General features: G+C 40.9%; 1 protein-coding gene across 2 annotated transcripts; it reads right to left on the bottom strand.

Annotated features, from left to right (window-relative positions):
* Positions 1-23526: 23526 nt before the first annotated feature.
* Positions 23527-135951, bottom strand: FOXO1 (forkhead box O1). 2 transcript variants are annotated; one of them, XR_004965808.1, is made up of 3 exons: positions 134880-135951; positions 27172-28651; positions 23527-26840 (listed from the first exon to the last, which is right to left on the bottom strand). XR_004965808.1 is itself a non-coding variant. In XM_036297575.1 (3 exons), exons 1-2 carry the CDS (start codon positions 135519-135521, stop codon positions 27314-27316), a joined length of 1980 nt encoding a protein of 659 aa, XP_036153468.1. In that variant the 5' UTR covers positions 135522-135951; the 3' UTR covers positions 23527-26840; positions 27296-27313. The 2 variants fall into 2 exon arrangements, 1 of the variants encoding a protein (XP_036153468.1); XM_036297575.1 differs by having other exon boundaries at positions 27296-28651.
* Between the last annotated feature and the right edge of the window lie 8228 nt (positions 135952-144179).

The following is a 144179-nucleotide window of genomic DNA, read 5'->3' as shown; positions in this document are numbered from 1 at the left end:
AGAGGAGACACCACTGCTGTGAACAGCACCCACCAGAGGAGACGCTGCCAACTGAGGAACAGCTGCTTCCATGACCGCCCGAGGAGCAACCGCAGCCCGAGGAGCCACTGCCACCCAAGGAGCAGCCCCTGCATGACTCGACATCTAGATCAGTCAGTGAGACCAAAAATGGGTAGACAAAGAAACCTCCAAAGGAAAGAAAAAGAGGAATGGGCAGAAAAGCAGCTAAGTGAAACAGAGGCATGCAATATTTGAGAAAAAGATTTCCGAATAAGGGTCATACAGTTCATAAACCGGATGGATGAAAAAATCAACAACTTATGTACGAATCAAGAAATGAAGAGTGATATAGCTACAATAAAAAAACACCATGGACACAGAACCTAGAGACAGAACCTAGCGAGAGAACATGGCAAAAGATCCTGGACAGAACCTGGCTACAGAACTTGGCTGGGGAACCTAGACAGAACATGGCAGGAGAACCTGGATAGAACCTGGTCACAGAACCTGGCCTCAGAACCTGGCGACTGAACCTGGCTAGAGAACCTAGCGAGAGAACATGGCTACAGAACCTGGCAAGAGAACCTAAACAGAACCTGGCAAAAGATCCTGGATAGAACCTGGCTACAGAAATTGGCTGGAGAACCTAGAGAGAACCTGGCTGAAGAACCTAGAGACAGAACCTGGTTACAGAACCTGGATAGAACATGGTGACTGAACCTGGCTGGAGAACCTGGACAGAACCTGGCTGGAGAACCTAGTGAGGGAACATGGCTACAGAACCTGGCTGGAGAACCTGGAGAACCTGGCTGGAGAACCTAGCAAGAGATCATGGACACAGAACCTGACTGGAGATCTTAGAGAGAACCCAACCATGCTGGTCAACTGAACGCTGCCTCTGTGTCAGTCCTTCTTCGCCAACTCCATCCACACCTTTGGGGACCCCTAGACCTGCTGGGGTTGGACCCCAGCATCCCATGACCTCCTGTCTCTTGTCTAAAGGAGCTCTCCACTTTTCCACACCTTATCTTTTCTTTATAGTCCCTACCACCATCTGAAATTGTTTTATCTGTCACTAGAAAGTAAGCTTCATGGGGGCTTTATCTTTCTTATTCACTGCTAAATTATCAGCCAATACTATGGTTGGCATATAGTAGGTGCTCAGTAAACAAAATAAATAATTACTAATATTTATTGAAGCTTTGCTATGTGTCGCTGGCTGTAAATATATAAGAGCTCATCTTTTTCATTTAATCCTTCAAACACCTTGGGAAGTATTTTGATTATCTCCATTTTACAGATGAGGAAACTGAGGCAGGAATAAATTAAGCAACTTGCTTGAGGCCACAAAAACAGCAAGAAACAAACCTAGGACTTGAATCTAGTCTGTATACCTTCAGAGCCCATGATTTTAACTACTGGACCATGCTCCTCTCAAATTACAGAAAGAGCAATATGTAGCCAAGTATGAATTCATTTACTTACTATTTTTTTCTCTGATGTCATGCAGGTATGCTTATTGTCATGGTCAGCAGGAGTGGGAATGTTTATTGGGGTTTTTTTTCCTACTCTACTCCCGGTGACAAATCTAAAGAAATATGGTTTTGTTTAAGCTGGGTTAAAAGTACTTAGATATATGTTATATTATTTTCTGTAGATCTGAAATATTTAATTCAAAATTTAACACAAAGGAACTGCTATAAAAATAGTCCAAAATATTATAGCCAAATCTTTCTAAACAAAAACCAATATGTAAAACAAAACACAAGTCTAGTTACACTAAAAGTGTCTAAAAATAAGGCCTAAAAAGAGAAAGAAAAAAACAAACAAACAAAAAACACCATGGAAAGTTTCAACAGTAGACTAGGAGAAGCAGAGGACAGAATTAACGAATTAGAAGACAGGGAAGCAAAACACACCCAAACTGAACTGCAATTGGAGAAAAAAATTAAAAGACAGGAGGAGAGCCTAAGGGAGCTATGGGACAGCATGAAACGAAGCAACATACGAATAATAGGGGTGCCAGAACAACAGGAAGAGAAACAAGGGTTAGAAAACCTATGTGAAGAAATGATGTCAGAAAACTTCACTGAGGTGAGAGGAAAAAATTCACACAAGCACAGAGAGTCCCAAACAAGATGAAGCCAAAAACACCCACACAGAGACACATCATAATTATGATGGCAAATGTTCAGGACAAAGAGAGAATCTTAAAGGCTGCAAGAGAGAGACAGAAAGTTACATACAAGGGATCTCCTATTAGATTATCAAATGATATCTCAACAGAAAAACATCAGGCCAGAAAAGAATAGAAGGAAATTTACAAAGTGATGCAAAGCAAGGGACTGAATCCAAGAATACTCTATCCAGCAAGGCTATCCTTCAAAGTGCAGGGGAAATAAGGAGCTACACCAGGGGTGGGCAAACTTTTTGACTCGAGGGCCACAATGGGTTCTTAAACTGTACCGGAGGGCGAGAACAAAAGCATAGATGGAGTGTTTGTGTGAACTAATATAAATTCAAAGTAAACATCATTACATAAAAGGGTACGGTCTTTTTTTTTTTTTTAGTTTTATTTATTTCAAACAGGCCAGATCCGGCCTGCGGGCCGTAGTTTGCCCACAGCTGAGCTACACTGACCAAAAAAAAAAAAAAAAAAAGTCTAAGAGAGTTTATCACTACCAAGCCAGCAATGCAAGAAATGCTAAAGGGACTGGTGTAAAAGGAAGAAATAAAAACGTAAGAAAGAACACAGGCACAAAAAATTAAAATGGCTAGAAACAAGTACTTTAAACATAAATGGACTAAATGCTCCAATCAAAAGACATCAAGTGAGTGAATGGATAAAAAAAAATGACCCAAATATATGCTGTCTACAAGAGACCCACCTCAGAACAAGGCACTCACACTGACTGAAAATGAAGGAATGGAAAAATATCTTTCAGGAAAATGGAAATGAAAAAAATCTCGGGTAAAAATACGTATATCTGACAAAATATACCTCAAAGTGAAGGTTATCACAAGAGATAAGGAAGACCACTTCATAGTGCTAAAGGGATTGATACAACAAGAGGATATAACCCTGATAAACATATATGCACCCAATGCAGAGGCACCCAAATACATTAAAAAAAACTCCTGGAAGATATCAAGGGAGAGATTGACAACAATACAATCATAGTAAGGGACTTTAATACACCACTGATATTACTGGATAAATCCTCTAGACAAAAAAGTCAGCAAAGAAACAGCAATCCTAAATGACTCACTACATCAGATGGACTTAATTGACATCTTCAGAACGTTTCACATCAAAGCCACAGAATATACATTCTTCTCAAGTGCACATGGGACATTTTCAAAAATAGATCAAATATTGGGCCACAAGGAAAGTCTCCCCAAATTCAAGAAGATTGAAATCATATCAAGCACTTTCTCAGACCAAAGGGCATAATATTAAAAATAAACTACACGAAAAACAACCCCAAAAATTCAAACACTTGGAAGCTGAATAGCATGTTATTCAAAAGTGATGGGGTTACCAAAGAGATCAAAGAAGAAATTAAAAACATCCTGGAAACTAATGACAATAAAAACACAACAACCCAAAATCTATGGGACACAATGAAAGTAGTCCCGAGAGGAAAGTTTATATACCTCGAAAAAATAAGAGAAAATGGTAATAAATCATCTAACTCTACAACTCAAAGAATTAGAAAGAGAGCAACAAGAAAAGCCCAGCATATACGGAAGGAAGGAGATAATAAAGATCAGAGCAGAAATAAATGACATAGAGGGAAAAAAAAAGCAATACAAAAGATCAATGAAACCAAGAGCTGGTTCTTTGAAAGGATAAACAAGATTGATGAAACTCTAGCCAGGCTAACCAAGAAGCAAAGAGAGAGGACCCAAATAAACAAAATCACAAATGAAAGAGGCAAAATAACAACAGACACCACAGAAATACAAAGGATTGTTAAAAAATACTATGAACAAGTCTATTCTAACAAACTAGACAACCTGGAGGAAATGGACATATTCCTAGAAAAATGCAACCTTCCAAAACTTAATCAGGAAGATTCTAAAAATCTCAATAGGCCGAAAACTATGGAAGAAATTGAAGCAGTCATCAAAAAGCTTCCAGCAAACAAAAGCCCAGGGCCAGACAGCTTCACAGGGGAGTTTTACCAAACATTCAAGGAACAACTAAAACCTATCCTCCTCAGACTATTCCAAAAAATTCAAGAGGAAGGAACACATTCCAGATCATTCTATGAAGCCAGCATTACCCTAATACCAAAACCAGATAAAGACAACACAATGAAAGAGAATTACAGGCCAATATCCCTCATGAACATAAATGCCAAAATCCTCAACAAAATTCTAGCAAACTGAATCCAGCAGTACAGCAGAAAGATCATACACCATGACCAAGTAGGATTTATCCCGGGGATGCAAGGATGGTACAAATAAAAATCACATAGTCATATCAATTGATGCAGAAAAAGCATTTGACAAAATCCAACACCCTTTCTTGATAAAAACTCTCAGCAAGGTGGGAATAGAAGGATCATACCTCAACATAATAAAAGCCATATATGAAAAATCCACAGCCAACATCATACTCAATGGGCAAAAACTAAAACCATTTCCCCTAATAACAGGAACAAGACAGGGATGCCCACTCTCACCACTCCTGTTTGACACAGTACTGGAAGTACTAGCCATTGTGGTCAGACAAGAAGAAGAAATAAAAGGCATCCAAATTGGAAAAGAAGAAGTAAAACTGGCCTTATTTGCAGATGACATGATACTGTTCATAGAAAATCCTAAAGACTCCATCAAAAAATTATTAGACTTAATAAATTAATTTGGCAATGTAGTAGGATACAAAATTAATGCCAAGAAATCTATGGAATTTCTATACACCAATAGTGAACTTACAGAAAGTAAGACTATAAAAGCAATCCCATTTACCATCACACCAAAAAAATTAAGATACCTAGGAATAAACTTAACTAAGCAGGTAAAAGACGTATACATAGAAAATTACAGGACATTGAAAAAAGAGATAGAGAAGGCATAAAGAGATGGAAGAACATACCGTGTTCATGGATTGGTAGAATCAACATCATCAAAATGTCTATACTACCGAAAGCAATCTATAGATTCAGTGCAATCCCCATTAAAATACCAATGGCATATTTCACATACCTAGAATGAACTTTCCAAAAATTCATCTGGTATAAAAAAAAAACAAAAAACAAATAGCTGCAGCAATCCTGAGAAAGAAGTACAAAGTAGGTGGGATCTCAATACCAGATATCCAGCTGTATTACAAAGCCACTGTTCTCAAAACAGCCTGGTACTAGCACAAGAGCACACATATAGATCAATGGAATAGAATAGAGAGCCCAGAAATCAACCCGAACCAATATGCTCAATTAATATTTGACAAAGGAGGCAAGAACATACAATGGAGTCAAGACAGTCTCTTCAATAAATGGTGTTGGGAAAATTGGACAGATACATGCAAAAAATGAAACTAGACCACCAACTTACACCATACACAAAAATAAACTCAAAATGGTTAAAGGACTTAAATATAAGACGGGAAACCATAAAAATACTAGAAGAATCCAAAGGCAACAAAATCTCAGACATATGCCGAAGCATTTCTTCACCGATACAGCTCCTAGAGCAATGGAAACTAAAGAGAAAATAAACAAATGGGACTACATCAAAATAAAAAGCTTCTGCACAGCAAAAGAAACCATCAACAAAACAACAAGAAAGCCCACTGCATGGGAGAACATATTTGCCAATGTTATCACTGATAAGGGTTTAATCTCCAACATTTATAGGGAACTCATACAACTTAACAAAAGGAAGATAAACAAGAAAACAGAAACACCAATCACAAAGGATATATGCACCCCTATGTTCATAGCAGCACAATTCACCATAGCTAAGATCTGGAAACAGCCTAAGTGCCCATCAGCAGATGAATGCATTAGAAAACTGTGGTACAGAGAAACCAATATGGCGGCATAGGTAAACACCGGAAATTGCTGCCTCCACAACAAATTCAAAAATACAACTAAAAGACAAAATGGACATCATTCAGAACCACAGGAAGGCTGACTGAGTGGAAATTCTACAAATAGAAGGAAAGAGAAAAGCACACTGAGACTCAGAGGAGGTGCGGAAGTACAGAGGTACGGATGCACACGTGGCAAGGGCTGGCAACTGAGGACACGGCTGGAAGGGAGTCACAAGCTCTTGACTGCTCTGATCTCCAGTTCCAGGAAGGCTCTGGGGACCCAGACTCATACAGGGAGAAACTGGACTGTCTGGCAGTGGACAGAACTCAGAACTCGAGGGCGGCTTTCTCTCAAAGGTGCTTGCAGCGATTACCGGGACACTGAGACTTGGGGCCCCTTAGGGCAGGGCTAAGGATCAGCCATAGCTGCTTGCTCCAACCTGTTGATTCCCTGAGACCCCGCCCCACCAACCTTTGGCAGAGGCTTTTGCATATGAATGCCCTGGCCCTTTGCAATCTTAAAATTACCTAACAAACTGCAGCTGGGCCGGACAGACACAGAACGTCTAAGAGAAGACCCAAGGCCCCACAGCAGCTTGCATTCCTTCACAGCTGGGCCTCATTTGGGCACCTCCAAACCCCAAACAAGGAAGGGGAATATGCAGATCTCTTTGTAGCTCCTGCTGGGTAGCCTCAGGCAGAGACTAAAATAGCACCTTCTTAAAGATCCAAGAGCCAGTGTACCCACTGGTCAGAGTGGGACCATCCAATTACAACTCCTCAGATTCATAAAGGACACACTCAAGGGACAGACTCAGTGAGCACCAAAGCCCCACTGAAGCAAGTCTTGCCTCATAAGGGTGTCTTCAGCATGGAAGTTCTCCCACCGTAGACACAGCTGATTCTCCCAGCCAATTGGCCTGGAGGTCAATTCCTCCCAGTGATACCTACAACAATCAAGGCATAACTACAACAAGACTGTGCACAAAGCCCACAAAGGGGTGCACCAAGAGTGTCCACCTTAGGTAATTGGGGAGGTGGAGCCACTGGGGGCCCTATAGGACACCTAGCACACAAAGCCACTCTACCAACACAGGGAAGCATAAAAAATGTGGAGACAAAGAAACAGGTCACAAAAGACAGAAATGGAGGAAAGCAAACGACTGGATATAGAGTTCAAAACTACACTTTTAAGGGTTTCAAGAACTTTCTAGAAACCGCCGATAAATTTAGTAAGAGCCTCAAAAAGTCTGGTGAGACTGCCGATAAATGTAGTGAGACCCTCAAGAAATCTAGTGAGACCCTCAAGGTTATGAAAAAGGACCAACTAGAAATTAAGCATACACTGACTGAAATAAAGAATAATATACAGAGATCCAACAGCAGACAAGAGGATCCCAAGAATCAAGTCAAAGATTTGAAATACGAAGAAACAAAAAATACCCAACTGAAAAAGAAAAAAGAAAAAAGATTCCAAAAATATGAAGATAGTATAAGGAGCCTCTGGGACAACTTAAAGTGTACCAACATCAGAATTATAGGGGTACCAGAAGAAGAGAGAGGGCAAGATATTGAAAACCTATTTGAAGAAATAATGACAGAAAAATTCCCCTACCTGGTGAAAGAAATAGACTAACAAGTCCAGGAAGCGCAGAGAACCCCAAACAAAAGGAATCCAAAGAGGACCACACCAAGACACATCATTATTAAAATGCCAAGAACAAAAGACAAAGAGAGAATCTTAAAAGCAGCAAGAGAAAGAAACTCAGTTACCTACAAGGGTGTACCTATACGACTGTCAGCTGATTTCTCAACAGAAACTTTGCAGGCCAGAAGGGAGTGGCAAGAAATATTCAAAGTGATGAATGCCAAGAACCTACAACCAAGATTACTTTACCCAGCAAAGCTATCATTTAGAATTGAAGGTCAGATAAAGAGCTTCACAGATAAGGAAAAGCTAAAGGAGTTCATCACCACCAAACCAGTATTATATGAAATGCTGAAAGGTATCCTTTAAGAAGAGGAAGAAGAAGAAAAAGGTAAAGATACAAATTATGAACAACAAATACACATCTATCAACAAGTGAATCTAAAAATCAAGGGAATAAATAATCTGATGGACAGAATAAACTGGTGATTATAATAGAATCAGGGGCATAGAAAGGGAGTGGACTGACTATTCTTGGGGGGGGGGAGAATAGGTGTGGGGGGTGCGGGAAGAGACTGGACAAAAATCGTGCACCTATGGATGAGGACAGTGGGGGTGGGGGTGGGGGGTAAGGGCAGAGGGTGTGGTGGGAACCGGGTGGAGGGGAGCTATGGGGGGGGGAAAGAGGAACAACTGTAATAATCTGAATAAAGATTTAATTTTAAAAAATAAAAGCAGTAAGAAGGAAAAAAAAAGAAAACAGTGGTACATCTACACAATGGAATACTATGCTGCTGTAAAAAGGAAGGAATTCTTACCATTTGCGACAGCATGGATGGAACTGGAAAGCATTATGCTAAGTGAAATAAGCCAATCAATGAAAGGAAAATACCACATGATCTCACTCATTTATGGATAATCAAGACCATTATAAGCTGATGAACAAAAATAGATACAGAGGCAGAGCAACATCGAACAGACTGTCAAACTACAGCGGGAAGCCGGGGGAGCGTTGGGGGTGTGTGTAAGAGATCAACCGAAGAACTTGTATGCATGTATATAAGCATAACGAATGGACACAAGACACTGGGGGGTATGGGAGGCTAGGGGAAGGTCAAGGGGAGAAAAAAATGAGACATATATAATACTCTTTGTAATACTTTAAGCAATAAAACAATTTAAAAAAAAAAGTTCATGTCTTAAGTGAGATATGAAAGGCCAAAAGAAAAAAAAATGGAATCAAGGGCTAGGACGCAGAAGGAGTCACAAGCAGCCTGATATGCATGAAATAATCCCCCTCTTCCAACTGAGAAAGCCAAAGCGAACCTCTCTGCCTATGAGCCAGCTGTGTGGTGTGTATCCCTGCAAAAAAGACTGTTATGCAGTGTGTGCTCAATTGTCTTTCAACTCTTAAACACTTTCTTCTTTCAAGTCAAAGCCAATTTTAAGTATCCTGCTTAATAATTTCCTTCAAACATCCAATCACTTAGATCATTTCCTGTTAAAGGACACAAAGCCATGAAGAAGAAAAAATGGGGACTCTCACCAGAAGGCTGTGTTCTCTGGGATGCTGTTCTCCTGTATTTATTTGGAAGCCGTTACAGACTTCCACCATCCACCCAAGCCGTCTCCAATTGGTCTATAGTGGGAAATACCTCTTTGGCAACAAGTCATGATCCACTATTTTTTTTTTTTTTTCCATTCTACTAAGGAAGACATGGAGCCTTTATAAGGAGCAAAAGATCCATTTAAATTTTTGGCTAGAATAAGTAATCACCCAGAGTTGGGATTATTCATGCTGTAGCCAACTTTAATGGGAATAGTCAACGCCCTATTATTCGGTGTTTATCTTAAGTTCATATTTTTCACACAGGGAAAGATTAATAGCATTAGTCTTGTCAAACCTAGAAAGTTAAAGAAGGAGGAAAGTCTTCCACATACTCATAGTGGAGACAGTGGCCTGAAAGAAACCCATACAGAAGTAGATCCGAGATCATTAGATAAATCTGTTATCTTATGGTGAAAGTCATGAGGCTCTAAGAATAATCTGTACCTCAGAGTATCTGATTAGTGAAAAACATTGAGTACTTAGGTTAGGACCTGCCCCCAAAGTATTCAGCATATAATGATCAGCATATACCAGATAATGATGGTTGTGTTGTAAATGTTAATAAGCAACCACCTCAGCCTAATGCTGTGAAAAAAACTTAAAAACTAGTGATACAAAGTAGATTAAAAACTTTTGACATTCCTGGGACTATTCAAGATAAAATCCTCAGGGTATCCATAAAATTGTTTCAGAAAAGATGCTTCATACAAGTTTTCAGCTAATGAATTTAGAAGAAATGATAGGATTAGAATATCACCATTTTATCACCCTAATAAAACAATGGCAATCATGATTATCAATGTCTGCTAACATCATACAAAAGAGAGACAATGGAACATCATGTACTTCCTCACTCTGTTTTTAATATTATGAAGTATTCTCAACAAAAATTGAACCCAAATATGATCATGTCTCTAGATTTAACTACTAGTTTTCAGGAGATATGAGGGATTAGAAATATACTAAATGACACCAAGAAAATACAATCTGACTGGTTAGCTCAGTTAGTTAGAATGTCGTCCAGATGCATGAAGGTTGCAGGTTCAATCCCTGGACAGGGCACAAGCAGGAAGCAACCAATGAATGCATGGATGGGTGGAGCAACAAATGGATGTTTCTTTCTTTCTCACTCTCTCTTGCTCTTCCTCTCTCTCTCTCTCTCTCTCTCTCTCTCTCTCTCTCTCTCTCTCATCAATAAAAGATTTTTAAAGAAAATACAAAAAACAGGAACTCTTACCATTTGCAAGCATGGATGGACCTGGAGGGTATTGTGCTAAGTGAAATAAGCCAGTCAGAAAAAGATAAGTATCACATGATCTCAATCATATGTGGAATCTAATGAACAAAATAAACTGATGAACAAAATAGATCCAGAGACATAGAAGTATGGAGCAAACTGATGAATTTCAGAGGGAAGATGGGGGTGGGGAGGTAGGTGGGGGGAAATTAACCATGAAACTTATATGCATATATGCATAACCCATGGACACAAACAACAGTGTGGTGAAGGCCTGGGAAGAAAGGGTGCCAGGTGGAGGGAGTCAATGGAGGAAAAAAACAAAGGAGACATCTGTAATACTGTTAATAATAAAGATAAATTTTTAAAAAAGAAAATACAATTTGCACAATTCAAACTGTGGGGCACTCTATAGGACAAATCACCCAGTTTCTTCAAAAGACTGCAAAATAAAAAGATTCTTAATACATATTAAAAATTGTAATAACCAAGCCAGTGTGGCTCAATGGTTGAGCACTGACCTATGAATCAGGAAGTCATGGTCCAATTCCCAGTCAGGGTACATGCCCAGGTTTGGGGCTCGGTCCCTAGTGAGGAGCATAGCATGCAGGAGGCAACCAATCGATGATTCTCTCATCATTGATGTTTCTATCTCACTCTCCCTCTTCCTCCCTCTCTGAAGTCAATAAAAATATATTGGGGGGGATGCAATATATAAATGTTACTTGGATTCTGACTTGAATATACAGACTAGAAAAATTAGAAAAGAATTGAGAATATTTGAACATTGTGCTGAATGGATATTTGATATTAAGGACTTTTTATTCTTTATGCATGATCATGGTATTGTACTTATGTTTTTGTTGTAGGTGTTGATCTCATAAATAAATAGCAAAGTGATTAAAAGAAAAAATAAAAGAATGCAGGAGTAGGTAAAGATTTATTGGTGAAGGCACAGAAAGCACAAACTATAAAAGGAAAATAAATTGAACTTCATCGAAACCTAAAAGTACTATTCATCAAAAGAAAATATCAAGAAAATATATAAGTAGCAGATTGGGAGAAATATGTGCAACAACTTTATCTGGATGGATAAATAGACAAACAGATAGGTATAGGACAATACCTATATCTTGTATCTGGAATATATAAGACTTCCTACACCTCAATACTAATGACAAACAATCCAATAATAATAATAATAATAAAACACAGATAAAATAGCTCTGGCCGGTGTGGCTCAGTTGGTTGGAGCGTTAGCCCATACATGGAAGGGTCACGGGTTCAATTCCAGGTCAGAGCACATACCCAGATTGCAGTTTTGATGCCCAGTCATGGCGAATATAGGAGGCAACCAACCAATCAATGTTTCTCTCTCACATCAATATTTTTTTTCCTCTCTCTCCCCCTCTCCCTGCTTCTCTATAAAATCAATTTTTTTTTAGAAAAAGCTATGTTCTTAAAAAAAATAAGATGAAAAATACTATATTTTGGAGAGAATGTGGAATAACCAGAAGTATCATACATTGCTGGTGGGAGTGTTTTAATGGAACAACCACTTTTGGAGAACTATTTGGCATTTTTTAAAAAGTTAAATATACCATGATCCTATAATTCCATGCCTAGATATTTACTCAAGAGAAATAAAAGTATATGTCCACAAAAAAAAACTTATAAAAGAATATTTACAGTAGCTTTATTCATACTAGTAAAAAAAACTGAAAACAGCCCAGATGTCCATTAACCAACTGACAAATCCATACAATAAAATATTACTCAAAAATAAAATACTACTCAAAAAATAAAACTACTACCAGTATTTTTACTGATACAAACAACAACATGGATGGATTTCAAAAATAATACTGAGAGGAAAAAGCCAGGAGTAAAAAAGTACAGTATATGATCCCATTGATATGAATTCTAGAATAGTCAAAAATAAACAGTAGCAATAGCAATCAGATCAATGATTGCTTCTCCATGCAGGGAACTGGCTGAGAAGGGGCACAAAGAGAAGAAATGATAAAAATATGAGGCATCTTAATTTGCAAAGGTCAAGCTGACTGAATGATCCACTTAAGTTCTGAAGATCTTAATGTATGTAAATTCTGAGTCACTAAAAATATTCTAAACTTAAAAGGATTCTTATCTATATAATTTTACATGTACACACATACAAACATATTTTTTAACAGATGAAATTATGATATCTGGGGCTTTCTTCAAATAACCCAGTGTTAAGGGTAAATATATATGAGACGAGTTTGACCATGAGTTGATAGTTATCTAACCTGGGTGATGAGTATATGGAGGCCCATTATACTTTTTATTCTTCCTACTTTTGCTTATGTTTCAAATTTTGCATGATAAAGAGCTAGTGAGAAAGAAAAGGGAGGGAGGAAAAGAAGAAAGGAGGGAAAGAGAAAGGGACAAAGTGTACAGCCCTGAGGACATCTTTGGATAACAACTTGGCTCAGCCACAGATATTATTGTGATGACCCTGGGTTATCAGAAAAGGTCAGGTGGAACTGGGTATGCTGTTGGGTTTTTTTTTTGCAACAGATATTAATGTCCTTCTTTTGAGGTCACTTATCAAACAAAATAGAAAAAAAAAACAGACAGCCACAGGAGCAGCAGACTTCCAATGATCTAGAAAGTTTCCTAGTGTGGAACTGAGCTCAGCCTGAGGACACCACCTAAATGAAGTGTCAATGCATTAGCATCATGGAGTGTGTGACCTGCCACAGGAAGCTCAGATCAGCTGGGTTGGAAGAGGCTCCCTACCCTGGAGCTGCAACAGGTTTGGACCAGGAGCAAGGCGCTGCCTGCCCAGCCTGGACATAGAGCTCTCCATATGGTAAGCTCATCTCAGTGGAACAACTGGGTTCAGCTTATGTTTCCTCAAAGATCTTATAAGATGAACTGCTGCTCTCCTGCAGCTATTAAAAAAAAAAAAAAAAGCCTCATTTCCAATGGAAAACAGACTCATCAGGACTGACTTATTTTCCTCAGACCTGGGTGCATTTAGCTCAAACATTTGGTCACTATGGATGAAGTTGACTGTGTTCCAGGTCTGTCTCTTGGCTCAAGTTGCCTCGCGGTGCTCCATGTGTTATTCTGGGATTGACCCTCGTGCTGGAGAGGCCAAACCAGGCTTCAATTTGTAAGCACCTAGAGGACAGGCCAGTCTGTTTAAGCAGTTTACTCAGCAGTCACAGCAGGTTAGGCAGGTAAAGGTCTGATGAATGATGGAAATTTTGGAGTTTCAGGGCCAGTTCTCAGCCCAGTATTTTTCTGATCTAAGCAGCTATTTTTAAAGACTACTCCATGGCACCTTTCTGGTAAACCTCATGACAGGTCTGAAGAGAGGAGATCAAAAGCCTCACAAGGATGGATAATGTGTCTGTCACCAAGAAGCCCTCACACTCTGCAGAGGACCTGGTACACAGTAAGTGCTCAGTAGATGCTCAATTGATGAATGAATGAATAGGTGGGTGGGATGAATGAGTAGCAGCAAAAGTTACAGCATCTCCACAAATCATTGGTGGTTTTCAAACTTGTGGCCATAAAAATCAGCTGGGAGAAACCAAGATGGTAGCATAGGTAAACACCTGATATTGCTGCCTCGCACACCACTTCAAAAATACAACTAAAAGACAAAATGGACATCATCCAGAACCACAGGAAGGCTGGCTGAGTGGAAATTCTACAACTAGAAGGAAAGAGAAAAACACACTGAGACTCAGAGAAGGTGCGGAAGTAAAGTGCAGAGGTACGGAGGCTCACCCAGAAAGGGCTGGCAACTGAGGACGCGGTTGTCTTTTTCAATCGGGAGGGAGTCACAAGCTCCCAACTGCTCTGAACTCCAGTTCTGGGCGAGTCTCTGGGGGCCCAGACTCATATGGGAAGAAACTGGACTGTCTGGCATCAGGCAGAACTTGAGGGCAGCTTTCTCTCAGAGGTGCTTGCAGCGATTACTGTGGGACACTGAGACCCGGGGCCTCTTAGGGCAGGGCTGAGGATCAGCCATAGCTGTTTGCTCCACCCTGTTGATTCCCTGAGACCCCACCCGACCCAAGCTGTGCCCAGAGGCTTTTGCATATGAATGGCCTGGCCCTTTGCAACCTGAAAATTACCTAACAAACTGCAGCTGGGTCAGAGGGACCCAGAACTTCCAAAAGAAGGCCCAAGGCCCCACAGCAGCTTGCATTGCTTCACAGCTGGGCCTCATCTGGGCACCTCCAAACCCCAAAGAAAGAAGAGGAATCTGCAGATCTCTCTGTAGCTCCTGCTGGGTAACCTCAGGCAGAGGCTAAATTAGCACCTCCTTAGAGATCCAAGAGCCAGTGTACCCAGTGGTCAGAGTGGGACCATCCGAACTACAACTCCTCAGATCCATAAGGGACACACTCAGGGAGCAGACTCAGTGAGCACCAAAGCTCCACTGAAGCAAGTCTTGCCCCAGAAGGGTGTCTCCAGCACAGAAGTTCTCCCACTGTAGACACAGCTGATTCTCCCAGCCAATTGGCCTGGAGGTCAATTCCTCCCAGTGATACCTACAACAATCAAGGCTTAACTACAACAAGACTGTGCACAAAGCCCACAAAGGGGTGCACCAAGAGTGTCCACCTTAGGTAATTGGGGAGGCTGAGCCACTGGGCCCTATAGGACACCTAGCACACAAAGCCACTCTATCAACACAGGGAAGCAGCCAAAATGCGGAGACAAAGAAACAGGTCACAAACGACAGAAATGGAGGAAAGCAAACTACTGGATATAGAGTTTAAAACCATGGTTATAAGGTTTTTCAAGAATTTTCTAGAAACCACCGATAAATTTAGTGAGACCCTCAATAAATCTAGTGAGACCCTCGAGGATATGAAAAAGGACCAACTAGAAATTAAGCATGCACTGACTGAAATAAAGGATATTATGCAGAGTTCCAACAGCAGACTAGAGGATTGCAAGAATCAAATCAAAGATTTGAAATACAAAGAAGCAAAAAACACCCAACCGGAAAAACAAGAAGAAAAAAGAATCCAAAAATATGGAGATAGTGTAAGGAGCCTCTGGGACAACTTTGAGCATACCAACATTCGAATTATGGGGGTACCAGAAGAAGAGAGAGAGCAAGATATTGAAAACCTATTTGAAGAAATAATGACAGAAAACTTCCCCTACCTGGTGAAAGAAATAGACTTACAAGTCCAGGAAGCGCAGAGAACCCCAAACAAAAGGAATCCAAAGAGGACCACACCAAGACACATCATCATTAAAATGCCAAGAGCAAAAGACAAAGAGAGAATCTTAAAAGCAGCAAGAGAAAAACAGTTAGTTACCTACAAGGGAGTACCCATAAGATTGTCAGCTGATTTCTCAATAGAAACTATGCAGGCCAGAAGGGAGTGGCAAGAAATATTCAAAGTGATGAATGCCAAGAACCTACAACCAAGATTACTTTACCCAGCAAAGCTATCATTCAAAATTGAAGGTCAGATTAAAGAGCTTCACAGATATGAAAAATCTAAAGGAGTTCATCACCACCAAACCAGTATTATATGAAATGCTGAAAGGTATCTTTTAAAAAGAGGAAGAAGAAAAAGGTAAAGATAAAAATTATGAACAACAAATACGTATCTATCAACAATTGAATCTAAAAATCAAGTAAATAATCTGATGAACAGAATAAACTGGTGAATATAATAGAATCAGGGGCATAGAACGGGAGTGGGCTGACAATTCTCGGGGGGAAAGGGGCGTGGGGGGTGTGGGAAGAGACTGGAAATAAATCGTACACCTATGGATGAGGACAGTGTGTGTGTGGGGGGGAAGGGCAGAGGGTGTGGTGGGAACCGGGTGGAGGGGAGCTATGGGGGGAAAAAGAGGAACAACTGTAATAATCTGAACAATAAAGATTTAATTTTAAAAAAATCAGCTGGGCTCTAGCTGGTTTGGCTCAGTGGATAGAGCGTAGGCCTGTGGACTGAAAGGTTACAGGTTGAATTCCGGTCAAGGGCACATGCCCTGGTTCTGGGCTTGATCTCCAGTGGGGGGCATGCAGGAGGCAGACCATCAGTGAGTCTCCTCATTGATGTTTCTATCTCTTGCTCCCTCTCCCTTCCTCTCTGAAAGCAATAAAAATTTAAAATAAAATCAGCTGGAATAGTTAAAATGCGGATATCTCAGCTGTCACACCCCGACCCCAAATTCTGGGGAGGAAACCTACAACTGGCACTTTTACAAATCTTCCCAAATAATTCTGTTACCCATAATCACTAGCTCACACTTTGAGAAATACTGTGTACTATTTCCTCGGAGTCTCCAGAAGTGATCTGCTACCCAGAGGACATTTTTCCTTGCAGTGGTTCTCAACCTTCCTAATGCCGTGACCCTTTAATACAGTCCTCATGTTGTGGTGACCCCCAACCATAAAATTATTTTCATTGCTACTTCATAACTGTAATTTTGTTACTGTTATGAATCATAATGTAAATATCTGATATGCAGGATGTCTTTTCATTGTTCGCGACCCACAGGTTGAGAACCGCTGAGAGTCTGCTCTGCTTTTTTTAATTCCAAGGGAGACTGAGGAACTGGCACTAGCAAATACTTGGTACCTTTTAATAGTGCTACTATAATCAGAAAACCTTTTGAATAAAAACCCTTTCCTAATAACCCATCCACTTTTCTTAATCATAGTTTTTTCCTCCATAAGTCTTAACTTAGAACTGCCCTGGAAAAAACATCAGCTCATTTCACAGAGAAATACTGTATTCCAGTACTTTGTACTAGTCAATGACCAGCCCTGCTGCTTTCAAACTTTTCATATTTGGGACATTTATTCTCTGTATTCTAAAAGGTGACAGGAAGCCTTCTCACCCACATTAGCAAGCTCCTCCTCCATGGCAAGCCTGGGCTCTCTTCCAAAGTAGGGGTATCTGAGACAGAGGCAAGCTTCATCTCAAGATGCTTAAATCTTTGAGTTCCAATGCTTGTTCAAACTTCTTTTTGCTGTTAAGCATGTTAAGAAATTCTAATCCCAGAGGGAGTATTATTGTCCATATTAAAGACTGAATTTTCATTCATTCAATTCACATTAGTTTCTCTGACACTCAGATCCAGCAAGGGAAAAATGGCTGGGTTTTGAGCCAATTCTTTGAGCAAAGAAAGGTAATTCAAATCCCAAAAGTATTACACAATATAATACCCAATCCTGGAAACATCTGAAGCCTTTTTTTAGTTACCCAGAAATGACAAAGGAAATTATTTACTCCAGGAAGGCTTGCAGATTGGTGTAGCTGAGGGATCCAAGAATGCATTTTTCTTATGTCTTCCTCCCTAGTCCTTTCCTGCCAGTAACCATGTGACTACAGAATTACTGCTAGTCATCTATTTTTTTAATCATGTGATTTTCCTCAAAAGACAAGGACAATTGTTGTTTCCCCAAAAAAGGCACATGATGGTTACATGAGATTCCATACAGCTGTTAAATGCTTCCAGCCATCTAGGGTTTTGAAAATAATTCATGCTTATAATAAAATACTAATTAAGACAGAAAAGGGGAGTTGTAAGGGAGCTGGAACCTTAAAGATAATAGTAATTTAAAATATAGACCTCAGAACTTTTGAGATCTCATGAGACACATTTACAAGAATAAATGAAATTTTCTAGTCATTTTATCACAACTTCATAAGAATTTCTAAACAAAATTGCCTGACTTAAGACAATGTCTCCTTTTTACCAAGTCATTGTTTTGGTAGGTGTGGTGACTTGAACTAGGAAAAAAAAGAAATTGTCTTGTGAAGGAGAATAATTACTTCCTTTCAAAATAATATTTAATTTAAAAAATTTGAATATTTCAAATTAATTTCAAAATAATGTTTAAAACCAGAATGCAAAATCCATGTATTTTACCCAATCCCATTTGGAGACAACCCAATGACACAACATTAAGAAGTTACAGATGACAAAGTTTATGTCTTTCTCAAATTAATATTCTGTGAAAGCAAATCAGCAACTACCTAAGGATTCCAACTGCCTTTTTTTAAAAACTGCCCCCCCCCCCTCCTTTTTTAAAAACTTTTTACAGATTGGCACAACCTGTTTCTATAGACATGCAACCCTTCAGGAGGTAAGCTAATAAACTGGCATTTCAGTCTTGTTAATTTGGGAGATGGGAGCTAAGTCAAAGGAGCTGTTCTGGCCTCTGAGCCCAGAGTAGCTATATGGAAAGAGGATTATGCGGCCTATGGGGATGGCTGGCTAGAAGGAAAGCCAATAATTCCTTTTAGGCATTTCATCACTGGCCATATCCCCTCTTGCCTTTGAACTTTCCTTGGTTGAAGAAACAGAAGAGCAGCTCCAGACTTGTCAAAATACCTTGGACTTCTTGGTGCTATTAATTCGTTGGAATGTTGGCAGGCGCAGGCTGGCTCACCAAAGAGGAATGCCTTTGGCTGTGTCCAGTGGTCAAGGGCACTAGCCAGTTGCTTTATGGGAGTTTGGTGATGACCCAAATTAGTCAGGCCTGGCTCTGAACTTCTTAAGTAGGATGGCCATAGGGTTGCCTTGGGAGGGCTATTGAGAATTATTTGACTACATGCCTGTATTTGGAAAAGGAGGCCTGAAACTCATCAAGTCCACATGTGCAAATAACTACTTTGATACAAGGGCCTGGTGCAAGTTTGAAGGATAGAGGAAGGTTTTGAGCTGTACCTTTTTGATAAGGAAAGGAGGAGAAAGGCATTCCAGACAAATAAAGCTTCCAGCACGTGAAAAGGCTGGAATCATAAAAGTGTGTGATGTAAGGTGGAGGAGACGAGAATGCAATGGAAGGTTGGGAAGGATCTTCTATGCCACAGATAAAACTTTAATCTATGTTATTTAGACACCAGGCTAACATTTCTTTAGAAGAATAACCCCCCAGAAAGAGATAGCTTCTTCCAGAGGGGCTCAAGTTCTATTACCCACTGGGGGCTCTTGGTATGTCCACTGAGAGGTGAGGGATCTACTAGTAAGAAGTAATTAACTTAAAAGTAGACATTTGCCGGTAGGGTGAACATCTACTTAACCACTCAAACCCAAACACTTCAGAGTGACAAGAGCATCTATTAATAAATATGCTGGACACAATTTGTCCAAGTCTCTCTTGGACACAACAAAATGTTTGGCCACCCCTTTTCTTGAGCCCTTTCTATGTACTAGGCATTGCAATAGGGTTTTAACTCAGATCATTAATCCCCCCAATAACTCCATTAATTCAGTGTATTGCCATTTGACAAATCATGAGGAGTATCGAAAGTAGAACTGGCATCCTTTTGCATTCCTTTTCATACTCCAGAATCTTCCTCTTCCACACTCATGTTTAAAAAACCCTCTGATCATGCTCAGGGCATCCAGCTACTTCACCGTATACCGTTCCCAGTCACACCTACCTGCAACCTGCCTCCTAATTCTCCCCAAATTAAGGCTTTGACATTGAATTTGAGACTTCATCTCCAAACCTCACTGCTTCCCAGTCACCTGATGTCATGACCACAGCCTGGACCTTGCCACTTCCTACAAAACTTTATTCTTATAATTTATTAACTAGAGGCCTGGTGCACGGATTCATGCACGAGTGGGGTCCCTCCGCCTGGCCTGCGCCCTCTCGCAATCCGGGACCCCTCAGGGGATGTCGGACTGCCAGGTTTCAGCCCAATCCCCACAGGTTGAAACCCAGCAGTCCAACATTCCCCCAAGGGATGTAGCAGTGCCGAGTGGCAGGGGCTGGGCACAGCTCCGCTGTCGCTCATACCGGTCCCACTACACCTGCTGCCACCGCCCGGGAGCGCTGCAGCTGTGCTCACCAGGTGTGAGCCCGGCTTCTGGCTGAGTGGTGTGCCTGCTGTGGGATCACACTGACCATCAGGGGGCAGCTCCTGCGTTGAGTCTGCCTCCTGGTGGCCAGTGTGCATCATAGCGACTGGTCGTTCCAGTCATTCCGTCGATTAGGCTTTTATATATATAGATGGTTATATTATTTGTATTATAACTGTAAACCTACTTTTGCCCACCCCTGTATAATAGGCTTACCACTTGCTAAATACCTGTAGAGTACCAAAAACAGAGAGGCCTACCAACTCTCTTGGAGTTTAGGCCTGGTCAACTGTCTACATGCTCCCAGGCTTAACAGCTAAAGGCTGCACATGAGAATGCAGAAAACTGATGAAAGTGAACCAAGCAGCTCTCCCACTTATCCTGCAGGGAAATGCTGACTGTAGAAGCCGCATGAAGGAAACAAATCTCCAAGGGCTACTATTACCTGTGCTGACACTATTAATCTGTACACAGGAAGCCATTTGCAGACATTACCTCATCCTCTAATCTCACATCTAACCAGGTAACAGAAGTTATCCTCAACTTACCTTGTCTGTGAGGAGATTATGACCCAAGCATCAGAATAACTCATGGCTTTACTAAAACCCAAGTGTTCATGCCACCAGCATGAATTAAGCAGTGGGCATCTTTGGCTTGTTCTGGAGCCAAGCACTAAAATGCAAAATGGGCTGAAACCGGTTTGGCTCAGTGGCTACAGCGTCAGCCTGCGGACTAAAAGGTCCCAGGTTCGATTCCGGTCAAGGGCATGTACCTGGGTTGCGGGCACATCCCCGGTGGGGGATGTGCAGGAGGCGGCTGATCGATGTTTCTCTCTCATCGATGTTTCTGACTCTCTATCTCTCTCCCTTCCTCTCTGTAAAAAATCAATAAAATATATTTTAAAAAAATAAAATAAAATAAAATGCAAAATGGACCTCACCTCGACTTCATCAGAGGTGTAAAAATCTAGTTTAAAATGGCCCACTGCGAGCTCTATTCTAAGCAGTTGTCTCATCTAAGATCACCTTGCTGGGACAATTTCAGATCTGTTACAACCCCAAGAATGTATAAGAATCCCACATGGCTCCTAGGCTACTATCCTAGGCAAGCGTTAAGTTTCATAGGAATTCAATCGAGTTGATTGGGATTGGAGCTCATGGAAAGAATGGGATGTAAATAAGGAATAACAAGCCCTCATGATGTTGCATTCTTTCTTCCTAGAGGATGGATATCTCTACTTAACACCAGTGGCTTCAAGTGCAAACAAGACTTTCACTTTTGGAAGACGTGAACTTGATAAAGGTATTAATGCCAAGATATTTCATTTAGCCTTTCAGTTCATGGGTGGAGAGAGAGGAGGGGAAGACAGTGTCCTGCCACCAGTCAAGCTAAGAAAAGTTGGCCCCAATCTCCTTTTCCTTCTTCCTGTAACAGGTGAGGATCTTTTCAGTATGGAGCTTCCTCCTCTCCCTGTCATATTGCGAAAGCAGGGGGGCTGCACAGAAAGCCATCTCTCCCACCCACCTGCAAAAACTTAAAACTTGCTTTTGAACTTCTTTATGGCCTGGCCACTCTGTAGCTTCCTCCAGTCAAAAGATATGAAGGAACCTCAGCTGTCCCTATTTCACATCTGATTTTCTACTACCACCCAGCACTACCGACCTTCCCCCTGCCTCATGCCAGCATCCACCTCCATTTCCATTCCACAGTTTCCATTCCACAGAAACTTGACTCATTTGCCAGTTACTTAAACTGAGTCCATGTATTTCAGTTATCACCAGTCTCATTTTCTACAATAAAATAATTTAAGAAATTAGAATAAGGAAACTTCCAGGAACATACCCTCATGTTAGAGGCGCAGCCCAGATACAGGCTCACGGCCCAGTAGGAGCAGTAACAGATACAATGTGTATGTGACACCGACTACTTCAACTGCCACTTAGTGTGATTATATCTTGGAACAGCCTTCCACTTACCTAACCACACCAACCAGTCTAAGTTTAACTAACTTCATCATTGTCAAGTCAGCTCAAACATGGAGAAACAATAGCCAGGGCAAAGTCCTGTGTGTGGCTGGTTCACAGGTCAATAATCCTAGATACACATCCTGATTCTTCCTTGCTCTCTGGTCATAGCAGGGCTTAGATACTGTCCAGGGAAGGAATTTTATCCCTCTCCCATAAGCTCCACCCGTGGAATCTGCTAGGAAAACCTTCCTTCTGTGTTGCTTCTTCTTATCAAGTGATGTAAAACTTGGAAACTGTTCTCAATAAGTGACATTGTATGCATGAATTTATGTATATGCAAATGGGCTATGAAAGGAGCCTGCTAGTTTGAGTTCTGGCAACACAATCAACGTGTTTTTCTGCATTTGGACTGTATCAGCAGTTTTCAAAGTGATCTGTGCATGAGCCAGGGTCTGGGAGTAGATGGTTTTCATCAGTTCTACAATCTACTCTGGGCTTCTATCATGTGTTTTAAAGGAAGGATTACATTGCTGGAAGGTGGGGAAGAACGTGAAGGCTGAACTGATCTTCTGGTGTCTAAACAGATAAACACGAGAATAACCTATTTCCTTGTTGCTACTCCAATTCATTTGGACATGTACTTGCATGGTGAGAGAAGTTAGGAGACTGGTCTTCGTCCTGGTTTAAAAAAGCACTTTAATCATCATTTATCTAATCCTAGCTCATTGCTCAGGCCATTTTGTGAAAACAGCAAATATATAAAACCTCCCATTAGCAGCCACTTAAAAGCAACGCTCCTCCTTCAGAAAGGTGTGTGGTGGTGATATGAGCACATGTGGCCCTGGAAAGCCATTCCTTTCCACACCACCCAGTGCCTGCTCAGTGACCTCCCAGCCAGGACCCTCCTGACTTGCCCTTTATGTGCTTTTATCTCACCACGGTCTGTTCTGACATGAGGCTTAACTGCCCAGTAATTATGGTACCAGGTAGTGGTTTCAGACTTTCCAAGGATGAAGTACCTACACTCTAGGGTTATTATCAGGGTTTTACTTATTCTTAACTCTAGGGGGCTATTGTCTGATCAGAGACTGTTCCCCCGCCCTCCAAAGGAAATACCAGATTTGAATAAACCATGGCACTGTGGCTTAAAAGATTTAACTCAAATGATAGCAAAACACTTTTAATCCCAATAAAGAGCTTATTCTGCACAATTAGGAAAGAAAGACACCAAACCATTTAAACACAATGTATGTACATTTATGGCTTTATACAATAATAGCAAAGATTGTTCTTGTGTCTGTAAGTATATCAGCATCATCAGGCACTTCTCAGAATATTGGAACAGGAACATGGAATCTGCACTGTTACTAAACTCAAGTAGCAAAATTCAGGAGAGCATGACTACATCCTGACAGGACTCACATGGCCACACTGCCAGGCTGGGCACCACCCTCGAGGAGGAGGCCAAGAGTCACACCCAGCAGCTTTGTTTGCATAAACCACATTGTGTTTTTCTACTGAATGATTACTCCCAAACTAAAATCAAAAGAGAAACTTCTCATTTAAAAGTCAGTTATAAATTAAGAACTCTTAAGAGCTGACCGTAAAAATTTCGTGGGGCTAGGTAGCATATATCCAGTAGCTGAGCAAGTCTAAATGTATACCTTTGGAGAACTGTTTCCATTTCAAGTATCTTCTCTTCTTGGGATGTCCCGTTGATTCACTGCTTGCTGGGATAGAACATTTGCTAATTAATTTAGACTGTCAGTTTGTCAAAGCGAACTTTCCATGTAATGTATCTATTACCTAAATATATTCCATACGCCTATATTACAGAAACAATACTTTATATTTAAAATTATCTGAATAGCTCTATAATACAATATGCTTTTAATAACAGTACAAACCAAGGAAAATAAATCAAACAAGGCTGCATAGGTGATATCATTTGCACATTTCACAAAGCAATCATGTACAGTAACTGATAGACTAATTACTCTAGAATGTCAGTATTCGTACAGAAAAAGAATCACCAGAGGTCACATAATGTTTTCAAAATAGACGAGGTGCCTTTCACTGGAGTTCATTGTACCCCAGAGAGCTAGCTACCCAGGATTCATGTCAGAATTCCAACATAAAGAAAAATTTGAAAGAAAAAAAAAGATATTTACACAGACATGGGAGGGAGAAACATCTTTTTTAAAGTCACACTGTGAAGCAATAAGATGCTAATAGTGATGTTAGCAGTCACTGTCATTGAGGCTCCTGTGTAATGTCATGGGAGGAGAAGTGGTAGCAGTGGTAACAGAAACACAAGTACTCTGCACCAACAAGTTCTGTTCCATATGCAGGAGGCAGTACTGAGAGGAACTAGGATATCTAAAACCAGACATATTTTGGAGTGTCCAACAATGAAGATGGTTAGAGAGGTGGTTGTTTAATGAATTTCCAAAATAGAAGTTACAGTGGGAAGCTTATCACAGAGCTGGCCTCCTATAGGAAATCTATCAGGGACACTTATATTCTTGTTAAACGTGTATGAAAAACCAAGCCAACAGAGATGCGAATCACAGATAAGACAAAGCAAATGTGATCTGGGCTAAGTACACAGAAATCAGAACCTTCTCCAGCAGGCAAGAGGAACATTTTTGTTCAGCTGTTCATTTTATTTTGCTGACTTCAGGCATCCACATGTCTTGAAAATACCAACACTGTAAGTGAGACACAAAGCCAATTGACTTGGTCTGTCAGTTATAGGTAATTGGAAAATATTAAAATCTAATGATCAGAATTAAAGTTTAGGTTGCTAAAGGCTAAAGAAATCCTTATCTTATGCAAAGGCCTTTTAAAAGAATTCAAATATAAAACTTATATCTGGTTTGCTGATTTTCAAATTAATTGCCCCAGTTTTTAAACAGGTTCTTTTCCATTTGGTAGCCATCTGTACTCACGAACACAAAGCATTCTACAAGTCACTGAAGTCACATTTCAAAATCCCCTACTTTGACTTACTCTCTCCATAGTGTGCTATGTAATCTGCAAGACAAAGGGAAAGAATCATGAAGTGTTACCATACCCCTTCAAGGCAGAACTATAAACCAACCTCCACCTCCTAGACCAACACAGAAGCACAGAATTATGAGGGGAAACATTTGTTGAAGCTCAGCTTAAAATGGCTGTAGGTTAAAAGCCCCAGTTTGAGAAAGGAGTACTGTGTTAGATGCAGATCTCCCTTTCTGACCTACAAACATTACAAGGTCTAGGAGTAACTGCCACGATAGGCAGACAGGTATCTATTAGAAGACTCAATGCTATGCAGTATGCTTAGTTCACAGAGTAATAGCAGATGTAATTTCTTTAAAATACATACACAAAAACATATCAAGTTCTCCTAAACATGAAACGTAAAATGTCCTTAAACTGTGCATCACTCTCCTGCCAAAATAGGGCCAGAAACATTGAGTATGCAAGTACTAATTACAATGATTTGAAGATTAGTCAGAAATATCACCAAGCAGCATCCCAAAGTGTACAAACCAGTTAAGCACGTACAAAATTAGTACTAATCCAGTTAGAATACAAAATGAAAATTATTGATGCTGTCTCAAATATCTGGAATTCTACAAATTTACAAGTATACTGTAATAAAGTAGACTCTAGGTTTAAGAAAACATTACAGTTCAATATCTATTCCAAAAATGATCTCAAGTCCCAACAATAACATCAAAAATCATTTATCTGGAAATTAGAACCATTTATATGTTTGTACAAATTTGCAAATAACAAAATAAACCAAAAAAAAAAAAAAATAGAAAAAACCTGTACAAGGCTGGTGTTTACTCTTTTTTTTTTTTTTTTTCAAAAGAGTTTGACAAGTCCATTAATTCAGCAGATTGATGACAGATTACTGGTTCTCATGGAATTATGTGGCAAAATGAACAGGTTCAAAGCTGTTCAATGAAGGTGCAGAATGGAGAGTTTGATTCTCTGTGATTCATCAGTCCAGCAGAACACAGGTAGTACAAACAAAAGTTTAACTTATCAAGGACAGGAGACCATCACAGATTACAAAAAGAGTATAAACTTTCCTTGGACCAAATGGATATACTTAAAAAAACAAAACACACACAAATACAATTCTATAGCTACTGCTTATATACAAAACTTGAAAGCACACCAGGATCCGAAAGTCTTTTCTGCAGTTATATGGTGTAGTGAGTTTGGCACTTGATTGTAATGAAATTTCCAATGGCACAGTCCTTATCTACAGCAGCACATAACCTGCAAACGTTGGGCAAACATCCTGTACAGGAAAAGTGTCTTTGCTGCCAAGTCTGACGAAAGAAAAATAAAATAAAAAAAGGTTTTTGGTGTGTGTGTTTTTTTTTTAATCAAGAAAATGAGAAGACGGGATGAAGGACATCTTTGGACTTCTTAGTTCTTGCTGTCAGACAATCTGAAGTACTTTTAAGTGTAGCCTAAGGAAAAAACAAACACACACAAAATAAAAAATATCCAAATTAAAATCAATGCAACTTAACATGTTGGAGTGACAGACATACTGGGGGAAGGGGAAATAGCTAGAGCTTTCTCAAACAGCTCTGAAATCATTCAATGGGGGAAATTCCACTTAAAAAGCCCTTCAGCATTTGATTTTTATTAAATGTATTCATTTATTGAAGAGCTACTAAAACGATGCAGCCATCTAACTGTTAAAATCTTTACAGCAGTTACAGGAAGGTTCTGTATTTAAACTCAAAAGGAAAATTTATAAGCTATAAAAAGGGTGAAGAATGAATAATAAGATACCTCTTTGCAAGAGGTAGCTAGTTGACCTTTAGAAAGTCTTAACCATGGAAGATAGATGGCAAGTTATAGTATTCCTCTCTTTTAAGTTCTGTTTGCAAGTCTTTTGATAGTGGGGTAATCTTACCTGCTCAATAACTCACTCCTAGCCTGACACCCAGCTATGTGTTGTCGTCTTGACACTATGTGGGAAGCTTTGGTTGGGCAACACATTGTCAAAATTAAAATCCAAAGTATCTCCATCCATGAGGTCGTTCCGAATGATGGATTCCATGTCACAGTCCAAGCGCTCAATAAACATGCCGTCCAAGTCACTCGGGAGCTTCTCCTGGTGGAGAATGCCCATCCTGCCATAGCCGTTGCAGCTGCTCATGGAAGAATAGCCCCCAAGGGCGTTCATCTGCATGGGGTGAGGGAGAGGCACTTGTAAAGCTGTCTTCACTGGGGCCAGGCGGTTCATGCCCGAGGTGTGGGGCATGGTGTTTACTGTGTGGGGCAAGGCACGCCCATTAACTACAGATGTTGGCTGAGCATGTCCAGGGTGGGAATGGGAGCTGGGATTCATCATTTTGTTATGAGATGCCTGGCTGCCATAGCTTGGCATGACCGGATTAGGGCCCATCAACACATTCTGGCCCAGGACCCTACTGTTAGGTTGAGCCACCCCAGGATCAACTGGCGCCATAATGTCATTATGGGGAGGAGAATCAGAAGTAAGTAACTCCTTCAAGAGTCCTGGTGCACAATTATACTGATTCATACCTCCATAGCTCGATTTATTGTCCTGAAGTGTTTGCATTGACATCTGGGGCAAGGGGCTCATGCTGGATTGGCCATAGGTATATTTTTGGTAATTTGGACTGGGTGAATTCAAGCTGGTGTTTGGCGGTGCAAAGGAGTAGCATGGTGTCTGTTGCATCATGGCACCAGGTGAAGATTGGGTTGAAACAGTTAATGACGGTGGTGATGACAGGAGGTTGAGATTATCCAAAAGGTTTTCCATGTTTTCGGGATTGCTTATCTCTGACAGACTGGGCAGAGTAGAAGCCATCTTTGCAGCGGAGGGTGGGTACACCATTGAATGCACATCGCCATCTCCAAGATCATCCTGTTCGGTCATAATGGGAGAAAGTCTCCCACTAATAGTACTAGCATTTGAGCTAGTTCGAGGGCGAAATGTGTTCCAGTTATCAAAGTCGTCATTGCTGTGAGAGCCAGGGCTGGCAGGCCACTTGGAGAATTGAGACCCTGGGCTGTCCCCGGCACCCTCTGGACCAGACTGGAGGGATGCTTTTTTCTTGGCGGCTCGGCCGCGGCTCTTGGAAAATTTACTGTTGTTGTCCATGGATGCAGCTCTTCTCCTGGGGGATTTTCCACTCTTGCCTCCTTCTGGGTTGAGCATCCACCAAGAACTTTTTCCAGTTCCTTCATTTTGCACACGGATGAACTTGCTGTGCAGGGACAGATTATGACGAATTGAATTCTGTAAAGCAAAAACATCATGTTAGAAATACAGTACTTCTCCAAACACATGGAAGTACAGATTTCAATTCATACGGTCAGAGTGGTTCTGAACCCCACTATAAAAGAGCTCAAACTGTAGGAGAAAAATATTATCTTATCTTAAAAATAAAATCTGTATCTTAATGAGGGAACAAAATTAAATGCTCATTATTATAAATACCTTCTTTTATATAAGTATATTTTATAGGGGAATTACCGAAACTGGTTTTAAAACCACTTACATTTTGTTTATAATCAGTGGTATGCAAATAGTACTTCCTAACAAAGTGCTATAAAAACTCTTTCCACTCTATTATTCCTAAAACTACTGCCAATTCCATAAGGTTGCACATATGTCATTTACTTAAAGTGAGAAGTTTTGCATTACTGGGCCTACATGATTATGGAAAAGAAATAAATGAAGCAGCATATATTCTTAGTCAAGAATTAAAACCCTGAAAACTCTAAGACTTAGATTGATTTAAGCCCGAAATATCCATTAGGCAAATACAGGTGAATATAAGAAAAAAAATGGTCACTTTTTTTTAAATTTTAGAAAGCTGAGCTGCCCTCCATCCCCTGAAGAAAAATTTAAACTCGGGTGTTATTTGCCACCCCCTTCTCCCCAAAATAACCAGTAGTATGCATCAACTAATCCAAGGACACTGCATCAGAAGTTATGCTCTATCCAAAAAGACAACCTGGGAAAGGAGGAAGGCATGGAGAGTACAAACAGCTTGAGATTTCAACCTGCTAGGTACAGCTCCATGACTGAACTGTGCCACCTGTACTCCTAGGACAATTTGTAGAGAGAAATCAGCCTTTTTTCAACATTTACGTGGCTCTGCTACTTACTGGCTACATAACCGCATGAAATCCCTTGGACCTTCTCTCTCTCTATAAAACCCTAATAAATATGCAAATAGATCGAATGATGGAGCAACCGAACAACCCGTCACTATGATGTGTGCTGACCACCAGAGGGTGCGCACAGAACATGGTGGGCATCGGCTGCAGCAGGATGGTGGAGCAGGTGAGCGGGGGCACCAGACCAAGGCGGGGCGCCGTTGCTGTCATTGGGGCGAGCCTCTGGTGGTTAATGAAAATTCTTTGCTCCTACGCGCAGTGGTCCCGCCAGGCGCTCGCTCCTGTTGCCGGCGCTGGCTCCACTCGCACCTGCTGCAGGTCCCAATCACTAGCTCGACACCATCAATAAGTGCAGGTGTGAACAGTGGCTGCTCGCACCTGCTGCCAGCTCTGGAGCTGCTGGCAGACAGGGGACTGGGGACACGGTGGTAGGGGCCAGGCGGGGGCGTGGAGGATGGGCCGAGACCTGCCCCTGTGCCCACCGCAGCCTCAAAACCCACTGTTCCTTTCAAGGTGCACAAATTCATGCACTGGGCCCCTAGTGGTATATAAAATGCTCAGTGGTGTCTGGTACACAGTAATAGTCACCAAGGAGAATGTATTAGATCCCATCTTTGAGGACACAAGTTTTCACCAGGCTAAGCTCTATTTCCTTCCTCTTATTCACTAGGGTGTGAGTAGGAGGTATTACAAACATAAATCCACAACTCCAAACACACAGTGAAGGGAGCTGGAGACAGTCTTAAGTTACAGTAAAAGCAGCAAAGCCGGGCTGCAAACAAGGAAGCTCCAATTTGACTCCCCTACTGGGCCCACTCTTCCTTTTCCATATGTGCCAGCATCCAGAGAGCTCCTGGGACATATGGAAAAGGAAAAGTGGGCTCCTCCACCAGAGGACTTAGACTTACATCTTTTTGTTCCCAGCACAGGACAGGGCACAAAGTAAACTCTCCCTACCTGCTCATCAAGACCCCAATCCCAAGTCCAGGAACAAGATTCTCCCAAGTATCCTAGAACTTTGGGAACAGGGCTGAGCACATGGCCCAGCTGATTGAGCTCCCTGGACCCATCACCGCTTTCCTTGACCATGAAAAGACCCTGGCTGGATTTGTGGTCACCCCAGGATGCAGCCACAATGCCCACATCCTCATGCCATCGACATGCCAATCAATGCACCAGAACGAAGGCAGGACAAGGCTGGAGCTCCAACACAAACCATAAGCTCAACTTTTTTTCTCATTGAAGGTAGAAAACAAAATGAGGAAAATTTTTTTCACTTTCTTAAAGGAGATTTAAAAGTCTGAGTGAGGCCTTAGCCGGTTTGGCTCAATGGATAGAGCGTTGGCCTGCAGACTGAAAGGTCCCAGGTTTGATTCCAGTCAAGGGCATATGCCCAAGTTGTAGGCTCGATCCCCAGTAGCGGGTGTGCAGGAGGCAGCCAAACAATGATTCTCCCTCATCATTGATATTTCTCCCTTTCTCTCCCTCTCCCTTCATCTATGAAATCAATAAAAAATATATATATATATTTTTTTAAAAGTCAGAGTGAGGCCAAACAGTCGGGGCTGAGAAATCCACATTTCAGAATGCCCTCTGACCCTCTGTACTACATTCCACCCAAGGGCTGCAACACAGAAGCTATGTGACAAGCCCTTCTGCCAGGGCACACAGAGAGTGTGGGTCAGAAATGGCCCTGAACAGGGTCTTCAGCCTGGAAGGTGGGCAGGTGTGTCAAGTGAATGACAGGGAGCATTCTTTGTTCCCAAGACTTTCCTCTTCCTTTCCACCTATGGATCTGTCCCCAAACTCAATACTTTCTAAAAGAGGCCAAGTACTATGTTTCCCAAGAACTATGTTTCCTATTTCACTCCCATGACACTCCTTATGGGAAGGTCTTACACATACACACACGCTCCCACAGCCACAGCCTCATCTGCTGGGCCAACCAACATCAGCAAACCAAGTTCCAAATTCCTCCTTAAAGAAGCAAGCCTGTCCCTGGTGTAGACCAGAATGGAGTCAAGTACTCTGACCCTGTGGCATGTTCTATATTGTCAAAGTCTGGACATTTGCATAATATTCCATCATGGCTATCTTGTTCTACATAACAGTCACATACATAAGCTACAATGAAGAAATCTCTAAAGAAAAGGAAGCTTGTCACATTTGGTTAATGATTAAGGGGGAAGATCTTCCTAAATAGTAACTTCCTGGCTGTCTTCGCTGACTGGCAAGGAAAGTGAGGAAGTGGGGAGGGGGATAGCCCTGCAGCTCCACAACATTTATAATTAGATCAGATTATTTGCAACTGCAATTGGGGGGCCTTTTTTTTTTTTAATAGGACTGCAGAATACATGATGATGAAATCTTAAAAAAATTTTCAGGAAGCATTCACTAATTCAGATGGGACATACATTAACTCACTAATTAGACTTACAAAAAAGGTCCCACAGCAATCCCTTACTTATCAAAACATTATGCTACATATTTTTCTAAGAGGACATTTGAGGTCGCTCTTTGAGTAACGGAGCTGTCTCCTAACTTTGCCAACAATTAAAAAAAAATTTTCCGAACAGGAAAAGGTTTTCTGTGCAGGGCTTGTTACATAAATTCCTGTTTTTCACATAGCCAGCAGGACATTAAAGAAGCTATGATTTCCAGGGGGATAAGGTTGGGGGTGTTGAATAGGTAAATCTTGTAAAAACTGTGTTGCTATTTAATGATGTTATGTCTGCAAGTCTCTGCCGGACATGATCAAGGCCAGAGGAAAGTGTAGTTCATCCATGGAGCCATGAAGCAGAACCACATGCACTGTCAGTGCTCTGAGATAGTCAATTCTTGAACTATGACAACTATTTTATAAGGAAAAAGGCAGGGTGTGAGGACAAAAAACTCATGCACTGCAAACCACTTACCCAAATCCTGAGTTTCTGCATAAAACCATTGAAGAAAAAGGCAAGTCAGCATATTTCCTCTCCACTAGCTGTATTTCTCTGCCGCCACAGGTTTCTGATAATGCAGAGCTTTCTTTTCTCTGAACGTATCTCCCTCTGCAAACTGCTCCCTGACTCTACCCTGCCATCTGCATACCTGGCCCTCCAAACAGTGCACTACATTCTTCCTGGGAAGCCTGACACAATAAACTCCATGGATTATGTGGTGAAGGGGTATCGTGGACAAGATACGCACTTGCTTGTTCAACCTGCTCTGCTGGCTATTTCTAAGTCTCAGGTGTTTGGTTTTATGTGCTCTACAGACTGGATTCCAAGTTCCTTAAAGGGCACAGGGCTAAAGTTTATTTGTATTTCCTAATCTCAAATCCCCTAATATGCCCTACACACAAGATACAGTCAGTAGTTATTGTTTATTTACAGCCCCAAAACATTACAAGGAAGTGTAGTCTAACAAACCTTTTATCCATCCATCCATGTACCAATTCATACCAGTTAACATGTACTGGGACCTATTTTCTGCTGCGTGCAGCAAAGGACAAAAGAAAGAATTAGACACAGATTCTGCCCTCTAGGTTTTATGATCTACCTAGCGAAAGAAGTCCACCTAAATGCACACTAAGGACAGAAATCGATGCACAAAAAGGACTGTTCAGGAGCATCGACTTTTTCCCATCAGAGGTCACCCCCCACCTATGCCCACCCCTACCACCTTAGGTCTCAGCCCAAGCATCCCTTCTTTCCAGAAGCATTTCCTGATAACCCCATCCATCATGCAACTCTCTAACACAGGACCTTGTTTACTCACCATAATCATGATTCTGCTATGCCTGGTCCCTTGGGGGCATGTCTGGCTCCCCACTATACTGTAAGCTGCATGAGCTCAGGGTCTGTCTTCATGTTACACTGTATCCTCACAGCTCCATCACCAAGAAGGCACTCAAGTATCTGTTGAATGGATTAACAGTTCCTACATTTACAGGGCTATTGTGAAGATTAAATGAGATAACACATGTTAAGTGCTTACCTCAATCAAAATTAGCTGATGGCATCTATAAAATAACATGTCTACATTTTAGAGACTTATCTAGATTATAAACATCAGTCTCATTTCTTTAATATCTTGCACTGTTTCTACTAACATGAGGCTTTTACATGTTAGTTACTAGAAAAATAGACCAGTTTGCAGCTAAGAGTTAAGATATTCACTAGATAGTGTCTCGGATGTTAATGTAGTACTTCAGATACTAAAGCTCATCTGTACACACATTTGCTGGTCAGTGTCATCAGAATTCTTTTTAAAGTATTGCTGCCTAGTCTTGTGTGTGAGCATCACATACAGCTGTGGGCTCTCTGAATGCAGCCAGTGTGTGACAAGGAAGTGGCTGGTATCAGAGCAGGGCTACTTGAACATCTGGCATCTCTGTGGAGAATGGTTACAACTGAGCTCTGCTGGCCCACCACCTGCCTGGCTAAAGAATATGGCCCCTAGAGACCCTGAGGAAACAGGATAGGAACTGCCCCTTCCCCGACCCCCATCCTCTTAGCACCACCACTATCTAAAGCAATAATCAGCCAGCCATTAAGGTGTTAAGCAGAAATCTTTATACCTTTCATTTACTTGTTTTTTATCTCATTTTTAAAAATTTATATTTGCAAATGTGTTATATAATATACACGATATACTGCTATAGTATAAATGAATAAATGTAGTATCAAAAGGGTATACAATTTTTACAAGCACATTTAAGACCACTAGGCTTATTAGAAGAGACTTCCAGTAGACTAGACACTCCAACAAAGAAAACCAAGGGGACAGAACTAGTCCTAGAGTCAAGTCTAGCAAACGTTTTGGTGCCCCAGTCCTGGGTTGTAGAAATGTTCTGGTCCGACCCTAGGTTTGCACCTCTCCTCTCCTCCCCTGCCCTGACACTTATTACCCAGGGCTTCCGTGGATGCTGACCCTGAATCGTATCTTTTGACCTGAGCTGCAGCTAGGGATCCATCTAGCCTGCCCATCACTGTATGTGGAGACCACCACCTCTCAGCCATGGGTCTTCCCATCACTGCTGTGCTCCACTTTTCTTTCTCCTTAGCAGTACTAAGACTTCTCTGGTTTCTGTGTTCAACCAAACTAAAACAATACCAGCACTGACCCTGAACACATCCTGCTTATGAAACCCGGGTCTTCATACTTTATATCTGTATTACCTTATAGAGTTTACAAACTGCTTTCAACACACCATCTCTTTCCATCCTTGAGGGGTACCATATAAAGCAGGTATTATTGGCCCAGTTTCAGGAAAGGGAAAACTGAGGGTCAAAAAATGAACTGCCCAGCTACAACTCAGACCAAGGTTTTAAGACTTTGGTTAAGAAGACTGGGGTTACATGTGTGCATCTTATGGGAGTGGAAATAATTCTGTTTACAAATACTAGTTTACAAAACTTGTTTTCTGCCACTATGGGTAATAAATTTTAAAAACATAACTTGCTTTTAATTCTAGTGGTTACTCTTTGTGGGCAGCAGCTGAAGTGTGAATTTCCGATATGCACATAGCCCTGGGGAAAGTTTGTATAAAGAGGTTGTGGGAACCCACAAAGAAAATGGAAAGGTCCTCAGAGTCCACCACAGCCTAGAGCTGCCCATGACCCTGAGAGGGGGTAGGTATGAACAACACTCATCAAGCCAAACAAAAGAATTTCCAAGACACTGGGATACATACTAAATGAATTTGGAGTTCTAGAAATTCTTTCAAAATGCTAGCTAAACTAGATTTTTCCATAAACATTTTATCTAATTTCTGTGAACTTTGTCAGTGTGTGTGATTGTTTTGTGTACTCCTGGTATGAACTTTACTCCCTCCTCCTGCTTCCTCTCTTTCACACCATCTCTTCCTGAACTTCTACAAGTGAAAACAAACTAAGGAGAAAGTAGGAATAATCTCTACTCAACAGTTCCCATTAGAGTTGCTAATAAAACAACTTTGCAAAATAATCCATTTTGCTTGCAAACGAAGAAAAGGTCACATTTTGCCAATAGTTTTTACAAGTGATGTCAATGTACGTACATTATCAATAGACAACATATAAATTCAACTTTAAAAAGTGTTCTAAGATCTGCTGTAAATAGCTAACCTACAAGCTTACACATTAGGTCTGACATTCAGCTTTCCTTTCTTAAGGTTGATTTCATTTCCCAGAAACCTGTCCTTCTTGCCTAAACATTAATGATCCCAAAGGCTGGTCACACACCCTACTAATACTGAGGATTCAGGCTCCTCCAGTAATCCCAGGGCTGTAGACAGAGGTCTTGCAGCCTCATAACACTTTCAAGCTGGAGGTCATCTGGCCTAACACCCTCATTTTATATTAGGAAAGACAGAATTCAGGAAGATGAAAATGCAGATGAAAAGCTTATGTGTGCTCATTTACAAAAAAAGCAGAACTGAATGGGGCTTTCTTCCTAGAAGAATATAAAACAAGAATTAAGAACATGCAATGTCACCCTAACCGGTTTGGCTCAGTGGATAGAGAGTCAGCCTGAGGACTGAAAGGTCCCAGGTTCGATTCCGGGCAAGGGCATGTACTTTGGTTGAGGGCACATCCCCAGTAGGAGGTGTGCAAGAGGCAGCTGATCGATGTTTCTCTCTCATGAATGTTTCTAACTCTCTATCCCCCTCCCTTCCTTTCTGTAAAAAAATCAATAAAATATATATATTTTTAAAAAGAACATGCAATGTCCCTCCCCCTACCAAACCAATTCTTAGCTATAGATTCTCAAACAGGTAAAGATACACACTTACCCTAAAAAGCTTTCTCTCTGACTCAGATCATTCCAAAAGGAAGGAAAATACGACTACATTACAGTAGCTTCTACTTAAAATAAAAACAACCAACCATGTGGGAGATTATGCACTACGTAAATACCAAGAAGACAAATGTAAACACTCTTAAGTGCCATGAAACTTTTTGTCTGGGGGAGGGGCATAGGAAGGTGGAAGCCAAGGTCAGGCTGATTTCAGAGTCACTCTGAGTAAATCACCTGTTCTCACTCAGCCTGAGTCTTGACATCTGTAAACCAGAAATAAGTGTTACAAGGGATTGCTAGGGACTGACAGGCATAATATACATGGAAAGTGCCCATCACCTGGAACAAAGCTGAGGAAATAAAGGTTGGTTATTTACTGATAGACAGTAAAGGGGTATATAAACAGGAATTTTTAAGCCATCATGAATGATTACAACTTGAATAAACATCATTCCTCACAAGCTTCCTGCTTAACAGGCAGCTAGCCTTCCTCAGGCTTGTTTTATGTCCTCCTAACTGAGCTGAAATCCTTCTTTTACACAAAAATTGTTTTCTCCTCTTAAGAAGATATTAAATTTAAAAATTTGATCATTTAACTAGTGTGTTCTATTAACTTTTTGGGTGACCTATGCAAGAATATATGTATGTCCAAAAAGGAGATACACCAACTTACTGATGACAGATTATATTCAAAATGGCAATTATTATTACAACTAGAGGCCCAATGCACGAAATTCATGCAAGGGGGTTGGCCCTCGCAGCCCCGGCTTCGTCTGGAAGTACTTCCAGTCTAATTAGCATATTAGGCTTTTATTAGTATAGATCAGTGATGGCGAATCTATGACACCTCTGACACGCGAACTCATTTTTTTTTGGTTGATTTTTCTTTTGTTAAATGGCATTTAAATATATAAAATGAATATCAAAAATATAAATCTTTGTTTTACTATGGTTGCAAATATAAAAAAATTTCTATATGTGACACGGCACCAGAGTTAAGTTAGGGTTTTTCAAAATGCTGACACGCCAAGCTCAAAAGGTTTGCCATCACTGTTCTAGATGATACGTTTGATACTCTTTCTCATTTCTTCTCACACACTAGTTACACACCACCCTTTACTTCACAAAGAACAAGCCCCAAGAAGCAGGGGATTTCAAGAACATATTGGTAAAGAGATGAGTTACAAGTGAATGACTGTAGTATTAGAAAACAAACACATGGCACAGGAGGGGCAGAGAGAAAACTAGTCCTGCCAGAGAGAAAACAGACAATGCTCCACAGTTTGATCTTTAATGAGCTCTCAGCTTAGTCAAAAGCCAAAATATTTCAGAGTCACAAATTAGCCAGTAACCTCATATGTATAGAATTTAAGAAAAAATCCTAAAGGATAGAACCAAAAATTCTCTTCATGATATTAAAACTATCTCAAGCTTTTGCTTCTCAGAAGGTCATAATTAAAAATAACAGTGACTTCCCTTGCTGTGTTCCACAGGAAAATCCCATTTCAAAGAAAGGTACCATTTCATGAAAGGAAGGGCAAATCCTTTAATTTTCAGAATGTGAAACTGGAAGTCTTTCCTCTACCATTTATTGCCATGTGCTTTTTACACTATCTATCAGAAATCAGGAACCCTAAAAGACAAAACCCAGAAACAAACCAGGTGAGGTTGAAACCTTAGATACAAGCATCTTTCCTTCTTCCAGGTCATGAGTCACTTATCTTAATCACTTTCCTTCTACAACCTCCATAAAAGTTGCTAATGTCACCTAGTCTGTGTGGCTCAGTGTTTGAACATCGACCTATGAACCAGAAGGCCATAGTTTGATTCCCAGTCAGGGTACATGCCTGGGTTGTGAGCTCAATCCTCAGTAGGGGTGTGTGCAGGAGGCAGCCAATCAATGATTATCTCTCATCATTGATGTTTCTATCTCTCTCCCTCTCCCTTCCTCTCTGAAATCAAAAATATATACTGTATGAGTCAACGAAAAGCTCTCATGAATATAAATTCAAAGGCAAGAATACTGAAACTTAGATTAAAATTTTTAGAATAATATCCTACTATAGGATGTACTATCTAGAATTGTGGTTTTTTTTTTTAAAATATATTTTATTGATTTCTTACAGAGAGGAAGGGGGAGGGATAGAGAGTTAGAAACACTGATGAGAGAGAAACATCGACCAGCTGCCTCCTGCACACTGCCTACTGGGTATGTGCCTGCAACCTAGGTACATGCCCTTGACCAGAATCGAACCTGGGACCCTTGAGTCCGCAGGCCGACGCTCTATCCATTAAGCCAAACCGGTTAGAGCTAGAATTGTTTTTTATCCTAAATATGTTTGCTGTCTGGAAAACCTGGGGAAAATGAATCTACCAAACTCATAATCTATTTACCAAGAACTGTTACTCTTAGTAAATAGAATTTAAAAGTACAAATTCTAGGTTTATGTGTGTGTTTTTCTGTTTTGGGACTCAGATATAATAAATCCAGATTACAAAAAGAACAACAAATTTCAATGAAAATACAACACTCTGAATTACATATTATTGGCAATGTAGTTTTCTTAGTTGTACAGAATCTTGAAACCAGTTTATCCTGGTTTGTACTTCTGGCTAAGGAGCCTAATGAAACAATGATTTGTGATTAGTTAGTATACATTGTTTTGGGGCAACCTCCCAAAAATTCTTAAGAGCTGGTCCCCGTGTCCAATAGCTAGAAAAATTCACTTGCCAACCCAAACCACCATAATAAAGCAAATATTGCAATAAAGTGAATCACAACAACTTTTTGCTTCCCAGTGCATATAAAAGTTAAAAATTACATTTACACTATACTATTAAGTGTGAAATAGCATTAGGTCTTCCATATGTGTCCACCCTAAAACTACATCTCCCTACTATCAAAGACCGTCTGTATCTGAGGCCTATACTTAACTTCACAAGCACCATTTGTCCACAGGCTCTCACAACACTATGGTGCTATGCTTATTTTAAGACTCCAAGTTTCCTTCCCAATGTAAACACTGTGAGCAGCATTTTCACCTGTTTGAAAACTCTGCATCAACTGAACAGGAAAGGAGCCTGAGAAGTGCTCCCTCACCCCTCTGTTGTCACTGACCCTCTACCAGAAGGAAGCATATTTATACTAGTGTTGCCCACCAGGACTTGCAGCCCAAGTCAGGTCTCTAGTCAAGACCTAAGCCACCCTGGAAGAATGCGCTTCATGCCAAGATCATTCCTGGGCTCAGAGGATGCTGGGAGGAATTGGCCCTGAAACCAGATTTAGATAACCTGGGTATATTCCACTACGAATCCTTTGGGTTCCATTATTTTTTTAGTTCATCCCCAGGGCTAGGCTAGTCTATATTCCAGAGAGAAGAGACAAAGTCAGAATAAAAAGGATCCTCACTTGAGTGATTAGCAAATCTTACCATCTGGAATATTTTCTTTGTATTAAACTTTTTACTTTAATGCTGTAGTTTGAATTCATGCCTTCTTTGGAAACATCAACAATAGTGTAGCCAAGAATTAAAAGTACTATGTTTATAAATCCCCAAAGACATTAACTTCACAGCTACTTTTGATAGTTATGAATATCATTATAAATGCATTGGTTGCACACAAACACACTTGTTGTTTTGGGTTAAAAAAAACAGAGAAATTTGTACAGTTAGCTCTATCTTAAATTTTTAGAGGGAAACTAGCAAAGGAAGGATGAATAAATTATTAAATAAACCATTTCTTAGGATTCAAACCAATACAAAGTTAGACATTCTCACTCAAGCCCGTCATTAGTGGCGGTGCACATTCAATTCCTTTCCTGCTCACTGTTGTCAGTGTTATCACTCTGACTTTACTCCAAAAGGGAACTGTGAACAGCAAGCACTGTGGCTGGATTCTTGCAAGCAGCACAAATGTTTTGTATCTCTTCCAAACTACTACATTCGAGGATACGCGGAACCACAACTACAATTTTTACCACAATATGTGCATTAGTATATTCCCAGGTGCCTTTTCTCCAATTTCTTAATATTATACATCTGTCAATATACTTCAGTATTAAGGGTCTTCCCAAAAGTCAAGGGCCTATATTCTGTCCAGGTTAGGTCATTTACTCAATTTGCGAATCTGAGCAAGTTAAATGATGTCTGCCTTATCACCATAACTCAAAGAAGCATTGTGAAGATTAAATGAGAATATGTTTGAAAATTGCACATGCATATTAAAAATGTAAAAGATGCTAACAATTTCAAGTATATTAGAGAATTCTAGAAATTCCTGATATTCTGGAACAAAAAAAAGCAAGGTTTTCTAGAAGTTGTTAGCCCCATTACTAAAGATACATAAACAACTATGAGCAGTGTTTAATATTAATTTACTGTCTTTAATTTTTTATTACCAAAAAAAGAAATTTAGTTGAATTCTGAAAACCTATATAAGATTGTAATGGAGAACTGTTAGTGGCTGAACAAAGTTGGAAAAAATTATTCTCTAGGCCCCAAAATTATTTCTGGGGCCTCAGAAATCAGGATTTTAGAAAGATTCCCAGGTGATTCTAATGTGCAGCCAAGGTTGAGAACCACTGCTCTAGGGCAATCCTACCCCCCCCCCCCCCGCCCCATAAGTTGTTTTATATTTTAAACATTTCTTTTTAAAAAAGTCCATGACACATTTTCTTCAAACAATTCACTAAGACAATATATTGAATATAATGGATAACCATTTTAGTCCTCAAAGTAGCTATAAATTAAGCTGGAGTACTATGCAATTTTAGAATATTTATCTTATTGAATCACTGAACTAAATAAATGCTCAGTGTGTGGAGAGCCCAATAAAGATTAGCTGTTAGGGCCTAGCCCAGCGGTTCTCAACCCGTGGGTCGCGACCCCTTTGGGGGTCGAACGACCCTTTCAAAGGGGTCGCCTAAGACCATCGGAAAACACATATATAATTACATATTGTTTTTGTGATTAATCACTGTGCTTTAACTATGTTCAATTTGTAACAATGAAAATACATCCTGCATATCAGATATTTACATTACCATTCATAACAGTAGCAAAATTACAGTTATGAAGTAGCAACGAAAATAATTTTATGGTTGGGGTCACCACAACATGAGGAACTGTATTAAAGGGTCGCGGCATTAGGAAGGTTGAGAACCACTGGCCTAGCCTGTTTGGCTCAGTAGATAGAGCGTCGGCCTGCGGACTAAAGGATCCCAGGTTCGAATTCGATCAAGGGCACATGCCTGGGTTGCGGGCTCGATCCCTAGTGGGGGGCATGTAGGAGGCAGCCAATCAATGATTCTCTCTCATCATTGATATTCCTATCTCTCTCTCCCTCTCCCTTCCTCTCCGAAATCAATAAAAAAATTTTTTTAAAGATTAAAGCAAGGTTGGAGCATGTATTTTATTCTGCATGTCACACCCAGGAGAGCAACTGAAAGATCAGAATCAAGTTATAACCTGGAACCTAGAGGAAAGTGCCTTCCCATGAGATGATGGGAGAGGAGAGTCTGTGCTCTGCTTGGAAAGCAGATATTTTTGATTATTCAAAAATTTAAATGTGGGGATATCTGTATTATTTTGCAAATACATTTTTGTCGATAAGCAAAAGTATCTGAGGGAGGTGCTATCTTTTGATCTGGTTCTTGCCAACCCAGAAAGATGCCCTTAATTCCATCCCCTCAACATGATGCTCCTGCAGCTTTTGTGGAGAGCTTGATGTGGTTAGGGCAGCCTTGAGAAATGTTTAAGGCAGCCATGGGCAAACTACAGCCCGGGGGCCGGATCCGGCCCATTTGAAATGAATGAAACTAAAAAAAAAAGACCGTACCCTTTTATGTAATGATGCTTACTTTGAATTTATATTAGTTCACACAAACACTCCATCGATGCTTTTGTTCCGGCCCTCCGGTCCAGTTTAAGAACCCATTGTGGCCCTCGAGTCAAAAAGTTTGCCCACCCCTGGTTTAAGGTTTTCTATTAAAGCAGCTGTTCGCTTTTGTCTTATGATTTGAATACTACTTGGTTGTTTTGAAACTCATGGCATAATCTGTGATTTTTTTTTTATAGTTAGGAGGGCAGTATACTAAAGCAGTGACCATTTGTTTTTAAAACAAATTTTAAAACTCTCCCTTCGTGCAGTCTAGTGTTTTTTTTTTTTCATACTTTATCCATCCTTTACAACATTTGGCAAACAAATTTAGTTCTTACTTCTTGAAAGGATTATTTTTGTTTCTTGAGGTCATTGTCTAGGCTCAACCATTAATATCTTTCAGGTTGTTTTTTAAAAACAGCTAAAGGGAAATTAAAAGAAATAATGCCTTGCAAATGTAGCCATGCACTGTTCAACAGAAACTTGGATAAAGCTACAACAAATTACTTGTTAGTCGAGTAGTCAGTACTGTGGTAGGTGTTTATGAGATCCTGGACCAAGACTGACCCATGGGGTCGACTTCATTGCTGTGAGGATAAACTGAGATGACATTTGGCTCCCCCATAATTCCATATACAACACTCCCTCCACCACACAACACACACACACACACCATCATGAAAGGCAATATATACACAAAGAAACAGGTCTAAATCTTAGGAACTTAATTTTTAATGGTTGATTTTCCCACCAGCATTTGATTATAAGTAAACACATGATTGTGGGTATAAACCCAACTCTTACACCTTTCTTCTTCCACAGTCCAGATGCCCTGGCTACCTTCTTTCCTTTCTGTCACAAAATAAGTTAGTGCTATGCAACTTACAACCAACTTTAAAAGTCACAAGTTACTAGCAAATAAAGAAAGAATAGCAGGTAGTTTAAACATTTTGTAAAATATAAATCACAAAGTCTAATACTTTGATCACTATTCTGGAGGACAACTGAGGAACACTTGCTAAGAGAAATCACATCTTAGGTCTTTAACGTTCCCATCTATTTCATAGCACTTTCTCCTATGGGGATAAATTTATTCTCCCACCCAAGCACACAAAATCAAACAAAGTATTTCCATTAACTCAGTTTCTATCTTCTGGGTTTTAAAATGCTGTATGTGAACTTTTGATCTACAGTCAACTCCTGGAACAGCTTAGCTTAGGTAAGGAAGAAAGCATGTAGATGCTTTGGAAAGGAGTGAAAGACGGAGAAGGAAAGAAAGAAAAACAGAAATTGTGAAGTATAATGTCCAATCTCAATTCTAAAAAGTTGGACTTGCTTTCTTGGTTTGAGATTTAAATGCAAAATATAATCTATCATTTCTGCCTGGTTGGAACAATTTACTTCAAAATAAAAAGGTTTTATTAAGAAATTCTGGGGTGGGGTAGGTAGAAGACATTAACCAGAGAATTTATATGCATAACCAATGGACACAGACAATAGAGTAGTGGAGGCCTGGGTGAGGGACAGGAGAGGGCCAGAAGGGGCCAATTGGGGGAAAAGGGGGACATATGTAATACTTTCAACAATAAAGATAAATAAAAGAAAAAGAAATTCTGCCTCTGCTAAAAGGAAGGAGTGGGATGAATTGTGAATCTGCCAATGGTACCTTTACCACCAACCTCCCTTCCCCACACCCCAACATCAGCCAAACTACTGAGAACAACAAATGCAAGCAAAGTTGAATATTTAATATTAAAGAAAAGTTGGAAAGAAGGGTATTGATGCAGATGGCCTCACTCAGGGAATGTACCTTGTCAAACACTAGCAGAGATGTGGCAGCATGCTGTTCTGGGTCCAAATCTCTTAAGTTCATCCTTGCCAAACAGTGCAGCTGTCACTCAGGCTACAGTTCATGGATATTTACCTAACAACACTGACAACTGATCCTAAATGTGGATCCTGTTGGTTGAGAACTTTCCTGTGTCCTGATTAAAATTCTTACCTCATAAAGCTCCTGTTGAATTGCTGACAATGACATGATGACAAGGATTCCCCATGGCCAACTCCCTAAATGCTTTTGAGAGGGAGGAAGACCAACAAGGTACAAGAAGTAGAGAATGGGAAGAGAAGATGGGAGAAGAGTGTAGTAGGCTGATTTGCTTAGAAGACACAGAATGAAAACAACGACTTAGAGTCCTGAGACTTCTCCTAGGTCAGGAAAACACTCTAGCTTTGGCTGTGACACCACTCCTCACACTGTAAGAACCATGATGTAAGCAGGGGAACAGGTTCTAGGGTCAAGGAAATAGAGCCTAGGGGATTAGGAACCTACACACAGGTAGGTTCTCCCCATTAGCAAAAAGAATACAACTAGTACAGAACCAGATTGGGCAAAACCAGCATCTAGGATTGGAAAGTTTCTATACAACATCTGACAATGAGTGTCAGTTATGATGTCCCTAAAACCTCTAGTGTACTCTATTTGTAACTAATATAAATCATGCCCTTTATGACCAGCTACAAGTGGTCTATATAGTCAGTTTTTTCTTTTATAAGACAACCCTAACGAATATAACAATGCTGTCTTTGAGTAAGTGGTGAAGGTAATGGGAATTTTCACTTTCTAGTTCATCTTTGAGTGTTGTCTTTTTTGCAGTTGTTGAGAAAAAGAGCATATATAACTTTTATAATCAGAATGAAGTTACTTCCTTTGGGGGAACAAACAAAAAAATCTACACTTGTTCCTCTTTCATATATTTATTAAAAATAATAATAAAATTGATTTTCTACAGTGCCAGGACCTGTACTATATGATACACACACATACGTAATTATATACACATACAAATATATGCATAATCAAATAAGATGAAGTTCAAACTACATCCTAAGATTTTTGTTTTTCCAGGAAATGATAGCACTTTTCTTAATCAAGAAGCAAAAAAACAAAATACCGATAGTTTTAAAACAGTTTTACACAAAACAGTGGAGTACAGCAGCCGAGGAACATGGGCTTGTTTTCAGACAAACCTGGATTCAAACCCAGTCCTAACACTTAGGAAATATGTGACATTGGCTGAGTTTACCCGCCCCATGCTTTAATCGCTTCATCTGCAAAATGGGGTAATAGTTGACATTTCAAAGGGCTTTTATGAGGATAAAATAAGATATTACCACACAAAACCCTTATACTATACAAAATGTCAAGCAAATGTCTTGCCTCTAACTACAGGCAAGGCAAACCTCATGTCACCTTCCCACACAAATTCCTAAAGAACCCAGTGCAGGTATGTTCTTTAGGCAAAACACATTCAGTACACTTAGTCTTAATGTTTATACAACCATTATTAGCAGTAGCAACAAAAGATGCTGTCATTTGAAGGTGAAAGTCATCCAGGGCACAATCAAGTTGTTCAGCCAGAAGCTCAGAGACATTCATTTCAGGTCGTTTCCATAGCGCGCCTCTTAGCACTCACCTATCCACACATGTATACAAAAACACTTCAATCAGGTAGACATGGGCCTTCCTGGGTTATGGCCTGGGCACCAATATTTTTAAATCTATCAGGAAGTGTGGGAGAAATGGAAAAGTTACAAAAAAAAAAAAAAGAAATCAAATATTTCTTAAAGAATGCAGAAAGAGATTTAGGCTTTTACAGGGCATAATAAGTATCTAAAGTAGATAGTGAACCACTGGAAATCTTAGCTGGTTTTGTGATCCCTCCCTTTATCTTGAATAAACCCTGAAGAGACACTGCTTGAAGGCAAAAAGGTGAATGAAAATAGAGCACAACACTGTTGCTAAAACACATTCCTTCACCTTTGAGAGATAAGTATAAAAACTTGCAGAGAGGGCTGTCCTCATACATAGTACAAATTGTGTTTAAATTGGGAAACCACCTGCTCCTTGATCAGTCATCCTTTTATCATCAACAGAACTTTAATTAGCCCCCATCTGTTTCCTGTTTTACGCCACAAATCTTAACTTTCACCTGTTTGGACCAAACTGCAATAAACTACACACACACACACACACACAGTGGGGCCTTGACTTACGAGTTTAATTCGTTCCGAGACTGAGCTCGTTAAGGAGCTCGTTAACTCAAATTACTCTATCAACTCAATGCAAAAAATCAGCTGAGAGACAACTGGTATCTCAAAAAACTCGTTAGTTGGGACACTCGTAAGTCAAGGCCCCATTGTGTGTGTGTGTGTGTATATATATCCCTAATATGCAAATAGATCAAATGGCAGAATGACTGAACAACCGATTGCTGTGACGTGCACTAACCACCAGGGGGTGCATGCGGAACATGGCAGGCATTGGTGGCAGAATGGTGCAGCAGGTAAGTGTGTGTGTGTGTGTGTGGGGGGGGGGGGGGGTAGGGACCAAGGTGGGGCACCCATCGCTGTTATCAGGGAGAGCCTCTGGTAGTTACTGAAAATTCTTTGCTCCCGAGCACCACGGCCCTGCCCGGTACTCACACCCACTGCTGGTGCCTGGTGGGTCCTGATCACTCAGTGCCATCAGCGAGTGAGAATGGCGGCTGCCAGCCCTGATCGCCCCTGAGGGCTTCTCCACCTCCGCTTGCTCCTGAGGGGCGATCAGGGCAGCAGCCGTCACTCGCACCCACTGCTGGTGCCAGCCCCAATCGCTCCGTGCCATCAGTGGGTGCAAGCAGGGCTGGCGCAGTCAGCATGTGGGAGTGGTGGTGGTGGGAGCAGGGCTACTGGCAAACGGGACCAGGGGCCGCGGCTGGAGGGGCCCAGTCGGGGCGTGGAGGATGGGCCAAGACCCGCCCCTGGTCCCACCGCAGCCTCGCGGCCCACAGTTCCTTTCAGTGCACAAATTTAGGCACTGGGCCCCTAGTAGTAAATAAAAACAAGTAACTTTTCTTTCACACAACATGCAATTAATTCGCAGTAAGCTGATAATGCACTATTTTAAAATAATGTGTGATTCAAATCAGATATTTTCCCAAAAATAAGTGCCGTATATTAAAAATTCAACAGAAACTCCTACCCACATCTTCATGCATTTTTTTTTTTTTTCCCATTTAGAAGGTTTTCAAGCTGTTTGGCTTCAATTTCCTGATTTTACTGTTAAATATGGGGCCATGTCACATCATGCAAAAAAAAGGGGGGGGTCTCAAAAACATAATGTTGACTTAGAAAAAAGTTGCATTAATTTGCAATACTTATGTAAATTTTAAAGGGGAAGGTTACTATGTAGAGTTTATGAACCGAAATTAATATATTAGCCCAGCCAAGGGGCAGACTTCGGGAAGGTAAAAGGAGCTCTCCAACACAACAACTCTGGAATTAGTAACCACCTTTGGAATTACAGCAAGATTGGTGATATTTGTTAAAACCAGGTGGTGGCTTGTGGATAATAACTATATTAGCTCTGTGGTTTTCTAGATGTTTGGAATATTTCATAAAGTTGTAAGAGAAAAACAAAAGGCGGATGGTGAGCTGAGCTGTCAACAAGGGGAGAGTTGATATCCTATACTTTCTAACTCCACCACACAGGCACATGCCCATCTCATAGCTGAGGAAGCACTGTATACAGGTTAAAAAAGCTCGCCAAACGGTTCTCATGTCAAACACACACACACACACACCCCCACCGAAAAAAAAACCCAAACCTCACCCTTTGAGAAAGGCTGAGTAACTATTCATGCTCCTCAAGGGCAGCGATCCTGTTCACTCATCTCGAAACTGCCCATGCTCACCTACCTAGTCAGTACCTGAGACATAAATAATATTTGAATAAATCAATAGGTATCAGAAGAGGATTTCTTGACCTGCTGCTATCTAGCCCAATAACCATGCACATCAAATCAATTTCACTTTCCTGAAGGAGTATGAATAAATTAGTGGTTACTACTCCAGACTAATGACCAGAATCTTCTAGGAAGCTTGTTGAAACTAGAAACACTAAAGCCCTTGGCTCAGAGATTAGGACTCAACAGGTATGGAGTAGTGGGCCCAGAGATCTGTATAAAACAGTCATGATATTGAGGGTCACCAGGTTTCAGAAGACCTGAACTAGCTTCACGTCCAACATTCCTTTTAGTTCTAATGTTCTAAGAAAAAAGCTCATCTGTGTTGATTCTGATTCAACAGGAGGAGTGAAATCCCAGAATATTCTCACATGACAGACAAGTTTGAGAAATACTGTGTTAATGGTAGTTTGGGTCATTAACACCATATAATAAAAGGCAACTTACTAGGATGATATTATTTAATAAATAGTTAAGAAAGGATGTTCAAAATAACTATAGCCCTGGCCGGTGTTGCACAATTGGCTGAGTTTCGTCCAATGCACAGAGCGGTTGCCCGTTGGATTCCAGGTCAGGGCACTTGACTAGTTTATGGGTACAGTCCCTGGGCAGGTCAGTGGGTGGGAGTTGACTGATCAATGTTTCTCTCTCTCCCCCTCTCCCTCATTCTTTAAAATCAAGAAAAACAATTTTTAAAAATAAAATAAAGTTATGGATAAAACACAGTTTGTTCTGAGATCAACTTTTAAATCATCATTGTCATTGTTTTTCACAAAGGAAAACAAAAGCATCATTAGTGAATGAGGACGTGTCAACCTCACCTTTCAATTTCCTGGAATTTTCCTCCCCCGCTTTCCCCATTAATATATAGTATTCCCTTTAGACAAACACACAGCCAACTTCACAATTGAGTCTTTACAAGATCACTGCTCCAGATACCAACAGGCCAGTCAGAGACTCAGTGGGAGGAACATTACTGCAGCCTGATCAGAAATGTTTCAACTACTCCTAATTTGTAAAGAAAAGGGAAATTTTTTCTTATGAAATTTCTTGGTATCCCCTAAAATTTCTTTACATTTCTGACAACCTATCTGACTCTGGTGTAGAGGTAGACTTCACACTTGCTCTGAGAAATGAACAGTAGAATGTACTTTTTCATGGATCAAAGGTTCTGCAGATAGCTGAGCATAGGTCAGGTGAGCCAGACTCAAGTTAATGCAGAAAGAAGGGAGCATGAAACCCCACTCAGCAAAGTGGATCCAAGCAGCTGCCAAGTTTTTAAGGGTTGAAAGCAAAATCTAAAAGACAAAGATGTCCAGATAAGTCCAAAATTACCCTGGCTAGTCTGTCACATCAGGGCTCACATCACATTAAACATCTTTTGAAATTTAACAGCTTTTAACTAGTTCCATGTTGGAGACCAATCCAAAGAGGGGGCTACTACTTTTTTTTAAATATATTTTATTGATTTTTACAGAGAAGAAGGGAGAGGGATAGAGAGTTAGAAACATCGATGAGAGAGAAACATTGATCAGCTGCCTCCTGCACACCCCCTACTGGGGGATGTGCCCGCAACCAAGGTACATGCCCTTGACCGGAATCAAGCCTGGGACCCTTCAGTCCACAGACCGAGGCTCTATCCACTGAGCCAAACCGGTTAGGGCGAGGGGGCTAATTCTTATTCTTAGTTCAGCCCAAATCTTTCAGTGTGTGTCCAAGTGAACTGTGAAATCCCTCCTCTCTATTTCATGCCTGTGGGTCTGTCTTCTATACATGGATGCACTCACCTCTTCTCTCCTAACTCCAAGGCTGTTGCCATGACATGAAGGTCTAAAAATAATAAATGTGAGAAAACCCTCAGGCTAAAAACTCTGGGTCACAATCCATAAAATGAGTAAATCTAAAGAATTGAGACCAGTGTTTTTAAAAAATAAAATAGAGCATATCTCACATAAAAGTACAGTACTATTTTGTAAAACCAGTATCGTGTGCACAAGTACATGAGTCATACTGTAAAATGGATTTCTTTCTATGCATTAGGCTGGGGGAAAATGAGAAAGCCACAGAAACAGAAAGAAATGTACAATTTCCTAAAGAACAAGCTTTCCCCCTCTCTAGGAAAGGCTTCATGACAAAGCCCAATGAACAGTAGCACAACTCCATCTCCAGGGTTTCTGAAGATATCCCATAACCTTCAGGGAGCTCCAACTTCTGCACAGGCAACATAGGTGCACTGCATGGCAGATATGACTCTGACTGCCTAGAACAGGGAAGGATGTGGAATGAATGAGAAAGGTTGTGTAGTACCACATTTAACAACTTTTTTAAACTAAGTAATTTCTGAGCAAGTTACTGTCTTATCAACAGATGAAATGTGGCATACTAAGTTTTCACAGAGTGCAGTTTTAAAAAACATAATCTTTTTCTTTTTTAATTGATTTTAGAGTGAGGAGGAGAGAGATTGATCAGTTGCCTCCACACGCGCCCTGACTAGGAACTGAACTGCAACCTGGGCATGTGCCCTGACCTGGAAATCAAACCCACCACCATTTGGTGCATAAGAGTGTACTCCAACCAACCGAGCCACACTAGTCAGAGCTTCACATAGTGCGATTTTAAAGAAATATTATTACTGCTCTGGCCGGTGTGGCTCACTTGGTTGGAGCTTCCTCCCATGCACCAAAAGGTCAGCAGTTCGATCCCCAGTAAGGACACATGCCCAGGTTTCGGGTGCAGTCCCTGGGGTCAGGGTGCATACAGGAGGCAACCAATCCATGTCCCCCCCCCCCCCCCCCGCTTCCTTCCTCTCTCTCTAGAATCAATAAAAAACATATTAAGCCCCAACAGGTTTGGCTCAGCGGATAGAGCATCAACCTGCGGACTCAAGGATCCCAGGTTCGATTCCAGTCAAGGACATGCACCTTGGTTGCGGGCACATACCCATTAGGGAATGTGCAGGAGGCAGCTGATCGATGTTTCTAACTCTCTATCCCTCTTCCTTCCCCTCTGTAAAAAATCAATAAAATATATTTTTTAAAGTGTTTTTTAAAAACATTATTGCCCAGCCAGTGAGGCTCAGTGGTTGAATGTCAACCAATGAAACAGAAGGTCACAGTTCAATTCCTGGTCAGGGCACATGCCCAGGTTTCAAGCTCAATCCCCAGTAGGAAGCTTACAGGAGAATCAATGTTTTTCTCCTATCATTGACTAGTGGCCCGTGCACGAAATTCGTGCATGGGGGTGTGTGACCCTCAGTCCGGCCTGCACCCTCTCCAATCTGGGACCCCTCAATGGATGTCCGACTGCCTGTGGGATCGGGTCTAAACCAGCAGTCGGACATCCCTCTCGCAATCCGGGACTGCTGGCTCCTAACCGCTCACCTGCCTGCCTGCCTTATCGCCCCTAACCTCTCAGCCTGCCAAACCTGCTTGCCTTCAACTGCCCCTCCCCACCCCCCGCTGGCCTGCTCACCCCCAACTGCCACCCCCTGCTGGACTGCTCACCCCCTACTCTCGCCCCACCCACTGGCCTAATCACCCCCAACTGCCCTCCCCTCCTGGCCTGATCGCCTCTAACCGCCTCTGCCTTGGCCCCGCCACCATGGCTTTGTCCAGAAGGTCTCCCGGTCTAATTAGCATATTACCCTTTTATTAGTATAGATGTTTCTCTCTCCCTCTCCCTTCCGCTCTGAAATCAATAAAAATATATTTTTATTAAATTAAAAAGAAAAATATTATTACTCCATCTTTCCCTTGGGTGGGTGCAGAGTCAGCACAAGGAAACCATGTCTCAGGCAAGTGAATAAAAATGAATTTAGATTATGTTTATAGCCAAGGAAAGGAGGAAAGAAGACACACTGAACAATCCTCTACTGGAAACATTGCTAAAGTGTTTTTAACTGAAGATTATACCACCACTGAAGATATTTTTTCTCTACTATTTTGCCCAGCATATTACAAAACTGCATCTAGGACTGAAATAGCAGATTGCCTCAAGAGCAAATGACAATATTTGTAGCAGAAATGCTGGCAACCAGCAGCACAGATGGGTTTCTGCACTGCAATCATCAAACTGGGGCTCTAAGAATAACTCCACCCACTGCACCAATGCGAAACTGCTGAATCCAAAGTTAGAAGGGCTCATTATTCCATAGTTTTTCAACCACCTCCTTACCAAAAGCACGTGCACCTGCCTGAACCTCTTCTGCCTAAGAAGGGCTCAGAACAATGAAGAAAAAGAGGGAAAGCAGACCACAATGAGAAGCTCTCCAGGCATCAACAGGTAGTAAATGGTCAATTATCCACAAAAGGCAGGAATACAAAAATGATGGAAATGTCCATAATAACTACTAATACAGTTCCAAAGGCAGTCCTCCACCTACAGCACAGCTCACTAGACAAAAAAACAAATCTCCTTCAAATGCTTGAAGAAAATAGCCACCTTTAAACAAAGGACTTGGCTTTTCCACATCTGCTCTACTGACTGACAACTGAGATGTGGTATTCTTCCTCTGTTCCTCTGCAATTTCTACCAAATGGTGGAAAGGCAAATTAAACTTAAGGAGACATTAATTATGAAACCCATCCAATTAAAGTACTGTCTATGGCATTCACAGTATCCTTTCCCACCTTTGAAAATGGCCAGGATTTCATTGTAGAAATAAATGGGTTTCTGCTTTGTGCTACCCCGGCCAACTTCCAAGTAAACCAGGGGGGCTTCCATACAAAAGAGAACCAATGTACAAACTTATTTAGGATACAACAGTGGCTTTTCAAATAATCTTCAAATTACATAATGCAGAGTACAGAATTATGCTCCACATCCCCATATCTCCTGAGGTGCAAGAGGCGATCAACAAAAAAGGTTAGGGGTTCAGGCAAACAGAATCCTACATTTAAATAAATGTTAATTTTACCCTAAAGAAACTAACAGTGGAGGATTAATGGAAGGCTAATCTCCTGCCTTTCCTGTCCAAATGATTAGTATGTTCCTAGGACAGGCTCTGGTTAAAATTCCCTGACCTATACTTCTCAGGAAAGTAAGGTATATCTGGAGGATGGACCTCGACTTTCATTTTATTACCATGCCTTCTTTCACCTGAATCTGAATAAACCCAGTGATGTCACAGTGAAATAAAATCCCTACCTACGTTTTCATTTTCCACTGAGTTAGTAAAAAACTTAGTGAAAATGAGGCCCTTAAACCCTCCACTAACAGAAGCAATCCCAAAGTCTAGAAAAAAAATATTTTTAAGCTTTGGAATACATCTTCATCTTTATATTTGAGGAGTGTGTATAAGATATTGGGGGACATTTACTCCAAGCCAAAAAGTCATCCTAAGAAGACCTCACTTAAAAGGGGGCTGGGAGCCCTAACCGGTTTGGCTCAGTGGATAGAGCGTCGGCCTGCGGACTGAAAGGTCCCAGGTTCAATTCCGGTCAAGGGCATGTACCTTGGTTGCAGGCACATCCCCAGTAGGGGGTGTGCAGGAGGCAGCTGATCGATGTTTCTCTCCCATCGATGTTTCTAACTCTCTGTCCCTCTCCCTCTCTGTAAAAAATCAATAAAATATATTTTTAAAAGGAGGGGAGGGGGGGAGGCCGGGCCTGGGAAACAATAGGTTTCTTTCTCAGTTATCCATCTAATCTCCTCAACCCACAATGGTAGAAGGCACCAGCCTACCAGAGCAATCCTCAACTAAATCTTCTCTACAGAATTCAGAATGGAGCCTTTCTTGATAGAATAAAGGGCAGGTCCCTCACAGAGGTAATAAAATCTGAGTCCACAAGACTGATTAGAAATGCCACTGACTGCAAACTGCCCATAGGATAGTCAGATAAGACAGAGCATCAAGAAATGACTGCAGCCAAAACCGGTTTGGCTCAGTGGATAGAGCGTCGGCCTGCGGACTGAAAGGTCCCAGGTTCGACTCCGGTCAAGGGCATGTACCTGGGTTGCGGGCATATCCCCAGTCGGAGATGTGCAGGAGGCAGCTGATCGATGTTTCTCTCTCATCGATGTTTCTAACTCTCTATCTCTCTCCCTTCCTCTCTGTGAAAAATCAATAAAATATATTTAAAAAAGAAAGAAATGACTGCAAGAGTATTCTACACTAAAATAAACTTTTAACATTCCTATCTACTCTCATAAACAATTCAGTCCAATTCTCATCAATTCTAAACAAAAAAAGACCGGCATGAAATTTGTACTTTCTCATCATTCAAGGCCTAATAATGACGTGTAATTTTTTTAAAAAATCTCACACAAGCCACAATCAGTATAATTTTTAAAAACAACTTTTATTTCCATTTCCATTTACTTAAAATTAAAAACTTGCTAATAATAGAAACAGTTTTTAAGTGCCATTAAAACCGGAAGTTGAAGTAAAATAAAATAAAGTTTTTCAGAGTCAAACTCAAGGATCTGTGTTGTAAAATATTCGATCTTTGTTACTCTCTCTCTGTAAAAAAAGGAAAGATTTTTTAGTTTGGTTAATTAACCATAAACTTAAGTCAAAAAACGAACACTGCTGCCTCCTTAATAAATCAGAATAGATTAACAGAATCTTCTGAATTTATTCTGTTTCAGAACAAATTTCAAAGCCACCACAATAACTCTGTCTGAAGTTTAAGAAAAAGGAAATGCATTTCTGTATGTCAAAACTAGAACAATTCTCAGGAATCCCATTGTTCCCATGTGCAGGGAGCTCAGCTGTTCTGAACTGGCAGGAGTTGAGACAGGAAGAGCTGTCAGACTTCTTGGGCTGGTCACCAGAGCATAACTGAACAAGAACCCAAAACAGATGTTTGAGGGCTACTTGGAAACAACGATGTGAAAACACAAATACTAGTATCTTGGTTTTACTCTTCTGCCATAACTGGCAATAAAGAAGTAAGTTCAAAGTCTGTGATCTTTTTCTATAGCTGCCTCTCTCTTATCTCCCCTGCTGCTTATGGCCCTTACTCAACTCCTCCCAGTAACAGTATTATTTTATAACCTCTACTGCAAGTCTGAAAATGTAACAGAGATTCAGAAGCATCATTTTTGTCCAAGAATGACTATTCCAACACAGTGACAAAAAGAAGCCCACTTGGATAAACAAACAAAAATGTATTTTCACAAAACAAGGAACTGAATTAGACTAGTTACATCTAATGACTTCTAAACCATATGATGCAAACAAAACACCCTAAGAGAAATTTACATCATGGCCTAAAATGAACAAATAGGGAAATCCTCTCCTTGCTGAGACTCTTGGGGTTCCTTCATACATAATGACTCCTGGCAGTTACCGACCCTTGAAAGAACTTTCTTTCCAAATGACCATTATCCAAATGCCCACTCCTTCAAGAGTTAAAGTAAATCAAGTCAGAGAGAAACATTCATCTGTCCATGCGCAGAACGGAGACAGAGATTGCTTTCAGTTTGCTTTGAAGGAAGTAGAGCTGGGGAAAGGCACCATGCGTAGGAGAGGGCGCTGAGTAGGCAGCCAAGAAATCTGCTCTACCTGGTATCACTAACTAGCCTGGTGACCTCAGGCACAGCTTTATCCTGTGACTCAAATGCTTCTAGTAAACTGATAGCCTTCAAAGACCCTTCAATTCCTTCCTGTAAAAGTCTGTGTGTGTCTAAGAAAACAGAACCCCATTTTAGTAATCCAACCAAGTTTGAGAAAACAGAGGGATCTAAGAATACTCTACAGGATAGATACTAACTATTCCAAGTGGTAGCCCAGCAAGAACTAAAATATGGAAATGCAAAACCAAAGTTAATGAAATATAAAAATGAACCAAAAACAGCAAACCAAACTTAGTTTTTCTTTTTTTTTTTTTTTTTTATATATTTTATTGATTTTTTACAGAGAGGAAGGGAAAGGGATAGAGAGTAAGAAACATAGATGAGAGAGAAACATCGATCAGCTGCCTCCTACACACTCCCCACTGGGGATGTGCCCACAACCAAGGTACATGCCCCTGACCGGAATCGAACCTGGGACCCTTGAGTCTGCAGGCTGACACTCTATCCACTGAGCCAAACCGGTTAGGGCCAAACTTAGTTTTTCATCTCTGCAGCATATATTATCCCAGCAGTCACAAGCCCCATAACTTGTTGGCTCAGATTTGCTCTGAATGGAAGCAAAACAAGGATATGAAGATATACTGAAATGACATTCCAGTTTAAATAACATACCAAGAACTGTACTAATGCCTTCTGTGCGGCTTTTTTTTTCTTTGTTTCTTAAGAAAATAAAATTGTTTGGGGTGTGGGTGGACTTAATTTAACTAACTGAACATTTCACCTGGCACATGACTATTTTTTATTTAACATTCTACTTTACAAGTTGGCCAACACTATCCTCTTCTACTTAATGACTACTCTCCTCTTCCTTTTTTTTATTCCCTTCTGGTTTCTAAGTTAGGTATTTCTAAAAGCACAATCAATAGGTTCTGGAAGACCTCTGGAGGAGTGGAACATGACTGATGGATGTAAGATGAGTGAGGCCAAAAGGACTTGCAGTCTCAAGCAAAGAGATGACCACTCAAGGCTTTCATCAATAGTTCATCATTTCTGCTCTGCAAATCAACTGAGGAACAAAGAGGCCCTTCTGCCCACAAGTCAAAAGGAAAAAGGAGAAGCACTGAGAGATCATAGAGGGGAACATACACTTTGGAAGAGGGCATGTTGGTAGCTTGCTGCTGAAAGATGGCAATGATGTAGACCGTTTCCTAGTGGCTCCACCTTCCAGGTATATAATGCACCATGACTAGGTCCAGACTAGGCAGTAGCTCATATGGAGAAGGCAAGAAGAAGAAACTACCACTGGCAATGCGAGCTATGGCCAAACTCGGCAGAATTGCAAACTAGCTAGAGGGAAACTAGAATTTTGAGCAACTGAAGGCCCAAAGACTTCCAAGACAATAGGGGGTGATTACAAGGTTAGTTGAAGGTAGCCAGAGACCCAGAACAGGAATCCTAGTGTTATTCTTTTTTTTTTTTTTTTTTGCCTCTCAATGTGACAATTTATTTTCAAGCCCTTTTACCTTCGGAAGGGCCCCTGGGTGGCACAACCAGCAGAATCACGACTTGGTGACACTAAGGGGTCACCATTTGACCCCAGATACAATCATCGTGGTTTGAGGAACAGACCTGAGCCAGCAGGTACACACAATGGGGCACCGCGGTCACGCCAGGCTTGGGTCCCTGCCAACGCTTCCCAGCCACTGTGTAAATCAGGGGTCCCCAAGCGGCAGTCCGGGGTCCCAGCTAAACGCGGCAGCTTCAGATGACAATTGAACTACCGGAATATGATACTCTAGAGGAGAGCTCCGGAGAGCAAACTGGAGGAGATGTGGGAACCCGGAGTGCCTTCTCCCTAGTGTTATTCTTATTCAGCAGGCCAACCAGCTAGAGCACCCAAGACCAGTGGGAAGGACAGAGAGCAGAGTGGATGCTGACAAGAAACACCCTATAAACTGAGAAAACACAAACCCATTAAAGGTCAGTCACTTCGTAATCTTATTTTTGTTAATCCTTGTTTTCTTGGGATGAATGTTAAATATCTAATTGAAAACTGGATGAAAAGTCAGGAAATAGTTTCTTCTCCTTCCTTGAAGGGCAGGAAGAATTGTAGTTCTTTCTATCTCCTAGGTCTCAATGTCAGTCTGAAGAGATATGGAATAATTGAAGACCCTGCACAGCAGTCAGCCTCTAAGATGTCCCTAGGATCAACTCCTGATATTCAAGCCCTGTGTCACCTCCTCCCCTCCAGCCACCTAGCTAATAAGCTGGGTCCAGGATTCCTGACCCACAGAAACTATGAATAAGGACTACGTGTTATTTTAAACCACGTAAGTTTTGCAAGACTATGCTATTCCGCAATTGATAACAAAACGATCCCATTTCATAAATGCCTTCAATATAAAAATTTAAATAACTGAAACTAGTATTTCCTTAAGTACAAAGCCATCCAACTGGATATTCAGCTACTTCTCCCATCTTTGGGCTCAAAGACATCATTGGGGCCCAGGATCATGAGAGAGTGAGATAGCATAGCCAGCCAAAAATTGACACCATGTGTTCTTTTTCCTTAATACTTATTTTTGACAAGGGAATGCACGTATGTGGTAAAAATTTAAAAGATTCTAAATAAAACTAACCATTTCAGTTGTCTGCAAAAATGTTACCACAATAAGGACACACAGGAACTCAGGATCCCCTCCTTTTCTTGCTGAACTTTTCCAAGCACTTAGCAACATAACATACTTCACATTACTAGTATACATATCTAATTACTCTCTCTCCCTCCTGCTGGGACTGTAGACTTATGTGGGTGTCAATTTTGTGATGCTCTTTTCTTCTGGGTCTCTAGTCCCCAGGATGGTGCCTAGTGTACAAAATATTTAGTACATATTGACTGGGTGAATAAAAAGGAGATATAATGAGAAAAGTCTCTGCATATTCATGACATGGCTACTGTTGTGGGAACCCATATATACTTTTTAAAATGTAAATTACTTTTCATCCTGAATTTGATGTCTTTAAGAGCTCCAAAAGAAAGATGATTTTTCTGCAAAAACACTGAACCTTGCCCTGGTGCATATCAGATGAAAACAGCTCATAAAGAAGGACTTTTCTTTCAATGATATTTGTGATAAGAGGTTCCTATACATATTTTACCTTAAGTTAAAATCATTACAGATATTTCTAAGTGTGACTGCATCATCTTCCCAATCACTGTTTTGTTTAACCAAGTCTTCTATGGAAAAAACTTTAACTCCTTACACCATTCCCATGAGCTGCAGGTTGTATGTTATCTCCCAGGGATAGCATGTAACTGAAAACCATGGCAAGGACTATTGGAAATTTTTGGTTGCTATCACTAAGTTAAAGCTTTGAAAGTAGATTAAATGAAAAAGATTATTATTAGACTGACTGAATTCTTAAACTGACATCCTCATCCCTCAACATTATGCATGTTTCACTCTTCCAAACTGGGTATTCCATAGTGTGCAATCCCCATCTCATTTAATCTTCATGCTGCTTTCACCTCTTCCTTCAACAGCTCTCAGATTACTAAACTCCAGACAAACTAATTTGAGGACCTGTGTACCTGCCCTCCATTAAAAAACAAACAAACAAAAAACACAGCCCTAGCCTGTTTGGCTCAGTGGACAGAGCATCGGCTTGCAGACTGAAGGGTCCTGGGTTTGATTCTAGTCAAGAGCACGTATCTCGGTTGCAGACTCCCAGCCCTGGTCAGGGGTATGTTTGGAGGCAACCAATCGACGCATCTCTCTAGCATTGGTGTTTCTCTCTGTCTCTCCCCCTCCCTTCCATTCTCTCTAAAAAATCAATGGAAAAATATCCTCAAGTGACAATTAAAAACAAAACATCAAAACTCAGGACATAGCCCTGGCCAGGTGACACAGTTGGTTGGAGCATCCGCCCATCAACCTAAGAGTGGCTGATTCAATTCCCAGTCAGGCACAAGCGGGAAGCAACCGACAGATATTTCTTTCTCTCTCTGTCCATGTCCTTGGGTGAGGATTAAAAACAATTAACAACAAAAAAAGAAAACCTCAGGACACAGAGAAAGTTGCTTCTTTTGTGAACTAGACCTACAGTATCTTTCAAGGAGTTGCCTTAATTTTTAAAAGCAACAGATCAATTCCAGAACAAAGAACACTGGCTTTTTTAATAGAAGTGAGAGCAGGGAAGAATTACTAAACCAGAGGGTGCCTTGATTACTACATTGCTCAGGAACATTTTCTGAATAGCCCCAATTCTACAACTAGAACTGTAACATCAGTGACTCCTGCCTTGGAAGTAAGCTCCTGAAGAACTAAAACTCTGTCTTACACTTGTTTGTCTTTCTGTAATATTTACCACATGAACTTTTAATAACTGTAAAGAATCTAAGATATGCCCTCTTTTTTCAATTTCCATAATCTCAATTCCCATTTTCTGGCTGGTCCCTATTATCTTGCATGAAATATTAAAAGAGTGTATGGGAGCATTTCTGAGTCTCACATTATTAAACAATAAAAAAAGGTACACGGCTTGTAGTATTACCACTCTAATAAGCAATCATTTCACAGCCTACAGAACAGTTATGTACACAAAACTTAACACTGCTAGAATATCAACTATGTCTCAAGAAAAGAAGGAAACCTTTTTTTTTTTTTAATCTTAATTAGTATTTTATTGTATCTGACAGAGGGTATGTGGCAGAACAGCTGCAATTGATAAAAGCTACAGAAACTGTCAAGAAGAAAGACCACTCCCCACCAGATTTATGGTTTAAAACCAGCGGAGACCATTGTGATCCATCTATCTTAACCCATACCCTCATTTACACTCACTGTAATGTTGACATACTGAACACACCCAGGCTGCTGGGCCGAGAAATGGAAAGCCCATAGAAGGACACAAAATGGCGACAGAGCTCCTGAGAAATCTCCACCCCTCCTTTCCTGGGATGATCCTCAGTATTTCTCCCCCTCATTGAATACCCTACCTCCTAATTAAATGAACTTCAATAAAAAAAAGCAAATTTCAGTAAAGGGAAGCTAATCTGTCTTACTAGTGAAGCAGTGAGATAGAAGGAAACATTTTGAATGAGACAATTTAAAATCTTAGACTCAAACCTGAGTCATCCATATAACAGAGTAATTAGAAAACAGTAAACTCCCAGCATTTCAAGCAGCAGTTTACAATCATTCCAAGATGTTACTGTTTTCTAGTTGTGTAAAAAAGCTTAGCAAGATAAGTATACATGCTGCAAAGAAATGCTATTACCACTGTATATAGTGTGCTTAAAATTTTAAGTTCAAATTTGGACCCTGGGAATAAATAAGTAACACAAACTACTAAACTTCCCAACCTAAGAGCTGGTTCTATTTATACCACAGGTAAAGAATAGGAAAATTTTTGCCTAGCCACTCAGTTGGCGGAGTGACATCCTGTGCACCCAAAGGTTGCAGTTCCATTCCTGGTCAGGGCATATGCCTGGGTTTCAGGTTCGATTCCCAGTTGGAGCACATGCAGAAGACAACCAATCAATATTTCTCTTTCTCTCTCTCCTCAGTTGATGATTAAAAAAATATATGAAAATTTTAGTTTTTATGTTGTTTGCTATCTTCAAATCTTTATAAAGAATGCTCTGGCTTCCAGTAAAATCTATCCCAATATAATATAACAAAAAGTCAGTATTTTGGATCCTTCTCTGCTGCTTAATTAGATGATTCATGGGCTTTCAAGTGAAACTCAATTGGCTCTGAGATCATTTACATTTAATTAGATATTTTAAGCTGCCCTGTCACCATTATAGAGCACTGCCTAATGAGGTCCCCTTAGACAAGGGCTTACTTGATAAACACACACACACACACACACACACACACACACACACACATACACACAACCACAGTCACAGTCAATAGTAAAATGATTCAAGATTTCCTAATTTCTCTGAATCTGGAAAGGATTTAGTGAATCGTCCTCCCTAAAAATGAGAAGTAAAGGAGAGGTAACATTTCATAAAGGAGTGCCTTCTACTTAAAGCAGCACCAAGAGAACTGGTCAAGTGGACAGTAATATAAATTCAAATAAATTCACAAGTTCACCTCTGAGTCCTTGAACAAGGAATCTGCCCCCTCCTTGAACAGTTAATGGATAGTGCACGAAAACCCCACACTGATCACTTCTATGATCTTCCGGAGTTTAAGGGTGTTTGTGAGGGCAGGAGGAGTCCAACAAGCGGCAAGGCATTTGAAGGTGAAGAAAGAAAAAGAGAAAGGAGGGGCTATTATAAGTGTGGGCAGAAGTGGCTATGGCCATGAAGAGCTGGCTAGGCAGGGTAGAAATAAGCTGGCAAGGACCTCTGGAGTATTAGAATCCAACACCTTCATTTCTGGAGGAAACTGAGGCCACGGTCAAAAAGCCAATAAGTGACAGAAATCAGGTCCAGGTTGCCTAAATCCAGATGCTGAGAAGGCAGGGTGCATGGACAATAAATGAAGAGGTTCAAATTGCCTCATTGCAGCACCTTTCCATGTGTTCACCTCACACCTCCCTCTGTGAAAGAGCACAAGATGAGGCGGGAGAGAAGGTGCACAGCAGGAAGAGGACAACACACATGGTTAGTGGGCTTCTCTCTTCAATGGTACCTACATGAGATATATTATAAACTTGGAATGTGGTCATGCTTTCTGTATTCCTAAAAGGTCAGATAAATGAACACCCTACTAGCTTTGCATAACAAATAGAGTACAAACGCAGTACAAAAAGAAAACTGAGATGGAGTAATTAAGGGTTTAATAAATAAGTCAGACTTTGTTAGAATTGGCAAAATGCCCCTCGGTGCTAAACAGCTACTAGTACACTTGAGACTTCTGTTCTTTAGGGCTCACCTCTAAAAATATAAGATTTTACCCTGAAACAAGCTTTACAGAAAAGAAAAAAAACTTCCACTGAATAAGCTTAACTTGGAGAGGAAGATGTACCATAAAAACCCAGTGCTACACAAACTTAAACACGTACAGGAATTGCTGTGGCTTGGTCAAACGCATCTTCTAGTTCAGTATGCCTGGGGATCAGGCCTGAGTTTCTAACAAGCCCCTGGAGATGCTGATGCCACCAGCCCAGTCCGCAGACTATGCTTTAAGTAGCAAGGCCATAGAAGACATGAGGTAGGAACGCCACATTTTCAAGGTATGTTTATTTCACAACTTGGACTGCTGGCTACAAAACAGTGACATGTTTTTCCTTCTGGTGAGTGACAGTCTCTGTGGAAATGTCAACATAATTTCTTTTGGGGGAGGGGGAAAGGGTAAAAGTCCAATAAATAAGTAAAGAAACATTCACTATATGGCATGATGGTTATTTAATACAACAGAATTTGCTATGAGCTTAGGGAGGAAAACTTCAGCCTACCCGTTTGTCATAACAAAGGGACAATAAAGGCTGGTAGAGTTATGGAAACTGATTTAAGTCCTCTTGAACCTGGCCAAATGAACCAAGTGTTCATTTGCATGAAAACTAATCTTTCCTTCCATATAAAAGAAATTAACACTAACTTGCTCTCAACTGGGTACTGTGTTGTTGTTTTCCAGGATTCCTGAGGCTTTTTTTTTTTTCTCCCTAATACCCCATAGAAAAGCTTGGGCCAAGATCATTAAGTAGGGTTGCTCTACCCCAGGCAAAAAATTGTTAGTAGTAATACCTGACACCATTTCTTTTCATGGTCTTATGTGACTTAGTAGAAATGGAAGCTTTCTGAACACTATCTCACAATCTTTGTGGGCAATTCTATATTTGAGGACTAAGACTTTTAAAACTAGCCTTAGGATATGATGTGGCTTTGGAGATCTTTATTAAAATCCCTGCCATTGACTAGTTATGTGACCTTGGGCAAATTAAGCCTAATAAGTTTGTTTCCTCAACTATAAAATGAGAACAACAGCCACCTACTGAGGTTAAGGTTCAAGAGCAGAATTACCACTTTTACCATTATGACCACTTTCTCCAACTGAGCCAGCCAATCCCAAATTGCACTGTACTAAACATGTGTCACCGGCTAGGCTGTGTTTTCAGCAAGCTTACATTTCAAGCCAGCAGCATATGTTAAGTAACATCCACTTTTTAAAAGATCACTGATAATTCTTGATTTCTACATACTCATCTAAGCAATGTGGTATTCAGGAAAGAAAAACTCTAAAATGTACAGCCATTCTCTTCACTGTCCCATGCCATCTCATCATTAATCCTCCCTCTGCCTTCCCACTATGTGCTCTCACCCTCATTCTATCTAAAGATATTACAGTACCAGCACAGTACTGCAAAGAGTATGAAGAGAGCCTATCCCCTAGTTCCATCTCCCTACTATGTGTTCTTCCTGAGCCCATAGTAATTCATCTCCCCCAGCATGGTGTAAGTAGGAATGCACTGCCCTTCCTCTGCCAATTGAGTACTGGTCACAGGGGAAGGAAAACCATTATTTACAAATAAGTAAGTGTGATTAATGCTTTAAAGTCCATAATCTTCTCATACATATTATCTCAATCAATCCCAACAATAACCGACTGAAGAATTTAGGACTGCTATTCTTACTATCATTGCAGATAAAGTCTCACAGGGTTTGATGCCAGAGAAAACTTCATGGCCACTCAGCCTTTGCACAAGTTCTCTCATTCTCTAAAGCAGAGATCTCCCCCAATAAGAGGGAGGATCTCTTTGTTATTTGAACCATTTACATAACTCAATTACACACACTGTTTCTGACAGAGACCACTGAGCCCATTTTTATCAGTTTGAGCTGTACCCTTAAGTCATTAAGATCTGTAACCTACAGTCTAACATCTGAGGCCCTTAATCACAGCTTTAAAATGGTCTCCCTTGTAGTAATGTAAATGGAAACGCTGAGTCAAGGCTGAGGACGAAACCCCACATTTTTTCTTGGTGAACGGTCCTGCTCTATGCTTGCATATGTCTCTTCTGCTGATTCAGGGCAGACTAGATGCAGCCAGTCTTGGCGCATGCATCCCAAAGAAAATCTGAGGACCCTGTTCACCAGTGTGACATTTCTACCCACATACCCTTCTTAGGCTGAATGGGCCCTTTCAAAGGAATTAGAGGTGAGCTACAAAATCTTCATTAAGTAATTTGATGATGTGTGCGTCTGGTACAGAAAGGAGCCAGCAGGCAGAGCCACATTCTTTCTGATACCCTGTGAAGCGGGTGGGGCACTGCTTCCCCAACATTGAATCGTAGGATCTCATCTTCAATTTGTAATTTGGATTTTTCTCAGTTTCAAATCATAGGCTGACAGAGGTTAAAGACTGACAGGGTATAAAACTATCTTCTTCTGAGTCCAGAATATGACAAGTAAAAAGAAACAACAGAATAAAAGAGGTTGCAGTTTCAGAAAAGGGGAATGGAAATCTACCTGCAGTAAGTGGGAGGACATGAATAGTGACATTGGCTCTTCAAATGATAGATATACAGCCTAGTAGTGGTTATTCTGGCAAATACTGTTCACTGAACACAGTGACAAATGCAGAAGGGCTGTGTCTTGCTGGTGTTAGTTTAGTCTTTTTTAAAAAAAATTTTTAAGGGGGGCATTCACAAATGGTTCTTTCTGAGTTATTTCTTAAGTTCCTTCCCTAAAATTTCTGATTGAATTCATGACCATTTCCACTGATATAGCATTATTTGCAAGAGGGAACAAAAATAAATGATTGAAATCATACAGGCTTGCCCAGTAGCATGAAAAAAATTACATAGCACCAACACCTGAAAAGAAGAGTTACTATTTCCTTAAATGGATTATTTCAGGAATATTTACACAATGTGGCTCACGCAGTCACTATCCACCCCAAATTTGTGGAGTGTTTTTATGAGTTAAGTTCCTCTTGTTTTGCCCTTCATAATGTTGGGCATTATGCCCTTCATATCTAAACCTGAATATACCCCTAATTCCATGCTACTCAATGTGTGGTTTAGGGACCAGCACCACCACCTAAGATCTGGTTACAAATGTAAAACCTCAGGATTCACCCAGACCTACTGAGTCAGAGCTTATAACATTTCTACAAGATCCCCACGTGACTCATATATACATTAAAGTCTGCTAACCACCACCTCATAAAGTATCTTATTTAAAAATCATTTAGCCCATTTTAACAGCTCTACAAAGAAAGTGTTCCTTATACTGAATTGTAATATGCTGTCCCATAAGCCCCATTTATAAATGCTTCTCTGGTAGTTGAACAATTCCAGAAATAACTCCAATCTTAAGCTTACTGTGTAAATTCTTTTTAAATAAACTCAAAGTTCTTCTTTTGATGTGTGCAATGTTTTTGGGGAATTTTAAATCCATTAGTAGCATTCTATGACATGCCACACTGCCATTATTTCTATTAATAGAAATGTAACTGCAAACAAAAATAAAAGCAGGTACCCACAATAAGTCAACAATAGCAACTGAATAATAAGCATGGCAGTAAGACTCAAGTGAAAAACATATCACCCAAAAAAATATCTCTAAGGCCAAATTATTTGCAAAATTCGTCTTGCTGGGGAATATCTACTATACAATCAACATGAGAAAGACTACTTTCATCTAACTGAAAGAGATGAGATTTTCCCCCATGTGCCAGAGTCTGTGCTCAGCATTTTATAAATATTACTAGAGGCCCAGTGCACAAAATTCGTGCACGGATAGGGTCCCTAGCGGCGGCCGGCCAGGGCCTCCCTTCGTTCCGCACCGTCCCCTGGTGGTCAGCACACATCATAGCAAACGATCGAATTCCTGGTCAATTGAACTCCCGAGGGGATACTTTGCACATTACGCTTTTATATATATAGATCACATTTAAGCCGTACCACAAGCCTTGTAAGTGGACACTGTTTTAATCTATGTTTTACTGAAGTTTAACTCACATATAGCCAATCACCGAAATCTTCTATGTGCAGCTTGATGAATTTTTACATTTGTACATGATCCCTGTAGCCACAACCCAGATCATTTCCAGTACCCTAGCAGGAGGCTTTCTCATGCCCCACCCAGTCAGCAGCCCATTCCCCACGGGTAACCACTATTCTGACTTCTAGGACATACACTAGTTTTGCTTATTTACTGAAATTCATACAAACTGAATTATGTAGAATGTACCTTTTTGAGCCTGGCTTCTTTCATTGAATAGTTAGAGGATCAGTGTGGACATAGAAAAGGGAATGCCCTGTTGAAGGAACAGAATGAGTAAAATAACTAGGAGAGAGGAGAGTGCCTTAGGCACAAAAGGTAGGCTGGTAGAGAACTTGTAGGAAAAGAAGTTGGAAAGATGTGCCTTTTAGATGATGGGTGGCCTTGAATGCCAGTAGAGTGTCTCTGAAGGTGAGGCAATGAAGGACTTAATGAAAGTGGTATGTCAAGGAATTCGACAACACAGCTTGCCCGGAATAGAATGAAGAAAAACAGGAGGCAAAGTGAAGTAGTGATTCAGGTGTGAGATAGTAAGGGCCAGAGGAAAGGGGAGAGAGGCAAAACTCTGAGGAAGCCTCAACTTGATGCTCCACTGTTGAGGCTAGAGTTGAGGAGTTCTTTCGACAGCTCTAGGATGAGACTACTCAAAGAATGGTGGTAGTGCTATTCAAAAAATAATGAAGTCAGTAGGGAAAGCCAGTTTTAGGGAGGAAGATACATTTAAGGCAACAGTGAAATAGCCGTTTTGGTCAATAGCTAGTTGACAAAATTAAGACTAAAGCTCAGAAGAAAAGATGTGGAGATGTAGATATGGGAAGCAAAGAACAAGACAGCAAGAACTGGCTCTGGCCGGGTAGCTCAGTTGGTTAGAGTATCGTCCCAATGTGCCAAGGCTGCAGGTTCAATCTCCTGTCAGGGCATATACAAGAATCAACCAATGAATGCATACATAAGTGGAACAATAAATCAATGCTTCTTTTTCTCTTTTCCTCTCTCTCTAAAATCAATCAATCAATAAAAATTTAAAAAGACAGCAAGAACTAAATGGGACTCCAGAAACCACGTGTTTACATCAAAGCAATTGGCTGAAACCAGAAAAGAGACCACCAAGAAACAGCATGAAGTACAGGACTGAATTTTGCTGAATACTCACATAAAAGAAAAAAGGGGGGGAGAAATATGCAAAAAAAGGGGGGGGGACAGAAATAGGACTAATATAAAAACCAGACGATCCTAGCATAAATTGAATTCCTGCAATAGGTTTCAATTTAAAGACACCTTTCCCAAGCACAACCATTGTAAATGTTGAATTAGATTCTCTAAGAAAATACAAGGTAACTTTAGAAGCTTCATTAACTTTTTCTAGCATCATCAAGGTGTTACTTTGCAAATTACTGTCTGGGTAGGCTAAACTTAGTAAATTGTTGTTTGGGTAAACTAAGTAGTAACCTAGTACTCTGAAATAGTTAATGGAACTTCCAACCCATCTAATTTACTCCTAAAAAGTGCTTTCATATTCAAGACTCTAACATAATCTGCCTATCATCAATGATGATTTAAAGGCAATCCACTACTTGGGTATTCAAATTTCTGTCCCACTTGGATCTAATGGATTTTTATTTAGCCTTCCTAATCAGCGTGATTATCAATCAATCCACAGCGGTCCTCCTTCAAGAAATCCACTACAAACAAAAGCTGAAAACAGACAGAAAAACAAAAACAAAACAAAACAAAACAAAAAAAAACCACAGAAAACCTGAGATCAATGTCTGGACAATAATGGTGTTTTGAAACATGAAACATGGGTTCCGCCTGTGTATTAAAGTATCCCATGGACTGAGATTCTAACACAATCCCCCCCCGTTTTTCTTCTTTGCATTGACCTTTCTCCTTCACCAGACTATCACTTTCACCAAATGACAGTCATTGAATTTGTTAAAACCCAGTTTTGGAGAAATATTAAATGAGAATCCTTTAAGATGAAGCATGACTGTTTTCTCTAAATGAGGATGATAAATAATATTAAAAGAGGAATTTAGCTTTAACTTGAAGCTAGTTTTTAGGGGCTAAAGTCACTTCCAGTTGTGCTGTCTATGATCATATTTTATATTATTCCCTGATTGAACTTACTCTATTAATTAAACGCAAGTTGGCAGGTTCTATACATAGCACTCAGCAGTGATTTTTTTTAAAGTACAAAAAAAAAGAGCATGGAAGCATTGATAAAACAGTAAGTTTTGTTTCATTAAGTAAATATGGCTGAAAATATGGCTGTTAGTTGAACTACTGTGTAACCATTTCACAGTATATGTAATTCAAATCTTCATGCTGCACTCTTTAAACTTATACAGTGATGTCAATTATTTCTCAATAAAACTGGAAGGAAAAGAAAAATATAGCTGACTCTTTTCCCTATTTTTCAGATTTTCTTTAAGGATCATATTTTTATTATAAATATAAGTACACATTTAAAGTCAAGTTTCCTCTCATCAAATCTCCTAGCAAATCTGAACAAATCAATCTACTGAACTGCCCAACACACTATACATTAATACTCACTATAATATGATTTTGGAATTCCTATTAAAATTCTCAGTGGTTAAATGGCTTTTGTCAAACTGCACTTTTGGTACAAGTTTTCAAAGATGTTATTCTTACTCTGATATTCTTTTGAAACAGAGCAATAACTAAGTCTATCTTTCTACAAGCATAGTTTTACAAGTAACACCTTCATTTGATAAATACTATAAAAAAGAAATATCACCAAAGATCCTCAGTTCAGACCTGTTATCTAATCTAAAAAATTATACCATAGAAAATCTATCTACATTATCAAATATTAGAGATGTAAAAACAAGGTAATTGGACCTCTATGGAGGTATGTATGTTATTGTTAATAATGAAGTTATATGTACACAGCTACAAATTAAATAACCAACCTATGCCTTAACTGCAGGTAGGTTATGCTTCCTCTCCTTACTTTCTGAAGGTGAATCTGAGAAAAGAAACAGTGATATAATAACCAAGGGACAGTGAATTTGAACATATTCTCTGGCATTTAAATTAGTCATTTGCAAAATAACAAAGCCTGTTGTACAGAGAAATTTTCAAAAGGAATATATATGAGATAAATAAAAGCTTTCAAAGGAAATTTGAAAAGCTTTCCTTCTCTTTCTCCCCAGTTTCACTTTTTAGGATAAGGAAAAAAAATTTAAGTTCAAAACGTAAAATTCATTAATACAGATCCCTTGGGGATTAAATGTGGAAAATGGGGGAAGACGCACAAACAATGTACATGACAATGTCCCCCCAAAATATATTCATATAGATAGATAGAATCTATGAATGATTGAATGATTATAAAGTCAGTGTTTATTAACACAGTTCATTTTTAAAACTTATAAGAATCCACAGAAATTAATAATATATTTTTTTTGGTCAACACATTTTCAAACTGATAACAGTTCTTGCACTGCTGTTATTGCAAAGCAATAGAATCACAAACACCAAGAATCATTTCAGCCCAGCCTGTGTGCTCAGTGGTTGAGCATCAACCTATGAACCAGGAGATTATGGGTTCAATTCCAGGTCAGGGCATATACCCAGGTTGCGGGTTCAATACTTGATTGGTGTATGGGAGGTGACTAATCAATGTCTTGCTCTTTCTCTCTCTCCCTTCTCTCTAAAATCAATTTTTTTTTAATCTTAAAAAAAAAATCCTTGGGTAAGGTTTTTTTAAAAAATGTTCTTTTAATTTTATCCCAACACAATGCATTCTATCAGTAGGTATGATTTACACAGCCACTTTTGGCCACTGAGTGCCAAACATTTTAAAGCTTTCCCAGGATTTGTGCCAGAGATTTGGGAGTATGTTAACAATATTATCCTTTTTAGTTGAAACATGTAAAGTTGGTCCGAAATGCAAAACGAAAAAAGCCGTATTATCAAGCCCATCTATTTGATAAGCAAAATTTTCTTTTATGTTATTCACACTACTATGAAACTGATACAGAGTTCAAGGTCCCAATCAAGAGGAACTTTGTATGGAATGAGTAAAGAATGAATGTGAACACCACACACACAAGCACACACTACACACACTAACTCACCCACTCACTGCCTCCTTAGTCACTCAATAGTCAGTCACACCACTGTAAGTCTCTCAACTTCTTACTATGCCTATGCCTTTTATTTGCATGTTAGACTGCTCCCAGCACATGCTTAAGATAAATCTATAATTTCAATATCAGGTAATGAGGAGAAATAGTCTATATCCCTAATAAAGCAGGTTAGACGTGCCTTTTGGCAGTCAATGTTCTTACTATCAATGACCATTAGGTTAAAACATGTTTGCTATTTAATCCAATCCAAAACAGACCAAAATCCTAATTGTTCAAGTAAAAGCAATTAGAATACATAATATTTTTAAATTATATACAAGCCTTAACCATTTACCTTAAAATTTTACATATAGCCCCAGTCAGTGTGGCTCGATGTTTTGAGCGTCAATCCACGCACCAAGAGATCACTGGTTCGATTCTGGTCAGGGTACCTGCCTGGGTTGCAGGCTCAATCCCCAGTAGAGGGGGTGCAGGAGGCAGCCAATTGATGTTCCTCCCACATGGATGTTTCTATTTCTCTCTCCCTTTGTCTCTAAAAAAAATCAATAAAAACATGTTTAAAACATTTTTTAAACTTACATATAAACATGCCTGAAATAAGGTAAAACCTTTCCTTTTAGGCAAGGTCCTATGGCTGGACTTCTTGTCTTTCTTATAAACCCATAGTGCATTGTTACCAAAAATTTATAATTTTGATTTGAGAGTGGAGGAATCTCCCTAACCACTGCATGGCAATCCAACTACAGAATTCTTCATGCTCTCCCCTCATCTTGTATAGGGTATGATCACACCTAATTTATCAGCAATTTAAGTCTTTCCAAAGTGCTTGATTTAGTTTTCCTATAGATAATTATTTCATTGCTATTTAATGGGTTCACTTAATATTTAATTTTCATTAATCAGGAAAACAAATACAACTGCACAAACGTCTGAAAAAACACAACTGACTTCCAGGAGAAATACAGATTAAACTGATGTACTGAGGGTAGCTTAGGCAGTTGGAGTGCCACAAACGGTGCTTTATGGAGAGAATAGAGAACAAGGATGTGTGATGGTGAAGCAAATGTCAGCTAAGAGAGCCGCTAGAGTAGATGCTGGTTTTACCACCAAGATTATCCTAAATTATTTGTGCGCAAAAGGGAAGACTACACACAGGACAATTTTTAAAAAAGGTTTATGTTGAATGTGATAGAATAAGCCTAAATTATTTCAATTTCCACTAAAAAATAAAATGAAGACTTGCCACTCAAGAAACATTTTAAATGTGTTAAGAGTTGAATGTTACTTGTTCCTACAGGTCCATCTTCTAGAAAATCTGAATAGTGATATTATATATGTACTAGAGGCCTGGTGCACAAAATTTGTGCACTCAGGGGGGGGTCCCTCAGTGCAGCCTGTGCCCTCTCGCAATCCGGGAGCCCCCGGGGAGTGGGCCTAAGCTGGTAGTCGGACATCCTTAGCGCTGCCGCAGAGGGAAGACTCTCCCGCCACCGCTACTGCACTCGTCAGCTGTGAGCCTGGCTTCTGGCTGAGTGGTGTTCCCTCTGTGGTAGCGCACTGACCACCAGGGGGCAGTTCCTGCATTGAGAGTCTGGCCCCTGGTGGTCAATGCACATCATAGTGACCAGTCATTTCTCCGTTCATTGATTTATTAGCATTTTATTATATAGGATGTGCGCGTACGCGTGTGTGTATGTGTGTGTGTGTACACACTAATTAATGTGCACATATAAAGTTTTACCTTATCTCAAGTAACTCAGGTATTTCATAATTAGTTTGATGCCTGATAATTTTAATTCTCCTGGGCTTTAGAATACATGATATAGTCTATGTAGTTCTCTCCTTTTAAAAAATATATTTTTATTGATTTCAGAGAGAACAAGGGGAAGGGAGAAAGAAAGAAATATCAATGATGAGAATCACTGATTGGCTTCCTCCCACATGCCCCCCACAGGAGATCAAGCCCACAACCCAGGCATGTGTCCTAACCAAGGAATTGAACCATGACCTCCTGGTTCATAGGTCACCACTCAACCACTGACCCTCACCAGCTGGGCTATATGTAGTTCTCTTAGACTGTTTATCTTCTTTTATGTTCTTTATACTTACATTAGAATAGATTCAGATGCCTTCAGGATAAAGTTATATTGACACTATGCAAGGACACCAAGCCCCCAGCATCGATAAGAAGGCAGAGAAATGCATAATCTATACTACAGATGACTAAAAGGTAGCCATTCTCTGCTGGAAGCTTTCTTCTTTGAAAATATCCTAACAGGTAATACTGGCTCTACATTAGGCAGCTCTGTATTTGCTCACACATCTGTAAATATTACTGCCATCCCTAAAAACAGTCCTATGTAGAACAAACCACACACCATTATGTTACTAAGATGCTATTTTTTTTCCGACAGAAACCAAAAGTGTATCTCTTCAATATCATAGACAACAAAACAGCTATAAGTATCTCCTTCCTAAAATCCAACTGATTCCTATTTAACACAAACTCTTTCCCTTGATTCTTAAACTACTTCAGGAATGCAGATTTGCTATGAATAATTACATTTATTAAATTCCCTAGAAACCTGGGTATCTGTTTCCAGAATTTAAAAACTGATACATAGTTCTTGATTTACTCAAAATCAAATAACAAACCTGGGTAGAATGTTCTTCATCACTTACTCAAAATACATATATATATATGATTTAACATTTTTTAAAACATGCACTCGGAGTTTGTAATAGTAAAGGAACAGGCAACCCTAGGGAAAAAAAATTATGCTCAGTTAAATTAAAGTCCTATTAACACGCTTTTAGGTGGACAAAACTGGCAACTTAAAATTTCCAATGATAATATTTTTTTAATCAACTATTATCCAGGACTCATTTTTAGTCAGCAAAATTACACAAGGTAGAAAACGTCAATACTAAAAGTTAGTAGTACATGTCTACAGGAGTAAATTAACTACATAAAAAAATAAAACTTGCCGAAACCAGTTTGGCTCAGTGGATAGAGCGTCGGCCTGCGGACTGAAGAGTCCCGGGTTCGATTCCGGTCAAGGGCATGTACCTGAGTTGCGGGCACATCCCCAGTGGGAGATGTGCAGGAGGCGGCTGATCGATGTTTCTCTCTCATCGATGTTTCTAACTCTCTATCTCTCTCCCTTCCTCTGTGTAAAAAATCAATAAAAATATATTTTTAAAATAAATAAATAAATAAAACTTTAAAAATCACTGCTTTGGTCATATAATTTTATTCCCTGACCAAGGAACAAGTGGATATTTTTCAGGATATTTTGTGGATAATTCCAATTTCTTTGCAGATGCTCAGTAACAATTCTAAGCAGTCCAGAGTGTCATATTTGCTGCTTACAACTTTAATAGTATTGCCCTGGCCAGGTGGCTCAGTTGGTTGAAGTGTCATCCCATACACCAAAAGGCTGAGGGTTTGGCTTTGACCCTGATCAGGGTGCCTATGGGAGGCAAGTGATCTATGTTTCCCCCTCACATCATTGATGATTCATATTCTCTCTCTCTCTCTCTCTCTCTCTCTCTCTCTCTCTCTCTCTCTCTCTCTCCCTCCCTCCCTCCCTCCCTCCCTCTCTCCTCAGGTGAGAATTAAAAAATTAACTGTCAGCAATACACATATAAACAGCTCCCTGGACAAGGCCTTCACTTTTCCGGCATTATTACCAGTAATCCAATCCCAACTACACTCCACTTCTCAATTGCCTCTACCCGCCACCCTCTCCTACAACCATCCCTTTGTTCAGGCTGTTCCTACCACCCTGAATCTCTTCCCTGCCTGGCCCAAAATACAGCCACAGCCTGTTGAAAGTCTACCTACACTTCAGCACTCATCGTGGGTTCTATTTTTCCTGGTGCTTCTAAACCCAATGTGACCTTTCTAGTGACTGAAACCCAAACTATTCCCTTTTACATTTCCCTCTACTCACTTGCCCTTAATATTTAAGTATCAATTGTTAGCCTCTTAATGAAGAAACTGTGTTGTGGCAGGGCTGACAAAAATAATCATAACGTTAAAAAATAATCATAGTGTTTTAAAAGATGCCACGAACTATACCAAAAGTGCTGCCAACATTAACCACTAAGAGATGTCTCTTAATATAGGGTGGGGCAAAAGCAGGTTTACAGTTGTTCACATGGAAAATAATACAATGAATCTATAATAATAATAGCATAATATGCTAATTAGACCGGATATCCTTCCAGATGAAGCCAGGGCTGTGAGAGAAGCCTGGGTCGGTGCTGGCAGCTGGGGGAAGGAAGGCCTACTGGCCTACTCTTGCACGAATTTCATGCATCGGGCCTGTAGTAGTAATATAAGAACAAACTCTGTGTTTTGGGTACTCAGGACTGTAAACCTACTTTTGCCCCACTCCATATCAGTGATTTATAGCTAGTAGGTCAGTGATTTTCAACTGGTGTGCCACAAGAATTTTTAAAACATGCGATACCTATTTAGTCAGAGGCACTGACCTCTTTTCCCTCACAACAGACAATAGTCATCTGGTGTGGATGCCTTGTCTTGAACCATAAATACTAGTATATAGGTCATATAATTGAGTTGCATCTTATTGGTCATGTTGCATAATAAGGTTGTGTCTGCTTGGTTAAAGCTTGGAAATCCTTATATACAAGTATAGGCACCTGATTTTTTTAAGTCACTATGGAGCAAAAGGATAGATAATTATTTCTTGTAAATCAAAATTATACCTGTTTTTTGTCAGATTGACAAAAAAGACAATGTGTTTATTTTGTGCTGCAAATTCCAATAAATAGTTTATGTGTGCCATGAGATAAAAAATTAGAATATGTACATGGGCTGAATAAAAAATACCAAAAACCTGGGAGAATAGAAAAAAATATTCTGACATGATAATACAGTGGAACTTATAGAAAGGCAATGTCTACTTAACCAAAACACTGTGAAAACTGTTTTTCCAAATGTTGGATAGCAAGATACTGTAAAAATTGAAGGTCAAAATGACCTCGCTAATTTCCCACATGAAGCATCTTACTTCATTTGTTCCAAACGTGTTCTTGGTTTCAAAGATAGCAAGTTGACTATTTACCAAATTAAGGTTAGATCACCATTCAACACTGAGATTATACCACACCCATCCTGGCACCTGAAGCTAAAACAGACTCTTTCAAAGAATAGCAACATTTCAGAAGTAGTACACCAGCTACTGTCAACTTATGAAAAGGAGGTTTTAACTGACCACATACCATATTCTTTATTTTTTGAAAGAACAGGGAAGAAGACAGGGTACCAAGAGATTCTCTCTCTCTCTCTCTCTCTCTCATAACGTTAAAAATCAATGTAAACTCAGGGTGTCCTACACCCTGAGTGCCTAGCAAAATGCCAGACACAGCAAGGAGTCAGAGTACCTCATCACATCTCTGACCCTGATTAAAAAAGTCCTTGGTGGCTTTCTTTTTCCATCAGGTAAAGATCAAGTTTATGCAAGACTCTCAGATCTAAACACTGCCTGACTCTGCAGCTTTGTCTCACCCTGTCTCTCCCTTCAGACTTTGTAGTTAGGCTTCCAAAATAAACTGCGCCATTTCGTGTTTCCCACAGACTCTCCATAAATCCCTCAAATTTCTTATTAAGTGAGGTCTCCCTGTCCCTCCTGACCAGAGGTCACTGCTGCCTCCTGCATGTCCCCCCTTGTGCTTTGTCCATACTTCTGTTACAGAGGGAGACACAAGGTGCTGCAACTGCAAGAAATGAAAAACTGGAGGACAGTGACCATTTTTCCTTGTCCTACACCCTGAGTGCCTAGCAAAATGCCAGACACAGCAAGGAGTCAGAGTACCTGATATTTATATCAATGTTGCAATCCTTGGACTACTGTAACATTGCAAACCCACAGAGGCAGACTACACATCCAACTCACTAAAAACAAGTCCTTGAAAACCCACATTCTCATTGGAGATGCTTTTAGGCTATTCCCTTGCTAATTTCCCACATGAGGCATCTTACTTCATTTGTCCCAAATGTGCACTGCTACACATCAGGCACTGTTCTAGGCACAATGGATAGGTGGGTGGGTGGGTGGGTGGGTGGGTGGGTGGATGGATGGATGGATGGATGGATGGATGGATGGATGATGGATGAATAGGAGGGAAAGGGAAAAATAAAGTGAGGTATTGTCTCCACTCTCAGGGAATTTAGAGCCTACTGGAGGAGTCTATAACCCCAAATACAAACATTCAGTAGTCAGTATTCATTATAAAACACATAGATAATAAGTCTCTATACATTCAGTGCTTTTATTCTCATCCACTATTTGACCTCCTTCGGCTACTAAAGTTATTTCTGTTGCCTTTGGGTGTTTAACATCATTCTGACACTTGGCAACATAAGGTGGACTAGAAGGGCCAATAAATGAAACCTGTATTTACAGATAGGAAATGAAATCTCAATTCTAGTGGTAGAAGGAACTACAGCGACAGGCTAGCTCAAGTCCTTCATTTTATAGAATGAGTGACTCAAGACAGAGAGACAAACTACGTGAACTGCCTGGGGTCTTCAAACATGTCTCTAGCCGAATAAATTTAAAATCCAGATCTCCTAAATCTCAACCCCATTCTCTTTCCCTCTCTCTTGCCCATTACCTGATAGCAAGGTGGCCGTGATGTGTTCAGTTAAGTCCAAAGTCATATGAAAAGCTGAACTGGCCGAAACCAGTTTGGCTCAGTGGCTAGAGCGTCGGCCTGCGGACTGAGGGGTCCCAGGTTCGATTCCGGTCAAGGGCATGTACCTGGGTTGCGGTCACATCCCCAGTGGGAGATGTGCAGGAGGCAGCTGATCGATGTTTCTCTCTCATCGATGTTTCTAACTCTCTATCTCTCTCCCTTCCTCTCTGTGAAAAATCAATAAAATATATTTTAAAAAAAGAAAAAAGAAAGAAAAAAAAAAAGAAAAGCTGAACTGGTGTTTCTTGGGACAGAGGAAATAACAAAAACCAAAGGCAACAAGGTAGTACCATATATTCTCATAACCAAATGCTTCCTTCAGCTATTAATATTTTTAGCATTTGTGGTAAATAGAATTAATGGTCTCAATTGTTCCCATGTACTTATTTTCCATGGACAATACTATTAAAGTTGTAAGCAGCAACTATGACACTCTGGACTATTTAGAATTGTCACTGAGTATCTGCAAATGAGCATCAACTCTGGTTGGCTGAAGTACTTCCCTACTCCTTGATTTCAGGCTTTGCATGTGACTTATTTTGGCCAATGGGATGCTGGTTTACCTGACACTAACTGAGGAACTTGCACATCTGATACCACCACAAGAAGAACAGACAGTTACTTACCTTCCAAACTGGGCCTCAAAGTGAGAAACAGTGAGCTGCCCCAGACAACTTCATGCAGTACATGTGAGCAAGAAATAAATGCTTCTAAGTGTATAAGCCACTGAGATTTTGAGGTTGTTATGAAGCAAAAGCTGACTGATAGAATGTCTTATCCTTCAGATCAAGAATTCATACTTCTGGTTATCTGTCACTGTGCATCCCTCAGAGTATTAGCTCCCTGTTAAAGTAACAATCCCTTTACTCTTTTTTATTTACATTTTACTAATTTTGAGGCCATCTTTTATTTGAATTATCCTCCAAAAAGAATAGGATTCTAAATTAAAATTATCACCCAAGTGCTTTACTGATTCTGAAGGTAGATATTTTGTAAATGGGAGAAAAATATATCCTTTCGGTATCACTTCATGAAATGCCACCTTCTCCTTTCAAAGCAGTAAGATTTGTCACAATCACAGTTAATTTATTAAAAAATTAATTTTCAGCTTATATGATGGATCCTACAGATAGGTGAGAAGTATATGTATTTTTTAGTGCAGATACTGAAGATTTTTAAAAGACTCTGTTAAAACTCTAAACTGAAATAAGTATTAAAATACAAATTTTTAAAAATCTTTTTAAAGGTCCACTCAATATAAATGTACTTCAATTCAGCCATTTTCTTATTCCAGTATATAGCTCAATGTTGTTAAAACTACTCTAATTTAATTAATTATCATTATCTTCTGTAATTTTTGAAGCTCAGTAGACTTGAAATAAATTACATTTGGATGACAAAACACATTCAATAAAGTCATCTGGAGGGTAGAACCAAACTGAGAATCTACTGTTTATTTTCCTTCTGCCTTCTGTGGCAAGGTTAATTTGTTTCCTTTCTTTATCCTGTCTTATAAAATGAAAAGGATAAAATTATTTTTGAAAGTATACAATTTTCACGTTTTATATATCAGTATACACAGTACTATATGTGTGGTGTGTGTACAAAATTATGCATGAATACAGGTTTGAAGGCATCTATCTTTTGATATCCAAACAGCTGGTGATCTTCTTAGGAAAACAAAGGCCGATTTGTCCATTTTGGACTCTAGTTAACCAGCATTTGACCAGGAAAACAAAGTTAAACAATCTTCTCTCTTTCTGAACCAAAAAACAGTAGAATAGCGTGTTTTTAGGGAAGCTTGGATTTGCAAATATTGAAACTGATATCTGAAGATAGTCTTCAGGGAAAAAAAATCCCTTAGGGCCAAGGGTTCTTAACATAGAAGCCAATGGATAGAACTCAAAGAATTTAGTGAACTTAAGGGGGAAAAAACATATATTTTTATTTTTACTAATCTCTCACTGAAACTTAGCATTTCTTTCAATTATGAAAACTGGTACTGCAGCACAGTATTAGTAGTACCTGTGACTCTCACACCAATGGAAATCTGATACCTTCAGTTGCTGTCAATTCAAAATATTATTTACTTGTGATGAGTACCTCAAAATTATGTTGACTTGCTACTAAATCCTATTGTTTTAATGTATTGATAAAGAAGCACATCTATTACCATATGATAAATTTCACTATAACTAGTTTTCTTTGCAATCACACGTGTAGCTATTAACTGTCAGAATGGGGAGAAAGACAAGCATACTGGGGAAAGAGAGAGAAGATAACAACATATATGTCTATAACATCAAAATTAAAAAATGGTAATTATGATGAGGCATCTGTCTATTTGGCACCATCTAAAACTGGCAAGCGATAATTGTACAACAAGGGGATATTTAGTGTGTGAGGTTTAAGACATTGTGCCAGAAAACCTAAAGCATCCAAGTTGTTAAACATTGTAATAAGCAGGTAATCCTAGGCCTAGCGTCCAAGTTTCTGCCCTAACCTGTTCCTTATGATTATGATTTTAAAACATCCCAGTGTCAGCAGGTTCACTGTGAGTCAGACCTGAAATAATAAATGGCTTATTTTCCATCCTGATGGAGGAAATACATCATGGCTCTTTGTGGCTTGCTTAACTGAGGCTGTTTTTACAGGAAAATATAAAAATAACTAAGTCATCCCGCCTTACCATTTTTATTTTTTATCAACAAAGCTCTATATTACAATCCACTTTGAATAGAAAAAGCATGTTTTCAATGTAAGCTATAAAAACAATACCTCATGAACACTTAGGAGGAAAAATAATATAAACAGTCAGAAAGAAATTAAGTTTTGACCAACAAATACCTGGTTGGTCAAGATAACCAATTAAATGCATTCACTTCATCAAGATAAAGTACTGCTTATTTAAACTGTCAACCACATGATAATGCTGTTAATGACAGCCAAAATCTTTCACACCTTTTGTTAAAATTGCCAGGATTTATAAAACTACATTTATTTATACAGAAATATATACATTCATTCCAGAGCCCCATGTCTTTAATTATCACAAGCTCTCAAGTTAGGGGAAAGTGACATCTTTACCAAAAATGAATGCTTATCCAATGACATCTGTACTTCATATGGACTATAAAACCAATCATGTCTGCAGATAAAATAACTAGAATGAGTGAGCAGTAGAGAGAACAGTTTGTTCTGTCTTGCTATTTAAACATATTCTACGTGAACTTACGGCTTCCAAAAACCACTGATGACACTACTTCAGAATGTACCCAAAATTGTGCTACAGTAGGTTCTATACATTTAAAAATAAAAAATATTTGGTAGTGCCGAAACCGGTTTGGCTCAGTGGATAGAGCGTCGGCCTGCGGACTGAAAGGTCCCAGGTTCGATTCCAGTCAAGGGCATGTGCCTGGGTTGCGGGCATATCCCCAGTAGATGTGCAGGAGGTAGCTGATCGATGTTTCTCTCTCATCGATGTTCCTAACTCTCTATCTCTCTCCTTTCCTCTCTGTAAAAAATCAATAAAATATATTAAAAAAAATAAATAAATAAAAATATTTGGTAGTGATGACATTTTTTTAAATTCTCACCTGAGGATATTTTTCCCATTATTATTATTATTTATTTATTTATTTATTTATTTATTTAGAGAGGGAGGGAAGGAGGGAAGAAAACATTAATGTGAGAGAGACACATTGGATTACTTGCCTCCTGTATGCGTTTCGGGGGCTAGGCATCAAACCTGCACCCCAGTTACACACCCTTGACCAGGAATTGAACCCCAAACATTTGATCCCCAGGCCGACACTCTAACCAACCAAGGCTAAAAATAAAGGCTGTTTGAACAAGACTTCATCACTGTAGCCAATATTAAGTCAGAGTATATATGTCAGCGTATGACCAATGAATTTAGAATTATATATAAGGTTCTCAGTAGATAAGAACATTTGAAGACAAAAAAAAATCTAACTCTGCTGACTTATTATGTTGAGAGAATGAAGCCATCATCCCATCCTATCTCCATGAAATGGTGCTGAGAGGTAATAAAATCTGCTAGAGCCCTGACCAGTGTGGCTCAATTGGTTGGCCATCATCCCATGCACCAAAGGGTGGTGGGTTCAATACCAGGTCAGGGCACATGCCCAGGTTTCAGGCTCATTCCTGGTTGGGGGAGTGCAAGTGGCAGTTGATTGATGTTTCACTCTCACATCGATGTTTCTCTCTCTTCCTCTCCTCTAAAAATCAGTTAAAAAATCTTAGGGGGAAATAAAACCTGCTAGAAGTTCCCACTGACTTACTGCCCATTCCCTTCTCACTTGACTTAGTGTGCCCCTGAGCATAAATGGAGAAATGAAGAAAGAACACATAAAGACAAACAGAAGTTGTATTTGGTGGTGTTTTCATTTTCAAGTACTAATGAGTTTTAAAAGGCAAAACTGCACTCTCAAGAGCCCTGCTATCTCCCTCCTGCCATCACAGCTAGTGTTTTCAATAGTATAAAAAATGAAAAACTGGGGGCAAAGTTTTACCCTGCCTAATACAGGAATTACCAAGGACAGAATCCATCTAGTTAGGCTATTAGAAGCCAGACAGAGAAAGCACTGTACTTGGAAGTTCCAATTTGCCACCTTCCATTTATTAACTGTCATACAGTGGAGACCTCGAGTCTCATGGACAAAATTTGGACTTCACCACCTCTTCCATGAGGTTCTATAAAGCTCAAATGCACAGAATATGGCAGACACGCAGCACACCACAGACACTAAAATATCAAAAGATGTGCCATTTATGGAGAAAAAGATGTTACAGAGTCTCCATGAATCTTTAAAACTAAATAGCAGGATGACACTTCAGGTTTTCAACCTTACGGAAAAAAACAGAAGGGATTCTTGATATATATGTGTGTGTTACACATACATACACACACAAATATACACACATACACAAGTACAAGCATATCTATGGAGATTTCTTTCAAAAAGTAGGATGACCCTACAATTTCAATGGCCAAGAAAATTTTTAAGTCCTAGGCACAAAAATTTCATGTTTGTTTTCTTAAGTCAATTCCATTATTACTGTATCAACTGATCTCGAGTTTTAACGGCAATAGTTTAAAGAGGAAATGATCCACAAATTTTGTTTTCCCTTTCCCCATACTTTTTCATCAGCAACACAAGAGCAAAGAATTAAACTTTTACCAGCCACAATTTTAAGAAATCTGCTGGATGATCCCAAGTATTTGAACTCTGAGACCTTGGTTAAAAAGAACACCTAATGCACATAAACTCTTATTTCTCCATCAGGATTATCACTAGGTCAATGAAACAAGCAAAGTCAAAGTGTCCTCCAGCCTAGCCGGCATGGTTCAGTGGTTGAATGTCAACCTATGAACCAGGAGGTCATGATTCGATTCCTGGTCAGGGCACATGCCCAGGTTGCGGGCTCAATCCCCAGGAAGCACCCGGTCAATGATTCTCTCTCTCTCATTGATGTTTCTCTTTCTCTCTCTCTCTCTCTCTCTCTCTCTCTCTCTCTCTCTCTCTCTCTCTCTCTTCTCTCTGAAATCAGTAAAAAAGTATCTTCTCTTAGAAAGTAGCAGGGTCTGTGTGAGGAACAGCTAGAAGTGGAGAGCATAAAAGGTCAGATGTGACAGTTATATGTGGTGAGAAGAAGCCTCCTTCCTTTGTGATCCACTTCTCCAACCCTTCCCCAATCTAAATCAATTCTTATTTTCAGTTTGGTGTTTAAAGAAAAAAATAGTTACCACACACAGAGGGATTTTTAAGTCTGAGACTTTAATCACATCAAAGTCTAGAACTTCAAAGGTGCAGTTCCAACAGCAACTTGGCTCCCATTGGCAATATGAGTGTTACTGTATATGGTAGTCTCTCTGACTTAAGACCTTGATATGTGTGTGGGCAGTGTGGCCAAGTCACAGACACTATGAACTTCCTGCCTCTTACTTGGTTGAGTTTAGTGAGGCATCTACATTTAAAACAGGTCCCCAAAGAGAAAGCACATTTGGGTCACTGCAGAACCACCTGAGTGACTACCTGGGAGCCCCGCTTTCCCAGATGTTTAGTCTTCCATCAGGATCCCGAAACCAGGACTGACAGGACAGCTCATAGGATTTCAAGTTGGACCTTCATTGCTGGTACCATTAAATGGCTCATTTTACTAAGAGCTTATGAAGAGCTTTGACAAAAAAGAGAAAAATATAGAAAGAAATAAACTAGCATGCAACTCAGTATTTGAACTAGTGGGAGTTACCTTTTCTCTACCATAGTGTTTTCCAAAGGTATTTTCCAGCAGTTCTAGTTCCTGATTTCAGTGGCCACTCTGTTTCAGGAATAAGAACAAAATTCAATACAGAGACAAATGTTGGTAAATCCCAGGGAACTAATCTGACGACAGTGGTTTTGTGCAGGTTCACCCAACCCTGCCAGGATGCTTCTAAAAGCCAAACTGTTTGATGTATGCTTGGTCCCCACTGTCCTGTCTCTTGCAGTGGCTGAAAATATGGAGGCTGGATACATATAACCACCAGGATGTGTGCTGACTATGAGCTAAGTCCACTTTAGAAAGGCAAGAGCACTACCGGGAATATGACCCTACGTTTCAAAGAACAATCCTGCAATATGATGGCACCATATTGAAGTAATCTGAACACACTACCCAGAACCGTGGTCGGCAAACTGCGGCTCACAAGCCACTTGTGGCTCTTTGGCCCCTTGAGTGTGGCTCTTCCTAAGCCTTAGGAGTACCCTAATTAAGTTAATAACAATGTACCTACCTATATAGTTTAAGTTTAAAAAATTTGGCTCTCAAAAGAAATTTCAATCATTGTACTGTTGATACTTGGCTCTGTTGACTAATGAGTGTGCCGACCACTGGCCCAGAAAGTAGCCTATAAGACTCAAGGTCACTGGCTTTATAAAAGTCTTGAAAATATAGTTAGTCCACTTCATTTTACGTATAGGAAAACTAAAAACAGAAGGTTTTGTTACTGAGAATGATGCTGGAAGAATTCAGTCAGTGGGGCAGATACCAAGGCCCTGGACCCTGCAGAGAAAAAGTACACATCTAGCAATACCCGTTATCTGGTGGCCAGCCTTCCAGCAATCTCAGCTGTTTAGAACACATTTAAACTGCTTGAACAAATAGTGAACCAGAAAGTCAGGGACAAAGACAATGATAAAAGCAGAGTGCTAATCACAGAGCTCAGAGACCCCCTCAGACCGTAAGCTAGAGTCCGCTGGATTTAAACTTTATATAAAACTAGAGGCCCAGTGCATGAATTCGTGCACCAGTGGGGTCCATCAGCCTGGCCTGCGGGATCAGGCCAAAACCGGCTCTCTCACATCCCCCGAGGGGTCCCAGATTGCAAGAGGGCATAGGCCAGGCTGAGGGACCCCACTGGTGCATGATCGGGGCCGGGGAGGGACACAGGAGGTTGGCCAGCTGGGAAGGGACTGTGGGAGGACTCCAGGGCATGTCTGGCCTGTCTCGCTCAGTCCCAATCGGCTGGACCCCAACAGCAAGCTAACCTGCCAGTCAGAGCTTCTGCCCCCTGGTGGTCAGTGCACATCATAGCGAGCAGTTGAGCGTCCTTAGCATATCATTAACATATTATGCTTTGATTGGCTGAATGGCCAACCGGACAACCAGACACTTAGCATATTAGGCTTTTATTATATAGGATAAGGTCAGTTATTTAACACACTATATTATACAGTTATTCTGAGAACCTCATTCCATCCTTGCTTAAAGACCATTTAAAGTAGCTAGAGACCAATCAACACATAGTTACAAAGAAATGTTTCAATAGCTCCAGAATGCATTATAAAACAGAAAAGGGGGATGTTCCCAATGACTACCCCCAGTCACCCCAGTAAGGTAAAAAGCATAAGGTGAACTCAGATGTTCAGGAAAAGTACATTCATGCAACAAACACTTGCTGAGCATCTACTATGTCCTGGGTTCAAAGAAATGAACAAAACAGACAAAAATGCTTTCTTCATGGAGCGCGTGCTCTAGAGGGGAGATGACAAGCAGACACATGGTCAGGTGGCAATAAATGCTATGAAGAAAAATAAAGCAGAAAGGAGGATGGGTGGAATGTACTGGGAAGGGTGAAGGCTACAATTATCAATAGATTTGTAAGGGAGGTGAAGAAAAGAAAGTTAGTCATCCACATACCTGGAGAAGAGCATTCCAAACAGAGGCAAATGATGGTGCGAAAGCCCTGAGGCAGGAGGATGCTTGGCCTACAAAAGAGGTCACTGTGACCAGAGAAATATGAAAAAGAGGGAAAGGAGGTCAGAGGAATAACTGGGAGATTAGGCCAGGGAAGCCTCCTGCACCATTAGAGGAACCTCAGCTTTTATACTGAGGGAGCTGGTCAGCAATGGGAGAAGGTTTTCAGCAAAGAATTTATCTGGCCCTTCCGACAATAGGCTGAAAGGAAGCAAAAGGCCAAAGCAGGACACCAGTTAGGAGGCATAGCAAACAACAGGTGAGAAAAATATGGCTTCGACCATGGGTAGCAGTAGAGGAGATAAGAAATGGAAGAAAATCTGGATATATTTTGAAGGTATAGATGGCAGAATGTGCGGATTAAATTGTATGTTAGGGGATGGGGGGAAGAAAGAAAAAAGGTCATCTTGAATTTAAAAATATTTTAAAGTTATTTGGACTATTTACTTAAATGGAACACAGCCCTGGCTGGTGTGATTCAATTGGTTTGAGTGTTATCCCATACATCACAAAGTGGTGGGTTTGATTCCTGGTCAGGGTGCATACCTAGGTCGCGGGTTTCATCCCCATTTGGTGTACAGGAGTTACATTGATATTTCTCTCACACACTGGTGTCTCTCTCTCTCTCTCTCTCTCTCTCTCTCTCTCTCTCTCTCTCTCTCTCTCTCCCCCCCCCCCTTCCTCTCTCTAAAATTCAAAAAGGGGCACACAAATATCTCTAACAGACCACACTAAGACAAGAATACTGCACACACAACAAAAATAAAGAGGTCTCTGCAGAGGGTCAAATGTTTGAAGAAGCATGACGGAGAAAAGATAGAAATATTGATAAAAAGACAAGAATCAAAACAGGCACCTATAGAAAGTTCTATGGAGGAAATGAGTCTTGAGGATGAGATAAGGTAGGCCTAATGAAGAGGTTAGGGAAAAGAATTTCAGATGAAGAGGCTCAGCAGATGGCAAAATACATGCAAGGAAGGAAAAGAGGTCTATCAATAAAGTCAGTCACTGGTAGGAGCAACAGGTCATTACCTAATGGGAAGTTACTCAGTGGCACGAAAAGGCTATGAAGAAGAATGTTATTTATTACAGGACGTTAAGTGTTAGAAGCTAGCACAGGGGCAGAACCAGACTGAAATACAGAGGGAAGATGAAGCTATTGTTTGTGCTGAGTTAAGGTCGGTGCCAGAGGAAAGAAACACAGTAAAAGTTAAGACCTAAAAAGGACACCCACAAAATGAAAAGAATAAACTGGCACTACATGGTAGTCTGGATGGAGGGCCAGGGACAAAAGGAACAGGCCGAGAAAGTAGCAACTAATCCTTATGGCCAATTTCAATTCATTGGTGGTGGTAGATTCTTAGAAGAAACATTAGACAAATTCTAAGTTTTTCAGGTTTGTGATTTTTTTCAAGTGAAATCCATTCTGCTCTAGAACCCTTACCCTAACATGCAAAACATACACAAATGCTCCTCCCCACCCACCTTAGTGAATCCAAGCCACTTTAAATTGGGTTCAATTCCAGGTTGGGGCATGTATGGAAGACAATCAATAGATGTTTCTTTCCACCCACCCCAACCTCCTTCCATTCTCTAAGTATGTCCTCAGGTGAGGATTAAAACAATAAAAATAAAATAAAAAATAGAGAGAGCCCTAACCAGTTTGGCTCAGTGGACAGAGCGTAGGCCTGCGGACTGAAAGGTCCCAGGTTCAATTCCAGTCAAGGGCATGCACCTTGGTTGCGGGCACATCCCCAGTAGGGGGTGTGTAGGAGGCAGCTGATCGATGTTTCTCTCTCATCGATGTTTCTAACTCTCTATCCCTCTCCCTTCCTCTATCATTGGATAGAGCATCAGCCTGCCGACTGAAGGGTCCTGGGTTTGATTCTGGTCAAGGGCACATGCCCGGGTTGTGGTCTTGATCCCCAGTGGGGGGTGTGCAGGAGGCAGCCAATCAATATCTCTCATCTTGAGTGGATTAAAAAATGGTGGTACATCAACACAATGGAATGCTACGCTGCTGTAAAAAAGAAAGAACTCTTACCATTTGCAACAGCATGGATGGATCTGGAGAGCATTATGCTAAGTGAAATAAGCCAGTTGGAGAAAGATAAATATCACATGATCTCACTCATTTGTGGAATATAATGAACATAAACTGATGAACAAAAATAGATACAGAGACAGAGAAGCATCTAACAGACCATCAAACCTCAGAGGGAAGACAGGAGAGGGTGGGGGGGGCAGGGGCGTAAGAAATCAACCAAAGGCCTTTTATGCATGCATATTAGCATAACCAATGGGCACAGACATTTCGGGGGTGAGGGCAGGTGCTGGGGGGTGGGAGTAGCTAGGGGGAGGTCAATGGGGAGAAAAGGAGACATATGTAATACTTTAAACAAAAAAGATTTAAAAATAAATTTTAAAAAAAGAAAATGTCTGATATGTGAAAAAATAAAATTAAATGAGACCTAAAAAAAATCAATAAAGACATTTAAAAAAAATTTTTTTTCTCCTCACTTGAGAATATGCTTTTTTAAAATTAATTTTAGAAAGGAGGGGAGAGAAAAAAAATGTCAATGTGAGAAACATTGATCTAACCCACAGTCTGGGTATGTGCCCTGACCAGGAATGGAATCCTCCATCTTTCAGGTGCATGGAACAATGCTCCAACAAAACACACTGGCCAGGATGGTTGATATTTTTAATTAACTACGTTATCTACCTAAAATATCTAAACTTTAATGTCTACTTCAAAGAAGAGGAACAGCCCAGCCAGTTTTGCTCAGTAGGTGAGCACTAACCCATGAACCAGATCACCATTCGATTCCAGTCAGAGTATGCCAGGGTTTCAGACTCGATTCCCAGTAGGGAGCCTGCAGGAGGTAGTCGATAGATGATTCTCTCTCATCATTGATTTTTCCATCTCTCTCTCCCTTTCCCTTCCTTTCTCTGAAATCAATAAAGACATTTTTTAAGAAAACTTGAGGAAAAAAAGACTTATGTAGGTGGAATATGCACTTACCATTTAACACAAAATAAGTGCTCAATAAAAGAGAGTTATCTCATTAGCGTGTCTACAACTTAAGCTTGTTTTTTATTTCCACTGGCAGTCCAAGAGCAGAAAACAGTACAAAAATGGTTTTTTCCTACTCCTTAAAATACCCTAAACCACTCTGTGAGACTGGTGGTTGTCTGCAAATGTTTAAGGCCCCTCAAAAGATATTTAATGGATTAATGTTATTCTTTGGCATTACATAATTATTTGTATACAGTATTATATCATATTCGTATAATTTCTCCTTATTAAAAAGCTTGACATTTCTCTTATTTAAAAGCCTATATTCCATTAAAGACTTACCGTTTATTCTAAAATAAAATTATCAAATTTCATAACCATAGAAAGAGCTAGCTAGGCATATAGAAGAGGTATTTATTTAAAAAGAAAAAGCCCAGCCAGTGTGGCTAGGTGCATTGAGCATTGTCCCATGCACCAAGAGGTTGCTGGTTCAATTCCTGGTCAGGGCACATGCCCAGGTTATGGGCTTGATCCCAGTAGGGAGCATGCAGAAGGCAGCAGATTGATGTGATATTTCTCTCTCATTGATGTTTCTATCTCTCTCTTTTTCCCTTTCCCTTCCTCTCTCTCTAAAGCAGTGGTTCTCAACCTTCCTAATGCCGCGACCCTTTAATATAGTTTCTCATGTTGTGGTGACCCCCAACCATAAAATTATTTTCGTTGTTACTTCATAGCTATAATTTTGCTACTGTTATGAATCGTAATGTAAATTTCTGATATGCTATGTGTTTTCCGATGGTCGCAACCCACAGGTTGAGAACCGCTGCTCTAAAGTAAATCCATAAATAATCAATGAAAACATTGTTTTAAAGAAAAAGAAAACAAATATTCATTGAATTACCCAGAACCTCAGCACATATCACTTCCTCCAGTGCCAGTTCACCTAGACAGTTTCTTTCTTTTCTGGCGAAGGTGAAACTGACTTTCCCAAATCAAAGGTATCTATCTAAACAAAGGTAGCCAAGCCTTCTGCCAATTCCACTATTTCCTGAGCCCACTTCCACTACCATAATAGAGTTAATAGCAGGTAGTTATTTCAGGATTATTGTGATGATAGTGCATGGAAAGTATACAGCTCTGTGCATAGCATACAAAGTGATTTTTTTTTTTTAAAGTTAGCTCTTCGTTATTGTTACTGATAAACTTCAGTCCTTTAAAAATTATTTTTTCATTTTCTAGTGTGCTCCTATTTTGCTCATTCCTGAAGAATTACAAGAGCTGTAAGTAAACATGAAGGAGGAAGGGTGCTCATTAAAAAACTTCTCCAGATAGGAGGCAACCCCCCAGGGCATATCTGCTTCCAGAGTTACATTCAAGATTTAAGGCTATGCCTATTATTTCATATGGCTTTAAGTATGCTAATGGTTAACCAGTTAAAAGTTAAATTCTCAGCTTTAATCAAGAGTACTACTAGGGAGAACCAAGATGGCGGCATAGGTTAACGCCGGAGTTTGCTGCTTTGAACAACTACTTCAAAAGTGAAACCAAAAAACGGAAGGGACATCACCCAGAACCACAGGAACGCTGGCTGAGTGGAAGTCCTACAACTAGGAGGAAAGAGAAACGCATACGGACACTCAGAGGAGGCGCAGTGCTGAAGTCAAATTCTGAGGTGCGGAGTGCGCAGAGCGGGCTGGCGGCGGAGGGCGCGGTTGGCGTTTTCAATCGGGAGGGAGTCTCAGACTCTGAGCTCCAGATCCGGGAGAGTCTTTAGGGACCCAGACTCAAACGGGAGAAGCGGGACTGTCTGGCTTCGGTCAGAGCGAGTGCAGCTTTCTCTCTGAGCTTTGCAGCGGGTGCTGGGACTCAGAGAGGCAGAGTCCCTGGGGATAGGACTGAGAGCCGCCATAACTGCTCTCTCCGGCCCACCCTGTTGATCCTGTGCGACCCGCCCCGCCCAAGCCCTGCACACAGGCATTTGCCGGATAGCCTCAGGCAAAGGCTAGATTAGCACCTCCCTAGAGGACAGAAGTTCTCTCACTGCTGACACAGCTGACTCTCATAGCCACTTGGCCTGGAGGTCAAACCCTCCCTGGAATTAGCTACAACAATCAAGATTTAACTATAAGACTGCGAACAAAGACCACTAGGGAGTGCACCAAGGAAGCATAACAAAATGCGGAGACAAAGAAACAGGACAAAATTGTCAATGGAAGATATAGAGTTCAGAACCACACTTTTAAGGTCTCTCAAGAACTGTTTAGAAGCCGCCGATAAACTTAATGAGATCTACAAGAAAACTAATGAGACCCTCGATCTTATATTGGGGAACCAACTAGAAATTAAGCATACACTGACTGAAATAAAGAATATTATACAGACTCCCGACAGCAGACCAGAGGAGCGCAAGAATCAAGTCAATGATTTGAAATGCGAGGAAGCAAAAAACACCCAACCAGAAAAGCAAAATGAAAAAAGAATCCAAAAATGCGAGGATAGTGTAAGGAGCCTCTGGGACAGCTTCAAGCGTACCAACATCAGAATTATAGGGGTGCCAGAAGATGAGAGAGAGCAAGATATTGAAAACCTATTTGAAGAAATAATGACAGAAAACTTCCCCCACCTGGTGAAAGAAATGGACTTACAGGTCCAAGAAGCGCGGAGAACCCCAAATAAAAGGAATCCAAAGAGGACCACACCAAGACACATCATAATTAAAATGCCAAGAGCAAAAGATAAAGAGAGAATCTTAAAAACAGCAAGAGAAAGAAACTCAGTTACCTACAAGGGAATACCCATACGACTGTCAGCTGATTTCTCAACAGAAACTTTGCAGGCCAGAAGGGAGTGGCAAGAAATATTCAAAGTGATGAATACCAAGAACCTACAACCAAGATTACTTTATCCAGCAAAGCTATCATTCAGAATTGAAGGTCAGATAAAGAGCTTCACAGATAAGGAAAAGCTAAAGGAGTTCATCACCACCAAACCAGGATTATATGAAATGCTGAAAGGTATCCTTTAAGAAGAGGAAGAGGAAGAAAAAGGTAAAGATACAAATTATGAACAACAAATATGCATCTATCAACAAGTGAATCTAAGAATCAAGTGAATAAATAATCTGATGAACAGAATGAACTGTTGATTATAATAGAATCAGGGACATAGAAAGGGAATGGACTGACTATTCCTGGGGGGGAAAGGGGTGTGGGAGATGCGGGAAGAGACTGGACAAAAATCGTGCACCTATGGATGAGGACAGTGGGTGGGGAGTGAGGGTGGAGGGTGGGGCGGGAACTGGGAGGAGGGGAGTTATGGGGGGGGAAAAAAGAGGAACAAGTGTAATAATCTGAACAATAAAGATTTAATTTAAAAAAATAAATAAATAAAAATAAAAATACTTAAAAAAAAAAAGAGTACTACTAAACCTCATTTGCATTTATTCACCTTTCCTCTAATATTCCAATGGAAAAGTTAAAAAGAAAACAATAAAACTCGGGTAAAGGGGAAACTGACTTCTGAAAAATAACACAACCATTATATTGAAATACATTCCTCCAACTATCAAAAATACAACCATAAAGACATTAATCCATTGATAGGCTACTCCATGAACACAAGGCTTCTTTAAGTGACAGTGGGAATCACAGGGGGCATTAATTCTTACTGTTGCTGTTATTAACAAACCTTTTTTATTCTGTATGTATACCTCTATGTAGTGCATGAATAGCCAGAAGACAGACTAGCAAACTTGTGAATGACAACAAGCAAAATGAAAAAGAAAATCAAAAGTAGAATTAAATTACACTGATAAGTTAAAATGCTGTTAAAACTCAAGATAAAATTGAAAGTTCAACAGTTATTTTTTAAAAAAGATGTGGGAAACTGAGGAAAATATGCTTGGAAATAGTGAAAAAAAATGTTTGCTGATTCCAAGTTTTATATGAACCATCAGGGTAAAAAGGTACTGAACAAGCTGTTAGGATCCTAGGCTACATTAGCCAAAGAATTATTCCCAGAGCACAGGAAATAAAAATCCCACTGTGCTTAAAACTGGCCACATCACAGCTAGAGGACTAGGTAAGCTATTTATTAGCACACTTTAAGGACACTGATAAATGAGAGTGCATCCCATAAAGAGAATGGCTAGTTTGCAAACTACAAAGAAGTTCCCCATCAATGGAGATAAACAAGGACTAGGTGACCCCCTGCAGAAGATGCTGAAATGGGGTGGGGACTTAGTCTCAATTCTAAGATTTTATATAACTGCGAATCGTTACTATGTCATTGCATAATAGTGCCATTAACAAAAAAACAGGTCAGTAGTGTGACCAAAGCTGTTAGCAAATACTATTACTGCAAAAATATATCACTAATGAACTTCCTAAGACCATACAGAAATACTGTACTTCAGGAGAGTCATAAAAATTTACCAGAACCTATACTAACAGCTAAATATTGTGCCATAAAAGAGCAATAACCAAATATTATTTACTAGGTATTGCCTACCTTATATCCTATCACTTATAAAATTCTAGTATTGATTCATATTGTGTTGAGAATGACACTCAGATTAAAGGGGATGGGGCAGGGGGCGGAGGCTGGGAATCACAGGGCTAGAGTAACAATCTCACCATAAATTAAACTGTGGCTAGCCAGGCACATGGCAGGGGGACACTGTGTATGAGTGTAACACTTTTTAAAGTTTATCAACGCCACTCTGAATTATTTATTGGAAGTTTTCAAAATGTATGGAATTCTCCACTATCCCAACCTAATATCATTTTTGTAAACATGTAAAGGAACATATGATTATAACTTTCAATGATAATGTTTCAGTAATGGAAATAACTATCTCACTGAGAGTTATGCATACTATATATATATATATATATATATATATATATATATATATATATATATACTTCTGGCAATCCATTAGGTAGAAATTTTAACATCAGTTTCAGTATTGAAGATTTCTGTTAATATTCTAAAGCCTTTTGCCAACCAATTACAAAGCCTGGTTTCAAATGTTATTTGAAAGCAGCAAAAAGTCTAGTTATAAAGTTTTAATTGGATAGATTTGAGTAGACATCATGAAAAGTACTATTTATTGTGATAGAGTAGATTATTAAAGATAAAACTGCTTAAAGCTTTGATGCAATGAAATTACCATACAGAATTAAAAGAAATACAAAGTATACTACATTAATCTAAGTATAAATGTGTCATCAAAAAACTCTTAACTCAAGGGATCTCCTTCCACTAAATAAAATAAATATGATTATTAACAATTTATACGCTTGTAGTCTCCAAAGCTAACGGATTACTTTTCTAAGAAATCCAGCAAATTCTGAATATAGTTCAGTAAGTATCCATATACTAATAAGAGCAAAAATTACATGTGTGGCCCAACAGAAAATTCTATAAACAGTTTATACTAGTAATACTTAGCTCTCCATTAGTTTAGTCTCCATTAAAAAGATAGTTAAATTTTTACAAAAAGGGTGAAAGTATTTATATGATTTTGTGGTGATTGTACGTAAGGCAACTGCCTTTATAAAATATGTGAGTTAAAGGAAAACCTGGCTCGTGATAGGTACATTACAGAGATAACAACTTTCCTATTACCATTTGAAGACATGCTTTAGCATGCACACTGTCAAAAGCAATCCAGGACAGTGCAGATTATCATCTCTATTGTATAGATTCTGACACTGAAAAAAAGAGTTTAGCCTGGCCAGTATGGTTCAGTGGTTGAGCAATCAACCTATGAACCAGGAGGTCATGATCCCCAGTGAGAGGCATGTAGGACGTAACCAATTGATATTTCTATCTCTCTCTTCAGTTCCCTACCTTTCTTTAAAAAAATAAAAATAAAAATAAGTTTAAAAAAAAACAGAGAACAAACTTTCCTCCATCTAAAATTGGAGGGTCCCAGCTATCAATATGTGCTCAAGTATGACTTCAATATGTGCAATGCAATGAGCTTCATCTGGCCATAGATCCAAAACTTCTAAATTTTCACAACCTCTTTCAAAACAGTTACCATCAGAGGTTTGGTGATGTCCAGAAAGAATTAAGAAATATATGTATGCTAGAGGACCAGTGCATGAAATTTGTGCATGAGTAGGATCCCTAGCTGCCCCTCCATCCTCCGTGCCCCCGTCCGGACCCTCCTGCTGGCCCCTGGTCCCATCTGCCAACAGCCCTGCTCCCGCCGCCACCACTCCCACATGCTGATGGTGCCGGCCCTGCTTGCACCCACTGACAACATGGAGCAATTAGGGCTGGCACCGGTAGGGGGTGTGAGCGCTGGGCAGGACCGTGGCACACGGGAGCAAAGAATTTTCAGTAAACACGAGCGGTTCACCCCAATGACAGCCACCAGCACGCCACCTTGGTCTGGCGCCCACCCTCTCCCCACCTGCTCCATCATCCCGCAGCAGCTCATGCCCACCATTTTCTGCACTCTGTTGCCTGCTGCCAAAGGCCTGCCATGTTCCACACGCATCCCCTGGTGGTCAGTGCATGTCATAGCGAGCCGTTGAGCAGCCTTAGCATATCATTAACATATTACACTTTGATTGGTTGTTCAGTTGTTCTGCCATTTGGTCTATTTGCATATTAGCCTTTTATTATATACGACTAGAGGCCCGGTGCACAAAAATTTGTGCACTCGTGGGGGGAGGGGGGGGTCCCTCAGCCCAGCCTGTGCCCTCTCGCAGTCTGGGACCCCTCGGGAGATAACGACCTGCTGGCTTAGGCCTGCTCCAGGGTGGCAGAGTGCAGGCCCAATCTCTAGGTGCAGCCCCTGGTCGGGCTCAGAGGAGGGCCGATTGGGGAGATGGGGCGCCGCCCCCTGTCATGCACAGAGCAGGGCGGATTGGGAGGTTGCGATGACACCCTCAGTCATGCTCAGGGTAGGGCCGATTGGGGAGTTGGGGTACCGCCCCTGTCACACTCAAGTCAGGGTCGATGGGGAGGTTGCGGCGCCACCCCGTCACACACAGAACAGGGCCAATCAGGGGGTTGGGGCGCTGCCCCCTGTCACTCACACAGCAGGGCCCATCAGGGGGGTTGGGGCTCCGTACCCTGTCACACACAGAGCAGGGTCAATCAGAGGGTTGGGGAGCTCCCCCCCGTCACACACAGAGCAGGGCCCATCAGGGGGTTGGGGAGCTCCCCCCTGTCACTCACAGAGTAGGGCTGATAGGGGAGTTGGGGCACCGCCCCCTGTCACACACAGAGCAGGGTGGATCAGGGGGTTGGGGTGCCGCACCCTGTCACACTCAGGGCAGGGCTGATGGGGAGGTTATGGCTCTACCCCGTCACACACAGAGCAGGGCCTGTGGGGGTTGGGGGGCACCGCACCCTGTCACACACAGAGCAGGGCCGATCAGGGGGTTGGGGCACCGCAGCCTGTCACACACAGAGCTGCAGGGCAATCAGGGGGTTGGGGAGCTCCCTCCTATCAGGCACAGAGCAGGGCTGATCAGGGGGTTGGGCTCCTTCCCCTGTCACAAACAGAGCAGGGCCGATAGGGAGGTTGTGGCCCCGCCCCCTGTCACACACAGAGCCGCAGGGCCATCAGGGGGTTTGGGCGCTGCCCCCTGTCATGCTGATCCCGGTGCCGGGAGGCCTCGCGGCCCTGCTGATCCTGGTGCTGAGAGGCATATTACCCTTTTACTATATAGGATAGAGGCCTGATGCACAGGTGGGGACCGGCTGGTATGCCCTGAAGGGTGTCCTGGATCAGGGTGGGGGTCTCCACTGGGGTGCCTGGCCAGCCTGGGTGAGGGGATGATGGCTGTTTGCAGCTGGTCACACACCCTTCAGGGTGGGGGTCCCCACTGGGGTGCCTGGACAGTCTGGCTGAGGGGCTGAGGGCTGTTTTCAGGCTGGCGGGTGACTGAAGCTCCCAACCACTCCTTTTTTTCTTTTTTTTCTTTTTTATTCTGGGCCAGCTTTAGCTCTGAGGCTCCAGCTCTTAGGCCTCCGCTGCTGAAAGCAGGTTTCTGGCCTTTGTTTACCTTCTGTATTTGAAACAATGTGGCTATCCTGCTGGCTGAAGCCCGGCGACTAAAGCAGGTTTCTGGGGTTGTGTTTAGCTTCTCTATTTGTAAAATAGTTGCTTAGAGTTGCAGCTCAGAGGCCGGCAGTGGCAGGCGGGGAACGCTGGAGTCCTCCGTCACTGAAGCAAGCAAGCCTCATGTTCGCTTCCAGCTGCCTGGCTGCCAGCCGCCATCTTGGCTGGCAGTTAATTTGCATATCACCCTGATTAGCCAATGGGAAGGGTAGTGGTCATACGCTAATTACCATGTTTCTCTTTTATTAGATAGGATACTAGAGGCCCAGTGCATGAATTCATGCACGGGTAGGGGCTGGGACGGCCAGGGGGAGGGGCCACAGGCAGTTGGCCCGGCCATTCCCGTCCCCTGGTCGAACTCCCAGTCGAGGAGACAATTTGTACATTAGCCTTTTATTATATAGGATGACTCGGGGACATAAAATTGACCTTTTCAATTTTTCTTTACTCCTCTCTATTTTTTATTTATTTTTCCAGATTTGGAGCATTAGAACTCTGCAATCACCTCTGCTCTTTTCCAGTTCTAACCACAGCCAAGTAATTTTGTCAGTACTTCTTCCACACACCTAGGCCTCTCATAATCAGAGTAACAAGGCCACTGCCTCGGACTCTGCCCAAAACCCCCATCTGCCTCACACCTTGTGATCTTCCGCAAGCCTAGATGGAACATATCGACTGACCTGCTCAAAAACCTTATGACACTATAAAATAGCTGATGTGTAAATTCTTTCCAATTGTCAACTGCATGAAAGATGAAAACTGAGGAACTGTTCAAATCAAAAAAGACTAAAGGTAAAGCTTGAACGCACTGTGTAACAATGCAATGGATTCTGTACCAAAAGAAAAAGAATGCAGCTATTAAGGACATTATTAGGAAGCTAATAAAATTGGAAAATGCAATGAAAAATGCAGTATGAATAAATTTCCTGAATGTGATAGCTATACTATGGATACAAAACATTATTTTCTGGAAATATACACTGAAAACATTAAAGAATAAAGCAACACAATTATATCAGCTACTCTTGAACAGATTGGGGGAAAATTTGTATATAAATGTATTCCTATATAAATTTACACATACACATGCATATATACATAAGGTTGCAAGCAAATGAGACGTGTATTAAAAACTGGTGAATCTGGATTACAAAATGGTGGCAGAATAAGTACAAGCTACACTGACACTCTACCATGACCCAACTGGAAATAAAACCAAAATATATAAGAACCAACCTAAAAAATCAACTGAAGATTAGCTGGAGAGAACCCTGATAACCAAGGGCAGAAAGTGGAGATTGCATAGAGACTAGAAGGAAGTGCGGAAGCTGGCCGGGCTCCCACAGACAGCAGCTGAAGTTCTGGAGGGAAATCTCAGCTGTGGGGGGTTCCTACTGAGAATTCTGGGATCTTAAACCCCAAGCAGGACTCCCCAGCCAAGAGCACCAGAACTGAGAAAGGTGCTCACATAACATCTTGCTGTGAAAAACAGCAGGGTTACTGTCTGCCAGCCAGAGACAGATGGAAATGCAGGCATCCCCTTAAAGTGCCAAGACACAAAATTTTGTGTGCAGCCACTCACCTTGGGCTTTGGCAGAGGGAGGGCAGAGTGGACTGAAGCTGTGTGAGCAGAAGCCAGGACTAGGGGCCCTAGGACTGTAACTCTACAGCAGCCACCCCAATTTCCTCAGACTATGGAGGAAAAGTTTCTCCTGTGGAACTTTGCTATCCAGGCCATTTTTGCCTGGGGAGAAGGCAACTGCCCCACCTTTGGAAGAACTCTCACCCACCCTGTAGTCAATAGCCTGAGACTAATCAAGTCTGGGATCAATGGGACTGCAGGAAGAGGCAGGTCTCTGGAGGCTTTGAATCCTTGCCTATTCCAATCCTGGTCCGGGGGCTAGGAAAACTAGACACTAGTGCACATCTAGGTCCTTTCCACAGTCACCCAGCCCCAGCAGAGGCTACCACAACCTGTGGATTGTTGATAGCTTCAAGTAGGGTACTCAGGGCCAGTCATAAACAACATCTGACACTGTCCTGCACTAGAGATTGGGAGGCATAGCAGATCTACCTAATACACAGACACAAACCCAAACAGAAAGCCAAAATGAGAAGATAAAAAACAAGCCCCAAATGAATGAACAAGAGAATTCTCAAGAAGAAGAGCTAAATGAAAAGGAGATAAGAAACTTATCATTGAGTTCAGAATAATGATGGCAAAGATGCTCAACAGCATGAGAAAAGACATAGTAACTATGAAGAATGACATAGCACAAGGCCAGCATGGCTCAATGGTTGAGCCTCAACCTATGACCCAGGAGGCCCCAGTTCAATTCCCAGTCAGGGCCCATGCCCGGGTTTCAGGCTCAACCTCCAGTTTGGGGCATGCAGGAGGCAGCCAACCTATGATACTCTCTCATCATTGATGTTTCTCTCTCTCCATCTCCCTTCCCCTCTGAAATAAATAAAAATATATTTTTCTTAAAAGCATGATATAACACTATTAAAGAACACTGTGGAAGAAATACACAGCAGATTAGGGGAAGCTGAAGATTAGATCAGTAAATTAGAAGACATGGAAAAAAAAATCACTCAACCAGAAAACCAAAAAGAAAAAAAACATGACAGCTTAAGTGAGCTATGGGATAACCTGAAATGTAACAATATTCACATAATAGGTGTACCAGAAGGTGAAAAAAGTGAACAAGGGATAGAGAACATGTTTGAAGAAATAATGGCAAAAAAACCTTCCCTAACCTGGTAAAGGAAAAAGTCACAAAGGCCAGGAGCACAGAGAGTCCCAAGCAAGAAGAACCCAAACAGGCTCACTCCCAGACACATCATAATTAAAATGCCAAAAATTAAAGACAAAAGAGAGAATCTTAAAGGCAGCAAGAGAAAAGCAATTTGTTACCTACAAAGGAGCTCTCTCTGATTTCTCATCAGAAACTCTACAGGCCAGAAGAGAATGCTATGAAGTATTCAGGGTAATGAAAAACAAGGATCTGAAACCAATATTACTATATCCAGCAAGGCTATCATTCAAAATAGATGGTGAAATAAAGAGCTTCTCAGACAAAAAAAAGGTCAACCAGCACTGCCAAAAATGCTAAAGGGATTGCTGTAATGAGAAGAAATAAAAAGAGAAAATCATAGGCATAAAGAACAGGGGGATGAGGGCATGGGGGGGGGAGGTTGGGGTCAATGGGGAGATAAGCACACATATGTAATCCCTTAATCAATAAAATAAAATAAAATAAAATAAAATAAAATAAAATAAAATAAAATAAAATAAAATAAGAATTAAAATGGCAATAAATAAGTTTGTATCAATAATAACCTTAAATGTAAATGTTTTAAATGCTCCTAACAAATGATATTGAGTAACTGAATGGATACAAACACATGAACCAATTATATGCTGTCTACAAGAGACCCACCTCAGAACAAAAGACACACAGGATGAGAGTAAAGGGATGGGAAAAGTTTTTTCATGGAAATGAAAACAAAACAAAAAAAATCTGGGATAGCAATACTCATATCTGACAAAATAGACTTCACAATGAAGGACATCACATGAGACAATAAAGATCATTACATAATATTAAAAAGATCCATCCAACAGGAGGATATAAACTTGGTAGACATATATGCCCCCAATAAAGGAGTACCTAAATATATTTTAAAATATTCTAGAGGACTTTATGGGAGAGATGGACAGCAATACAGTCATAGTAGAGGACTTTAACACCCTGCTGACGTCACTGGATAGATCTTCCAGTCAAAAACTTAACAAGGAAACAGAGACTCTAAATGACACACTGGATCATGTGGGTTTAAATGACATTTATAGAACATTTCCACCCAAAGCTGCAGAATATACAATCTTCTCAAGTACATGTGGGTCATTCTCAAACATAGACCACATGTTAGGACACAAAACAAGTGTATACAAGTTTAAGAAGATTAAAATCCATCGACCATATTCTCAGGTCACAATGGAATGAAGTTAGAAAGCAACTACAGTAAAATCACTAAAAAATATCCAAACACATGAAGGCTACATACCATGATATTGAACAATGAATGGGGTTACCAATGAGATCAAAAAGAAATCAAACACTTCCTGGAAACAAGTGAAAATGAACACACAATAACCCAAAATCAATAGACACAGTGAAAGCAGTCCTGAGAAGGAATTTCATAGCACTACAGACCTACCTCAAAAAACAATAAAAATAAACAATTTAACCCTACAATTTAAAAAAATTAGAAAGAGAAAACAATAAAAGCGTAGAGTAAGTAGAAAGAAGGAAATAATAAAGACAAAAAAGAAATAAATGCTATACAGGTTTAAAAAAACAATACTAAAAAAAAACACCAGATCTTTGAAAAGGTAAATAAGATTGATGAACGGTTAGCCAGACTCATCAAGAAACAAAGAGATGGCCCAAATAAATAAAATCAGAAACAAAAGCAGTGAGGTTAACAACTGATTCCACAGAAATACAAAGAGGACTGTATGAAAATACTATGAACTATATGCCAACACGTAGGACAATGTGGATGAAATGGACAAATGCCTAAAAAAAAAAAGGTCTTCCAAAACTGAATCTGAAAGAACCAGAGAACCTGAATAGGCCAATAACAACTGATGAAATAGAAGCAATAATCAAAAAACTCCCAGCAAACAAAAGCCCTGGTCCAGATGGCTTCACAGAGGATTTTTACCAAAACTTCAAAGAACAGCTAACACCTATCCTCCTCAAACTATTCCAAAAACTCCAAAAGGAAAGAACACTTCCAAGCTTCTTTTATGAAGCCAACATTATTGTAATTCCAAAACCAGATAGACAGTACAAAGAAAGAAAAATACAGGTCAATATCCCTAATGAACACAGATGCTAAAATCTTCAATAGAATATTAACAAATCGGATCCAGCAATATATTATAAAGATCATAAACGATGACCAAGTGGGATTTATTCCAGGGATGCAAGGCTGGTAGAATATTCACAGATCAAGAAACGTGATACACATCACATAAGAATACTGAAAGACAAAAATCACATGATCATACCAATAGATGCAGAAAAAGCATTCGACAAAATCCAACACCCAGTTTTGATAAAAACTCTCAGCAAACTGTAAATAGAGGGATCATATCTCAACATAATAAAGGCCATATATGACAAACCTACAGCCAACATCATGCTCAATGGGCAAAACTAACACCATTTTTCCTAAGAAAAGGAACAAGACAGGTATGTCCGCTTTCACCACTCTTATTCAACACAGTACTGGAAATTCTAGCCATAGCAATCAGACAAGAAGAAGAAATAAAAGGCATCCAAATTGGAAAGGTGGAAGTAAAACTCATTATTCGCAGATGACATGATATTGTACATAGAAAACCCTAAAGACTTCACCAAAAAAACTACTAGATTTAATAAAGGAATTTGGCAATGTAGCAGGATACAAAATTATCACCCAGAAATTGATGGCATTTTTATATACCAATTGTCAGAAAGAGAAAACTAAACAAACAATCCCATTTATCATTGCAGTACAAAAAATACCATATTTTTCCATGTATAAGACGCCCCCCACTTTTCCAACCCAAAATTAAGAAATCAATATTTTAAACATTTTGCTGGTTTTCCTCTTAAGGCCTTCTTCTTTTTTGGCATCTTAAGGAGTTGTTCTCTCTGTTTTCTCCACTGTCTGATCATACACTCAGTGGGAGGTGGTCCAAATTGTCTCTCTACAGCTCTATTTCCGTGCTCTTTTGCATAGCTGATTATGTTCAGTTTGAATTTTGCAGAGTAAGACAACTGCTTACCGATATTTATATTTTTTGACATCTTTATGGGCCCAGAACACTCTGGTTCCTGTTGCATCTGCGCACTCTCCACCTCCACCTCCAATTACGGCATCAGCTGACATCAGTAACAATGAGGCTCGTGATTAGCAGATGCCTGTTTGACAAGGTATGCGCAGCTACGCACCCACACAGCTCCCTCCTCGGATGACTTCTATGTATACGATGCCCCTCGATTTTCAGTCTAACAATTTTAGAAAAAAATAGCATCTTAAACACGGAAAAATACAGTACTTAAGAATAAACTTAACCAAGGAGGTAAAAGACTTATACTCAGAAAACTACAGGATGTTGAAAAAAAGAGATAGACAAAGATATAAATAAGTGGAAGAATATACCGTATTCATGGATTGGTAGAATTAACATCATTAAAATGTCCATACTACCCAAAGCAATCTACAGATTCAATGCATTTCCTATTTTTTTTTTTTAAATATATTTTATTGATTTTTTACAGAGAGGAAGGGAGAGAGATAGAGAGTCAGAAACATCGATGAGAGAGAAACATCGACCAGCCGCCTCCTGCACATCCCCCACCGGGGATGTGCCCGCAACCCAGGTACATGCCCCTGACCGGAATCAAACCTGGGACCCCTCAGTCCGCAGGCCGACGCTCTGTCCACTGAGCCAAACCGGTTTCGGCCAATGCATTTCCTATTAAAATACCAACAATATATTTCACAGATCTAGAACAAACACTCCAAAAATTTATATGGAACCAAAAAAGACCCCGATTAGCCACAGTAATCTTGAGGAAGAAGCTCAAAGTTGGAGGGATCACAATACCAGATATCAAGTTATACTACAAATCCACTGTAATCAAAAACAGCGTAGTAAAATGCAGCTAGTACAGTTCAGTGGTTGAGCACTGATCTATTATTTGATTCCCAGTCAGGGTATAAGCCCAGGTTGTGGGCTCGATCCCCAGTGTGGGTGTGCAAGAGGTAGCAGATCGATGAATCTCTCTCATCATTGATGTTTCTATCTTTCTCTCTCCCTTCCTCTCTGAAATCAATAAAAATATTTTTTCAAAAACAATAGCCTGGTACTGGCACAAGAACAGGCATGTAGATCAATGGGGCAAAGGACAGGGGCAGGCTAGAAGGGGTCACTAGGGGAGAAAGGAAGACATGTAATACTTTCAACAATAAAGATTTAAATTAAAAAATAAAAACTGGCCCTAACCGGTTTGGCTCAGTGGATAGAGCGTCAGCCTGCGGAGTGAAGGGTCCCAGGTTCGGTTCCGGTCAAGGACATGTACCTTGGTTGTAGGCACATCCCCAGTAGTGGGTGTGCAGGAGTCAGCTGATCGATGTTTCTCTCTCATTGATATTTCTAACTCTCTATCCCTCTCCTTTCTTCTCTGTAAAAAAAAAAATCAATAAAATATAGTTTTTAAAAAAAATAAATAAAATAAAAACTGGTGAATCTGGATAATGGATGATAGAAGTTCTTCCTATTATTCTTGCAACTTATCTGCTGAAAATATTTTAAGAATGTTTTTCTTGTCTTTTTATATTTTTATTTTTTTTTTTTCAAAAAGAAACTCTTTGAGGGGGCATTAGTAAACTTTTCATGGTAATAGAAGTTCATTATCTTGATTGTTGCAATGTTTCACAAAAACATACATGATTCAAAACTTATAAAAGTATGCCCTGCAGGTGTGCCTCAGTCGTTGAGCATCAACCCATGAACTAGGAGGTTACAGTTTGATTCCCAGTCAGGGCACATGCCTGGGTTGTGGGCTCAATCCCCAGTAGAGAGCATGCCGGTGGCAGCAGATGTTTCTATCTCTCTCTCCCTCTCCTTTCATCTCTCTGAAATCAATAAAAACATAATTTTAAAAAAACAAAATATCAAATTCTGTACTTTAAATATGAACAGTGTATATATGTCAGTTATACCTCAATAAAGCAATTTCTTAAAAACACATACATTCAAAGCCCTTTGAGAGTTTTAGTCTTTGTGATCTCTCTCACCACTTGTCTCAACACACCTTGTAACTGTGTGACCTTCTGATCCCTGTTCTACACTCTTCACTGTTGCTTCCCACAATCCTAAAGACCTCATATTATATGAGCTTTTCTTCTGCTTTTTTGTTCATTTTACTACAACTTCCTGGAAAAGGGATATATGAAATTTAGACTCAAATTACAGCTATATGAAGTCACTACCAGTTAAAAGTTCAGTTCCTCATCTGTGAAATGGGGATTTTGGCTACCTACTGACAAGATGGTCATGGGAATCAGCAGGGTAACTGAAGTTCAAGTTAACTGAGATGGAAAGTATGAGTGTTTTGTAAACTTAAATAATACAAAACAGTGTTCAGTGTCATTACCTCCACATATCTAAAGCCCTACACGCTCAGCCTTCTTCCCAAAGTTGATCCCAGCTGCCTTCTTAGAAACACTCACCTCTCCTCTGAATTCACAGAGTACTAATTATAGATTCTTTGTTTTAATCCTCACCCCAGGAGTGAGGATATTTTTTCCATTGATTTTTAGAGAGTAGAAGGGAGAGGGGAGGAGGAGAGAGAAAAAAAACATCAAAGTGAGAGAGACACATGAATTGGTTACTTCCTGCTCTCACCCCAACCAGGGCCAGGTATTGAACCTGCAACTGAAGTACATGCCCTTGAGCAGAAATCGAACCTGCAACCCTTGGTCCCACTCTAACCACTGAGAAAACTGGCCAGGGCTAATTATAGGTTATTTGAGGTCACCTATGGTCTACCATGTTCATCACAAGTGTACCTTGTTAATAAAAATCACCTATGTTATACTAGGTCCCCAAGTGTAACACCTCATAAAGATGAGGCATAAAAGATACTAGAGGCCCAGTGCACGAAATTTGTGCACGGGGTTTCCTTCCCCCGGCTGCCAGCCGCCAGCCAGGGTCTTCCTTAGTGGTCAGCACACATCATAGCGAGCAGTTGAACTCCCAGTCGGTCAAATTCCTGAGGGAAAAATTTGCATATTAGCCTTTTATTATATAGGATGCCAGCCTTGCACACATAAAAGTTCAATATTTGAACTCAAAGGTGTATTGAACTACAATTAGATTGGAATCCTTGAAGAGGCCTTGAAACAATAGGTGTGAAACTGCCTACGACTTCATTCACAGCCTATGAATATATGACGGCCCTCCTTTCATATGCTTGGTTGTGGGCCTTAGCTAAAACCTAGGAGGAGGAGACCACAAGGAGGTCCAGTTTCGCTGAGGGACGTTTGGGTCCACGTGCCCCTTCTCAAGCACTGGGTTCCTGAAGAGGAAGTTAGAGAGAGAGGGTTCAGGGTGATTAAAGGAGAGCCAGGGGAGTGAGAGTACATCATTCTGAAACCAGTAGACCCAGGAACTAGGAGTCAAGAAGACTCTGGAAAAAATAAGTAGCTGAGTTTATGCTGTTCTCATGCTCAGCACTCAAGTACATTAACATATAATATGACAAGAACTTTTAGTTATATCATATTTAGTATCTTTAATATATTAAATAATGCTCACCACTTTTTAAAAACATGGTATCTTCTACCTTTACCTCCAAAAAAAAATAAGGGAAAAAGTTTAATATGTAATGAGCTAAACCAGAAACCCCAGAGCTGTCAAAATGCTAGGCATTTTGTTCTAGGAATTCAAGTACTGTTAATTTAAACAACAAAGGGAAGTGAAACCCTGAGAATCTCTGATTATATAGAAAATCTGCAAATAGTTTATACACATGCATGCCAGGGGGAAGCCTTTAAAAACAGTCTAAGCCAGCCATGGGCAAACTACGGCCCGCAGGCCGGATCCGGCCCGTTTGAAATGAATAAAACTGTTGAAAAAAAATACCGTACCTTTTTACGTAATGATGTTTACTTTGAATTTATATTAGTTCACACAAACACTCCATCCATGCTTTTTTTCTGGCCCTCCGGTCCAGTTTAAGAACCTATTGTGGCCCTCGGGTCAAAAAGTTTGCCCACCCCTGGTTTAGAACAACCATGCCACAAAATACGAATGTGACCTCACACTATATGCCAAAAGTAACTCAAAAGGATCAAAGACCTAAATGTGAGAACTAATGCCATTAAACTCTTAGAAGAAAATGTACGCATAAATCTTTGTAAACTTGGATTAGGCAACAGTGTCTCAGATATTGCACCAAAAGCACAAGCAACAATTTCGGAAAAATTGATGAAGTTTGGACTTCATCAAAATTGCAAACTTTTGTTCTTCAAAGAATACCACCACCATTTCTATATCCATGTTCATAGCAGCCAAAAACTGGAAGCAACTCAAGTGTCCATTAGTGGATGAATAAATAAACAAAATGTGGTACATACATACAATGGAATATTACTCAGCTTTAAAAAGGAAAAGAATTTTGTTATATGCTATATCTACATGAAGACATCATGCTAAGTGAAATAAAAGTCACAAAAGGCCAAATCCTGTATGACTCTCTCATGAGATATCTAAAACAGTAAAATTCAGAGACAGAAAGTAGAATGGTGATTACCAGGGGCTGGAGGTAGGAGGGTATGGGGAGTTATCATTCAATGGTAATGAGTTTCAGTTTTATAAGATGAAAGGAATTCTAGACATGGATGATGACAGTACTTAATGCTATTGAACTATACACTTAAAAATGGTTAAGATGCCCTGGCCAGTGTGGCTCAGTTTGCTGAGAGTCATCCCATACACTGAAAGGTCCCTGGTTTAATTCCCAGTCAGGACACATACCCAGGTTAGGGAATTGGTCCCCAGGGTGCATGCGGGAGGAAATGTTTCTCTCACACATTAAAGTTTCTGTTTCTTTCTCTCTCTCTCCTTCCCCCCCCCCCCAAAATCAATAAAAACATATATTTTAAATAGTCAAGATGGTAAATTTATGTATTTTACCACAACTTAAAAAAAGAAAAAGAAAACATCACCAAGACAGTAAAAAACCAACCCACAGAATGGGAGAAATTATTTGCAAATCATCCTATATAATAAAAGGCTAATATGCAAATCGACCGAACGGAGGAACGACTGGTCACTATGATGCGTACTGACCACCAGGGGGCAGATGCTCAACACAGGAGCTTCCCCCTGGTGGTCAGTGCGTTCCCACAGGGGGAGTGGCTCTCAGCCAGAAGCTGGGCTCACAGCTAATGAGCACAGTAGCAGTGGCGGGAGCCTCTCCCACCTCCACGGCAGCATGGGGAGCGGGCCTAAGCCATCAGTCAGACAGTCCCCAAGGGCTCCTGAACTGCAAGAGGGCACAGGCCAGGCTGAGGAATGCCCCCCCCCCCCCCCAGTGCACAAATCTCATACACCAGGTCTCTAGTATAAGAGATTTGTATCTAGAATATATAAAGAGATCTTAAATCTCAATAATAAAAACATAAATAAGGCAATTAAACACTGGTAAAAGATCTGAAAGATATTTATCCAAAGATATACAAATGGCCAATAAACACATGAAAAGATGCTCAAGATAAATAGCCATCAAAAAAATAGAAAACAAAACCACAATGAGATACCACTTCACAACCACTTGGATGGCTAAAATAAAACAGACAGTAACAAATGTTGTCATGGATATGGAGAAATTAGAATCTTCATGCCCTCCTGATAGGAATATAAAATGGTACAAACACACTGTGGAAAACAGTTTGGCAGTTCCTCAAAAGATTAATCATGGAGTTAACATATGACCCAGCAACTTCACTCCTAGCCAAGAGAAATGAAAATATGTACATACACACACAAGTACATGCCAAAAAAAAAAAGAAAAAACACTGTATGTGAATGATCTTAGCAACATTATTCATAAGTCAAAAATTATGAAAGACCTAAATGCCTATCAACTAACAAATGAATAAATAAAATGTAGTATATCCATACAGTGGAATACTATTTGGCAACAAATAGAAATGAAGTAATGTCTCATGCTGTTACAACATGGATGGACCTTGAAAATCTATATATATAAAAGCCTAAGCAACTGTCCAACCATTCAACTGTCCAACTGGAAGCTATGATGCGCAATGACCACCAGGAGGCAAACACTCAACGCAGGAGCTGCCGAGCTGCGGTAACTTGGCAGCTGCAGTTCTCGGGTGACGCACCCGGAATCTGAGAGGAGGGAGCCCGATTCTGGGTTACATCACCCGAGAACTGCCTTCTCGCAATCGAGGATCCCTTGGGGGATGTTGGAGAGCCAGTTTCAGCCTGATCCCCACAGGCCCGGCTGCAGGACCCCACTTGTACAAGAATCCATGCACTGGGCCTCTAGTGTTATAATAAGTAAAAGCCAGTCACAAAAGATTATCTGATTCCATTTATATGAAATGCCCAGAATAGGCAGATCCATAAGCACAGAAAGTAGGTAAATATTTAGTGGCCTAGGGCTGGAAGGTAGGGAGGAATGAAGAGTGACCGGCAATGGTTATAGTTTGGGGAGCCTGAGGGGGAGTGATGAAAATGTTCTAAAACTGATTGTGGTAATGGTTGCACAATTCTGTGGATATACTAAAAACTACTGAATTGCACTCTTTAAATGGGTTAATTGAATGGTATGTAAAGTATACTTCCATACAGCTATTATGAGGAAATATGAATATGGATATCCATTCCATATCTAAAAGATATTTAGTCAGTCTCTCAGGATGGCAAAGGAAAGAACTCACAACTCTACTTATATCAATTACTAGAGGCCCGGTGCACAAAAATTTGTGCACTCGGGGGAAGGGGGGGTCCCTCAGACCGGCCTGTGCCCTCTCGCAGTCTGGGACCCCTCAGGAGATAACGACCTGCTGGCTTAGGCCTGCTCCAGGGTGGCAGAGGGCAGGCCCAATCCCTAGGTGCAGCCCGTGGTCGGGCTCAGAGCAGGGCCGATTGGGGAGTTGGGGCGCCTTCCCCCGTCATGCACAGAGCAGGGCAGATTGGGAGGTTGCGATGCCACCCTCAGTCACGCTCAGGGTAGGGCCGATTGGGGGGTTGGGGCACCGCCCCGTCACACTCAAGGCAGGGTCGATGGGGAGTTGGGGCACCGCCCCCTGTCACGCACAGAGCAGGACCCATCAGGGGGGTAGGGGCTCCGTACCGTGTCACGCACAGAGCAGGGCCGATCAGGGGGTTGAGGAGCTCCCCCCGGTCACTCACAGAGTAGGGCTGATAGGGGAGTTGGGGCACGCCCCCCTGTCACACTCAGGGCAGGGCGGATCAGGGGGTTGGGGCACCACCCTCTATCACCCACAGAGCAGGGCCGATCAGGTGGTTATGACTCTACCCCATCACACACAGAGCAGGGCCCGTGGGGGGCAGGGGGGTTGGGGCGCCGCCCTCTATCACCCACAGAGCAGGGCCGATCAGGTGGTTGGGGCGCCGCCACTCTCATACTCAGGGCAAGGCTGATGGGGAGGTTATGGCTCTCCCCGTCACACACAGAGCAGGGCCCGTGGGGGGCGGGGGGGTTGGGGCCCCGCCCCCTGTCACACACAGAGCTGCAGGGCGATCAGGGGGTTGGGGCACTGCCCCCTGTCACGCTGATCCTGGTGCCGGGAGGCCTCGCAGCTCCGCTGATCCTGGTGCTGAGAGGCATATTACCCTTTTACTATATAGAATAGAGGCCTGGTGCATGGGTGGGGCTGGCTGGTTTTCCCTGAAGGGTGTCCTGGATCAGGGTGGGGGTCCCCACTGGGGTGCCTGGCCAGTCTGGCTGAGGGGATGATGGCTGTTTGCAGCTGGTCACATACCCTTCAGGGTGGGGGTCCCCACTGGGGTGCCTGGCCAGCCTGGGTGAGGGGATGATGGCTGTTTGCAGCTGGTCACACACCCTGCAGGGTGCGGGTCCCCATTGGGGTGCCTGGACAGTCTGGCTGAGGGGCTGAGGGCTGTTTTCAGGCTGGGACTGAAGCTCCCAACTGCTCCTTTTTTTCTTTTTTCTTTTTTATTCTGGGCCAGCTTTAGCTCTGAGGCCTCGGCTGCTGAAAACAGGTTTCTGGCCTTTGTTTACCGTCTGTATTTGATACAATGTTGCGGTCCGGCTGGCTGAAGCTCCGCTGAGTAAAGCAGGTTTCTGGGTTTTTTTTAGCTTCTTTATTCGCAACATAGTTGCTTAGAGTTGCAGCTGAGAGGCCTGGCAAGTCAGGCGGGGAACGTTGGAGTTCTCCGTCACTGAAGCAAGCAAGCCTCCCTGTTCGCATCAGCTGCCTGGCTGCCGGCCGCCATCTTGGCTGCCAGTGAATTTGCATATCTCGGCCCTACTCTGTGAGTGACAGGGGGATTAGCCAATGGGAAGGGTAGCGGAGTGACACTAATTACCATGTTTCTCTTTTATTAGTGTAGATAGGAACTAAACTTCCCTCAGCAGCCCCCTTGGTAACACTAACCCATGCACACATCAGTAGACATGCCTGTTGTACATATTATGCAAAGCACTTGAGGTTAAAAAAAGTTACAAAGTACTGCACCAAGTAAAACACTCATTATTAAGGTTAGAAAGTAATTATGAAAAGTTTCCTTTACAATCTATGACCTGACAATAGCTCTTGAACATCAAAGTGTTTGTCCACATAATAAATAGGTACGTGATAGGATACCAATGCCTGATATTCCATAGCTATGTGATTTTACAGTGAAACTTAAAGTTGTTTCACTTTTCTTTTTCTTTTTTTTTTTTAATATATTTTATTGATATTTTACAGAGAGGAAGGGAGAGAGAGAGTTAGAAACATCGAGGAGAGAGAAACATCGATCAGCTGCCTCCTACACATCTCCCACTGGGGATGTGCCCCAACCAAGGTACATGCCCTTGACCGGAATCGAACCCGGGACCCTTCAGTCCCCAGGCCGACGCTCTATCCACTGAGCCAAACCGGTTTCGGCTCACTTTTCTAATAAGAATGCAGATGGCAAAGTCCCCTCAGAATTTTCCCAATGACATCACAAAGCCTTGCTTTGTGTTGGACTAATTTGCAGGAAAAGACTCAGCAATTGACTGTTTCACGTCTATACAACCACAAACAAGCTTATATAATTGTCTTGCTATACTTAGACATCAACAAATCAACAGTCCCATGTTCAATAAACTAAATATAAGCCTAAGAAGCTGCAGAGGAAAACATATAATTTATAAGTCACTCTAAGTATATTATTAAGAAAAGTGGCTTTGGTCCTAATTTCTTAAAAAAACAACAACACTACAAATTCAACATCAATTTAGCATTATTCACTAAAATCTAAGCCTCTAAGCCTACTAACAACATTTATGAGTCATAATCAATTAAGTATATAAGTCATTTACCACATGGGGCACCTGGTATTGTTCTATCTGCCTGAAATGAAGTAATAGATATCTAGAAAAATATAGGTTTTGAAAAATTCTGTTTTCTCAAGTCCTCCTAGGAAAAAGATAAATAAGTTGTGAATTCAAGATGATGAAATTTTTCTATAGGCTACTAAATATCTGCAGCTTCACAAAACCATTACAAGTTTCTTTTAATATGTAGAGAAAATTTTAGTTGTTTCTAATCAAAAGTCCTTTAACACATAAGGCAACTTTTAAACTTAATATACAGTTTAATATTGCAATCTATGGAACGAGGAGGAGGAATTTTATATATTCTTGAGGCCATTAAAAAAAGGGGGGGAGCCCTGACCAGTGTGACTCAGTTGGTTGGGTGTCACCCCATGCACCAGGAGGTTGCCAGTTGACTCACGTATCAAGGGCACATGCCCGGTTGTGCTCTTACACTGATGTTTCTCTCTCTCTCTAAAAATCAATAAACTATTTTTAAAAAGATAACACTGCAATAAACATATGGATATGTATATCTTTTTAAAAAAAAAAGAAATCACCATGGTCAGTTTTGTTTTTACTCAGGCTTCATAATCTGCTTGTCAAACACTACTGAAATTTTTGAGGTTTATAATCCTTGAACAAATACCCTGTGAAGACTATAATGAAAATATGTGTACAATTCTGGCAACAATTGTATATAGATGAAAATCTAGAAGATGTCATGTCTGGATTTCTCACCTCTAATTAGTGCCTTCTACAATTGTTCAGGGCTGGTCCCTTCTGTAGGAAGGGACTCCAGTTCTGACAAGCGTGATGGCTTCACCAGTCCTTCATCCTCCACTGGGGGCCTACCCTACCCATTATCAAGGGTCTGAGAGTGGTCCTGGACATTCAGATGCACTGTCCTCTAACTGCTGCCTCCTCCCTGGAGCTCACATCTTTGGAAAAAGCAACGAGTCAGTTAAACCCCTGCCAATTCAACTGCCAAAACAAGCTATACATTCCTGGGCAAGTTCTTCTAACTCTGGGTCTTCTGATGATGATATTTACCTTTAAAGGTTGCTGTGAGAATAAAATAACATTTACAACAAGCCTAGCACAGTATCAAGCACCAAGTACAAGCTGAATATACATGATTAGAGAGAGGCCCTGGCCCAGAGATCAGGGCCAATCAGGGCCTTCCAGCTGGCAGCCGGGGCCTTCCTTTGTTCCACGCTGCCCCCTGGTGGTCAGCGCGCATGTCATAGCAAAGCGATCAAACTCACGGTCTTCTCCCGGTTGAACTCCAGAGGGGGACACTTTGCATATTAGCCATATATATATATATATATATATATATATATATATATATATATATATATACATACACACACACACACACACACACACACACACACACACACATAGATTAACTACAGATGAGGGCAAATATTTTGAAACACCACACATTAGGGTCATTTCCAGGTTGTAATACACATTTTTACCCACATTCCATTACTTAACAATGATATGTCTGCCCACATTAACTGTGTGTTTTAATTCTTGAAATTTGTTTTTCTGTCAGCATGGTTCCGTGGTAGAGAATAGTGGAATACAGTGTAGGATTCTCTTCCTTTCTAATTTTAGAATCATCATGGACTGGTTTAGCTTAGGTTAGTACAATAACAGTGAAGCAGGTCATTTAAGAACCCAATAACTTAAAAGATTGCTCTAGAAAGACATGTCAAGCCGGATGAGAAAATGAATATGATCACCATCATTTACAGAGGAATAGTAAAGGGATGTAAGAAAGACATAATATGAAATAAGTTGTTTTTACATCCTCATCAAGAAAAATATGTGTTATTTCCTAAATATCTGTTACATGACCATTATTTGAGGTACAATATTCAGTTGTTTCTGGGGACCAGGAAAGAGAAGGGAAGAATTCTTCCCTAAAGAGCTAGCAGTCTACCCTGGCTGGTGTGGCTCAGTTGGCTGAGCATCATCCCATGCACCAAAAGGTTGCTGGTGCAGTTCCCGGTTAGGGCACATGCCCAGGTTGCAGGCTCAATCCCTGGTAGAGGGTATTCAGGAGGCAGATAATCAATATTTTGTTCTCACATGGATGTTCTCTCTCTCGCCCTACCTCTCTCTCCCTCTCCTTTCCACTCTCTCTAAAAATCAATTAAAATATTTTTCTTAAGCGAATTAGCAGTCCGGGGAGACACAGGAAGCAAAAGACAACTCCAGGAGAAGTTCCACAAGAAGGTGCAGCCTTTATAAGGAATCAAAGAAAAGACAGAGGTCCCATTCAACTGGGAGGAAATCAAGAAAAGCTTCATAAAGGAGATGGCAAAAGGTCATGTGGCAGGAGAAAGGAATCACAGTAAGAGTAGGGTGTGACCAATGGCCGCTCCATAAAGGAATCAGGGGCAGAACCAGGCTGGGCCTGAGCTGAGTGCCAGGGAGCTGGGATTTCAGAAGGCAGCAAACTCATGCCCTCTTATGACAGTGATGAGAAGAACTGAATCAAACTCTATATTCATGGAAAGAAAGCTGAGGCCAGACAGTGTAAGAAGTCTCTATAAGTTCTGAAGTAATCCTATATAATAAAAGGCCAGCGACCATAACGGCGTAACAACCAGAATGACCAATCAACCAGTTGCTATGAGGTGCATTGACCACCTCTCGGTCCCTCCCCCAAGCCCACAGGCTCCAATCGCTGAATGGCCAACGGGGAACCACGGGGAACCAGGGTGGGTGATGGTGGGGTGGGACTGGGGACTGGCAAGCGGGCGGAAGGCAGACCTCTTGGTCTCTCTCCGCAGCCCACAGGCTCTGATCACCGGATGGCGAATGGGGAACCATGGGGAACCAGGGTGGGTGTCAGCAGCCAGGCAGGACTGGGCTGGGCCTAGGACCCTACCCGCACACAATTTTATGCGCTGAGCCTCTAGTTTAGTAGATAATAAATCAAGGGATTTTAGTTTAATTTTTTTCCCTTTTTTAGAGGAAAAAATATAGGATAATTTTGCATAGAGCAAGGTTTCTCAACCTCAGCAGTGCTGACATTTGAGGCCAGGTAAAGACCTCCGTTAGGGGGTCTGTCTTGCGCATTCCTGGATGTTTACCAGCAATCCTGGTCTTCCCCTCTAGATACTAGTAGCATCTCCCTCCCTGAATTTGACAACCAAAAATGTTTCCCAAATTGCAAAGGGGGGCAAACTCTCACCTGCCACCACCATCACCTGAGAACCACTAGTCTAGTTTTTTGCACAGGAAGAATGTAGAAATACTTAGAATTTTTTCCTTTCTCCCTTCTATCTGAAAAATTTCTGCAGATAAAATAGACTGAAGACAGGGAAGACAGTAAGCTTTGTCTTCTTATGTGTCAAACCCCAATCTCTTAGCCCTCACAACAATCCCAGAAGGATTATTCTCATTTTACAGGTGATAAAACCTATATTTAATGTTAACTTGTCTAAAGTTCTGTTAAGTTCAACAAGCTTGAATAGATTTGGTGACAATACTCTAGGCCAGCCGTGGGCAAACTACGGCCAGCAGGCCGGCCCGTTTGAAATGAATAAAACTAAAAAAAAAAAAAAGACCATACCCTTTTATGTAATGATGTTTACTTTGAATTTATATTAGTTCACACAAACACTCCATCCATACTTTTGTTCTGGCCCTCCGGTACAGTTTAAGAACCCATTGTGGCCCTCGAGTCAAAAAGTTTGCCCACCCCTGCTCTAGGCTCTAAACACTACTACCGCCCCAAGGAGCCCTTAGGTAAACAGAAAGTCCATTACTTAATAAAACAAATAGTAATAACCCTTTACATAATCCCATGCTAAAATGGCACAAATCCCATCCATTAGTAACAAGTACTTGTTCAGGAAAATCTAATGTGCCACCACTTCATACAGGCAACATATGCAAAAGCAGTTGAAAGAATCACTGTGGGCTGACATGACCTTTTTTTTTTCTTTCATTTATTAGGGTGACATTGGTTAATAAAATTATAGGCTGACATGATTTCTTAAAGGCTAAATGGGAAGAGAGTGAGGATAAATAATATTTGGAAGCAAGATCCAAAGCCAAGCAACACCTCCCTCTGAAGCCAGGGTTGTCACTGCCTTTGAACCACACTACTCTCCTCTTCGTGCTTCTTTCAAAGCAAAGCCAAAGCCTTCCTCTTGGCAAGGGGAATCCTGGGAGTTATCCAGGCCAACTGATGCTCTAGCAACAAGGGTAGCTTTGGCATCCCACAACTCCCACCAATTCCAGGAGGGCAGTCTGAGCAAGTCACACAGACTCCCTTGGCCTCTGTTTCCTATCCATGCACTGGAGATACTTCCAAATGGCAAGAAGACTGAACAGTACTTTATAAACTTTGGATGACAGCTTAAGAACATTACCTCATTCTTGTCCCTTAAGTAAAGGCTTAGTAGCCTTCCTGAAGCTTAAGTTCACCAAGAACAAAGTCTTTTCTGTCCAAACGAGGCCAGTATTTGTTCTTTCTATTTGCCAACCCCTGAGAGCATCATCAGGCTGAGTCCATCTCCCTGTGAAACCAAGTACTTTCCCTCCTTCTAAGCAATATGTGAAAGGGTGACAGAGCCCAGAGTGAAACAAACTAGAGCCCACCTGGTGAGGAAAACATGGGGCAACTCTTTTTTGCCACACTGTGAGCCATGACTGGGTCACTTGAGTCAACTCTTCTCAACTGCTCATTGATCATCATCACAAGCGTATTCCTTCTCAGAAGACAAGCAAATTCACTAATCCAAGGACTCTTTATCAAAGTTGTTTTTCATCTTTAAGAGTCTAGTTAACTAGCTGAACAAGTCAGCAAAACTTCTGTCTTAGGATTGTCAGGATGCACTGATTACTTAGATTGATTAACTGATCATCTACCTATTAATTTCATTTTACCTTTGTATTTCCAACTTAAATTTAAAGTCCTATTTTTTCCTCCAAGATTCCAAAGACAATCATCTCTCCTGTGTAGCAAAGTGGTTAAAAGCCTGATAGCTACAACAAAACCCACTGGCATCTTGATTCCATCACTTACTGTGTGACATTGGGCAAAGTATTTTTTTTTAATTTTTTTATTGATTAAGATATTACATATGTGTAATATCCCACGCTACCCCCATCTCCCCCACTCATGCCCTCACCCCCCTATTGTCCGTGTCCATTGGTTAGGCCTATATGCTTGCATATAAGTCCTTTGGTTGATCTCTCCCCCTTACCCCCAACCTCCCCTACCTTCCCTCCGAGGCCTGACTGTCCGATCGATACCCCTCCATCTCTGGATCGGTCCTTGTTCATCAGTTTATGTTGTTCATTATATTCCACAAATGAGTGAGATCATGTGGTATTTATCCTTCTCTGACTGGCTTATTTCACTTAGCATAATGCTCTCCAGTTCCATCCATGCTGTTGCAAATGGTAAGAACTCCTTTTTTACTGCAGCGTAGTATTCCATTGTGTAGATGTACCACAGTTTTTTAATCCACTCATCTACTGATGGGCACTTAGGCTGTTTCCGAAAATCAATAAATGTGATACATCACATAAACAAATTGAAAGACAAAAATCACATAGTCATATCAACTGACGCAGAAAAAGCATTTGACAAAATCCAACACCCTTTCTTGATAAAAACTCTCAGCAAGGTGGGAATAGAAGGATCATTCCACAACATAATAAAAGCCATATATGACAAACCCACAGCCAACATCATACTCAATGGACTAAAACTAAAACCATTTCCCCTAAGAACAGGAACAAGACAGGGATGCCCACTCTCACCACTCCTGTTTGACATATTACTGGAAGTACTAGCTATTGCAAATCAGACAAGAAGAAATAAAAGGCATCCAAATTGAAAAAGAAGAAGTAAAACTGGCCTTATTTGCAGATGACATGATACTGTACATAGAAAACCCTAAAGACTCCATCAAAAAATTATTAGACTCGCCAAAACCGGTTTGGCTCAGTGGATAGAGCGTCGGCTTGCGGACTGAGGGGTCCCGGGTTCGATTCCGGTCGGGGGCATGTGCCTGGATTGCGGGCATATCCCCAGTGGGAGATGTGCAGGAGGCAGCTGATCGATGTTTCTCTCTCATCGATGTTTCTGACTCTCTCTCTCTCCCTTCCTCTCTGTGAAAAATCAATAAAATATATTTAAAAAAAAAATTATTAGACTTAATAAATGAATTCGGCAATGTAGCAGGATACAAAATTAACGCCAAGAAATCTATGGCATTTCTATACACCAATAATGAACTTACAAAACGAAAGACTAAAAAAGCAATCCCATTTACCATCGCACCAAAAAAATTAAGATACCAAGGAATAAACTTAACTAAGGAGATAAAAGACCTACATGCGGAAAACTACAGGACACTGAAAAAAGAGATAGAGAAAGACATAAACAGGTGGAATAACATACCGTGCTCATGGAATGGTAGAATCAACATCATCAAAATGTCCATACTACCCAAAGCAATCTATAGATTCAATGCACTCCCCATTAAAATACCAATGGCATATTTCACAGACCTAGAACAAACTTTCCAAAAATTCATCTGGAATAAAAAAAAACTCCAAATAGCTGCAGCAATCCTGAGAAAGAAGAACAAAGTAGGTGGGATCTCAATACCAGATATCAAGCTGTATTACAAAGCCACTGTTCTGGGAAAATTATTTAACTTGTGCCTCAGTTTCCTCATGTAAGAAATAGGCAGAGTAATGATATTTACCTTATATGTTTATGCAATGAAATAATAAATATAAAGTCTAATTCCAGTCCTCTTCTCTGCCCTTTAACAGTATAACAAATCAACAGTTGCTTGAATCCAATATTCTCTCAAGGAGAAGATGAAAAACCACAAACTTCATTATCATTTCAAAAACCTTAGTGCTTCCTCTAATAAAAGTATTTGTTACTTGAAAACATAAAAAAGACAAACTATAAAGAACAGATAAATTATCCATATTTATACAATCCACAAACAATCCACCACTAATACTTACAGGTATTTCCTTCCTGATATTTCACACAATTGGAAATTGAAAGAGATTTCATACAACTGGATCAGTTCACATACAATTTTGAATTCTGCTTTTTCATAATGCCAGGTATTTTTCCAAATCATGAGAAGTTATTCCAAAACATAAGATAAGTATTCCAGAATGCCCTATCAAACCTGCTGCAAAATTCATAGAAAAGCTAGGTCTAGTTTGGTGTTTTGGCTCTTTCTTTAGTTGTCATTGGTGTTTTTTTATCTAAAAATATTCCATGTAATCAAGAAGCCCATAAACAAAAAATGAAAGCCCCAGATTCCAAACTACTCTGGTATTTTTTTTATGAGAGAGAGAGAGAGAGAGAGAGAGAGAGAGAGAGAGAGAGAGAGAGAGAAACATCAGTTATCTCCTGCATGTGCCCTGACCAGGGATTAAACCAGCCATCTTCTGGTGTACAGGACAACACTCCAACCAACTGAGCTACACTGGTCAGGGCCCAACAACTCTGAATTTTAAGTCCAAGTATTTAAGTCGAAGTATTTAAGTCCAAGTATTTAGCATTGGCTAATGCTAAAATGTACTATGACATAATTATACAGCTTCCTGCTCTGAGCACCTCAACTTGCCCTACAAGTACTTCCCAGTGGTATCATTAACCCCATTTTACAGATGAAGAAGCTAGTGCAGCAGTGATGTGACTTCTCTAAACATGAATTATTGAGTTACCAATCTAGAAACTGAATCTAGCACTCCTAATATTTACTGCAAAATTACAGATCTGGGCTAGCTCATAAAAAGCAAATGCTACAGGCAAGTCTGACAGTTCTGAAATGACTCCAACATCAGTTCTGGATCACACTATTGATCTAAGGGGCATCTTCCCAAGGGGTATGAGAGAATATACATCTTCCAAGGATCTCTAATATTTTGTAGACATGGGCACTGGCTGGCCAATTATCACTGACAAAAATTACAGGTGGGGAAATCGAGACAGAGGAAATTGAAACACATCCCCATCAATCTGTGATTAAGACAGGACAGTCATCCTCTTCTATCTCAGCTCACCCCAGGGGGTGCCAAGTAGATAAAGCTTTTATGTGGACTGACAAGGAGAGTAGGAACCTGGCTGCCTAGGAAAAAGTTACTTACTAGGAGGGAGAAATGAGGTGGGAGGATGAAAGGACAACCAATTAGAAGCCAAAGATGAGTGAGAGCCAAATCCAATAGAGTGGGAGAAACATTCATGATATAAGATCCAGAGTCCCAAGGGATGTACCAAGTTACACATTCAGCATTTGCTCAGGTTCTTCCCAAGTGGTTTATAGGAGCATATAGCCCTTCGTGATCTCAACTCCAGAAAGTACGGTTTAACTAAGTCAAATCTATGTAATCAACAGATAAAATATCTATCTATGAAATTATTCACCCAAAATACAGGGGCAGCATTATCTTTCATCCTTATTAAAGACAAATTCATACAACCCTTTGGTTTTAACTCCTGTTATTAATGTAGAGACTACTGTAGTCCACAGTCTCATATTCTCAGGCCAGAAATTAACATTTAAAACTTGAAAATGTGAAGTCGGCCAACACGACCACTCTCAAAGTTAATAATTTCCAAATTTAACACAGATGGAACAGGAAGGTTACAGAATTTGCTAAACTAGATTACGGCTAGAGACAGTTCAAAATTCACCACTGGAAAGTACAAAGACACTTTTTTAGCTCAATGATAACAGCTGGTGACATTATACAGACATGGCTATGATTACTCATCTTGTACCTCGGTGTGGTTCTCTCCTCTCAAATCAAATACAGGTTAACTACATATCACAAAATGAGATGGATTTGTGAGAGCAAATGCTATGAAAATTTACATCTATATGACCCGACACTGGAAAAGGTATTTCCTTCAGCGTGGGAATCTTAATGAGAAGTATTCAAGGTTGAGTTGCTATATGCAGGTGCAAAGCAAGAATGCAGTAAGACGTACACTGTGCAAGCGTGCCCTTCTATAACCCAAACAGAGAGGTCGCTATTTGAAAAGAAGTCTCTTTTGTCTAAGTGGTATAAAGTTGTTATTGACCAGCCAGTACTGGGCTGTATTATGGGGAAGATGTTACTGACCAGCAGGCTGCTGCTGTGGGTACAGAGGCTGCTGCTGCTGTGTGGGAAAGATGTATTGTTACCTACCGGGTGTACAGCTACTACTGTATGGAACTTTGCTTTGAAAAACTGTTTTGTCTAGTGGGGCTCCTTGTTAGCAATGGCTCCTATAATAAAGACTCTCTTATATACCCACAACTTCTCATGGCTTCTCTGTTTAATACCCGGCATCCAAAAAGGTCCAGTCCCTGGCAGAGGGGCTCGGACCCAACAGTTGGTGTAGTGGAGCAGGATGAAGGAACTGAGTCCCAACACTAGCACAGGCTTTTTCAAGCCACCCTACCAGAAGCATGCTGTGCCTGGACAGGGCACTACCACCGCACTGTGTACTTCATACATACCCCAGTCACAAACTTGCTTGGGAGTTCTGGGTTTTGATAACATATAGAAAAACGTCCCCTGAAGGGCTCAATAAGGAGTTAGGACTGGTTACCTGGGGAAAGAATTGGCTTCAGGTACCTGAATGGGAAATAAGCTAATTCAATGTAGCTCCCAAACCCAGAACAGAAGCAAGCTGAGCTGGGAATGTGGGACGGAAGTAATAATAGGTGAAGATAGGTTCAATACAGAAATAAACTTTTAGCAGTGTGAGAGGTAATAGATTCTCAAAACCTCCAAATGGCTCCTGTATCAGGTGGTAGTTTTAAATTTGTTCAAAGTCTCCACGATTCTTCATACCTTCTATTACACAAATAAACTTAGCCCTTGAGCCAAAGCCCAAGAACTAGGAAATAAAGGGGAATGCCAACACTTTAAGATAACTCCTTAGCCGAAACCGGTTTGGCTCAGTGGATAGAGCGTCGGCCTGCGGACTGAAAGGTCCCAGGTTCGATTCCGGTCAAGGGCGTGTACCTGGGTTGCGGGCATATCCCCAGTAGGAGATGTGCAGGAGGCAGCTGATCGATGTTTCTCTCTCATCGATGTTTCTAACTATCTCTCTCCCTTCCTCTCTGTAAAAAATCAATAAAATATATTTAAAAAAAAAAAAGATAACTCCTATACAGACAACTTGTCAGACAGTAAATCTTCTACTTGTAAATACTTCTGAATGGGATTAGATCCATTAATAATTCAGTGACCATTCCCAATGGCAGTAGTAAACACAACAGGGTTGTTGCAATAAAGTAGAACATACCAGTAACCAACAATGACCTTTAAAGGAACTTTTCACTTAATTTACATTAACACATGGGAGAAATTTATTAAAATCAAATATTTGAATGAGGGGGGCTAAAAATTAGGAGGAAAAAGCAAAGGAGGAGTTTAAAAAGTAGGGAAGAATGTAGGAGATGATAAAAAATAAGTGCCCTTATAACAGGAGCCATTTAGATGTATATCCTCAAAAGCTCAGAAGGCTACATGTGGCATTCTTCAACTAGTGGATAACCGAGAACAGAACAGATAAGACTACAACCTACATTTTTAACTAATGTACCCTGGGTATTAGCCTTAGATGGGAAGTAAAATTAAAAAACAAACAAACAAAAAAAAACTAATGATCAAAAAACAAATTAGTAGACTGAGGGAAAACGGGGCAGGGGAGTCATGATCTTCCGTTTAAAGCAGTTAAAGCAAAAGTTGACTATTGTGACTTTTAAAAGAGAAATACTGTAAAACTCTGGCTTCAAGATTTCATTCTACATCAAATGTTAGATATTTTAATTTCATGACAATTCAAAAGGGATAATTTTTTTTTAAATCTTTATTGTTCAACATATTACAGATGTCCCTTTTTCTCCCCATTGACCCCTTCTAGCCCGCGCCCGCACCCTCAGCCCCTAACCCCCTGCCCCACCTCAGGTCTTCACCACACTACTACCTGTGTCAAGGGGTTATGCATATATGCATACAAGATAAAAGGGATAATTTTTTATGGTGGTTCTGATTAGATTCAGGAAACAGAATCACACATGTAAACTTTTAGTAGCAGCAAAATCCTCTCCTCCCTCATAGGAGAAGTGCAAATGTGGTTCCTTTTGCACATTTCTCTGCTGCTGATAGCACACTTAAGACTGGTAAAAGCATCATAAAAAGACATGACAGGGAGTTTAGTTCTTTCTACCATGTGTACTTAAATGCAAAACAGTTTCAAAGGCGCTAAAATGTCAAGCTAGTCAAGTCCCGATCAAAGAAAACAAAACTAAATATTATAGCATTTTCTCAGTATTCTGCACTAACTACTTTTGTAGGTTCAGACTCCTATAAAAAAGCATGCCAGTTAAACCACACCCGCAGGAATAATTAATACCCTCTTTGTGTGTTTCAATTTTACTTATTTCCTGTCTTCCTCCACCTCTGGTTGAAACAGCCAAAAGTGTATTTCCCACACTATCACAGGAAACAAAGCAAGGGAATTCCATTTAAATTGAAGGCTGTCAAATTCTCAGCCATAGCCAAGCAAGATGTCAAAGGTCATGCCCTATATTTGACAAAAAAAAAAATTGTATTGACATATTTATAGCCAGAATTAGTAGCTATAAATCCAAAAGCTATAACCTAATAAAAAACATGGGAGGGGGCATTAAATCCAAAAGAAAATTTAAGTCTTTTAATTCTACACAGGTATGCTGTCTTGGTGACATTCAAGTTCATTTGCACAATAAATGTGATCTAACAAGTCATTATGTTCTTATCAGTGAGATCAAGATGCTCTGTGCCCTGTGCAGGTCCTTCAGGAAGGTGGCTGCTAATGTGTTTCAGGCCACAGCAGCAAGATAGCAGCCTCAGAGAGCAAGCTCATCTCACCAAAAGTGGTGAGCTTTTGTTCTAAAGGCAGATCATGCAGTTTGCTTAATAAAATTCAACATCTTTTTTTTTAAGTGAGTTCCTGAAACGGGCAGAAGTAAGCTTAATAAAGAAGGTAACTAAAGGAGGTGAGTGAGTCTCCATTTCAAATCCCAGAGGTGTATTCACAGTTAAGAATAACAAAGAATTTAGTCATGAAAGGAATCCTTTAGAAGGTGCATTCATTACCTTAGAATCTGAACTGTTTTAAGTTTTCATTTTATCCCTCCAACTTCATTACTTTTTCCTCCCAGCCTTAAAAGTTATTTGAAACACAAATGAGGGTGGGGAGTGTAAATGAGGCTTAACTGGAGGCCTGAGTTGTCAATCGCAGTAGAAAAGATCTCAGCTCATGACTTCCTTCATTTAATGTGTTTTCCTTTTCTCTTCTTGTGTTCAGGTGGAAGTCATGGTTAGGCTAAAAATCATGGCCATCAAAAAACAGCTTGTCTTTAAAATGATTCCATAATTTTATCACAAAAGAAATTAAGTAGGGTCTTTTTATGAATATATTCAACATCTGATATAACCCAAGATCATTTACATTGTTCAATGGGATCACATGGCACAATAATTATTTTTAATTTTTTTCTTAAAATACAATGTATAAGGTATACAATCAAAAGGTAATGAATTCTGAAATTAACTTCAAACATTCACCAGCCCATAGGTTATAAAGAAAAAGCATTCGACATAAATAGAGGCTACATTAATATAAAATTACCTCCATTTTATTCTATATCTCTCACATCCTCCACCTTTAGCTTAAAGCAATCACACTAAGGGATGCAATGGCACAAACTTTAATATCCAAACTACTTATTAAATGGTTTGAAACTCAACTAAACTGAACAGATTGCTTTAAAAATACTTACTCCTGAGTTAGACACCACAGTGGAAATTCAGATCATGAACACGAGCCATCTCTGAAAGGCAGTGACAGAAGGTGGGGGACTATTGAGGGCAGGGTAATTCTTGAAGTTTGTGACAACATTGTTTTTTAACTTTTTTTAATAATCTGAATTCTGCTTTCCTTTTACTTTTTTTCTTTAGTATGTCCTCAGTCGTTAGGAAAAGTGTTAACATGGCATTTCAAGAAATATAAAGCACCTTGAAGAAATATCCCAACAATACTGGAATATAATATTACAGAACTACTATGGAGTAACTGGGGAAGTATCCATTACCAAAAAAAGGATGTAAATATCATCAAGACATGCCTAATTACAGAAATTTTTAACCCTAATAAATTTCCTTAGCATTAATTTTTAAATTATCAAGTACTTCAGAAGAAAACAAAAATAGCAATCGAAACCATTTTGGGGGCCTCTTCTAAAATGTAAAGCCATCAAATATTGTGTCTAAAATCAGTATTACATCATAATCTCAAAGCCTGCATGTTAATGCAAATGCACATAAATTGTTTAGGGCAAAAGTAGGTTTACAGTTCTGAGTACACAAAATAGTTTTTTCTTGTTGTTTTTAAATTTTTGTATTATTTTCCATATAAATAACTGCAAACCTTCTTTTGCCCCACCCTGTACATTAACATCTTATATATAAAATACATATATACACACACACATATAAGTAACTAGAAATCTAGGCACTACATAATTCTATTTCATGACTTCTAAAAGGGCTCAAGAAACTTTGGTTGCACAGGTAACAGAAGAGAATGAGAGTATATTCAATGTATGCAAATATCATAATGAGCCACTAAAGAGAAAGTTAAATTCGCAAAAGATTGAAGGAGAAAGATTAGGTCAGATTACATAAAAATAGACTGGTTCAAAGGAAGCTTTCACATTCACGGTATGCAAATTGTATGATGGCATGCATATCTACCCATCCAGAGAAAAGGCTTAGAAAAAAATTAGAGAAATGCTCCCAGCTTGGTGCTGAGCACATAAACAACTTCAGTTGATAGTTACAAGTTCCCCTCCACTGCCGCTACCTCAACCCCCTTCAGAGAGGGAGGTTCCCTGCTAGAGACAGGTGATGTAATACTTGGGTTTCTCCTCTAATCAAATTACAGAACCACTGGCTGAAACCTGACACCGAACCCTCACTGCTGTGACAAATCAGTAATTCTGAAAATTAAGCCTCAAAAAGACAAGAAGATACATCATCTATGATACAAATTGTGGTGAGTGAATGCACCTATCTTGATGCATTTATCTTAATGCAATCCTACACTTAAGGTTATATGAGAATAGCTGAAAAATATCCCTTTCCTGTCAAAATAGTACAATAAAATCCACATTTGATGCTCACTACCTCAAGAATCTGCCAAAATAAGAGTCTCTAGCTAAACCCTATGCAAATCATTTCCTTTGACCTTACTTCCAAGCAACCTAACAGCCTGAGAGGTATTTGATATTTACTTGTATAGACCATTTCCAAATATTTATGTGGTTATGTTTTCCAGATTTGAAGAGCACAATATTTACAAGCATAGAAATTATGTAATCCAATTATATTTTATCTCTCCAAATTGAATTTAAAATCCAATGCATTTCTTTTCAGAAGCAAAATGAAGGGTATGCCTTTCCTTTTCACTCTTACCTTCACCATCACTGGGAAGATAAAAGACCTTCCCTCCCATTATGTCTGCAGGGATTTCTCACTCAGACAAGACAGAACTTCCTTCAATCCACCTCACACAGGCTTCTGTGGTATGGTACTGGTGGAGGAAAGGCACTAATTTTCTAGATTAAAAAAGGAAAACTATTGGGAGGGAGGGGGGACAGAGGAAGCATAATTAAGTGCCTCCAGGCCTCAGATAATTATTGGAGAAATAACAAGCTACTGACAAGATCTTTATCTTCCTTCATGCTCCTTGAAACTTTAAACTTTTTTTTACTGCTGTCACAAAAATGCACCACTGAGGTCCTCCCCTTCCTGATGCCAGGTTCATTTAGCTACTTTCAAATGTTTAAGTCAGCAAACCAATAATGAGGCCTCTCACCAGCAGTGCAAAGACAACTGTGTAACAACTTTAGGATGACAGTTGTAAACAACTTTTTTTTTTTTTCTCAACCCTGATGCTTAATCAAATTTCCCCCCTCCTTATTCATCACAGCTTTGTTTTAATCAGATGAACTGGGCAGCAGTTCTGTAACTTAAGTCACACAGAAAAACGACACTATAATTAAGATAAATATCATCTTGAGGGAAAATTAATCACTGCAGAAAAGTATTTTCATTTTAGGTCTCAACATACAGAAATAATGAAACCAAGTCACACTCAAAAAGGTGACAGCCTCGAGATTTCCCTACATGAAGCTTGCTGGAGGTAACAGCACACCCCAGGTCACAGGTGCTGCAGTGCAGACAAATGAGCCACACACTTTAGAGGTGGCATTCTCATCTGAGAAGACAAATGCACCATTCACTATCCCTAAGAATTAAAAACCTCATGTGACTTAATCACAGTAGGGACAAGCTACCCTGGTAGATATAACATATCTTCCCAGAGATCTACAAATTGACTTCTGCCTCTCCTTCCAGAGGGAGATAGGACCCCACACTTCTCTTCAATATTAGAACCAAGATGAGACTTAAGTTGAAGGGTGATGTTTTATATTTCTCTCCGCTTATGGAATGAAAAGAGCAAAGATGAGCTGCAATTTTTTGAAATTCACTAGATCTACAAACAGTAACAGGGAAAATTAGACTGGCCAAGTCCATACTGTTTCCTACTTGGTTTAACTAGTTTACCCTATCATAGTAATCACGCAAGTGTGCTTAGGAAGCTATTTTGTCTATGTGAAAGATAACTTACACATTTAATAAAACCCTACAGTAGGGAGCTATTCAGTCTACTTTTGTTTCACTGTCCCCAGACCACAGAGTAACTTTTTAATAAAGTATAGTCTGCTACTATAGGTACAAACATAACAGTAAGACAGTTCACTATAAACTAGTCAGACAAGTATTCTGAACACGTTCAGTTAATGTCTGTCTGCTTGGCATCAATTTTGGGTTTAGCCAAATTTAACCTCCTCTGGATCCATTGAAGCATTTCATAATCTCCTTTATTCCTGTACTTGGGGTAGTAAAGATCTAGTATATCCAGGATATCCAATATTCAGCTAATGCAATATTAAAACTGATATTTAACCCTAGCTGGTTTGGCTCAATGGATAGAGCATTGGCCTGTGGGCTGAAAGGTCCCGGGTTCGATTCTGGCAAGGGCACATACTTGAGTTGCAAGCTTGATCCCCAGTAAGGGGCGTGCAGGAGGCAGCTGATCAATGATTTTCTCTCATCATTGATGTTTCTATCTCTCCCTCCCTCTCCCTTCCTCTCTGAAATCAATAAAATATATTTTTAACTGATATTTAAATATTAAAACATCTTTTTAAGTCAGTATAGTTTTCAGTTACCCTGAGTATATTTTGAGATTTCTAACTTTAACTTGAGAAATTCTCATTTTTCAAAAAAACAAGAATTATGTTCAATAGTGATATTTCTGTGTGTGAATCACTCTGCTCCTAATACATGAAAGTTACTTTTCAAAAACAGACTAAGCAAAAACCTAAATATTTTGTAAATGCCCACTATTCATATTAAGTCAATTATGTAATCTGTTCCATGTATTACCAAATTCTATACGTCAGTTTTAAATCAAATGCAGTATACTACCAAATAATATTGAATGTAAAATTTTTTAAAATGCAATATACTACTGGCTTTAAATTGCATTCCATGGGTCTATATTTACACATGAGAGTGTTTCTAAGTTGCACTTAAAAAAACTAAAAATGTAATCCTATTTTTATAATTTCTTATATTACAAAAACAAAGATACCATTTCATAGAAAAATTTGGTCTTACAACATATTACTTTCATAATAAAGCCCAAGTTCAGTCTGACAAGACTTTGCTATCTATACTATATATGTGTGTGTGTGTGTGTGTGTGTGTGTGTGTGTATATATATATATATATATATATATATTTATATTTTCTTCAAAAAGGAAAGGAGAGGGAGATAGAGCTAGAAATACCAATGATGAGAGAGAATCATTGATTGGCTGTCTCCTGCACACCCCACCACGGGGGATCAAGTCCAAAACCAGGGCACGTCCCCGGACTAGGAATAAAACTGTGACCTTCCTGACCAAGAATAGAACCACTGAGCCACACCAGACAGAACCTACCTATACCTTTCAAGCTTTCTGTATTTCATATATCCATCACTCTGATACTTCCCCTATTTTCATGTCTTTATGAATGCCAGTCCATCATTCCAAAAACAAATTTTAAAATTAAGATGGACTGCCCTGGCTGGTGTAGCTCAGTTCAAACTCAGGCAACACAAAAATGCCTTCCAGCACAAGCCAAGAATAAAAGTTGGTGGAACTAACTTGAGCTGTGAAGACTATAAGCAAAATTTGTGGAATTTCCAGTAAAAGCACAGATGATCCAAATCCTAGGGACAAAATGGTCTAGGCCTGAATTAAGAGCTAACCTTGGGGAATAATTAGAAGCTAATACAGGAAAGTCTCAAAAAACTTTAAAGAAAGAGTTAACAGACTAGGGGACATTGAACCCATAGAAGAGTGAAGAGGACATACAGGTTTAAAAACTAGGGAAAGAACTAAGTAGACCAAGAACCAAATCGGGGAACTCAAGACAGGAACCTCATCTGAGAGGAAGAGGAAATATTGTATGCTTAGGTTTAGACATGTTGAATTTGAGGTGAAAGTAGGACATTTATGGTTTTTAGTACCTGGAGACATAGAACCATAGAGGGGTAAGTCATCTAGAAAAAAAACAGAGAAAAAGATCACAAGTAGTCCCAACGTGTACTCATGACTTAGCATAGGAGAAGGAAAAATCATGAGTAAAGCAATTGGAGAAGTCAGAATGAAGGGTGAGGATGAGTATAATACAACGTACTCTAATCCAAGACAAGAAAATACAGAGTGGTCAACAGAAAATGAGAAAGAGAAAGACTCACTCTCCTGACAGCCTTTTTTATCTACTGACCATAAAGAGTGCAGCTTCAACAATCATTGAAACACAGAATTTGGGACAGCAGAAGCTTATCACGCAGCTCTGTCTCACTGTGTTTTTTTCCCTGTAATGGATACAGCCTGAACTAAAGGACACATGTTGAATGTATGTCCTTCAGTAATGCATTATGGTGAAAATTCACTAAATAATAATAACTGTTGCAGATATGGCATCCTAATTTTATTTGGCTTAAAATCAAAAATACTTTATTTTTAATTTTCTTTAGCTTATAGTAAAGCTATATAACAGATGAAAAAGAAATTTTAAAAAGGAAGGCAGCCAAATACCTTCCAAGTGGCAAAGATAACTCAACCCAAAACTCAGTACTTAGAGTGCTTTAACTCATAGGTAGATTGATAAATCATAAGTAGATTGCGTGGAGAAAGTGAAGTGCCAGTGGAAAAAGGGTTTTCCTAAAAGGTTGAACCATATGAAATCACCAATACACAAAAATGTATTATCTTGTTTCATATGTTCCTTAGAAGACCACAAATAACAAGGAGTAATTCTCTGCAAAAAATTTCTGTGCCACTGACAAGTTCTGTTAGTCCTTATCAGGAATTAGCAAAAAGGGAGACTTCTTCCAACCTTTAGTACATTTGTATACAGTATACCCACTGAAATACAAGCTTGCATCCCTTCGACACCAAAATAAACATTTTTCAAGTTCGTCTGGTCCTCTCTGTTTCACAACTGAGAACCACACCAACTTCAGAATTTTGTATGCACAGAAAAAAGATAGTTATCTGACCAAAGAAACACCCCAGGGGGTTTGGGCAAGTCTCTGCAAGTTGTTCCTATGAGGGCCAAGGCAAATTTTAAACTGCAGAGAAGCAGGACTAAAACCACTGTGTTTGCTGATACTCCCTATATTTGCAAACTCCTTTGCTCTCTCCAATCACCATGGGGTTTATACTGCCTTTCCAAGAGAATTCCAGGAAGCACCAAAGTTACAGCACACACATACTAAAAAAAAACAGCCAAGTAAATTCCCATGATGCCAGGTACTGGGTAGTTTCCAAGGGCAGAGTGTTCCAGAAACATACAAATAGTTCAGGCTTCCCGAAGAAATTCCAGACAAATACAGACAGCTGCTCTCTCAGAAAGTCATGCAGGCCTTGGCCAGGTTAAAGCACAGTCCCAATACACCATGGCTGTGCCATAGCCCAGGTCAGGATACATACAAAAAGCAACTAATGAATGCATGAAATAAGTGGAACGATAAATCAGTGTTTCTCTCTCTCTCTCTCAAAGTGACATAGATAGATGATTGATAGATAGATGATAGATAGATAGATAGATAGATAGATAGATAGATAGATAGATAGATGATAGGTAGAATGTAAGTCATGCAGAATTACTGTTTAGGAGTCTGGATGAAGAGCGCAAGGACAGACAAAACTTTTCCAGCCTCTTAGGGATTCTAACTAACCACTGAGTATTATTTCCCCTTATCTTCACTTCAACTGTACACTCAGATTTCCTGTGCAGTGCATGATATCTAGCAATATTTATGTCCATTGCCAATGTAACAGACTTTCAGTAATTATGGGAAGGGCTCCACAAACTTTAACCTTTTTTAAATTTACATGAGAACTTTTATACCTTTCTTACCAATATTCAAATGTTTGCCACTTAAAAAAATGATTTTTAAAATTTTTTCAGTATCATTCAAAAATAGAAGCCCCTCCCGTCACATCTCCCCTTTTTGCCACAAAAACATAGGCAAAATAAAAATAAAGTTCTTACGAGTCTTGGCATCTATTTTAGAATTTCTGAACAAAATAAGTTATCATAAGACATGTTCATGTTCACATCAGTCTCACACAATTTTCAATCTTTAGCAAATAATATATACTTGGCTGCATGATCATTACCCACTTTTAATTCTCTTTCCTCATGCTTTCTTGAAATACATATATTGCAATTTTCACCTAACTGTAAAAAAGGGTTTTCCTTAAGGTAATTTCAGTAACAAACAAACTAGAAGTTGGCTTCACCAGGATTATTTAAGTCAAATGTAACTGTGCAGCAAAAAAGCAGCCATCTTCCTGCCAAGGGATCTCTGTAACTAGTTAAATTGCTCACCTACAGCTTAAAAATACAAATTACAGAATAGATATTAATTTTAAAATGCAAGAAAATGTACTCTCAGTTCACAGACCTATTAAAGAAACTTCATTCCAAAATAAAGAGTATCTGAGCTACTTAGTAATAAAACAATTTAAATTTTTTATATGTGTTGAGTCTTGAAGCATTCTTTTCACCTAAATTAAGTGTTGCAAATAATACCAAAACAAAAAACAAGAGCCAACTCAAAATTACCATTTACCAAAAAAAAAAAAAAAAAAAAAAAAAGTCAGAACTCACAATATTACTTCCCAAACTCTGACAGCTTTCTATTTGAAAAAAAAAAAAAAATAGGTCATGGGAAAGAAGTTTCACTATTTATAAATACTGTACATGGTTTAAAAGATCTTGAGTTTTCCAAAAACTTTAGCTTCTACTTTATGTGTCAACTTATGACAGTTATAATAAATGTTAAACAAGTGTAAAGTAGATTTAAGGTACCATCCCTACAAATACAAAATTCATGTCCCAAAAACATAACCAGTATTTAAGGAACTAGAAGTTTTTGAGCCCTTTAACAGTTTCCCAAGAACTTTGTCCATGCAAATGACTCAAATTCTCAGGCAGGCCGTAAGAGGTAAAACACAAGAAACTATATTTAACTAAACATTCAGTCTAATTCCTAATAGTACCATCACAGTAAATATTTAAGTGTTCCTAAGCAGCCTCTCTTCAGTTCTAAAGCAGTTACGTTTGGGTTGATTAGCATTTTACAACTGAATTTCTTCCTTTTATGATTCTTTAAAACAGGAAAATCTTTCAGATCTGAGTGAAACTTGGTTTTAACAAGTAACTCATTTTTATGAAAACTAACCAGAAGACTTAGTTATGAGCTAGAACACCTCGTGTTGTTTCTTTTCTTCTTAAAATACCCATTTACTCAAAGTGAAAACGCACTTGCTGTAATCTGACTTGCACCAACTGACTCTTGATTACACCTGAAGCACTTCATCCCAAAGCCCCACTAGGTTTCTACTAGGTCCTGCTACTGGGCCTCCACGTCTAGACAGATAATCCTAACTAATACTTAATAGACCTGCTACCTTGGGTAAGTAAATTCTTAAAAATAATAAAATTATAATTGCATTTGAGAAAAAAATTAGAACAAGTAAGAATCTAATAAAATGGTTGGCAGATGTTTTGGCTTTATTATCTGTATTTTTTTACTAAGCACTAAATCTTAAAACTTTAAGTTATATTCCTAGTTTAAGAATAATACCGACTTAAAGCCATTTGAGAGGCAAAACTAAAAATAATCCTAAAACTTTGCCTTTCTCTACCTTTAAAGAAAGGCATTCCAGCAAGTTTAAGTAGGATGTACCCATTTCCAAGGACATAAAAGAATGGTGTAAGTATACCCTGTACTTTAAATGGTAAAAAATAAAATAAAAAATTTAATGGCAAATGCTTTATCATAGCTCAAGTAGTATGGATAGATGAGCAAGTAAAATAAGTAGTTAAATTCAAACGTTAAGTAAAATTGGACTTGGCAGACAATTATGACTTTGTGACTTAAAAGAATACAGGGTGGGGTAAAGTAGGCTTACAGTTGTTCATATGGAAAATAATATAATAAATAATAATACAAGAGTAAACTCTGTGTTTCACGTACTCACAATGTAAACCTCCTAAGGAGGCACTTTACCTTTTTGAAACACTTGTTAAGTTGCATGGGTACCTAATAATAAAGTTGTAAGTGATAATTTTACTCTAAAACACACTGGAAAAAAAATCCTGTTTCCTTCCCCAGGAACTTCAACACGATGTAAATAACGTAACCTTTTTGACACACAATAACCATGGGGATGACAGTGCACATAAAACAACCTTGGTGTAACAATTGCGCAGCAAGGATTATGCTATATATAAAGATTATGATTATCTTTCTTATGGTGCCTGCACAGTCAGGATGAGGCCCTCGGATCTGTACCTCCGTGCTTGGTGGTAACTGAGGTGGCAAAGCGAGAGAAAAGGTCTACAGGCCCCCAGCCCAGGATACCCAGGGGAGCCTCTTGGGGCCCATTTAAAGGCTAATCGAAGTGTGCGGGCACTTCCTTGCTAGAGAAGTGCTGGCCGCGCTATTCCGCGGCCGGGCCAAAAGCCGCGCTGGCCCTTTAAAGGTTCTCGCTTCCTGCACCCTCGGCCCCTCCCTGGCTGTCGCCTGCTCCCGCCTCCGCCCCCGCCGAGGGTCACACTTGAACTTTAACTCGCCTCACGCAGCCCGGCACCACGGCTTCTCAGGCTGTGCCCACCACATTGCACTCGTCGGATGCGCTACCGCAAGCTCGACACGCCCGGTTCCCTGTACTCAAGGCCCCTTCGGATAAAATCAAAACAAAGCAAAATGCACACCGTCCTCCAAAAACTGTGGGGCCAACCCCCATAAGCAGGCTCGCGCCCTGCCTCTCCCCCCTCCACCTGCTGGCGGGGCTCCGAAGCCCCTCGCCGCGCCCATACCCGCCCAGCGCAGCGGAAACCGCTCCCAGTACGGCCCAAGGCTAGGAGGTCCGTAAGGAGCCGTCCTCGTCCCCGAGATTCTAGAGGTGAAAGAGCAGCCCCAAAAGTCCGCACGGGCTGTGGGTGAGGGAGCAGCTCCCAGTGAACCCCCTTCTCCTTTCACTGGCAAACTTTTACCCCTGCTTTGATGTCCACTTCTTGGCATACTTTTCTCACTCCCTTAAACGAGCCCGCTCCCCGTTCCATCCTACCCTCACTTGAGCGCGCGAACTCTTATACCTGTGCCCCCACTGGCCCCGAGCAAGTCCACCACCCACATCTGCCAATTTTCATCCGCTCCCAGCACGCGCGCCCTGCACTTTCAGGACATGCAAACATGCACAACCGCCTTATCCGCCCACCGCGACCTCGGGCGAGGTAGGGGGCTTCGTGCCCCATCTCCGGGTCCTGCTGTGCGTCCTAAGGCCACTCACCTTCCAGCCCGCCGAACTGTTGCTGTCGCCCTTATCCTTGAAGTAGGGCACACTCTTGACCATCCACTCGTAGATCTGCGACAGCGTGAGCCGCTTCTCGGCCGAGCTCTCGATGGCTTTGGTGATGAGGTCCGCGTAGGACAAGTTGCCCCACGCGTTGCGCCGGGACGAGCTGCTCTTGCGCGGCTGCCCAGCCAGCGGCCCGGCAGCGGCGGGGGGCACAGGCGGGTGCTGAGACAGCGGCCCGGGAGGCGGGGGCTGCGGCGGCCCCGGGTGTAGGCAGCCCGCCTCCGGGCCCTGGAAGTCCCCGCACAGCCCCCCGGTGGCAGCCGCTGCGGCGGCCGCCGCCGCCACCGCGGCCGCCGCCGCGGCCGCCGCCACAGAGCCAGGCGCCTGCTGGAAGTCCCCGCTCTCCTCCAGCAGGCTCAGGTTGCTCATGAAGTCGGCGTTGACAGCGGCCGCCGAGGGCAGGCCCGCGGCGGCGTCGGAGCTCGCGGCCGCGCTGCCCGACGGCGCCGGGCTGGAGGTGGCCGAGTTGGACTGGCTAAATTCCGGCCTGGGCAGCGGCCAGGTGCACGAACGTGGCCGCGGCAGCGGCTCGAAGTCCGGATCAATCTCCACCACCTGGGGCGCTTCGGCCATGGTGACCCCCGCCCCTCCCCCAGCCGGGGAGAACCAAGAAGGGGTAGAGCGCAGGACCGGGGTCCAGGGGGGAGGGGCGCGAAGAGCTGGTCCGAGATTGGGGGCGAGGTCGGTGCCGCGAGCGGACGGAAACCGCGAGAAAGGCGCAGCGAAGTGGAAGCGCGAGCCCAGAACTTAACTTCACGAGTCCATCAACAACTAGACTCCTCCGGGTCCGCTGCACCGACGGGACGGCAGGCCAGAGTCGCCGGGCTCGGGCAGCACCGGCGCCGCGCTCCTGCTGACAAAGCCCGCGGACTGGACAACTGACGGGCGCCGCGGGCTGCTCGCTCTCCTCGGCGGCGCGACCACGGCGCTGCTGCCTGTTGAATGTGGCTGCGGCAGCGGAGGCTACAGCGACTACGCGGCCGCCCGACTTACGGGATCTGCCGCCACCCCCTCCCGCTGCGACGCGCGCGCCGGCCCGCCCCTGACTGACAGCTCGGGCGGCCAATGAGCACGCAGCACCGCCACCGGGGCAGCCAGTGGATGTCGGCCTGGGAGGGGCCTGTTTTCCTCCGGGAGGTGGCAGTGGGTTGGTAGGGGGTAATGGGGTGTCTCTCTCTCCTCTCCTCTCCTCTCCTCTTCTCTTCTCTCTCTCTCTCTCTCTCTCTCTCTCTCTCTCTCTCTCTCTCTCTCTCTCTCTCTCTCTCTCTCTCTCTCTCTCTCTCTCCCCCCCCCTCCCTTCCCTCTCCCCCCCCCCCCCCCGGCTCTTCTCTTTCCTCCTCCCTTTTCTCCTTCTCCCTTTCCCCTCTCTTTTCTCTCTCGCCCCCTTCCTCCCTCTCTCTTCCCTCTCTCCTCGCCTCCCTCTTCTCTCTCTTGCCTCTCTTCCCTTCTCTCTCTCTTTAATGTTATTTTCTGGTAATTCTCAAGTGTTTCTGTGAGCCTCTCGCCCTCTGAGTGTTTGATTGCTAGGAGGCAAACCAGCGTGGAGGCGGCGGCCACACTTTGTTTACTACTGAGGAGCGAAGCCGGGAAGTACCAGAAGGACGAGTCGCTCGCTTTGCCTCGACTCCCTCTCCGGGCCCTAAGCGGGGTGAAGCCGGCCGGGGGAGGCGCCGCGGTCCGGGGGCGCTGGGTGGGCGGAGGCGGCCTCACGGAATTCTACTGCCTCGTCCGGCTCGGAGCTCCACCCACGATTTCTTTGCAAAGAAACGTGGGGCAGCCGCTGGGCTTTGGTTTGGTTTTTTGTTTTCTTTTCTCCGCGATCTGTCAAGTCCTCCGACCGCGTGGGCCGCGCACGCCCCCGGCGCCGGGTTCTGAGGGCTGAGCCCGCGCGTCCAGCACCTTCCCGCCGCCTCCGCTCCGAGCACACCTGTCCGCTCCCGTTAGCCGAGCCTCTGCGGCTCGGTCTGGTCCGGGGCCAGTGGTCCAGCCCAGCAGCCACCAGCCATGTTCACGCACCCCATTCTTGACCTAAACGGCCAGAAATCAGGGGGAAAGGGGCTCGGCCTGGCAAATGCCACCCTATTTCACACGCAAATCCTAGACCTCATTCCCTGCATAGAAACCTTTTCTGGGCGAGAAGCTCAGATGGTCTTCCGAGTCCGTACAGGGAGGGCAAGGAAAAGGAGAACGTTTAGTGAGAAACTTGTCCCTTTATTACATACCCCTAATTAAGTTTAACTGTAATTTCTTTGCTATTTAGAATGGAAATGATGAGGTGTTGAGAAGTAAAAACTCTATAGAGTCTTGAGGTACAGCCCTGCCCCACCCCCAGATTCCTAATTTACGCTGTTTGCCACGTGCGTCAATCTACCCACCCACTTTCCGCATCTGGAATCCAGGTCCAGGACGTCCTGTGGAGGTCAATGGGCCAAAAGTAGGAAGACAATGGTCCTTCTGTCTCAGGGAGCAAAAGAAACAATTTTCAAGTTTTGTTCTGCTTTGCCTTTTTTAGGAGGAATATGGAAGCATTTCCTTTCAGAGGGATGGGATCTCTTAGGATGGAAGATTGACAGTAGGGTTTTAAATAGCTTGTCCAAAATGACAGCTCCCAATTCTAAAACAAACCAAAAAAAAAAAAAAAAAAAAAAACCCTCTTTCTTACAGCTAGTTCTTCAATTGAAAAAATGGCATCTTACCTTGCAACCATGTTGGCTGTGGAAACCAGCAGTATAGCAACCGCTGGAAGGATGGAAATGGATTTGAGACTCTCAGACAGCCTCATCTTCAGAGAATTGTCATTATTTGATTTGTCTTGCAGCTCCCTAGAAAAGCCCCATTCACAGCACTTGTCTTTATTAGATCTAACTGAGAGCTCATTCAGTGATATAAGCCCTATCTCTAGTGCTTCTGTTAAAATAAATAAATAAAATTCTTGGCTATTGTCTAACATAACACCATAGCTGCCTAAGAACAATAACAGTTGAAGCAAACAAGAGGTGGACCAAAAAACTTAAGAAAATTTGGGAAATGAGATTCCCATAGAGGGTTTTGAAAACTCCCTATATATTCCTAAGGATAGAGTCATGATTCTCAAAGTATGCTCCAGAAACTGCTCAAGACAAAAATAATTTTCATAACAAAAGTAAAACAATACCTTTTGCACTCTGATTTTCTCAGTGGAGTTTTTCAGAATCTGCATGATATGTGATGTCATAAAAGATTGAATGCAAAAGTAGGTAGGAAAATCCAGCTGTCCTGTATTAAGTAAGCATTAAGTGAATTTAAAAATATATAAAACAGCCCAGCCAGTGTAGCTCAGTGGTGGAGCATTGACCTATGAACTAGGAGGTCACAGTTCGATTCTGGTTGGGGCACATGTCTGGGTTGCAGGCTTGATCCCTAGTAAGGGGGCATGCAGGAGGCAGCCAATCAATGATTCTCATCATTGATGTTTCTCTCTCCCTCTCCCCTTCTCTTTGAAATCAATAAAAATATATTTTAAAATTTTAAGTATATATATATATGAATATATAAATATCCTATGTAATAAAAGCCTAGGTGGCATCACGCGCGAAGTCGTCACAAGATGGCTGCCCTCATGTCATCACAAGATGGCCACCACAAGATGGCTGGCAGGGGAGGGCAGTTGTGGGCGATCAGACCAGCAGGGGAGGGCAGTCAGTTGGGGGCAAACAGGACAGCAGGGGAGGGAAGTTGGGGGCAATCAAGCTGGCAGGGGAGGGCAGTTGGGGATGATCAGGCTGGCAGGGGAACAGTTAGGTGTCAATCAGGCCAGCAGGTATCAGTTAGGGGGCAATCAGACTGGCAGGCAGCAGTTAGGGGCAATCAGGCAGGTGAGCAGTTAGGAGCCAGCAGTCCCGGATTGTGAGAGGGATGTCTAACTGCCAGTTTAGGCCCAAGGGGTCCCAGATTGGAGAGGGTGCAGGCCGGGCTAAGGAACACCGCCCCCCCCACCCCCACCCCCCGCATGAATTTCATGCACCAGGCCTCTAGTATATATATATATATATATAAAACAATGTCATCCTTGTCAATATTTTTTTAAATAGTTATTTTCACACACACACACACACACACACAATAATGGCATCTTAAAAAAATTAGACCTCTTACAAAAGTTTGAAGACTTAGAGATTTATTTCTTCCTTTAACATTGTCACTATCATCTCCCTAGTACAGACCCCTATGTCTTTTATAATCCACTTATCTCAACACCGTCTTACTGATTTTGAGGGTGGTGGGCTGGGGTGGGGGTCGAGAACCTGGTAGATTTAGCATAGGGTTGGTTCACATCCTCTTCCTGTGGTCTCTCTGTTACTATCAAATTTGGACATTTGGGCTTCCTCTGCCAGCCACTAGGGAACCTAAATAATCCTGATAATGAGCTCAAAGGAAAGTCATAAAGTCGAACTGTTGCTACCCTCAACTTTTCCAATTATACTATAAAGAGGCGGTCCCGGATCCAGATGGCCACACCCTACAAACGGGGGGGGGGGGGGGGGGGTAGGGTGTGCTCTACTGGATCATTCTTGGCAATGGAAGTCAGCTGCAAATTTGGCCTTGCCTTCATTTTAATTCCCGTTTTTCAGGGCTTCAGTCTTGTGAGAGTGTTTGGCTAAGGGAGCTTTCTTATAGACTACCCATATCCTTGCATTCTGTGCTATCCTTCCTAATTATTTCTTTGAATGTCATAGTTTGCTTTATTTTGGTCTTTTATAAATTTTTATTTGAAGCAAGCACAGCATATATATAGCACCAATGTCCCTGACACATGTTTCAAAAAAATTAAAAATATATGTTAAAAGGTGTTTATGGCTGCCTACCATACCAGTGTATGTATCAATTTACTGAACTGTAGGGTGCTGGTGAACTGAGAGTGCTTGTTTCCAATCTTTAGCTACCACAAGCTATTCTGTAATGACCTTATATAGCTTAGTTTGCATCTGTCCAAGTGTATAGGAAGAATTTCTGTAAAAACAGTTAAAACGCATTTGTAATTTTAAGACACAGTACCAAAATTGCCCTCCATAAGAGTTGCCTTGCCCTAGCTGGTTTGGCTCAGTGAATAGAGCATCAGCCTGCAGACTGAAGGGTCCCAGGTTCAACTCCAGTCAAGGGCACATACCCAGGCTGCAGGCTTGATCCCCAGTGTGTGGCATGCAGAAGGCAGCCAATCAATGATTTTCTTTCATCATTGATGTTTCTATCTCTCTCCCCTTCTACCTTCCTCTCCGAAATCAATAAAAACATTTTAGCCAAAGCCGGTTTGGCTCAGTGGATAGAGCGTCGGCCTCGGGACTGAAGGGTCCCGGGTTCGATTCCGGTCAAGGGCATGTGCCTGGGTTGCGGGCACATCCCCAGTGGGAGGTGCGCTGGAGGCAGCTGATCGATGTTTCTCTCTCATCGATGTTTCTAGCTCTCTATCTCTCTCCCTTCCTCTCTGTAAAAAATCAATAAAATATAAAAAAAAAAACATTTTAAAAAATAGAATCAACCAATTAATGCATAAATAGGTGGACATCAAATTAATGTTTCTCTCCCCCTTTCCTCTTTCTCTCTCTCAAATCAATCAATCAAAAAATTTTTAAAAGGAAGTAGTCGTTAATTTTTCTTTTTTTATGTTTGTTTGTTGATTTGACAGAGAGAGGAAGGGAGTGAGAGAGAAACATTGACATGAGAGCAGAACATCCATAGGCTGCCTCAAATCCCCTTCCTCCCCCTCCCCCCACCACACACAGATCAAGACTTACATCAGGCCTGTGCCCTAACTGGGAATTGAACTCTAAACCAATTGAGTCACATGGGCCAGGGCAGTACATTGTTTTATTGTTTTTTGTTCTTTTTCTTTTCTTTTTTCTTTTTTTAGTATATTTTAATCTTCACCTGAAGATATGTTTTTTTAAGAGAGGAAGGAAGGGAGAGAAAGAAACATTGATCTGTTGCCTCCCAAATTCACCCCCGGCTCGGGGATCGAACTGGCAACTTAGATATGTGCCCTGACTGAAAATTCAACCCGAAACCTTTTGGTGTACAGAACGACACTTAAACCAACTGAGCTACCTTGCCAGTGCATTGTTTTGATGGTAAATTCCTTGAGGTTATAACAGGTTTGTTTTCTTTTATGTCAGAATTAAAACTATGTTGCTCTTAAATGACCAGCAACACATAGTGAAATATTTCTTTGGAGGAATTACACACACAAAAAGTATTTGATGGCCCTAGCTGGTTTGGCTCAGTGGGTAGAGCATTGGCCTGCGGATTGAAGATCCTGGGTTTGATTCCAGTCAAGGGCACATGCCCAGGTTGGGGCTCCATCCCCAGTGGCAGGCGTGCAGGAAGCAGCCAATCAATGAATCGCTCTCATCATTGATGTTTCTCTCTCTCTCTCTCTCTCTCTCTCTCTCTCTCTCTCTCTCTCTCTCTCCCCCTCTCCTTTCCTCTCTGAAATTATTTTTTATAAAAAAGAAAAGTTTTTTTTAAAGTAATTGATGGATACAAAGGCTGCTAAAACAGGAAAAATTCAAATATTATCATCTTAACCGTTTTGGAGAAAAATAAGATGAGGTATTAAAAAAAAAAGCTAAATAAATGTGCCACCACAGATATTGGGAGTATGAACTCTAGCCACCAAGCCTTGCGTGGAGATAATTTTGTCCCAAATGGACAGAAGACACTGGCTACGTCGTACTATTTGTCTATGACAAATAAAGGTGGTGCTTACTAATCCGTAACTGGGGAGAAGCATTAGGCAAGTCATGAACTAGATATTCAATATTTTATTTTATTTATTTTATTTTATTTTAGAGAGAGAAGAAAGGAGAGAATGAGAGAGACAGAGAGAGATAGACAGAGAATCACTGATTTGTTGTGCAACCCATTCATGCTTTCATTGGTTGACTTTTGTATGTGCCCTGACTGAAGTATCCAGCCCACAACCCTGGCCTATTGGGAGGATGCTCCACCCGACTGAGCCAGCTAGCCAGGCTCAGATATTCAATATTTTCTGTTCTGTTATGAAGAGCCAATGTTTCTCAGCCTCAACAAACTCTCTTCCTTCACTTCGTTAGGGAGAGTCTACTTGTGGGTCTCTACAGAAATTTTATTATTATTATTTTAAATCTTTATTTTTGAAAATATTACATGTGTCCCCTTTTTCCCCCAATTGACCCCTTCTGGCCTGCCCCTGAACCTCACCCCTCCATTCCAGGCCTTCACCACCCTATTGTCTGTGTTCATGGATTATGCATATATGCATACAAGTTCTTTGGTTAATCTTCGCCCCCCCTCCGCCCTAAACTCCCCCAATCCCTTCCCCCACCCCAAACTCCCCCAATCTCTTCCCCCCTGCCTTCCCTCTGAGTTAGAATAGTCTGTTCCATGCTTCTATGTCTTCTACAGGAATTTTAAAATATATTTTTAGATAATCTAAATGACCAACAATAGAGAATAGTTAAATTCATAATGGCTTACGTGTAAGGTAGAATCTTATGTAGTCATCTAATCTAATAAAAGACAAACATGCAAATTGACGATACCTTCATTATACCTTAAGCCACTCCCACCAGCCAATCATAGCAACTATATGCAAAATTAACCCAACCAAGATGGCAGCCAGCAGCCACGGAGCTGAAGTGAGCAGGAGGCTTGGTTGCTCCAGTGATGGAGGAAGCCAAGCTTCCCGGCCGGCTCTGAGCTCCACTGAAGGCAACAAAGTTTCAATTATAGAAAGTAAATAAATCCCAGAATAAAAAAAAAAAGAAAAAAAGGAGAGGCTGGGAGCTTTCATCACCGGGGGGCTTGGCCAGCCTGAAAACGGCCATCAGCCCCTCACCCAGACTGGCCAGGCACCCCAGTGGGGACCCCCCACTTTAAAGGGGGTGTGGCCAGCCTGAAAACAGCCATCAGCCCCTCACCCAGGCTGGCCAAACCTCCATGGGGTGAGGGTCCCCACTGGCGGGGGGGTTTGACCAGCTTGCAAACAGCCATCAGCCCCTCACCCAGGCTGGCCAGGCAACCCAGTGGGGATCCCCACCCTGAAGGGGGTGTGACCAGCCTGCAAACACCCATCAGCCCCTCACCCAGGCTGGCTAGGCACCCCAGTGGGACCCCCACCATGATCTGGGACACCCTTCAGGGCAAACCAGCCAGCCCCCACCCGTGCACCAGGCCTCTATCCTATATAATAAAAGAGTAATATGCAAACTGACCCTAACAGCAGAACCACTGGGAATGACTGGTCACTATGACACACACTGACCATCAGGGGGCAGACGCTCAATGCAGGAGCTGCCCCCTGGTGGTCAGTGCGCTCCCACAGTGGGAGCTCTGCTCAGCCACAAGCCAGGCTGATGGCTGCCAGTACAGCGGTGGTGGTGGGAGCCTCTCCCGCCTCCTCAGCAGCACTAAGGATGTCCGACTGCAGCTTAGGCCTGCTCCCCGCTGGCAAGTGGACATCTCCCGAGGGCTGCTAGGCTGCCAGAGTGATGTATGACTGCCAGCTTAGGCCCAATTCCCCAGGGAGCGGGCCTAAACCAGCAGGTGGTCATCCCCCAAGGGGTCCAAGACTGCAAGAGGGCACAGGCCAGGCTGAGGGACCCCCCTGAGTGCACAAATTTTTATGCACCAGGCCTCTAGTTTAAAATAAAATGGACAAAGCATTTGTAATGACTTAAAGGATTTTAAGGTATTAGCTAAAAGTGTTAGCAGTGCTGGTATTTGAGTGATGGATTTATAGGTGATTGTTATTGATCTAACAAAACCCACTCATTTTACAGATAAGAAAATAGAGACGCTGATAAGTGATTGCTTAAGGCTATACAGTTAATGGATCCTGGGGATCATAATCGGACCACCTGGTATTCAGAAAACCTTCTGCCTTCTATTGCATTGCTTTTTACATTACCTTTTCTAACTGGAGTTTTTCAGATTATTTGATAAAACTCAACCTATTTTAAATACTAGGTCTTTATCTTTGAGACAATAAAATAACTCAAACCCCAAACTGTGTACATATTACAATTAAATATTTTCTAGCATTAGGGACTCATAGAATTGCTATAAAATTAATGGATGGCACATGAAATCCCAAATTCTTTGAATGTCACAAATCTGAAATTTCCATCCATGCTTGAAATATCACAATTTTCTTTCTGTTTCATGTCATATTAAAGCTTTTAACATGCTTCCAATAAAGGAGGACATATGTATTAA

The sequence above is a fragment of the Myotis myotis genome, unplaced genomic scaffold (assembly GCF_014108235.1).
Source record: "Myotis myotis isolate mMyoMyo1 unplaced genomic scaffold, mMyoMyo1.p scaffold_m19_p_3, whole genome shotgun sequence".
Taxonomy (NCBI): domain Eukaryota; kingdom Metazoa; phylum Chordata; class Mammalia; order Chiroptera; family Vespertilionidae; genus Myotis; species Myotis myotis.
This window is presented reverse-complemented; position numbering and strand designations above follow the sequence as displayed.

Excerpts from the sequence above, each read along its gene's own strand:
- FOXO1 (XM_036297575.1), bottom strand. The coding sequence starts at position 135,521 with ATGGCCGAAGCGCCCCAGGTGGTGGAGATTGATCCGGACTTCGAGCCG. Across the intron at positions 28,652-134,879 it reads ACAGTTCGGCGGGCTGGAAG|AATTCAATTCGTCATAATCT; the intron begins GTGAGTGGCCTT and ends TTTGCTTTACAG.